Raw genomic sequence first — 128,776 nt, 5'->3', positions numbered from 1 at the left:
GCACGGAGCAGTGGTACCCGGGGCAGGGGGGGCTCAGCAGGGGGCGCTCACCCCCCAAGCTGAGCAGCTCCCTATGCCCCAGTGGAGCACGGAGCAGCGGTACCCGGGGCAGGGGGGGCTCAGCAGGGGGCGCTCTCCCCTTGCAGCCAGTGCTGGCCCCAATCTGCACCTGCAGCTCCAAGCCCAAGAGCAGATCCCGCTGCCCCTGGCAGGGCTGCGGTGGTGGAGGGGGGTCTGGAACTCCGCGGCTGCTCATCAGAGAGCTGCAGGGGAAGCGACTGCGCCTGGGGGGGCGGGGGGGGCTGCGGCCGCCCCCAGGGATTCAGTAAATGGAATCCCTCCGCCTTCCGGCCCTGCCCCGCCCAGGCACTTACCCGCCGGGCGCAGGCCATGGCAGTGGCCCAGCAGGGAATTGCACGAGCCCATTAGCGAAAGGGAGAGAGCAGCCCGTCGATAAAACCCATTTGGGGAGAGGCGAGAATCCCCCGGGAACCCAGGCTTTCCCCTCCCCTTCCCTCCCCTCCCAGCAGCGCTGGCCCAGCCCTGCCACCCCCCTTCCAGGCCAGGCCCGGCCCAGCGCTCCCCCCAGCTGGGGTGTGGTCCTGGACCTCCAGGTCTCCATCCTCGGCCCCCTCCTGCTGCGGCAAGGCCTGCTGGTTCCCCAGCTCTCCTGAGCCCTTCCCAGCCCGGTTCGGCTGCCTGTGCCGAATGGCCCAACAACCCGCTCCCTTGTTAGCCAGCGGGTGTGCCCGGCTGGGCAGTGCTGGATCGAATACCCCCCGTCCCTGCCTGGCACCGCTGGGCGTCTCTCCAAGTTTTACCGGGGCGCCTGTGCCCGTGCAGCCCGGCCCCCCGCTGTCCGTGTGGGACTCAGCCCGGCACGGGGCTGCCCTGGCCCCCCGATGGCTGTGCACTAAGGCGCTGGCCTCCCCGGGCTCCGGTGGTGGCTGCTTTGCCATTAGCGTCAGGTCACGCCCAGCCGTCTGGGCAGACAAAGGGGCTCTTAGCAGCTGAGACCGTCAAACAAGAGACGCCTGGAGTGGCCAAAGCGCAGCCTATCGCCCCGGCCCCCGGCCCATTGCTGCGGGCTCGGCCTCTCCGGCTTGGCTGCTGGCTCAAACCCAGAGCGGGCCGGCGGGGCCCCTCCAGAGCCGCAGGGCTCTCCCCGCCCTGGGGCACCGCCGCCCGGCCACTGCACCCCGCACGGGGTTCTGGGCAGGGGCAGCTGCCGGACACCCGACTGCTCTCCTGGGGCAGGGGCTGAGCAGGGCCGAGGCGTCCAGGTCTCCGCAGTGCCCGCCCCAGGGGTGAGGGGAGCTGCGTCTCCAGGGCCTGTCTGTTCCGGGTCTCTCGCCCCAGGGCAGGGCCGGCTCCAGGCACCCGCTAAAGAGCAGGTGCTTGGGGCGGCCATTAACAAGGGGCGGCACGTCCGGGTCTTCGGCGGCGGGTCCCTCAGTCCCTCTCGGAGCGAAGGACCAGCCGCCCAATTGCCGCTGAAGAGTGGAGCGGCGCGATTGCGCTGCCGCGGCTTTTTTTTTTTCCGCTTGGGGCAGCAGAAACCCTGGAGCCAGCCCTGCCCCAGGGGCCCAGTTAGTGCTCGCCAGGGGGGTGTTTAAAGGGACAGCGGCTGAGGGACGGGGACCGGCACCATTTTCCCCTGCCTGCCCCACGTGGGGCTGTCTGAAGGCGTCAGCACCCCATGGACGCCCCGAACGGCTCCCCTCTGCATCCCCTCAGCTCCAGGGGGCACCAGCCCTGCTCCTGATCCTCGGGGCCAGCCGGCTCCATCTCTCCGCACCGCCCTGTCCCCTCGGGCGCCTCACATTCTCGACGCTGGGGCCTCTCAGCGGGGCTCCCCGGGGCGGAGCTGCAGTCGCCCAGCTCGGTACCTCCAGACCCACCCTAGCGCCTCCTATCGCTGCGCCTGGCCCAGCTTGGCCTCCCCGTGTGCGGATCCATCCCGTCTGCCAGCCCTCCACCCCGTCTGACCCCCCCGGACAGCCTAACCACCTCCCCCACCCGCCCCTCCGGGTTCAGCCCCTTCCACCCACCCCGTGGTTCTCCCCCTCCTCCTAATGGGATGGGCTTGTGGGGCAGGCCCCAGATTGGGCTCAGGAGAGCTGGGTTCAAATCCCTGCTCCGCCCCAGGCTCCCTTGGGCCAGTCTCTGCACCTCAATTCCCCATCCTCTCTGCCTGGCTGCCGGCCCTGACGCAGCCCCTGTGTCCCAGCTGGGAGCAGCCTGCCTGGGCCAGCGGCACAGCGACCCTGTGGCCCAGCCCCCCGCATGTGCCATGCCGCCTGCAGGAACCCGGCTGCCGACGGTGAGGTTGTCACTCAGTGGCTCCCGGCCCCCTTTCTAGTCTGCAGGGCCCGTCTCCGGAGCGGCTGGGAGCGTCAGAGCAGCACCTAGCGCCTGGGCTCTATGCAGTGGTATTGACTGCCGGGAACCCCTGGGGCCCTCTGTGTATTGGGCAGCAATGACGAGGGTGCCCCCTAGCCAGGGGGTCAGGCTTTGAGAACGTGGTTGGGCGAGTTCTGCCGCCCCTTGGTTCCACCAGCCCACGTCTCTCTGGAGGGCCCCCCTCCATCCTTGCCGGCTAGACGGCTGCAGGCCCCTTTGGGGGGGGGGGCTCGTGCAGCCCCCTGGACACACGGCTTTGCAAGGGGTAGGGGTCCTCTGGCCGCGAGCTCTGCCCTGCACCCGCATTGCAATGCACGGTGTCCTGCCTGGGGCTGACTCCATGGGGCGTCTCCTGCCCTCCGGCAGCGCTGGGGGGAGCAGATCTGTCCCTCGGGCCCTGCCCCCTCCCCGCTGCGTGTCGTTAGCCGGCTGGGCTGCCTTCCATTAGGGGTGGATTGCATCAGCGCAGCGGAGAATCGAGCTGGAAAACAAAGCTCCCCCAGGGGCCGTAGCCCCGGCTTAGCAACGCGCGGTCCCTGCGGGGAGCTGAGCCGGCTAATGCTGCCTGGAAGAGGGAGGCGAAGGCAGCGTTTGCTGGTGGAAGGGGCCCCGATCCCTGCCGGCCTGCAGCTGCGTGCTTGGCCCCTTCTCGTGCCAGCCACACGCAGGATGGTGCCCCCCCACTCCCCCTGTGTCTCCCCCCATCTCCGGGCGCCCTGGGCGTGGGCTGCAGCCGTTGCTGAACGCACCCTGTTTACAGAACAATCCCAGTGCAAGCCACTGGCTCGCCCCGCACAGGCCCCCCAGCGTGGGGAAAGACCGGGATTCTCCAGGCCCCCCGCCCCTGACGGCTCAGCCTGGCCCCCCCCGCTGCTCTCAGGGGTCCCAGCAGTGCAGCACTTGGGGCCCACGGATCTGTGCTGCTCGCGCTCAGCACCTCGGGGTGCCATTGGGACGCCAGGCCCCATTCTGGTCACGTGGCCTCTGGGGTGGGTGGGATCCAGGGGGGTGCATAAGCCCCTGAGAAAGGGCTGGTGACCCCCCCCCGAGCTGGCCCCTCGCTCTGGCCAGGGTTACGGTGTCCTGCTGCGTCCGGCTGGTGCCCATGCGCTCAGTGGCAGGAGCGTTTCAGGGGTGGCTGCAGGGGGGCGGACGGCCCCCCCCCTTGTTCGTTAAGCACTGGCTCTGAGCAGCACTGTGCTGGCTACTCTGGAAGGAGCCACTGGCCACTGGGTTATCCCCGGCGAGGCCAGGGCAGGGGAACGCGTGGGCTCAGAGACCAGGGGTAGTCAGGGGGCTTGCCAGAGGCTTCCCCTCTCATGCGGCTCCCCCCGGGAACGGGCTGCCCCGGCGGGGCAGGACAGGACGCCATAGGACTGGCCTGATGCGCATCATTCCACTGCCTTTGAGCCAGTATCCGGGGCCATCCGAGGGGCCAGAACCATCACCGGGCCTTAGTCTGCGCCCACCCCCGTGGCATCAGGGCGCCCAGCGAACGGTGAGCACGTCCTCGCCCCTGCACCCTTCGCCCCTGGCACCGAAGGGGGGTAGTGATCACCCTGTGTGCACTGCGCCGGGATGGGGGCGGGGCGAGGGTCCATCCCTGCGGGGCCTGTTCCACTGCCTGGGCCTGGCCCCCCAAGAAAGCCCTTCCCCCTCCCCAGCAGACAGCTCCAGGGTGCCAGCGGGGGAGCTGCCGGTGGCCCTCGAGGTCCCGGAGAGCCCTGGAAGCTGGTGGCCTCCCCTCGGCCGGCTCCCACGCACTCAATGGCATGTGCGAGTCACGCAGGCGGGTGCGGCCCCGGGCTAGCCAGGTGGTCGGAGCGAGGCCACGTGCCTGGAGCAGCGACCGGCTCCAGCGAGGGAATGGATGGCTCAGCCCAGGGCTGTGGGTCACTGGGCCGTGGGTGAAGGTTGGGGCTCCTAGGAAGCGTAGGGGGGATCGAGGGCGTTTTGGCCAGGCCCTCAGGAGCCCGTGGGCTGGGCCTGCGAGGGTCAGAGGAGCCGTGTTCTGACATGGGCTGGAAGCTCTGAGCAGGTCCCCCATCACCGCCGCGCCTGGGCACTTGCTTTATTTGGGTCTCTGCGCGAAGGCAGGAAAATCCCCCTCCCCGGGACAGGCCCTGCTGGCCAGCGCCAGAGCAGCCTGGTGCCAAGCGAGCGGGGGACGAGGTCAGGGCTCAGGGCAGGAGACGGGACACAGGGCTAGGACGAGGCGGGCTCAGGACAGAGCCCGCAGGGAGCGCGGGGACATGCGCCTGGGGCCGGGGGAAGGGGGGCAGCGTGTGAGGCGGGACAGCAGAAACCAGCAGGCCCTGGAGGAAGGCGCCTGCCTGGAGCGGGACCCCAGCGCCTGGCCAGCCTCGCCCCTGCCTCCAGAGGGTGACACACAGCTCACGAATGGCACAAGTTCTTCCCCGTCTCCCCCCTCCACCGGGCAGCACCCCGGGGCCGGCGCTGAGCATGCTGCTGCCATTTGTGTCTGACGCTGGGGAGAGGCAGGGCTGGGGACGGCAGCGTCCTGCAGGGAGCTCAGCCCGGGGCCTTGCCAGCTCCCGCCCGCTGCAGGGACGGGAGACGACTGGGCCAGGTGGGACTCAGCCGCTGAGGGCTCCGGACAGGGCGAGCTCCAGGGCTTTTACCGCCCCAAGCAGCAAAAAACCCCGCGATGGCGATCTGCAGCTCTACCGCTGCTGCTTCAGTCTTCGGCGGCAATTCGACGGCTGGTCCTTCGCTCCGAGAGGGACCGAGGGCCCCGCCGCCAAAGACCCGGACGTGCCGCCCCTCACCGTTGGCCGCCCCAAGCAGCTGCTTGCTGGGCTGGTGCCTGGAGCCGGCCCTGGCTCCGGAGGAGACGTGGGACCCCTCTGAGGAAGGGCTGGAGCCGTTCCCAGACGTTTCCTCCCCCCACTGATCAATAGCCTGGAAGGCCCCAGGGGCCGCGCTACTATGGACGGGAGCATCGGCCAAGGCAGAGTCTGTCCCGGGGAGCTCCCAGGCCACGTGGAGAAGACAGACAAAGGGGTGGGGGGCCGGAGGGGGAATTCATCCAAGGTCCCGTAGCAGCAGAGCCAGGGATATATCCCAGCCCAGCACCTGGTTCCCAGCCCCGTGCCCAGCGTGCGCTGAGCTCAGGGCACGGCCATGCCCAGCAAAGTGCCCTGTGCATGCACCTGTCAGGAGCAGTGGTGGTGCTGGATGGGGAGGCACAGGGTTAACTTGCTTGTTCCCCCCGCACACACCTCCCCAAGCCCTGGCCTCCCGGGGCATGGATTTATCCAGGGTTGGATGGGCAGCGCAGCCCAGTGCCACCTCATCCCGTCTAGCGGGACCCGTGAGCTCCCAGAGGGGCCAGACTCCAGGCTCTGCCGCCTCTCTGAGCACGGGCAGGGCGGTGCCATCGGCCCTAGAGACACGCTGGAGCGCAGACGCCCCCGGCCTGGCCTGGCGGGGAGGGGGAGCTGCGGCACGGGCAGGGCGGTGCCATCGGCCCTAGAGACACGCTGGAGCGCAGACGCCCCCGGCCTGGCGGGGAGGGGGAGCTGCGGCATGGGCAGGGCGGTGCCATCGGCCCTAGAGACACGCTGGAGCGCAGACGCCCCCGGCCTGGCCTGGCGGGGAGGGGGAGCTGCGGCACGGGCAGGGCGGTGCCATCGGCCCTAGAGACACGCTGGAGCACAGACGCCCACGGCCTGGCGGGGAGGGGGAGCTGCGGCATGGGCAGGGCGGTGCCATCGGCCCTAGAGACACGCTGGAGCGCAGACGCCCCCGGCCTGGCCTGGCGGGGAGGGGGAGCTGCGGCACGGGCAGGGCGGTGCCATCGGCCCTAGAGACACGCTGGAGCGCAGACGCCCCCGGCCTGGCGGGGAGGGGGAGCTGCGGCATGGGCAGGGCGGTGCCATCGGCCCTAGAGACACGCTGGAGCGCAGACGCCCCCGGCCTGGCGGGGAGGGGGAGCTGCGGCATGGGCAGGGCGGTGCCATCGGCCCTAGAGACACGCTGGAGCGCAGACGCCCACGGCCTGGCGGGGAGGGGGAGCTGCGGCATGGGCAGGGCGGTGCCATCGGCCCTAGAGACACGCTGGAGCGCAGACGCCCCCGGCCTGGCCTGGCGGGGAGGGGGAGCTCCGGCACGGGCAGGGCGGTGCCATCGGCCCTAGGGACACGCTGGAGCGCAGACGCCCCCGGCCTGGCCTGGCGGGGAGGGGGAGCTGCGGCACGGGCAGGGCGGTGCCATCGGCCCTAGAGACACGCTGGAGCGCAGACGCCCCCGGCCTGGCGGGGAGGGGGAGCTGCACTGGCTGAGACGGGCTTGGGGCTGACCCGGGCCGGCACCATCCAGCCCCTTGGATCACAGATCCCAAGGCGCCCCATGGATCTCTCTCCATGTGCGACATGGCACAGAAGGGCCAGGCCCTGCCGCACACTTGCCTGGGGGTGGTTCTGGCCCCTGCTGCAGGCGGGTCGGTGCTGGGGCGAAGAGCTGCCCCCCTCACATGGCTTTGGGGTGGCAGCGAGGGCCCCCCGCCAGGCAGTGCCAGGTAGCTGAGGGGAAGCCCAGAGCCCCGTGTGTTCCAGCCTCAGCTCCTCTGCTGGCGGCTAACAAAGCTTCTGTGCATTTCATAGCCCTTGCTGCTGCCTTGGCAAGGGGTCGCGCTTGTTCCCCTACTGCCATGACAAACCTATCGACAGCCTGTGAGAGGCCTCTCCGGGCAGAGCTGGGCACAGAGCCCGGCCCAGGCCAGCGTCGGTGACACAGAGTGACTGGGTCACGCTCTGCAAAGCAGACGGCGTGTACAGGCTTAGGAGTGACTCAGAGTCATTCAGGGGCCTCAGCCCTGTCACGGAGCTGGTGACGGGTTTCTGGCCCAAACACGGGCACTGTTACATTTGCTATGTGCAACCACTAGACCGCACTGCCTGTGGCATGGTGCTGCGACAGCCGGTAACGCTCCCCCGCGTGGTCTGCTTCACCCAGAGGAGAGCAGCGTGCCTTCCCTACACCTCTGCCGCCTGTCGTGCAGATCAGTGCTTCTCCTTGTTCCCTTGGGCTCTCCCGCAGTCTGCCTCCATCTGTTGTCTCTTGTCTTGTGAGTGCTTTGGGACAGGAGCGTGTTTGTACCGCACCTAGCGCAATCAGGGCATTGGCCATGCTGGGTGCTATGGGAACACACATAACCAATAATCCTATAGCAGAGGTGGCTGAGATCTGTGTGGGGTAGAGTTGAGAGTTCAAACCCTGCATGTGTGGGTCAAAAAACACATGGTTGCCTAAATGTGAGTGCAGGACCTCCCAGAATCGCTGTCGGTAGGAGCTGAGATTGCAAAACATCTTAGCTGGGTGTTGTGCTTGTTGTCACAGAGTCCCTGGGTGAAGCTCAGGAACTGCTCCCTACGAAGCCAGGCAGGACTCTGGTGAAGTCTCGACTCTGGTGAAGTCTCCACCCTGGGAGCAGCCTGTCTGCAGGGCAAGAAGCTCCCACGGCTTCACCTCCTGAGCATTCAGCATCCTCTGTCCCTCCGTGCGCTTCCCCCAGCGAGTCCGCCCGGGCGGGGTCCTGGGGGGGCCACAGGGTCCTGCCCCCCCCACTGCGCAGTCAGACGTGACTCTCAGCCAGCCAGTAACACAGAGGTTTACTCGATGACAGGAACACGGGCTAAACCAGAGCTTGTAGGTACCGCGAACCGGACCCCTCAGCTGGGTCCATTCTGGGGGGCAGTGAGCCAGACCCCCCCGTCTGCACTTCACTCCTCGTCCCCAGCCAGCTCCAGACTGACACCCCCTCCAGCCCCTCCTCTCTGCTCAGTTCCTTTCCCAGGCCAGGAGGTCACCTGATCCCTTTGTTCTCCCCCACCTTCAGCTGGCACCTTTGTAGAGGAGGGGCCTGGGCCATCAGTTGCTAGGAGACAGGGTGTCGGCCATTCTCTGTGGAGACAGCATCACACCCCGGCCCTCTAAGGCTCTGCTGCAATCACACCCTGATCCCACCACCTAGATACTTAAGAACTGCAGAGGGGACACTGAGGCACCCAGACAGCATTCAGAGCAAACATTAAGAACATTCCCACTTCATCACACGCATAGCTGCACCGCTGTTGTGTTGATGTCTGTATGTGGTTGTGTGGAGCTGTGCCTTTAAGAACCGGGTGGGGCAGCTGAGAGTGTTTGAGAGAGAGGGCAGTGTGGGGGAGACGCACCTGCATGAGCTCTGGAAAGGTCAGCCCTGGATTTCATCGCCTGGTCTCCCCAGACAGTGGCCACCGTCCCCAAGGCATAACTGTGATGAGCTGGGAATGTTCTTAATGTTTGCTCTGAATGCGGTGTTGGTGCCTCAGTGTCCCCTAGGCAGTTCTTAATATCTAGGTGGTGGGATGGGGGTGTGGTTGCTGCAGAGGAAGGGGCCAGTGCACCTAAATGCCTGACACTCTGTCTCCTAGCAACTGATGGCCTGGGCCCCTCCTCTGCAAAGGTGCCAGCTGAAGGTGTTGGAGACAAAGAGATCAGGTGACCTCCTGGCCCCGGGAAGGAGCTGAGCAGAGGATGGGGGGGTGTCAGTCTGGAGCTGGCTGGGGATGGGAAGTGAGGGCAGACGTGGGGGTCTGGCTCACTGCCCCCCAGAATGAACCCGGCCGAGGGGTCCGGGTCTCTGTACCCACAAGCTCTGTGTTAGACCCTGTTCCTGTCATCGAATAAACCTCTGTGTTACTGGCTGGCTGAGAGTCACGTCTGACTGCGCAGTGGGGGGGCAGGACCCTGTGGCCCCCCAGGACCCCGCCGGGGCGGACTCGCTGGGGGAAGCGCACGGAGGGGCAGAGGATGCTGAATGCTCCAAGGAGAGACCCAGGAGGTGAAGCCGTGGGAGCTTCTTGCCCTGCAGACAGGCTGCTCCAAGGGAGAGGAGGCTCCCCAGGGTCCTGTCTGGCTTTGTGGGGAGCAGTTCCAGAGCATCGCCCGGGGACTTCATGACAGTAACACTAGCGCGTCTGGGGACTGACTGTGCCGGGTGTTGCTAATGAGCTCAGAGCCATTCACTGGCAGGTGATCGGGCTGAATCCAGCTCCGCCACGGATGGAAGTTGTTCCCATGCAATGGAAGCTCAGCAGCCCCTCTAGGAGGTGAGTTTGTGAGGTCCCAGGTCACCAATTCCCCCTCACGGGTTGCACTTGAGTGTGAGCGCTTCAGGGCCTGTGTTCGTACAGCACCTAGCACCATGGGGCTCAGAGCTCGGCTTCCCTAGACATTTGGGAGTTGGCCACTGTGTCATCAACACACCTGTTGGGGGCGGGGCTGGGGGTTCACCAATCAGGGGGCCGCCCAAAGGCACCAGGGCATTTTTTATCTCAAAACAATCTCCCGAGTTCTGGGCCAGCCTCCTGCGGGGGGTGGGGGGTGTCTCTCTCGCCCAGTGGGACCTGCTGGGGTTGGCAAGCTGAGATCTGGGGTCCCGGGACGCTGCGTCTTCCCCGGCTGGTGCGGGGCTTGTTTGCCCCCCAGCAGGGACGCTGTTCCTGGAGGGCAGGCTGAGCTCTGGGGAGATGACAGAGCCCTGCCGTGCTGCCCCGGCCGAGGCTGCCAGCCGGCACCCTGGTGCTGGGCCTCGGCTGAAGCTTTTGGGCAGTGGTTTGCCATCTGCCCCATTCTGGGTATTGAGGAGCGAACCCTTCTGCAGTCACTTGGTCCGTCTCCTGTTGCTGTGCCAGTCTGGGAGACTCTCCCTGCGCTCACCTGCCGGCCTCCTTCGCCAGGCCTGCAGTGAGCACTGGCACCGCGGCGCCAGCCCCTGGCTCTGGCCGGGAGCTCTGCCCATCTCTACCCTGAGCTCCCAGGGCATCTCCATCCCCCCATCTCCAGCATCTGGTCTGCCCCGCGCTCAGGGTACCAGCGCTCTCCCCATCTGGCTCCCCCTTCCTCCGGGCTGTTCCTCTGCCACCCACGCCGTCTCTGCTGGCTCCTGGTAGGGAGGAGCGGGGCAGAAAACCCAGCGGCTCTCCCTTCCCTGCCCCATACCAGCCGGGTGCCAGGCTCCGAGTTCTCAGCAAGGACCAGGAGAAGGTGATCTCGCCTCTCGGCTCACCACATACACTGGTGCCTACCTGAGGCTGCCCCTCGCTGGCTGGGGCACTGACCTTCCCTTGCCTTGGGCATGGAAATCACTTGATTGGGTGATGAACTCGCCAAGGCACAAGCCACCCCGTAACTGCCGGGGTGAGGAAGGAAGGCCCCTAACCTCTCACTGCTTCGGCCTCGGGCTGCAGCCAGGCCCTGGCGTTTTCTGGGAGCAGCCCTGGGAACCAACAGCAGAGTCCTGGGTCGCTAAATCTCCCTTGACTGCTCCATGGAGTTTGATTAAACAATGCCCACCTCCTCGCTCTGCCCGGGGGGCACTGCCCACCCGCTGCAGGCCCCTGCACCCAGGCACTGCCAGCCCCTCAGCCCGCTCAGTGAGGCGGGAGAGCTGGGGGAGTTGCTGCTCCAGGCAGCAGCGGCTCCTGCAGCTCCTGTTCCCCAGGGCTGGGCCCGATGTCCGACGCTCCTGTTCACTGGGAGCTGGGCCAGGCGCCCCGTTCCCAGCGTGCCCTGGCAGGCGGGCTCACGGTGCCACGCAGGCCTGGCCCACCCCTCTGTCACGATGCCCAACGCCACTCGCTGAAGTTTGGCCTTCCTGCCCCCTGTCACGGAGCCGAACCTGCCTGGTGCTGCCACCCGCTGTGCCAGGTCTCACCGCCCGAGGGGGAGCCGGGCCCAGCCCCAGGGGCCTGCAGCAGAGCCAGGAACCTCACCCAGGTCCTTTGCACCCCAGGCCTGTGCCTTAGCCGCAGACCTTCCTCCTTCTCCAGCCCGCTTTGCCCGGCAGCGGACAGGCCCCAGCAGCTCGGCCGGGTGCGCCGGTGCAGCCCCTTCCCTGCGGCTGTTCCAAACCACAGGGCTCTCCCCGCAGGGTGAACAGAGCGAGGGGCTGAGACTCGCTCCTTCCGGCCTGGCTGGCTGCTGGGGCCAGGACTGCAGCCCTTTTCGGCTGGGCTGGGGCACAGAAATAGGGATCCCTCTGGGGAGCTTGGCTGTCGGCGCCCGGGATCTCCGAGCCCTCCGGACAGGTGCAGTGGGCCGGGTGTGGGGTGCGGCAGCGAGCTCCTTTGGTCAGGAAAAGACCCGGTAGAGCATCCTGGTTAATCGATGGTGTCGTGTCCACAAACAGCCCCCTCCAGAACCGGGCCCTGCGTGACATTCCCCAGGGCTTTGCCGCATCTAGTGCTAAAGACCCCAAGCAACAGGGCTCCCTCCCCTTCTGTACAGAAACAATCCCAAAGCCAGCGACTTCTCCTGCCAGAAACAGCCTGACGTCCGGCCAAAATGTTCCCGTCTTAATCTCATCCCGTTACTTCCTGGCCGGAACCCCACGTCCCCCTCTAACTCCTCTCCCTCCTGGGGGTGCAGGCCCCTCACACGCCCCTAGACCGGGACCGCGGCTCCTGCTTAGCTAATCCAGACTGATTCGTTCTTGTCAGCTTTCCTCCAGCATCCTCTCCCGGACCCCCCTTCCGCCAGGGACCGCCCCACCCCGGCACTAGTCAGCCTCTCCCCAGAGAGGGCCAGAGGAATGGCCGGGCTGGCTCAGCCCTGAGAGCTGCTGGCCCGTCTGTGATGGGCCAGCGCCGGCTGCTGCAGGAGGTGCGAGGACCCTGCAGGGGCAGATGGGGGGGGGGCTGGCCTGCCACCAGGGAGGGCTCACCCTGAGAGTTCAGTTCAAACTCTGGTGCAGGATGCAGCCCCTCCCTTCCAGCAGGGTCATTCCCTGGGGCAGCCCTCATCAGTCTTGTCCATATCCCTGGTAGGCTGCGTCTACACCAGACTGGCTGGAGTGCTGCAGTGCCGACACTTCCGACAGTGCCTTCCATCGCCGGGGGAAATCCGCCTCTCTGAGAGGCAGCAGCTAGACTGGCGGGAGAGCTCTCCCAGCCACCTGGCAGTGCCCACACTGGGGCTTCAGTGCACGCTGGCCGAGCCGTGTCCCCAGCCGAGCCGACCCAATTCTGCAGAGCAGAGCACCCCTGGGAAGCGTGCTGGGCCCTGGGCTGCAGAGACAACTCGCGTCTCGCTTCTCTCTGCCGCGGGCAGCCCCACATCCCCCTGGCCCTTTCTGGGAGCCCGAGCTCAGTATTACCCCACGGGCTGCTCTGCAGGGCAAAGAGGGCGGCGTAACGCCTCGCGCAGGGCCGGGGGAACCGCCACACTCGGGCGACCACGCGGAGACGCCGCTCAGGGACGGAAGAGCAGCTCCAGCACTGGAAGAACCACGGCGCCGCTGTCGCTGTTCTAGTGTAGACGTAACCCGTGTCGAACCGGCTGCCTGCCCAGCCCACTACGCGTCTCAGCCATTCCTCATGCACCCTCCTACCGAGCACCCAGGTTCCTTCCCCTCAGATGTGTCAGCTGCAGGGTTCCCAGGGGGTCCTGTTTTACTTCCTACTCAGGTCTCCTGGCCCCCTTTGTTACATCCCATCCATGCAGCTCTGGCCACTGTCTGCCCCCACCCCCAGTCACAACAACTTGACTGACAGCTGCCCAGTAGCCACTGCATCCCACCTCCCCAGTCGACCCAAGGCTTTCAGCTAATCTCCAGGTGTCCTTAGCGGGGCTGGAGGTTGGGGGGCAGACGGGGAGGTCTGGCTTGTTGGGGGGCAGTGGGTGAGGCTTGCTTAGCTTGGCTGAGCAAATGGTGTGGCCCTGATCTCCCTGCCGAGATCTTGAGGTGCGACACTGAGGATTTGCTTTAGCTGGGGGTGTGTGCGTGGGGGGGGGCAGTACAGGGGAGCCCCTTTCACCAGAAGCCTTTAGGATGCAATATTTGAGGAGTCCCTTTTGCTAGATGCAGCTTGGGGTGCAAAACTGGGGGCTCCTTACAGGGATCCACTGAAGGGTACAGCATTAGGGGTTGTCAAGGGGGAGCGTTTTGGGGGTCTCTAGCTGGGAGAGTTTTGGGGGGACTGTAATGGGGTCCCTTTGGATAAGATGGATAATGGGGGAGCCAGTATTGAGGTACCATTTTCATGGGTGGCTTGGGGGCAGCGTTGGGGAGAATGAGGGCATCTTGGGAGGTCCCTTTAGCTGAATAGATTTGGGGGGCAATATGGGGGCCCATTTAACCAGGTGGATTTGGGGAGGCAATATTGGGGCTCCCCTTGGAGGGGCAGCATTGGAGGCTCTTTGGGTGCACTGGTGTATCCCTGAGATGTGTGAACTTGGGGGTAGTATTGGGGTCCCTTTCACCTGCTAGGTAGATTTTGGGGGCTGTATTAGGCCTTTAACTGGGCAGATTTGGGGGGCACATTGGGGGGTCCCTTTAACCTGGTGGATTTTGGGGGGGTCTTGGGGGTCCACTTAACCTGATGGATTTGGAGGGGGGCGCGTTGGGGTCCCTTTAAGCCGGTGGATTGGGGGGGGCGCGTTGGGGGTCCCGCTGCTCCCTGCCCCGGCGCTGCCCCTCGCCCCCCGCCGCCGGCTCCTCCCCGGAATGATGTCAGCCTGCCCGGCTCCGGCCCCCGCCTCCCCCCGGCCGCCCTCCCCGGGGAGGAGGCGGCGGCATGGCCCGGGTCGGCCAGGCCGGCAGGGGACGGGGCCGGGGCCGCCCGCGGGCGCAGAGCGGCGGCTGCCCGGGGCCCGGCCCGGCGGGGCGGCTGGTGCTGCTCATGGTGCTGCTGCCCGGCGAGGGGCGGAGGAGCCGCAGCGGCAGGAGGCGGAGGGGAGGCGGCCGGCCCAGCGCTCCGGCCCCGCGGCTCCCCCGGGAGCGCCCGCGGCTGCTGCTGCTGCTGCCGCCGCCGCCGCCGAGCGCCGAGCCCGCGGCCCCCGCCTGGATGGTAACCAGCGGCGGCCCCGCTCCGCGCCCGCAGCCCGGCTCCCCCCGGTCCCGCTCCGCGCCCGCAGCCCGGCTCCCCCCGGCCCCGCTCCGCGCCCGCAGCCCGGCTCCCCCCGGCCCCGCTCCCCCCGGCCCCGCTCCGCGCCCGCAGCCCGGCTCCCCCCGGCCCTCCGCCCGCCTCCTCCCCCGGCCCCGCTCCGCGCCCGCAGCCCGGCTCCCCCTGGCCCCGCTCCCCCCGTCCCTCCTCCCCCGGCCCCGCTCCGCGCCCGGAGCCCGGCTCCCCCCGTCCCTCCTCCCCCGTCCCCGCTCCGCGCCCGGTGCCCGCTCCCCCCGGCCCCGCTCCGCGCCCGCAGCCCGGCTCCCCCCGTCTCTCCACCCGCCTCCTCCCCCGGCCCCGCCGCTGGGATTTCCTGCCCTCCGCGGCCCCCCCCCCCAGCGCAAACCCTGCCCCTCCCCGCCGCTGATTCGCACTCGCTGCGGCTCCTCTCCCCCAACTTCCCTGGACCTCCCGCCCCCCGAACCACCCCTCGCTCCGCTCCCAAACAAACCCCCAGATGCGGCTGCCCTGGCTGCTGGCACCCGAGGGTCGCCCGGGCTGTGGCTGAGGGGGGAAGCGGCCAGAGGGACACTGGCCTGATCCTGCCCTGGACCCAGAGCCCCCTGCTGCTCTGAGCTGGGCTTTGGGCGCTGCCTGGGGCTCTGGGGATTCGACCTCCCCCCCCCAGCATTTTCTATAAGTTTGGCCAAACAAACTTTTTGTGTCCATTGCTCCAGCGGAGCCTCGCTCCCTCCTGTCTCCCCCCGGGAGGTGGCCTGGGGGCGCTGCGGGGCGAGCTCATCCCCCCTCCCCTTTCCAAGGCTGTTTTGATGTTCTCCATCCAGGAGGGTCTCCCCAGAGGAGGGCTGACCATGAAAGAAGAGCCCTTGAGCAGCGGCCTGACAGCGGTGAGGTCCTGGATGCAAAGCACCGGGATCCTGGATGCCAACACGGCAGCCCAGAGGTAAGGGACCAACCTGACACTTCACAGCAAAGCCATGTCATTGCACTGCTCTGGGCGGGCCCACGGCTGCCCCCGAGCCAGAGCCAGAGCCAGGCCCCGGGGGCCGCCCCGGCCCCCCCTGGCCAAGGCTCGCTGCTGGCTGGGGGCATGACACCTGCCAGGCCAGCACAGACCTGACCCACAGCCTCATGCTGGAGGGGGAGTGTGCTTGTGTAGGAAAGTTGGTAATTGGCTTCTGGGTTGTTTGATCGGGTTGGCGAGGAAGCCGCCAGAGAAGTAAATACTGAGGCGTCCTGGAAGGAGAATGAACGAAGAGGAATTTCCGAGCCCGGTTCTTATTGTTCTTAGTCCGTTTTATCTTTGTCTTCCCTGTCCCGCACCTTTGGGAAGTTTACAGTTGCCAGCGTTTTGCTGAAGCGCCTTGCGCCTAGTGATGATAAACCCTTTAAACCTGTTCTGATCCAAGCAGCCGGAGAGGCAGAAATGCACTTTGGGGGTTACTCTGAAAGCGGTGCAGACGGTCAGAAGGTGCAGGACTAGAAGTGCTTTCAGATGTATCGCTCAGCAGAATCAAAACGGATTTTGATTGGAAATGACAAGGGAGATCAGTTCACATTATTAAAAACTGGGTGTTGTATTTCCTTTCCCCAGGCAGTTGGAAAGTGTTTTGAAATGAACACTTCTGCCTGAAATGGCAAAACTGTGTTGCAAAGATAGCTGAGGGTCTCCAAGATGCAGGAAAAATTGTTCCTTTTTTTTCCCTTCTCCTCCCTTGCTTAACACCCACCGGTTTGAAACTTCAGATCCATGGCTCTGATTGTCAGGGAAAGTTCTCAGGACTGGTGGATGTGGCGGGGTTGGGTTGGGTTGGGTTGCTTTTTAATTGGTGACTTTATTGATGTTCCATACCAGGATCATGGATTTTAATGTGGAACTCTCGAAGCGTGGCAGGCGTTACTTTCAGGTTTCCAATGCACAAATAGACCCCTCTCTTTGTTGTGTAGGATGGCTACATCTGCCTACAGTGGACCTGACTTCATCCCCTTTAGATTGGTTCTGTACGTTGCTAAATAGGAATATGTGAATCCCATGTCTCGGTGCTTGGAGGGCAGAGATTTTTGCTTCTTTTGATTTAAATTGTTTTTTTTTTTTGATTGATCCTTGAATGTTCCCAAAGCTTTGATTTCTGCTCTCCTTTAGCAATTATTTTAGTTCAGTTACGCAGAGGGGAAATTGAGATTATGAAAATAATTTGCATTAGATAATATGTAAAGTGTGTGTGTGTGTGTAGATCGGGGTCGGCAACCTTTCAGCAGTGCTGTGCCGAGTTTCATTTATTCACTCTAATTTAAGGTTTCGCGTACCGGTCAGACAGTTTAATGTTTTTAGAAGGTCTCTTTCGATAAGTCTATAATATAGAACTAAACTATTGTTGTATGTAAAGTAAATAAGGTTTTTAAAATGTTTAAGAAGCTTCATTTAAAATTAAATTAAAATGCAGAGCCCCCCGGACCGGTGGCCAGGACCCGGGCAGTGAGAGTGCCACTGACAATCAGCTCGCGTGCTGTGGGTTGCCTACCCCTGGTATAGATTGATATAATATGATTTAGCATCTCGCTTGTCTTTCCAACTCGCTGTCCAGCTGGATTGTCACAGGAGGAGGCGAGGGGCTGGAGCGCTTGACTTTGGGCCGAATTCCCTAGCCGGGTATTTTCCCAACCTTCTCTCTGAAACAAGAGGCAGTGAACTTGACCAAACCTAGGTGTAAGGTGGCCTCCTTCCCTGCAGCGTGCGGCCCAGCAGCTCCTTGGGTGTAATGTATCATTTCCCTCTTGCTATTCTGGACTTGGAAACTCACCTCAAACTGTCAAACAAAACTGAAATATCCAGGGTCGAATTGCGGAGGAGCCAGTACAAGAGCTCTTAGTTCCTGTCTGGTCTATCCCCAGGCAGGCTCTTCCGTTTCCTCGGTTTCCTAATTCTGAGTCTAGGCTACTTTTAAGCATCAGAAGCCAGCAGGCTGAGCGGGACTTTGTCTATTCAATGTGTTTGGGGCTGGTGTTTGTGTGGCGATTCCTGGAGAATTGTAAAGGCTTCTTGTAAAACCCTGTCATCGTGACCATACAAAAGTCCTATTATCTATCTATCTATCTATCTATCTATCTATCTATCTATCTATCTATCTATCTATCTATCTATCCCCATCCACCCATCTATCTATCCCCATCCACCCCATCTATCTATCTATCTATCTGTCTGTCTATCTATCTATCCCCATCCACCCCATCTATCTATCTATCTATCTATCTATCTATCTATCTATCTATCTATCTATCTATCTATCTATCTATCTATCTATCTATCTATCTATCTATCCCCATCCACCCCATCTATCTATCTATCCCCATCCACCCCATCTATCTATCTATCTATCTATCTATCTATCTATCTATCTATCTATCTATCTATCTATCCCCATCCACCCCATCTATCTATCTATCTATCCCCATCCACCCCATCTATCTATCTATCTGTCCCCATCCACCCCATCTATCTATCTATCCCCATCCACCCCATCTATCTATCTATCTATCTATCTATCTATCTATCTATCCCCATCCATCCCATCCATCCATCCATCCATCCATCTATCTATCTATCTATCTGTCTGTCTGTCTGTCTATCTTATCATAGAATCTTAGAATCTCAGGGCTGGAAGGGACCTCAGGAGGTATCTAGTCCAACCCTCTGCTCAAAGCAGGACCAAACCCAGTTAAATCATCCCAGCCAGGGCTTTGTCAAGCCTGACCTTAAAAACCTCGAAGGAAGGAGATTCCACCACCTCCCCAGGTAACCCATTCCAGTGCTCAGCTGAACGTAGTACATTTTTTCAGAGCCACCTATCGCATTTCAGCCCTGAAGGTTACACCGAGGCCCTCTCTGTGGGCCAGATGGCACCAGACAAAACAGGGTAGATTAGCAGGAATTCTGCCCCGTGTCTCTGAAGCACCCGCCCAGACTGTGCCCGACACCCAGCCACGAGGGCCGTGTACGGGGCATGGAGGAGAGGGGAGCTCACGGGTGGAGCTGGGCTTTCACAGCTGACCGGGGCTAGGTTTCTGTAGCTAGCGCTGGGCCCTGCCTCTCCTCAGTGCTTTTGCTATTCTCCCCGTAGGGCTCAGCATCCCCTTCTTCCACCCCTGGGCTTGGTGGGGCCGATCCACAGAAGTGTCTTTTAGGCCAGGCAGCCTTGATGGCTGAGGGAATAACCCCCTCCAGCGTCCGGCACAGCAGCGGCGCTTAGCGGAATTCTGCCCTCTGAGACGCACGCCCAGCTCCGGTCAGCAGAGAGGCGCCCGTGTGTCCCCGAGCCTGGGCTCTGCCCCGGTCAGCACTTTGCAAACACTGAGCAATTAACCCTCCCTGCCCGGGAGGGGAGGGGAGGGGAGGGGCGAACCTCGGCTTGAAAAATAAACACGCGACGCAGGGCAGAATGGCGTGGAGAGATTTAGTGCCCCCTCACTGGTTGCAATAACAGGCAGAACCAGACGGATGTTCTCAGGGAAACTGACGAACTCCAAGATTCCTCCCCCCTTTTCGGGGCTCCCATAGTGCCTAACCCAACAAAGATTACGCTTAATAAAAGATTTCCAGCCCGGCCCCGTAGCCAAACCCTGCCGCTATCCTGCGGGAGTCGGGCTGAATTCTGAGGTCAGAGGGGGAGAGGGGTTCGCCCTTCGGCAGGTTTCCTGCAGTACAGAATGTGTTGGCTTTTGTTCCAGGGATTAACTCTGCGGTCCAAGCTCCTGCCCGCGGCTAGTGGTGCCGGCGGGCTCTGCTTGAGGGCAGGGGCTGGGACAATGGGGCAGGAAGACGCAGGAGTTCTCCAACCGGGCGCGGTTAGAAAGGCCCCAAGCCCCTTCCTGGGAGCGCGAGGCTGGCCCTGCCCTCGCGGCCTTGGCCTGCTCCCAGGCAGCCGGGCCCGGGTCTCCCTTTCCCACTAGATCAAAGGCAGGAACAATTGGAGCTCCTGATGGGGATTTTTTTTCCCTTTAAATCTTTCAAGGTCCCTTCCCCAAGTTGTCCCCCCCACCCCCTAACTCCAAGGGCCGGGTGATTCCCTCTCCCTGACTGAAGAGACATTTTACCAGGGCAAAACCACGGTTCCCCCGAGCCGGATTTTCAGCCCAGGGTTTGCTAATTAATCCTTAGGGTTTGGAGGAGCACGCGCGGCCTTTCCAAATGCACAAGCGGGATCCCAGTGCGAGACAATGAGCCATGCACGGAGGGCTGGGGGGAGCGGTGAAGTGCCCTGGGCCAAACCCTCTGCTAGCGTAAATCAGCAGGGTTCTCTTGACTTCAGTGGAGCTGGTCTGGGTCCGTTCTCCAGCTGGGACGCTTGGCAGGTGGCGCGGGGAAGAGGAGGGCGGGGATGTCCCAGAGCTGTGCAGGGAGGGGGCCGGTGCAGCAGAGGCACTGCGGGATGGGGAACAGGGGCGGCTCCAGGCCCCAGCACGCCAAGCGCATGCCGCGGGGGGGGCTCTGCCGGTCGCCGGGAGGGCGGCAGGCGGCTCTGGTGGACCTCTCGCAGGCGTGTCTGTGGAGGGTCCGCTGGTCCCGCGGCTTCGGTGAACCCTCCACAGGCACGTCTGCGGGAGGCCCACCGGAGCCGCGGGACCGGCAGAGCGCCCCCCGCGGCGTGCATGGGGCGGCGAAATGGCTAGAGCCGCCCCTGATGGGGAAGTGCCAGGAGAGGAGACGGGAGGGACAGAGCAGGGCCGGGCTGTGCAGGGGAGGGAGAGACACTTGAATTTGTTGCAGTGGAAAAGAACAACGTCGCTCCCATATTAAAGCAGATTTAGGCCCTTTACTGATTTACACCCGGCGAGGATCTGGCCCTGTCAGGAGTGTTGTGTCCCCAGGGAGCAGCTCCCCCGAGCAGAGCGTCATTGAGCTGGGGGCTGGCTCTGGACCCCTCCCCCCATTCTGCTGCCCCCCCTGAGCTGTACTCCAGGGGCCTGATCCTGCCTCCCTTGTGTGCCCCCAGCTCCCTGCAGCTCTGCTGGGACCCAGGTCAGCCCTCTGGAGAGGGGCCAGAGGCTTCCGCTCAAGCCCTGGGCGCAAGGCTGGGGTGCTGCGGGTTGAATTAACCCCTCGAGCGCTGAAGGAGGGCTGGAGAAAATGGCCTGCTTGGCCGTCACCAGGGTCCCCTCACTGAGCTGGTTAACCCGGCCTGGCCCCTGGGCGCCAGCTGAGAGCTGCGCATGCTGAAAGCGAGGAGGAGGCCAGCGCCGGGTTTCCAGGCGGCAGACCCAGGCCAGCCAAGGAACTATTCAGTCAGCAGCCTGGGAGCGTGTGTGTCTCTGGCTGGGCAGTGCCTATCCCAGCCCGCCCCGCGAGAGCCAGGGCAGCTGGGGCCCGGCTTTCCCTGCGGTGCCCCGTTCCCATCCTCGTGTCTCCGTACGGACCAGGTCCAGCCAGCGCCCGCCCCGCGAGAGCCAGGGCAGCTGGGGCCCGGCTTTCCCTGCGGTGCCCCGTTCCCATCCTCGTGTCTCTGTACGGACCAGGTCCAGCCAGCGCCCGCCAGGCAGGTGTGGCACCCACTGTCAGAGCCAGGCGTGAACGTGGGCTGCCCGCACGTGGGCTGCAGTTTGGGGTTGCTCGGGCGCATCGCCGAGCTCATTGTGGGAGTTGCTCCCGGGGCTGCTCCGCTCGGGGGCCGGTTATTAAAAGTAAAATCACGCAAGTCGCCACCTGCAAAGACCCGTTCGATTCCCCCACCCCACCCCCAGGCCAGTACGGGATCATTCCCTCCCGCGGGCTCCCAGCAGGAGGATAAAATCAATGGAGACCTGGTGTGGCCATTTGCAGAGCCGAAGGGCCAGGGCCCAGCGGGTGTAAATCAGTGGCTCCATCCACGTCTGCGGCTTTGCGCTAGCTGGGGCTCTGGCCCCTCTCTGAATTAACGAAGGAAGAATCGCGGCTGCGTAATTGCCTGGTGCCCCCTGTTCCTGGAGGAGCCGGGAGTGGAAGCTGGTGCTTTCCTGTAACAGACATTCGCGGGGCTCGTTTGCTAGGAAATGCTCTGATTTCCTTTAATAATTAATGGCAGCCGGGCCGGCACTCAGCACGCCGGGGTCTCCACAGCGCCGCGAAGAGAGACACCGTTCGCCGCGTGACGGCTGCCTCGGGCGCGCCGACTTCGCCTGTTGGGTTCGCTCCTCCCCGGCCGTGGGGAAGTGGCGTGGAGTTAAAGGCGGGCGCGGGATCTCCCCGACGGGCAGGGGAGGGTGGCAGGCCTGGGTGCCTCTGCCAGGGGATCGTGACCCTGCGTCAGACTGGACAGAGCCGGGACACGTCCCGGGGCAGAGCAGGGGAATGGGCCAGCAGGTCACCGAATCGGCTCCACGGGGTGACCTTCCCGAGCCATCGCCGGGGCACCACGGCGGGCGGGGTGGGGCGGGCGTCGTGAGCCCTCCCTTTCCTGCCTTCTGTGCCCACTCGAGGGGGGAGTTGTAGCCCTGCCTTCGCCATGGAGCGGCTCCCCTGCCGTGCCAGCGTGTGCGTGGGCCTTTGCGTCTCCAGCCGCCTCTGCCCCAGCAAAGGGCCCGTGGGGGCGGTTTAACTCCAGTCTCGCCGTGGTCAGCGTGGGGAGCGGGCAGCGAGGTGGCTCTGGGGGCGGCTGGGCGGTCGAGGACGCTCGGTCATTGTCTGGCACGTGGTCGGGTTTCTGCTGGGCCGTCGCCCGCTGCGCGCTCCCGGGCCCTGCGGAAGGGTCTGGCTCGGGCAGCGTTTCCCTCCTGCTCCCGCGGCCAAATCGCTCCCACCCGGCTGCTGGGTGCAGCTTTTGGCCACGTCACCGACGCTCGCCGGGCTGCGGGCTGCCGCGGGGGCCCCGATCCGCCAGACTGACTCCTGCGAGTCACCATGTCCGGGGAGCCCTCTGGACTAACGAGGCGGCTCCTGTGACCGTCTCAGCCGTGGGCAGGGTCATTGCTGGAGCCACCCAGTCCAGCCCCTCTGCTCCGGGCTGCCCTGTTTCAGGTGAAAACCAAAGGGCGAGACTGGGTTAAAATCCCCCCCAAAGCAAACAGCAGCAGCGTGATCACTGCGCGCTCCCCGGAGCTTGGGAGCGAAGGGACGGAGAGGAGCAGTGGGAGGAAGGAATCACAGGGAGCCGATGGGAGCGGCACTCAGCAGCGGGGGCTGCGTGGCGGGGGGGTGGGGGGGTTCAGAGCAGCCTACCTGTGTTCCCTGTGATTTAGTCATGAGCAATGCTGCAGCGGAACAGGCTTCCTACCTACAGGGGGGGGGTGGGGGGGGATCCAGCTGTCAGCTCCGTTCCCGTCAGCCCCTGGAACCGACAGCAAAGGGGAGGCAGCCGCCTGGTGACGGTGGCGGCGGCAGCACCAGCGCGGTTCGGTTACCGCAGCGTTGCGGGTGGCTACGTCCGATTCTGGAGCTCCCGTCCTCGCCCACACGGTGCAGGCGCAGGCCGCGGGGCCGGAGGACAGAGCCGTGAGGCCTGCCCCACTTTCCCCTCTGCTCCCCCCCGGCCTCTCTCACTCCTGCGGGGAGCCGCAGCTCCCCAGGGCAACGCTGGCCTCAAAACAGCAGGACGGGGTGGGGGGTAATAGGCGCCCATATAACACAAAGCCCCAAATAGCGGGACTGTCCCTATAACATCAGGACATCTGGTCACCCAGCTAATCGGGCTGCTGGCCCGAAGCCTCGGAAGGGAACCCGCCTGGCTGGCTGCTGGAGCCTGTCTGCCCCCCGCTGTCGGAGCTGGCCTGGGGGGATGGGGTGGAAGGTTTTCCCAGGGGGGCTCGCGCGGCGAAGGCCGGTGGGTTTTCGGAGCAGGGTTTGCCGTCGGCACCGCGCGTGTAGTGGAAAGGCTTTTCCTGGGACGGTTTGTGTGAATTGCTGTCGCTGGGGCTCTCGCTCGGATACTGTCTGCCCCATCTCCATAGTATCATCCCTCTTTCCCAGCTTCATCCTCACGCACCCCTGGGAGCCAGGGCAGGGCCAGTCTCCCCATCGCACTGAGGGGAAACTGAGGCACAGAGTGGCTGGCCCATGTTACCCAAGGACTCTGGCAGGGCAGGGAATTGTACGGAGCTCTCCGTCCCGAGTCCCCAGCCATGGCTGTCGCCCCGTGGTTGCCCTCCTCCCCCTTCCTGCAGCCCACGTGCAGGAGATTCTCACGGACGTTCACCAGGAGCACGTTCCCAGCCATGGAGCGCTCGGTTGGGCGCTCTTGCGCTTTGCTCTGTGTCGTCGGGGGCGGGGGGGGGGGTCTGCCACGGGACCTATGGGCCTCACTTTGGGCAAAGGGGGACGATCGTTGGCCGACAGCCGGTCCCATCTCTGCCGCGGGCAGAGGATTGGCGAGCGGGCGGGGGGCCGGCTGCCCTCTGCACGGCCAGGGACGGTCACTAACGAGCCGGGGGCGGGGCGCGCTTCGCCCAGCTCTGGCTATTGGAAGGGGAGCTGGAGAATGACGGCTGCTCACTCCCTCCGGGGCACCTGGCCCTGGCCGCAGTCGGCTGGCGGGACCTTTGCTCTGAATGTTGTTACGATGGAGCCGCGTCGGTCCCCGCCAGTCCATGGAAGTGGGCCCATGGGGCTCCGGGCCGATGAACTCAGAGGAGTTTTGCCGTTGATTTGAATGGGAGCAGAATGGGGCCTGTCCTCTCCGCCACAGCTTGAAACCAAAGCCCCGGGCACGGAGCGGCTCTTTCACTCCGCCCGCTCGGCCATTTCGCTGCCCGGGGGCTCGTCTCGCCGCGTCCCCTCGAGTTCTAGTCTGGTGACATCCCGGCCCCCTCCGGCTCCGGCCTCCCCGGCCCACCAGGGGACGGGGTTACAAATGGGCGCCTGGTCCTCGGCCCAGCCCTTGCCACAGGCGTATCGCCAGAAAGGGGCTTGGGGCGGCTCTGCCGGTGGGGACCTTTGGCTGGGCCCTGTGCCAGGAGCCAGGTTTCCGGGGAGCCGTGCGCCGGGAGAGGCGCCCGCGATGCTGCGGCTCACAAGACCCGTTCAGTCGGGGGGTTACAGCAGCCCGGGGGCTGGAGACGCCTGCTGCCCGAGGGTGTCCGAGGGGCTCGCGCAGGAGCCGGCCCTGGCGGAGGGCTGGGGAGACGTGCCAAGGGAGACGGGCAGAGGGCTGGCTGGCGTCGTGCCCAGCGTCCTCCGGGAGCTGCAGGAGGCAGTGGGGACACCCCGTTGGCCCCGCCTGGAAATGCCGCTCGGTGGTCGTGGGTGAGCTGAGTTTGGGGGAGCTCTGCCCAGCTCCTAGAGCCAGCAGCTCCCCCGCCATGGGGCGAGAGCTGCCTAGACCTTGGGGGGGGCTCCCCCTGCCCCCCGAGGGGCTCCCTCGGTCAGGGCTCTGGGGACACTGTGGGGCAGGTGCCCACAGCGTGTCTGTGCCCCAGGGCTAGCCTGGCTCCATAGCCCCCAGCCCCCCGTCTCGGTCTCCGAGGGGCGTGCGCTGGAGCAGGAGGAGAGGGGGCTGGGAGCAGAGAGGACGGCAGCCGTGGGTCCCGCCCAGCCCACCCCGCATGGCCCCTGGCCTGGGACTCGCCGCGGAGCTGCTGGGAGCCCGCAGGGTGACAGACAGACTCTGGGTGGAGGCGGCTCGCAGGCTGCTGAGCCCCGGCTGGCCATCGCAGGAGTGGGCTGGCCGGGGGGGAGGCTGCGCTGAGCTGCTCTGGATCTGACCCCAGGGCTGGCTGCCCCATAGCGCGATGTCCGCACCCCGCTGTTGGAGCTGGCCCGGGGGAGTGGAGGGGGAAGGGTTCCCGGGGCGGGGGGGGCGGTACACACACGGCAGGTTGTGTAGCTCTGGGGGGGTGTTTTGGGGGGAAGAGGAGTGGAGAAGATTCGATGAGCCAACAGGAGAGGAGAGGAGAGATCCGGACTCCTGGGTTCTGTTCCCAGTTCTGCCACTGATGAGTTGTGGGGCCTCAGCTGAGTCCCGCCCCCTCGCCTTGCCTCAGTGTCCCTGTCTGTACAAGGGGGACAAGGGCCTGGCTGCGGGGACGGGGGAAGGGCTGTGCGAATTCACTCACTGCTGCCTGGAAAGCAGGAGCCGGAGCCGGCACCGGACTGTCCCGATGGGAGAAATACCCCGGCCCAGGGCAGAGGGGGCTGCCTGGGGGCAGGCTGTGCCGCTGAGAGCCCCCCCCCCATGCAGGGAGCTGTCTCACAAACACCCCAGAGGGGGCACGGCGTGTCCGGGGGGCAGGCTGTGCCGCTGAGAGCCCCCCCCCCCCCGGGTGCAGGGAGCTGTCTCACCCCCCCCCCCAGAGGGGGCACGGGGTGTCCGGGGGGCAGGCTGTGCCGCTGAGAGCCCCCCCCCGTGCAGGGAGCTGTCTCACACCCCCCCCAGAGGGGGCACGGGGTGTCCGGGGGGCAGGCTGTGCCCCTGAGAGCCCCCCCCCCGGGTGCAGGGAGCTGTCTCACACCCCCCCCAGAGGGGGCACGGGGTGTCCGGGGGGCAGGCTGTGCCCCTGAGAGCCCCCCCCCCGTGCAGGGAGCTGTCTCACACACACCCCAGAGGGGGCACGGGGTGTCCGGGGGGCAGGCCCAGTGCCGGCAGCTTTCCCCGAACGCCCTCCCCAGGCTGCGCAGTGCGTTCGGCCCCAGTGCCCCCCCAGCACACTGCACGCACTGGGGGCTGGTTTCCGTCACTGCTGAGCACGGGGCGATCGCGGCGGGTCCCCCAGCCCCACGGCGCCCCACAAGCCAGGGGCTGGTTCTCGGTGGCTCCATGCTGGGGCTATGGGGGCCAGGCACCTTCGCACTCCTCGCTCTGGGGTGATCAGGGTCCCCCCACCTGCGTCCCTGCCCCCGGGGGAGTCTCTAGGGTCGGCTCCGGAGACGCTCTCTTGCCAGTGGGGCTGACGAGGGGCCTGGGGCATGTAACGTTCTCAGACCAACCCCAGCAGGCCAGGGCGCGAGGGGCCCAAGCCGTGGGCTCGATGAAAGGGGGCGGGGGGAGGCCGCCCTGGGGACCCCTGGGTCACGGCGGTGCCTTGTTTCCAGATGTACGTCGAAGGAGTCAAAACGGGGGGGATTCCTCTTGGGTCTGTAGCTCCGATTCCGGGGTCTGGGGGGGCAGCTGCAGCGTGGGGTGGGGGTCGGGATTGAGGCGCGTCAGCCGAGCAGTGCGGTAGCCCCCTCCCCTCCCTCCGGGGGGGGGCGGTCACGCCAAGACCAGGGACGCACCGCACTGCCGGGCCTCGCCCGGCGCTCCAGGGCTCAGAGATCCCGCTGACCTTCCCAGGGAGCTGCTCCTTCGGCCCTTTGCTGAGCCGGGCTTCCCCGGGCGTCTCCGGGCAGCGGCAGCTCTCGGGGCCCTCGGGGGGGTGTTTTCAACATGCCCGTTGTGTGGTGCTTTACGGTGGAGAACGGCAGCCGGGGGTGGGTGCGGGGGTCTCCTTGGTTTTTATCTGCGAGATACCCGGGCTGTGGGCAGGGGTCTCCCCGGGGTTGGGCGGAGGAGGAGCGCTCCGGGCTGTTCCTGGCAAACCCTCGTCAAAGGGCTGCAGGGCGGCGTGTTTAGCAAAGAGGCTCTTTCTCCCCAGGGTGCGCCAAGCGTTGGAGTTAAATAGATGGGAACCAAACCCACTGGCCTCTTCACACGCCCGACTAGAATCCGCTTCCTCGGAACAACCCGCCTGACGCGCCCGTCATCCCCTGGCTGGCCAGAGCGGATCTAGTGTGAAACCAGCAGGGAACAGGGGCCATTGGAAGAAACCTTCCAGCCTCTCTCGACCCGTCAGGAAGGAGCGAAACGAGACACAAACGCCCGATCGTTGTTACTCGCTCTCCCAGGCGTGTGGGTCGCGGACAGTGTGTGGGAGTGTTTGAGGGGGAGGGGGCCTAGTGATTTGGGACCTGCGTGTCCTTGCTCAGATGTGCTGTGATCTGGTACATCCCGGATTGCAGCGCGAGTCTCGTGGTATTTGGTGTGTCTCTCAAAGCCCCAGCTCCTGGAGTCAAGTGATGGGCTTAGAGGAAAGCTCAGATTCACTTGCAAAGTCCGTTTCTGCCCTGCCTGGTTGTGGGGAGACTTGGAGACGTGACCCCCAGCAGGCAGAGAGAGGCCAGGGGTCGGGTGGGGGGATGCGGGTTTGATTTTTTTTAAATCACAAAACGTTTTGATTCATGCCCAGCTGTTGTCAGTGGGTCTGGCTGGCAAAGAGCTGATTCCCAGGCTGCAGCTCGGCACTGTCTCTTCGAGAGTTGGGTGTAAGCTCCTCGTTACAGGTGGCCAGTCTGAGGATGGGGTTCAGCTCCGGGGGGGGCTCTGCCTCCAGGCACAAGGCCCTTGTGACCGCGCAGCTCTTACTTCTCTGCTCGCCAAGGCTGCCTGGAAACTGGTGGCAGCAGCCGGAGTAGGACTGGGCTCCTCCAGCTTTCAGAGGCACCGGAGCTGCTGGAGAATCTCCGTTAACAGTATAGGGCCCCTGACACACAGCCAGCCGTTCTGATCCCATCCGGTGGAGGCAGGGGGCACACACCAGCCGGCTCATGACTAGTGTTGTGTGCGTCCGGCCAGGGGTGTGGGTGGTTCAGGAAGTGCCCAGCCAAGGTGCAGGGGGTGGAGCTGTGACCTGGTGGGCTGCCCGCAGATGGGCTCCTCCAGATGAATGGGGGGTTGATGGGTGGCGAGTCAGAGGGGTCCCTAGGCTGGGGGTGCTGCACGGGAGCCCCAACCCGGCCGTTCTCTAGCTTCCCCACCCGCACCTGGGCCAGGACAGACACAGCCCTGCTGCCACGGGCGATGGGCTGGTTCCTCCCCTGCCCTGCGCGGGGGCCGGGCCGGGAGCCAGCGGGGACGGGGGGGATCTGGGCCGGGAATTGGATGTTGTGAAAGTGAGGGGTCGGGTAACGCTGGCTAGAGTCAGGGGTGAGTTGGGCAAGCTCCCCACACACAGCCCGGCTGGTGCCCCTCACTCCTGACCTGCAGCCCCCTGCTAGCCCCCCGTGGGATCCACCCCCCCAGCTCTGCTAGTGCCCCTCACTCCTGATCTGCAGCCCCCTGCTAGCCCCCCTTGGGATCCCCCCTCCCCCAGCTCTGCTAGTGCCCCTCACTCCTGACCTGCAGCCCCCTGCTAGCCCCCCTTGGGATCCCCCCTCCCCCAGCTCTGCTGGTGCCCCTCACTCCCGACCTGCAGCCCCCTGCTAGCCCCCCGTGGGATCCCACCCAACCTCCACAGCTCTGCTGGTGCCCCTCACTCCCGACCTGCAGCCCCCTGCTAGATCAGCCCTGGGATCCCCCCTCCCCCAGCTCTGCTGGTGCCCCTCACTCCTGACCCGCAGCCCCCCTGGATTTCTGCAAAGTGTGTGTTGATTTTCTGATAGGTCTAAGCCACCTGGTTCTGTTCCCTATGGTGACCTGCCCCGAGACGTGCAGCAGGTGGGGCAGGGCGCATTCTCTTTGGGGAGCTGGGGCTGGCTGCACAGGGGGAGCCCTGGGGCTGCCCCGTTGACGTCAATGGCAAACTCTCACTGGGGTCCAAGGGACGGGCTCTGCCCCTCGGCTATGGAGAGAGGGGTCACGGGGGAGCTGGGCTCCCCGCACCCAGGGCCTTGAGGGCTCCCCGCACCCTGTCTGTCCGTCCGTCCAGTCACCGGCGCATCTAGGCTCTGGGGCAGTGGGCTCTGCCCTAGGGGAGCGACACCCTCACCCGGGTACAGCCTGGCAGGGCCCTGCTGGGGGTCAGCCTGGGCCGGCTGGGATCCAGCCCGGGGAAGCGCTGAAGGGTCAAGGCAGGGGAGGATTCCTGGTGCACTTGGCAGAAGGGCCAACAGGTGGCGACGTTTTATCGGCCGTGTCGTGGGTGCGAGGGGCTGGGCAGACGTTCCTGGAGCCTGATGCCCCCCTCCCCTCCCCCACACCTGGGCCGTGGCCGGTCCGGCTGCCCCCCCAGCCCTGCCCTGCCCTGGGGGACCCCACTCTGGGGCGAGGGGAGTTCAGGTAGCCGCCCCGCCCAGGCTGCCAAGGCAGGGATGGTGCCGGTGCTCGGAGCGAGGCCGAGACCCCCGAACTCGTGGCACGTGGGGTCACCCAGCAGCCGTTAGCCAGGAGCGGCTCCTGGATTCGAACCGGCACCGGAGGGGGCAGCAGGACGGCCCCCGGGGCTGCCCGGAGCCCCCCAGGGAGCTCACAGAGGGGCCAGGCCAGGCCAGGCCCACTTCCCTGCGGCGTCCCCAGCCTGGGCCAGGGCATCCCGAGTCTCTGCACACGGACCCAGCCCAGGCTGAACTGCCAGCTCCCCGCGGGACCTTCGCGTGCTGGGTTATCCGGGGGCTGAGCTGCTCTTTGGGGCAGAGACCAGGCGGGGGGGAGGGGGTCTCTCCAGAGCCAGCTGCACGGGGGTCTCCTCAGGCTGTGCCTTTAAACGAACCCCCCCCCCCCCCCCCCGCCTGTGCCCCACACGGGACGGCTCCGGCTCCGGCTCCGTCGCTCGGGCTCGGACGGGGGCAAAGCGGGACGTGAAGCTGCCCTGCCCCCCGGCCCCGGCCCCGAACCGGAGACGGGGCGAACGGCTGCGTAACTCCCCGGCCAGCGGGGGGAGCAGGACTCGTCCTGCAGCCTGCGGGCGGCCGCTCCGCGATCGGGGCGGGAGGAATCGTTCCTGGTCTATATTTATTTCCCTTGGCACCGTCCCCGAGCCGCTGTGTGCACCGCAGGGCCAGACCCTGCTCTCGGTCACGCCCAGAGAATCCAGGGCGCGGCCGTCGCTCCAGACCCAGCCCGGGTAACAGGGCAGCGTTTGCCCCGCTGTGTATGGGGTCGCCGCAGGGCGGCAGCCTGGGGGGCCAATCGTGGCTGGAGGTATCCCTGGGGGTTTCATCACATGACATCATCACTAAATCATCCCTGGAGACTCCTGGCCTGTCCTGTCGGGTTGGCCCCCCTGGCAGAGCCGGCTCAGATGCAGCCCACGTGGGTACCCCTGGCAGGGGGCGAATGCAGCGGTCAGGGGCTTGGTGGGGCTCTGGCACTATTTGGGGGTTTGCTCCGAGCTCCTGCTCCCGGAGGCAGGGTTACCAGGGATCCCAGCTCCTGTGTGCCTAGCTCTCAGCGTGGCAGAGAAAAGCCCTGGCTGTGGGACCCCAGCACCACCTCCAGCCTCCGAACCGGAGGGCAGATAAAACCGGCAGGGAGTTTTGGTGCCCGGCTGGTGAGTTTTGAACACTTGGGCTAGTCAGCACTGCGGGTTCCCCCCATTCTTGCAGGGAGGCCGGGCCGACGCAGGGGACTGGAGCAGAGGCCCCTCTGCAGTCTGTTGGCTACACAAATCTTCCCCACTCCCTGCCCTAAGCTGTTGGGTAGTGGTGCTGTGTGCTGCTAAACAGCTGCCAGGTGCTGTTTCAGAGGTGGCTGCATTTTGGTGGCAGGTGAAGTGATCCGTGTGAGTGTAAAGGCTGCAAAGCATTCTGGGATCTGACGGGCAGACGTGATTGTGGCTAAACAGCTTCTGAAAGTGTCGCGATGCCAGCAGGGGCTTGGTAAACAGCGTGAAATTAGTCAGTCGTTTCCAGCTGCCGGGTGTCTAGGCACAAACCAAGCCCTTCGTGCCGGTCGCCGGCGGGGGCTGCAGTTCACACCAAGGGACCCAGCCTCTCCCAGGAGCAAAGCAGTGCGGGGCGTCTCCTCCTGGGGCCCGTTGGCGTGATCCATGGTCCACTCAAGCGGAGCCGCGAAAGGGGAGAGTGGGGGCTGCAATGCGAGGGGGGCGCTGGCAGAGCTGCAACCTCAGGGGTTCTGTGCAGCGCCTGGCGCGACGGGGTCCCCCGATCTCGGGGGAGGGGTCTGGGCAGCGCCCAGCGCGACGGGGTCCCCCGGGGAGGGGTCTGTGCAGCGCCCGGCGCGACGGGGTCCCCCGGGGAGGGTTCTGTGCAGCGCCTGGCACGACGGGGTCCCCCGATCTCGGGGGAGGGGTCTGGGCAGCACCTGTCAGTCTGCACCCACGTCTGCCTGGCCCAAGGCATCCGTGCCATGACCAGGTGGCCACATGCCCTGCACCACCTACCACAGAGCCACTCCGGTGCCCCCCCAGCCCCATCTCTGGTGCTCCTGTGACGGGTTCCCCAGGGTGCTACCTGGAAGTGGGGCACCACTGAGCCCTCTGACCCAGCAGCCTGGGCTCCCTCGCACCCTGTGCTGCTGTGACGAGTGCAAACCCCTCCAGCCGCACTTTCACCAGCGTTCGCACAGGTAGGGACACACCCAGCTGCAGTTACACGCCCGCCAGCCCCCCGGCCTAGGCCCCAGAGCAGCACCGTCCTGCCTCGTCAAGTCTGGGCAGTCTGCGGGTTGAACACCCCGTCCGCCCGTCCCTCGGTGCGAAGAGACCAACGCTCCCTCGTGGTAACCAGGCCGAGCTTCCCCCAGCGCGCCAGGCCGAGCTCACTGGCAGGAGTAAAACACAAAATACATTTGTTGACTACAAAAGGTCGATTTTAAGAGATTATAAGTGGCAGCCAACAAGGCAGGTTACCCAGCAAACAAACCCATCTGCAAGCTGAGCGTAAGGCACCGGCTAGTAGGAGACGAACTGGCAGATTCTCCCCCTGCGTGATAAACAGGCCGGCGGAGGCGTAAGGCACAAGCCACCTGGGCTCTGCAGCTTGGCTTTCCCAGGTCCATACACAGGCTACAAACCCCTCTACCCCGGCCCAGCACGTCTCCCAGGTCAGTCCTGGCCCCTCAGGTGTTCCCAGGGGTGTTGGAGGGAGAGTGAGGTCCCCTCATGAGATCACCCCAGGACTGTGCAGCGCTGTCTGGGAGAGGTTTCTGCTGCACAGTCCTGGGGTGATCCTGGTGCCTCTCTGCATCTCCTCAGTGAGCCAGGAACATTGTTCGGCCTTTTTACGCTTGTACCTGGCAGGCGGCTTGGGGGTGTTTTCAGCCTCCCAACACGTTCCAGTGACACACACGAAGCCAAACTCCGTAAGCTCACAGCCGCCGAGAGCACAGACCCTCCAGTGAGATGTGACCGTCTAGAGACCGAGGCTCTTAGACTGATCCCTCCCGCGGCAGAGTTTGTACAAAACGTCCTGATTCCCTGGCAGTGCTGAGTGCGGGGTGCCGGGGGTCACCGCTCTGGTGGCTGGTGCTTCCCCGGGAAAGCCAGGGCTGCCAGGCCGTGGGGCAGGATGTGCCGCGTCCAGCCAGGCAGAGGGAGCTCAGTCCTGCTTCTGGCATCTTCGACGTGCCTCAGCAGCAGCCACTGGCTCTCCTGGGCTCTCTCCCACACCGGCTCATAGCAGGGCTCCGTGGTGGTCTCTGGGGAGCTGTGGAGGGTGTGGGGGGAGAAGCCTCTGTCCCCACCGGAACCTCGGCCCTGCTGCATCGTACGCACCAGCCACGCGGGTTGTCAGGCCTCGGCCGCGCTAGGCGCTGCACAGAGCACGGGGCAGACCCAGCCCCTACACCTCCCGCCTTGCGGCCAGGGGCCGTGTGGCCCCGATGGACGCACGGGGGGTGACCAAGGGACCCGGGCTGTGCTCGGGGGGGGGCAGCAGATGGGGAGACCCGCTGGGTGGGACTGTGGGTATCTGGGAGTGGTGACACTGGCTGTAACAAGCTTCCTGGACACCCTGCGGAGGGGGCTGTCAAGGGTGTTTCTCTGCAGCTGGCAGCCGGGGGGACGGGGTGCGACCGGGCGGGGCCTGCGAGGGGGAGCTGGGGGGGAGCTGGGGGAAGCCGGGGGGACGGGGTGCGACCGGGCGGGGCCTGCGAGGGGGAGCTGGGGGGCAGCCGGGGGGACGGGGTGCGACCGGGTGGGGCCTGCGAGGGGGAGCTGGGGGGCAGCCGGGGGGACGGGGTGTGACTGGGAGGGGCCTGCGAGGGGCAGCGCGGGGAGCTGGGGGCAGCCGGGGGGAGCTGGGGGGAGCTGGGGGACGGGGTGCGACCGGGCGGGGCCTGCGAGGGGGAGCGCGGGGAGCTGGGGGGCAGCCGGGGGGATGGGGTCTGGGAGGGGGAGCGCGGGGAGCTGGGGGGCAGCCGGGGGGATGGGGTCTGGGAGGGGGAGCGCGGAGAGCTGGGGGGCAGCCGGGGGGAGCTGGGGGGAGCCGGGGGGACGGGGTGCGACCGGGCGGGGCCTGCGAGGGGGAGCCGGGGTCCCGGGGGAGCCGGGCGGGGCCCGCGGCAGGGACACCGAGCGCTGGGAGCGAGGGGTGGGCAGGGCTGGGGGCCCTGCGGGCGTCTGGCACTCAGCCCCCTGCGCTCTCCCTTGCAGCGGGGTGGGCCTGGCCCGCGCCCATTTCGAGAAGCAGCCGCCCTCCAACCTGCGGAAATCCAACTTCTTCCACTTCGTGCTGGCCATGTACGACCGGCAGGGGCAGCCCGTGGAGATCGAGCGCACGTCCTTCATCGACTTCGTGGAGAAGGACAGGGTGAGAGCCCCCCCCGCCCCTCCCTGTGCCCACCCCACCCCGTGGCCAGGGTCGCCCCTGGGCCCCGCCCCCTCCCCGTGGGAGCCCCGCCCCCTCCCTGTGCCCACCCCACCCCGTGGCCAGGGTCGCCCCTGGGCCCTGCCCCCTCCCCGTGGGAGCCCCGCCCCCTCCCTGTGCCCACCCCACCCCGTGGCCAGGGTCGCCCCTGGGCCCCGCCCCCTCCCCGTGGGAGCCCCGCCCCCTCCCTGGGCCCTCCCCACCCCGTGGCCTGCCCCACCCCCGGTAGGGTTGCCAGGCGTCTGGTTTTTGACCGAAACGCCCGGTCGGAAAGGGACCCTGGCGGCTCCGGTCAGCACTGCCGACCGGGCTGTTAAAAGTCCATGCAGCAGGGCTAAGGCAGCTCCCTGCCTGCCCTGGCTCCACGTGGCTCCCAGAGGCAGCGACATGTCCCCCCTCTGGCTCCAAGGTGTAGGGGCAGCCAGGGGGCTCCGTGGGCTGCCCCCTCCCCAAGCGCCGGCTCTGCAGCTCCCGTTGGCCAGGACCCGCAGCCAGTGGGAGCTGCAGGGGCGGCGCCTGTGAACAGGGCAGCACATGGAGCCGCCTGGCAGCGCCTCCGCGTAGGAGCTGGAGGTGGGACATGTTGCGGCTTTCAGGAGCTGCTTGAGGTAAGCGCCGCCCAGAGCCTGCACCCCCTGACCCCTGCCCCAGCCCCCTGCCCCAGCCCTGATCCCCCTCCCAGCCTCCGAACCCCTCGGTCGCAGCCCGGAGCCCCCTCCTGCACCCCAAACCTCTCAGCCCCACCCCACCCCAGCGCCCTCACCCCCCCTGCACCCCAGCCCCTGAGCCCACCCAGGGAAAATGAGCAAGTGAGTGAGAGTGAGCGAGAGGGGGCGGGGCCTCAGCCGAGGGGGTGGGGCAGGGGGCGGGGCCTCAGCCGGGGGGCGGCACAGGGGTGTTCGGTTTTATGTGAGTAGAAAGTTGGCCACCTCCCCCCCGCCCTGTGCTGCACTCCTGCCCTGTGGCCTGCCCCACCCCTCCCGCACCCTGTGCCCCACCCCCTCCCCATGGCCCGCCCCACCCCGCCCCCACCCTGTGCCCTGCCCCCTCCCCATGGCCAGCCCCACCCCCTCCCTGCACCCCACCCCCTCCCCGTGGCCCTAGAGCGAGTGGGGACGTGGCACCTCACGGGAAAGCTCCAGGCAGGCGGGGGCTGCGGGTCGGGAGTGAGGGGCATCGGCAGAGCTGCGGGGGAGCCCAGGGCAGGGGGGGCTGCGGGTCGGGAGTGAGGAGCATCGGCAGAGCCGTAGGTGGGAGCGGTGCCCGGGCTGGAGCTGTTCTGTCCCCCGTCCGGCCAGGGCCCCTCAGCTTGGCCCCAGGGTGAGTCCGGCCCCAGCCTCCTGCTCAGACTGATCCCCCAAGGGGGCTGAGACCCCCTGTCACGGAGTGTGGGGGAGTCCGGTCCTGCACCCCCGGGCTCCCTGCCGATTCACCAGGACTCTCAGCCAGCCAGTAAAGCAGAAGGTTTATTTAGACGACAGGAACACAGTCCAGGACAGGTCTTGCAGGCACAGATAACAGGATCCCCCCGGTTAGGTCCATCTTGGGGGCCTCCCAGCCCCCTCGGGGATCAGAGCCCTTTCCCCCTGCTCCCCTGTTTCCCCAGCCAGCTCCAGTCTGCCCCACCCCCTCCGGCCCCTCCTCTCTCCTCCGCTTCTTTCCCGGGCCAGGAGGTCACCTGACCCCTTTGTCTCCAACACCTTTAGTTGCACCTTTGCAGGGAGGGGCCCAGGCCATCAGTTGCTAGGAGACAGAGTGTCAGGCATTCGGCCTTCTGCTTTGCTAGATACTTAGAGGCCTGCACCCAGCATTCCCAGCCCCCAGTACGAACAGTCCCACTTCGTCACCCCCCCCCCAAACTCACATCACAGGTGGGGGACCCTGTGCAGCCGGCAGATCCTCAGCCCATCCCACCCTGCCCCGCCTGCGTACCCCGGGGGGGCAGAGGGTTCGGCTCCCAGCCACCAGCCAACGTCCGACCTGCTGTCTCCCTCCCCAGGAGCAGAACGGTGAGAAAACGAACAACGGCATCCACTACCGCCTGCAGCTGCTGTACAGCAACGGTAAGGGGGGGGCTGGGAGCTATGGGGCGGGGGCCCAGGGGGCTACGGGGCTGGAGGCCTGGGGGACAGGGGCTGCGTTGCAGGGGGCCAGGGGTAGGGGCTATGGGGCCAGAGGGCTGCTGGGCCAGGGGCTATGGGGGCCGGGGGCCTGGGGGCTGCAGGGTCAGGGGCTCCAGGGCTGGAGGGCAGGAGACTCTGGGATCAGGAGGTTTTGGGGCTGAGGGCCGGGGCACCCAGGACTGACTCACTGCCCCAGCCCAATGCCTGCTTGAGGTAAGGGAGTGAGGGGATCGATGGAGCTGGTGAGAATGTCTCCCCCCCCTCCCCCCCGCAGGGCTGCGGACGGAGCAGGATCTCTACGTGCGGCTCATCGACTCCATGTCCAAGCAGGTAACGCTGCCAGCTGGGGACAGCGCAGGGGGAGACTCGGTCCGGGCTGGGGGTTCAGACCAGGTCACCCCCCACCACTCCCAGTAACTCCTGAGGTGCCACCCAGCCCCGGCCTGGCCTGCGTCTCAGGCCTTCTGCCCCCAGGGCTTCCCCAGCAGCACCCGTGTCCTTCCCCACGGCCCCCTGGGCGCGAGCGGCCCCATGGCTCCGGTGCACCCAGCCCTGCCCCCGTCCAGAAGCACCCAAAGGTGCCCCCTTCCCTGACACGCCCCGTGCCGCGCCCCTGGAGCAGACACAGCCCTGAGCCTGGGCTGCCTGCGGCTGGCCCTGTCCGTCGGTCGCCCTCCGTGCCCCGTACAGCACCGAGCGCGCCGCGGGCCCAGCACAGCCACTGGGGTCATGGCCAAGGGAGCGAGGGCAGGCCCAGGGGTCCCCTCGCCTGCCCCCAGCTCGCGCCTCCCCTCCAGCCCTGCGTCGCTCCAGCAGTGCCTGCCCCGGCTCCCCTGGGTGGGCCGGCCCTGCGCTGCCCCGCGGGGGGGAAGGGCAGCGAGAGGGGGCGGGGAGCAGAGCGAGGGGCAGCGAGGTCGCCTGGGGGTGAGAGGGGCTCAGTGGGGCTCTTGCTTCGTAGACACCTGCCGGGGCCCCGCAGCCGGGCCGGGCGTCAGGGGCAGGGAGCCGGGCCGGGCTCAGCGCAGGAGGACGCGGAGCTGGCGGGCAGCAGAGATCGCCCCCGGCGGGCACCCAGGGCCTGCATGGCTGCAGGGTGAGGGGAGGCCCTGGGGGCGAGGTCCTGGAGCGATGGGCTGGCCGGCCCGGTTTGCTCCGTTCCCTTGGGGGCTCTGAGACGCTCGGCCCCGGGTTCCCGGCCTGCGAGGGTCCGAGCCGCCCGCCTGGCCGGTGCCCGCCTGTGATCAGAGACCCCCTGGGCCGCGCCCTGGCAGATCCCCTCACCCGGCGCCCTCTCCCGCCAGGCCATCATCTACGAGGGGCAGGACAAGAACCCTGAGATGTGCCGTGTGCTGCTGACCCACGAGATCATGTGCAGGTAGGCGCCGGGCTCGGCCTTGGGGCTGGCGGGGCAGCGAGAGCCCTCGGGGCACGTCCCCGCCCGGCTCCCGTCCGGCCCCTCGCGCGGGCACAGCACGCGGCCGGCGGAGCAGCGAGAGCCCTCGGGGCACGTCCCCGCCCGGCCCCTCGCGCGGGCACAGTACGCGGCCGGCGGGGCAGCGAGAGCCCTCGGGGCACGTCCCCGCCCGGCTCCCGTCCGGCCCCTCGCGCGGGCACAGCACGCGGCCGGCGGGGCAGCGAGAGCCCTCGGGGCACGTCCCCGTCCGGCCCCTCGTGCGGGCACAGCACGCGGCCAGCGGGGCAGCGAGAGCCCTCGGGGCACGTCCCCGCCCGGCTCCCGTCCGGCCCCTCGCGCGGGCACAGCACGCGGCCGGCGGGGCAGCGAGAGCCCTCGGGGCACGTCCCCGCCCGGCTCCCGCCCGGCCCCTCGCGCGGGCACAGCACGCGGCCGGCGGGGCAGCGAGAGCCCTCGGGGCACGTCCCCGTCCGGCCCCTCGTGCGGGCACAGCACGCGGCCAGCGGGGCAGCGAGAGCCCTCGGGGCACGTCCCCGCCCGGCTCCCGTCCGGCCCCTCGCGCGGGCACAGCACGCGGCCAGCGGGGCAGCGAGAGCCCTCGGGGCACGTCCCCGCCCGGCTCCCGTCCGGCCCCTCGCGCGGGCACAGCACGCGGCCGGCGGGGCAGCGAGAGCCCTCGGGGCACGTCCCCGCCCGGCTCCCGCCCGGCCCCTCGCGCGGGCACAGCACGCGGCCCGGCGGGGCAGCGAGAGCCCTCGGGGCACGTCCCCGTCCGGCCCCTCGGGCGGGCACAGCACGCGGCCAGCGGGGCAGCGAGAGCCCTCGGGGCACGTCCCCGCCCGGCTCCCGTCCGGCCCCTCGCGCGGGCACAGCACGCGGCCGGCGGGGCAGCGAGAGCCCTCGGGGCACGTCCCCGCCCGGCTCCCGCCCGGCCCCTCGCGCGGGCACAGCACGCGGCCGGCGGGGCAGCGAGAGCCCTCGGGGCACGTCCCCGCCCGGCTCCCGTCTGGCCCCTCGCGCGGGCGCAGCACGCGGCCGGCGGGGCAGCGAGAGCCCTCGGGGCACGTCCCCGTCCGGCCCCTCGCGCGGGCGCAGCTCGCGGCCGGCGGGGGCCGATTCTGCCTGGGCTCTCGCGCCGCGCCCGGCGTCAGCCGCCCTCCTGGCTCCGTTCCCTCGGGCCCTGCAGCCGGGCTGGGCGGGAAGCCAGGGCACCGTCCGAGGGGGCGGGGGGGGGCGAGCCAGGGGGCCGGGAGCGTCTCCCTCCAGCTGCGTCTCCGCCGGGGTCCCTGGGGCCCCATTAAGCTGCCTTGTTCGTGAGCCTGGTGCTCGGGGTCTGTGGGAATTAGCGGCTGTGTCAGCGCCGGTTTCCCGCTGATTGAGCTCCGGGAGCCTCACTAATGATCTGGGGGCTCAGGGACTGGGGGTCCCGGGGGGCTGCGGACCCAGCCGCGGCTTTGTTTGTGTCACTGCGTCGCCCGGGGGCTCCCCTGCCTGCCCCGGGGCCCGGCTCCCGCTCGTCGCCCGCCCGGCCCTGGCTGGGGCCTGGAGCCCGGCCTCAGCCAGCGCTGAGTGGGGCCAGGGGGGTGGGGGGCAGAGCCTCCCCCTGCAGGGCCAGCGCCTCGAACCCACCTGGCTGGCAGCGAGCGAGCCCCAGCCCCCCCCCCCGTACCCAGGGCTCGGGTGGCAGCCAGAGGGGCGCAGGGGGAGCCGGGGGGCCGAGCGCCCCCAGCAGACGAGCCTCTCGATTGGGGCTTGGCCCCCAGGCTCCCCGCAGCCCCGGAGCCCCCCCAGAGCCCCCCCAGAGCCCCCCCAGAGCTGTGCGGGGCCCACGGCAGCCGCCCCCAGGGCGCCCCCGGCTCTTCCCACAGGGGTCGTGGAGCCTGTGCGCTCTGGGCCCGGCTCTGGGGGCAGGGCTGGTCGGGGCGGATTCGGGGGGGTGTCGGGGGGGGGGGGATGGAGAAGCGGGGAGGAGCGTGGGGGAGGGGGCCGGAGGTGGGACGGGAAAGGGGAGGGGGGGCTGCTAGCCTGGGCTGTCCTGTCCCCCTGCCCCCATCAGCCGTCCCTGGGGGTGGGGGTGGGGCGCCAGGCCGGGGGTGCTGGGTTCTCCTCCCCCACTCACCCCGACTTCTCTCCCCCTCGCCCGGCCCAGCCGCTGCTGTGACAAGAAGAGCTGCGGGAACCGCAACGAGACGCCCTCCGACCCCGTCATCATCGACAGGTGAGCGGCCCCCGCGCCGTCCCCTGCGCCGGGCCGTGGGACCCCCCTGCCCCCGACCGTCCTGGGGTCCCGTCCCCTGCGCCGGGCCGTGGGCCCCCCTCCCCCCGACCGTCCTGGGGTCCCGTCCCCTGCGCCGGGCCGTGGGACCCCCCTCCCCCCGACCGTCCCCGCGCCCCGTCCCCTGCGCCGGGCCGTGGGACCCCCCTCCCCCCGACCGTCCTGGGGTCCCGTCCCCTGCGCCGGGCCGTGGGACCCCCCTGCCCCCGACTGTCCTGGGGTCCCGTCCCCTGCGCCGGGCCGTGGGACCCCCCCTCCCCCCGACCGTCCTGGGGTCCCGTCCCCTGCGCCGGGCCGTGGGTCCCCCCCTCCCCCCGACCGTCCTGGGGTCCCATCCCCTGCGCCGGGCCGTGGGACCCCCCTCCCCCCGACCGTCCCCGCGCCCCATCCCCTGCGCCAGGCCGTGGGACCCCCCTCCCCCCGACAGTCCGGGGGCCCCGTCCCCTGCGCCTGGCCGTGGGACCCCCCCTCCCCCCGACCGTCCCCGCGCCCCGTCCCCTGCGCCGGGCCGTGGGACCCCCCCTCCCCCCGACCGTCCCGGGGTCCCGTCCCCTGCGCCGGGCCGTGGGACCCCCCTGCCCCCGACCGTCCTGGGGTCCCGTCCCCACGCCCCGTCCCCTGTGCCGGGCCGTGGGACCCCCCTGCCCCCGACCGTCCTGGGGTCCCGTCCCCTGCGCCGGGCCGTGGGACCCCCCCTCCCCCCGACCGTCCCCGCGCCCCATCCCCTGCGCCGGGCCGTGGGACCCCCCCCGACCGTCCCCGCGCCCCGTCCCCTGCGCCGGGCCGTGGGACCCCCCTCCCCCCGACCGTCCCCGCGCCCCCTCCCCTGCGCCGGGCTGTGGGACCCCCCCTCCCCCCGACCGTCCTGGGGTCCCGTCCCCACGCCCCGTCCCCTGCGCCGGGCCGTGGGACCCCCCCTCCCCCCGACCGTCCTGGGGTCCCGTCCCCGCGCCCCGTCCCCTGCGCCAGGCCGTGGGACCCCCCTGCCCCCGACCGTCCTGGGGTCCCGTCCCCACGCCCCGTCCCCTGCGCCGGGCCGTGGGACCCCCCCTCCCCCCTACCGTCCTGGGGTCCCGTCCCCACGCCCCGTCCCCTGCGCCGGGCCGTGGGACCCCCCTCCCCCCGACCGTCCTTGGTTCCCGTACGCACGCCCCGTCCCCTGCGCCGGGCCGTGGGACCCCCCCTCCCCCCGACCGTCCTGGGGTCCCGTCCCCGCGCCCCGTCCCCTGCGCCTGCCCGTGGGACCCCCCTGCCCCCGACCGTCCTGGGGTCCCGTCCCCTGTGCCCGGCCGTGGGACCCCCCCTCCCCCCGACCGTCCTGGGGTCCTGTCCCCTGCGCCAGGCCGTGGGACCCCCCCCCAACCGTCTCCGCGCCCCGTGCCCTGCACCAGGCCGTGGGACCCCCCTGCCCCCGACCGTCCTGGGGTCCCGTCCCCTGCGCCGGGCCGTGGGACCCCCCCTCCCCCCGACCGTCCCCGCGCCCCGTCCCCTGCGCCGGGCCGTGGGACCCCCCTGCCCCCGACCGTCCTGGGGTCCCGTCCCCTGCGCCGGGCCGTGGGACCCCCCCTCCCCCCGACCGTCCTGGGGTGCCGTCCCCGCGCCCCGTCCCCTGCGCCAGGCCGTGGGACCCCCCTGCCCCCGACTGTCCTGGGGTCCCGTCCCAGTTACATGCGGGGCGGGGGGGCAAGGGAAGGAGATGTAACTCCCGCTGCTGGGTATGAGCCACCCTCCCACCTCCGGGCCTGGGATGAAACCCCCCTGGGGCGGGTTATTCCGTAATTGGCCATTGTGGGATTTCTTGGGGTGTCCGATGCTGGCTGCTATCAGGGAGGATACTGAACTGGATTAGCCAGACTGTGTGTGTGACTGCGCTCTGTTGGATGGAATCAGAACTGTTCTGCTCTGTGTCATAGGCCCTATACTGCCAACAGTGGTGATTCTCCATTAGCTGCAGTGGCAGGAGAAGCTGAGTTCTGTCCCTGCTGTTGCTGTTCAGTGCCTCCAGCATGGGCATCGTGCCAGCTCGGGGGCTGAGTCCTAGGGGCCCATGGCTTTGTGTCACTGGTATTGCTATGTGCTGGGGACAGGGCTCCAGCGTGTGTGACATGGGGAGGACATTCCCTGACAGCCAGTGCAGAGAGCAGGGGAGAGCTGGCCTGGGAGCATGAGCCAGATCTGTGCTCCCCCTTCCCGGTGTCCCCACTCCGCCGTGCACCGTGTCTCGTCCCCAGCGTGTCCCCTGGAGAAGAGCCGTCCCCAGCCAGCTCCGGTTTCCTGCGTGGGCGGCTGCAGGCACAGAGTCACGCCGCAGTGATGCTGCAAACGGCCATTTCCCTCTGAACAAACCGGCCCATCCAGGCGACACCCAGATGCCTGCGCGCCCATGGGGCAGGGCGGGGCGCGGTGGTGACACGGGGGGAGAGGCCTGGGTCACAGAGCCCGTGCCTGCGTTCAGACCCCGGATGGCTCAGGCACACAAACCAGGCCCGGGGAGCCTTCCGCTTCCGCAGCGGTGGTTTGAAAATTGAGCAGGGCGCCAGTGACCAGACGCTGTTCTCGGCCGGTGGCTGCGCTGGGGGGTGCAGGGCAGGGGGCTGCGGGTCGGGGCTGAGGGGCACCGGCAGAGCTGGGGGGTGCAGGGCAGGGCTGGGTCAGCAGGACGGATTGAGGGGCAGTGGGGGAGCACTCGCCATCTGTCCCCCTCTGCTCCCTGCCTGTGGGATGGAATCAGGGGGAACCTCGGGGACCCGGGGAGCGAACGCCCCTTTCGTTGGTGGGCCGAGCTCTGCGGTGCCAGCCCCAGCCCTGGTTTCGAGGCTCCGGCCGGGTTCTGTGTATGGGTCCCAGCAGGGCTGGGGCTGCGCAAGCCCCGGCTCGGGGCCTGACGCTGGTCCATGGATCAGGCAAACAAGGGAGCCTCTGTCCCCGCCTCACACTGCGAGCACCAGCTGCCTCCACGCTGGCTAATGGGCCGAATTCGTGGGCTCGTCCCAGCCGCTGCCGGTAGAAATTGGGCCGTGCTGTGCAAACCGCCCCGGCCTCTCGCTGCCCCCACACAAGCCGATGGCTCCTGCCTGCGTCAGCGCCCGCGGGGGGCAGCTGGCCGGTCGAGGGGTCCCCGGGCTAGGGACTGTGCTGGCAGGAGCCTGTCGAGGGGCGCTGGGGACCCCACGAATCAGAGGTGGCCAGGGGAGTGCTCAGTTCATGCACTAGATTGGCTCCTGGTCGAGGAGGCCCCTCGGACCCCGCGTCGGAGGAGGGGCCGGGGCAGGGGGGCCCCCTCGGACCCCGCGTCGGAGGAGGGGCCGGGGCGGGGCCCCTCAGACCCCGCGTCGGAGGAGGGGCCGGGGCGGGGCGAGGCCCCTCGGACCCCGCGTCGGAGGAGGGGCCGGGGCGGGGCGAGGCCCCTCGGACCCCGCGTCGGAGGAGGGGCCGGGGCGGGGCGGGGCCCCTCGGACCCCGCGTCAGAGGAGGGGCCGGGGCGGGGCGAGCCCCCTCGGACCCCGCGTCGGAGGAGGGGCCGGGGCGGGGCGAGGCCCCTCGGACCCCGCGTCGGAGGAGGGGCCGGGCGGGGCGAGGCCCCTCGGACCCCGCGTCAGAGGAGGCACGGGGGCGGGGCGAGGCCCCTCGGACCCCGCGTTGGAGGAGGGGCCGGGGCGAGGCCCCTCGGACCCCGCGTCGGAGGAGGGGCCGGGGCGGGGCGAGGCCCCTCGGACCCCACGTCGGAGGAGGCACGGGGGCAGGGCGAGGCCCCTCGGACCCCGCGTTGGAGGAGGGGCCGGGGCGAGGCCCCTCGGACCCCGCGTCGGAGGAGGGGCCGGGGCGGGGCGGGGCCCCTCGGACCCTGCGCTGACTCAGTTCCCGGAGCTGAGGTTTTGGGGCGCTGTCCCTGCCCGTGTTGTGTCTCTCTCCCAAGGGGGGTTTCCCCGGCGGGGGTTGGCTGATGAGGCCTCAGTCTCGTCGCCTGCTTGGAGCCCCTTCCGCAGGGACACAAGCTGCGTGTTCCCCTCCTGGCTCCCTCCCTCCTGCTCGCTGCTGCGCGGCAGCCAGGCAGCCAGACGCGGCAGATGGTGGAAGTGACATTTGCCGTCAGCGCAGCACTTTCACTGCAAATAAAACAAATAAATAATACAAACAACATGGAGCTGCTTCACTTCGCCAACCGGGGAATGCGTGTCAGCGCCGCTCCCGCTGCACCGGGACGCGACAGCCGCACCGAGCGTGCGACACACGCCGGGCACACGCCGTGCGAGGCTAAGACACGCACTGACACAGACACGGCACCCACACGACACACAGACACCCCCGTGCCCCTACCCCATCCAGTCATAGCCAGGCTGTGCCCATACAAACGTCACACAAACACGCCATGCACACCCCCCGGCTGGCACACAAGCACACCAGGCCCACACAGATGAAGAGCTGCCTGGCACAGGCCATTTGCACATGCAGCCTGTGCAGATCATACATGCACACATGAACATGCCATGGGCACAACCTGTCCCTGTGCAGCTCTGCCATGCACATGCATACTCACCACTCAGCTGCGCAGACACATGCGCGTCCATGCCATGAAGACGACGTGCCCACACACAACCATGCCATGCCCATGCAATGTGCCCAAAGCACCCCCACCGAGGTGCAGACGTGCCATGCACCAGGACCCACTCATGGAACGTGCCGTGAACACACAGGCGTTTGAGATGCACGGGCCAGGCCGGGGTTTTCTGCCAAGGGGCCAGTTGTGGTGGCAGGTTTGCAAAGCAGAGATTTGACCACTAGGAACTTGGCTGAGGCTCCCTGGCCTCATTGCACGTGAGCTGCCTCCCCACCTGTGAGCAGGCGATGACCCCGCCAACCCTTCCCACAGCAGCGGGGCGAACGGCTTTGTAGCCGGCTCCGATTCCCTGAGACCCCCAGAACTGTGACTCTGACGTCCCTGGGCCTGAACCCCCGGCTGCACTGAAGGGGGGTCCTTGGAATATTTAGTTTCTTTTGTATAATCCCAGGTGACCCCTGTCAAATGCCTTAATGTGATCAAAGAGACTCGAATACGGACCCTCCCAGAGGAGACAACACCCCCCCGGAGCTCGCCCAGGAAATTACTGAAGGTCCCTCAGACCCGCCTGGTTTCAGTCCCACGTAACTTTCTGAAGAGTTGAACTTCCAGGCTGAAATGTCCCATGTTTGGATTCTGCCTGTGGGTGAATATTTCAGGAAAATTTGGGTACAAGTTTAGCTGTTTTTGAGTAAGAATAAAATGACCAAAAAATCCCACAACAAACAAACCCAAAACACACGGACACTTTCCCCCTTGTCAGAAAACTCCTGCACCCTCCCCCCGGCCACGCGCCGCCTTTACAGCCAAAGGGCAAAAGTTAAAAATTGGCTCCCCAAGGAGCCAATTGACTGTCCGTGACTGTCTGGGTGAAAACAGGTTTGGATTTCCGGAGTTAGGGTCCATGCAGTGACCAGTCGCCCAGCTGGTGACGCTGGGTTGTGCTAAAGGAGGTTGTGTTGTGTTGTGTTGTGCATACACGCCCGGCTCGTTCAGCTGGTGTGGTGTGGGTGTGCAGTGACTGGGGCAGGAGCCCAGGCTCAGTGCCTGTGTATCCTGCAAGACACGATGTGCCTGGCTCCGAAGCGAGCCGTGGAAAGCGATTGTCCCTGCTGACGTCCCGAGCTGCGTCGCTCTTCCGCGAGCGTCTAGCCAGGAGTGATGCGCTCTGGAGTGTTCCTAGGCAATTCCACCCAGACAAAAACTTTGTGAAGGGAATTTTAAGGATAACCAATCAAAGGGCAGGAAAAAGCCAAAGCGATGGGCTGGGTTCTTCCTTGAGTAAAAGACACCTTGCTTTGCGTTTTTCCTGCGCGGCGGTTTCTTCAAGGCTTGTATCTGCAGCGTTCTCCCAGAGCCTGGCGTGGGCGCTTTCTTTTCAGGCAGTAGCAGCTTTTCCTGGGCAGATCAGGGAGGAGAAGACTTGGAGGGGACGCGATAGGCGGCACGGCCCAATGGGCAGGGCTGCAGGCTGGTGTCTGGAAGCGCTGGGGTCGGTTCCTGGCTCTGCCGGCTGACACCCCTCCCACTGTTTCTCTGTCCTGTCGATGCCGATGGGACACTGCTCGGGGCAGGGACGGTCTCCCTGCGAGTGCGGTGCTGCCTGGTGCTACTGTTCTGTAAAGACACTGACGCACTCCTGGCGCGCAGAACGAGCGGTGAGCCGGGAGCGCTCTCAATACGAGCGCCGTCAATGGAGCCGAAAATCCGTAACTCTAAACTAGCCGCAGGGAAGTGCTCGTCTCCCCGGTGAGCCCGAGCTGGCAGCGCTCTGCCAGGAGAGAGCGCGGAGGCACGAGCTCCATCAGGGATTTAGCCGAGATGGTCGGGGAGGCAGCCCCGGGTTCTGCGTGTCCCGAGCCTGTTTGCCAGGAGCTGGGAACGGGCGCCAGGGGCTGGATCACTGGATGATTCCCTGCTCTGTTCATTCCCTCTGGGGCACCTGGCATTGGCCACTGTCGGCAGACAGGACACTGGGCCAGAAGGACCATGGGTGGACCCAGTCAGGCCACTCTTATGGTCTGTGAGCAGGTGGTTCTGTAATTGTCACCGGTGGCGTTTCTTCCGCTGACTCGTTGGTCACTGGCCTCTGGTGGAGGCAGGAGACTGGATGGACCAGTCTACCCGGCCGCCCAGGCTAGCAGGGTGGGGGCTCTGCCCCGTCTAGTGGCGGAGCGTGCAGAGAGGTCCTGGCGCTCAGCTGGGAAAGCCTCATGTCTGTAGATCCCCACAAGCCGCTCACCCAGTCGTTACAGGTGATGGTCCATATGGGGAACTGACCTCTGAGGGACCGTTCCCAGTCTGTAAGAGGTCTCTGACCCCCCTGCTGGCTAACGCCCCAGTCCCTTGTTCATTCGCTCCCAGAGCTCCTGGGTTCGACCTCCACAGCAGCCCCAGACCAGGTCACCATTGCATCCCCACTTCCCCAGGTGCCGCGCGGGGGGCGAGGAGGCGGAGACCCCTGCAGGTAACAGCCGTGTGTTTCGACTCCCGCTGCGGGGGGGGGGGGGCAGTTCCATCCCTGCAAGCTAGGGACGCGCTTTGGGACGGGTAGAGGGGCCCACCCCCCGCCGGAGTCTGGGGTGTCTTTGCAGCACCCTGACTCTCCGGTTCCGCAGCTCTGCGGTAGCCAGGGAATGTGTGCTGGGACCCGGGACATAGGGCGCAGGAGCTAGGGGTGTGGGAGGAGCTGCAGCACCTCTGGCATGCGCTGGGGGCTCTGCTCCTGGCCCCGCGCCCGGGGTCCTAGCTGCCGGCCCCATGCCCAAGGTTCTGCTCCCGGCCCCGCGCCCAGGGTCCCAGCCGTGGCCCCAACCCCGGCCCCCTTACCCCTGTCTGGGATAAAAAGTTTGGGGCCAGTTTCGCTGGCTTTCAGCAGCCCCACTATAAAAAGTATCCCAGTGTCCCTGACCAGGGACTCTCCTGGGATGGGACCAGCTGGGGGAGAGCTGGTCCCACTGGCCCGTAGCCTGTAGTTCCCTAAAACAATCCTGTTCTATGAGCACCGCACTTGTCACCCTGCAGGACCCAGTGAACTGACCTGAGCAGGAGTTATACACAGGCATCTTCACCGGCCTCTGCAATGCGGCCACCTCTGGGGTGGTGTCAGCCGCTGCCCGCAGTGCCACTCGGCAGTGTAGGAGAGGCAGCGAGGAGGAATCCTGAGTCCAGCCGAGACAGTCTGAGGGCCGCAGGCTGCGATGGGCTGGACACCAGGGTTAACACTCCAGCTCTGGAAGGAACGTGCCAGGGGACCCCTGGTGCTCCCCCCCAGGGGCCAGGGCCACGCTACCTCTGGCTCCCCGCAGGGAAGCGCTCAAGGTGAGGGGGGAGCCGGGGTGGGGGGAGGATGTGCCGAGCAGAAAAGGGAAGGCTGACAATTAATTTTGTGGGTGCCAGGGTGCATTGTGGGAGAGCGATAGGAGCCCAGCTGTCAGTTTGAGAAATGAGGTGTGATGCGGGGAGCCAGATGTGCCGACGAAGGGAAGGGAGCTCATTAGCTAATTGTACATGCAAATCACCGCTCCCTGTCCCTTGGCACCAGGGCCGATCCATGCAGCTGGGACCGTGGCGGCCAGGTGAAGGGGAGAGTGCACCCCCCACCGATGCCCGTGCACCCCAAATGCTGCTTGGGCTGGGCTGTGAGCGTCCTGCTCCCGGGAGAGCCCGCACCCCTCCTGTGGGGCAGCGGGGGGCAGCCTTCCCCTGGGGGGACGGGCGGGATGTAGGGACCCGGAACGGCCAGCTGAGGTCAGGGGTCGCTGGGTCAGACACTGAGCTCCTTCTCTGGGGAGCCCCAGTCCCCGCCAGTGGGGGCGTCGGGGCCTTTTCTGCCCTTTAAGTCAGAACAGGGGAATCCAGGGGGAACCCTCCTTGGCTTCCCATCCCCAGCACTTCAGGAACGCGGCAGTGCCAGGCTGGGCCGGACATCAGCCCAGCTCCAGCGGGATCCCCCCACGCTGGCCAATCAGGACAGGCCATTGGCCCAGCTCCTGTGGGATCTCCTCTTCCTGGCCAATCAGGATGGGCCATTGGCCCAGCTCCTGTGGGATTCCCCCCTTCCTGGCCAATTGGGACAGGCCATTGGCCCAGCTCCAGAGGGATCCGCCCTCCCTGGCCAAACAGGATGGACCATTGGCCCAGCTCCAGCAGGTCCCCCCCTCCCTGGCCAATCAGAACAAACCATTGGCCCATCTACAGCGGGATTCCACCTTCCTGGCCATTCAGGACAGGGCAGTGCCCATGTAGTCTGGTAACCCCCTCCCCTCCCGCCGTGTGCCGGGGATGGTGCGCCATGGCCAGCGGGTGCAGAAATCCCCTGCTGCCCCCTCTGGTACAGGCGCTCGGTGGGCACCCCGGCGGGCCGGGGACGGAGTCGGCTCGAGTGCAGCAGTCGCCCCAGCCCTGCATGTGCTGCGGCCACCCTGCGCAGGAAACGGAAGGGCCAAGGGGTGGGCACGGGGTGAGAGGTGACCCTGCGTCTGGGCCTGCGCGTGTGCACGCACACTCGCACACACACACGCACACGCCCCGGCACTGTTCCCACTAGCTTTCCCCACGCTGGTCCATCGCAGGCAGCACAGGGGGCACCCGCTGGGCTCACTGCGACCTGGGGGCTGCAGCCAGGGAAGGTGCCGGAGCAAGAGCCGCTGCTTCTCTGCGGGTGGCCACGGTGAGGGCTGTGGCCTGTCAGCGGGGGGCGTTGTCGGGGTGGGGTGTCTCGTGTGGCTGTGTCACTGGCTGGCTGCAGGAGTCGGTGTATACGGGTGTGTCTGGGTGTGTGATGTTAGCGGGGGGGGGGGGGGGGTGAGCACACACCTGGAATCACAGACATGTGGGACCCTGAGAGATGCAGGACCGAGTGCACCCGCCAGGTGTCTGTCCAGCTGTTCTTACAAACCTCCCATGCTGGGATTCCTCCGCCGCCCTTAGACACACGCCTGGGCCAGAGCTTAGCGAGTTTTTCCCAGGATCTGACCTAAATCTCCCTGGCAGCAGATTAAGCCCATTGCTTCCTGTCCAGCCTGCAATGGACATGGAGAACAACTGATCCCCGTCCCCTTTAATATACCTGGGACTGGGATCAGGCCCCCGCGGTCTTTTCTCAAGACCAAACGTCTAGTTTTTTTAACCTCGGAACGGCCAGACTGGGTCAGGCCAAAGGTCCATCTAGCCCCGTCTCCTGTCCTGAGCGAATGGACTGAACCGGGCAGTTAGCGAGCGATCCGGCCCACGCCCAGGCCCAGCTCCGGCAGGCAGAGAGCAGCTTTGTGAAACCCTTCGCCGATTCATTGCCCTCCTCTGGCCTCTCTCCACTTTATCCCCATCTTTGCTGAGCGTGGCACTCAGGCCTGGCCGGTGGCCTCCAGCTGGGGCCTCCGCAGCGCCGAGCAGAGCGGGCCCACGACCCCTGGGCTCCTGTTATACACCCCAGAACAGAGTCGCCGCCTTGGGAACTGCCTCGTGCTCCGTCTGTGACCCACTAGAGCCCCCTGCCCCTCTCCAGCGATGCGGCCGCCTGGGCCCCGTTTGGGAGCTGGGCGCCTGCTTTCCCCTCCCCGCATGAAGCACTTCGCACTGGTCTTTGATTTCCATCCTGTTGATTGCAGACCAATTCCCAGGTTGTGTGGCTGGGTCATTGTGTGCCTGCGTGTTAGTGCGTGTGTGTGTGTCTGTGTGCAATAACAATCACCTGTCTGCCTCCTTTCTCCCTGCGAGGGCTGGAGGGTGGGCTGGCGGCGATGGGGGAGCGCCGATAGCGCGGTGACATTTCTCCGGGTTTTGTCTGCCTCGATAGCATCTGATGTGTCCTGTTGAGGCTGGAGCAGCGGGGACACCGCCTGTCACTCAGCCGGCAGCCAGGGAGCCCGCAGCTGGGAGGAGAGAAAAGGGACTGACAGGGCAGCAGACGAGATTAGAAGGAGAAGAATCAAACCCATTACAGCCAGTCCACACGCCCATTGTGTGCCCGGCCTTTCATCCTCCCCTCCCCCTGGGGGGGGGTTGGACAGGGAGGCTGTGGGTCGGCCTGGGGGGGGCACTCGGGCTGGCTGGCTGTCCCTATACCATCTGTCTGTCCCTCTACCTGATCCGCTCCAGCCCTGCTCGCTGTTGCCCTGGTGTGAATCCAGGGGAGCTCCGTGGAGGCACCCGGGGTAACAGGGCGTGGGGCTGAGCCCCAGGTCAGCGCAGGTTTGTAGCACGTAGCTAAAGCCGAAAGAGCTCCCCTGCGCTGGCCACGGAGCCGGGCCAGGCTGCCTCCTCGGGCCGGCGTGGCCGGAGGGCTCAGTGCCGGGGGGGGGCTCCCGGAGAGGGGAGGGAACGGGCTGTGGCAGGCAGGGCCCTGTGCGTTCAGAGCACTTCGCGGATCCGGCCCCTCTGGGGAGTGTCTGCCCGTCCCTGTAACAGAGAGCGAGGTGCCAGGGCACCTTTCAGCCGAAGGCACCAGTGAGGGGCCGGCTGGGGGCTCTTGTTCCTGCAGGGAGCATTGTGCTGAGAGGGCCAGGAGTCAGACTGGCTTTTCCCAGCCTGTGCAAACGTAACCCGCCTTCCGTGGCCATGGCATCTCACTCCTGCAGAGAGGAGCCCTCGAAGGGAGGGGAGCCGGGCCGGGAAACAGGAGGCTGGAGTGACACTGACGGATGGCCCATTAGATGGAGTGGATGGGGCGCGTGCTCTGGGGAGGCAGCTGGAGACGCGGTTAGGTCAGAGTCTGCGGCGGGATATGGCAGCTGCAGTGGCAGCTTGTGCAGGGGTCTCACCCACAGAGCTGGCAGGTGATAGACGCTTGGTGTGACGGGTGGTGCCTGCACCCGGGACACGGCGCCCATTCCTGGGCTGTCCGGCAGGGCAGAGCAGAGGAGAGCACGGCCGGCCTGTGGCCGGTGGCTGCTCCATCACTGCTGCCCCGGGGGCGTGGTGCTGGGGCCAGTAGCGATGGTGCAGACAGCCTTAGCCAGAGACAAGAGAGCTGGCTCCAGCCCACGTGCGAGGGCTCAGCTGGTGACTCGCGTGGGCACCGGCCCAGGGAGATCATAGAATCCTAGAATATCCCGGCTGGAAGGGACCTCAGGAGGCATCTAGTCCCACCCCCTGCTCAAAGCAGGACCAATCCCCAACTAAATCCCCAAGTGGCCCCCTCAAGGATTGAACTCACACCCCTGGGTTTAGCAGGCCAGTGCTCAAACCACTGAAGCGGGGCCTGGCTCAGAGTGAGGCCAGGGACCCCAGGGCGCGGGTGAGGGTCCGTGAGCCGGGCCAAGCTGAGTAACGCTGCAGGGGCCGGAGAGGGGCGAGAGGCCCTGCCGTCTCCACGTGGGACGCTCGCTGTGACGCGCTATGGGAGCTGAAAAGCCGTCTCTGAGCAGCTGGCCGTGGACGGCGTTGTCCTGGGGTACTTTGTACTGGGCGCTTGCTGGGGCAGAGCATGCGTCGTCCGCTGGGCTGGGAAATCTCCCGTGTGTTGTAGGGGTTACTGCCGTTTGAGTAATGCCAATAAGCAGTAGCTTGTGACCTCCTCCATTCGTGCCACAGATAACCCTCTGCCGAGCTTCCTGGCTCCCTGGCCCGTCACTGCAGGGTCTGAACCCTCCTAGCCTTCGAAATAACCAAAATCACCACCTCTCTCTCCCTCCCTCCCTCCCTCCCGGTGTGCAAGTGAGACAACTTGCTTAGTTCAGGGGGCGTCTCTGGTTCATTGGGCGGGGGTATGGGAAGGGGGGCTGGGGGTGTGGCTGTGGGCGAGTGTCTGGGGGGGAATGGGTGTGGGGGCGTGTCTGGGTGTGAAGAGTTTATTGAAGAAACAAATGAGCCATTTAGGTCTTCACAGGCTGTGGCCTCTTCTCTCTGGTGGCAGGGAGTTCCACAGTCACGGCCCAGCTCGTGTGTAAATTCTGTCTTCTGCGCTGCTGAGCATCCCCTGGTCGGCGGCGTTGCTCTAGCGGGCTCTGTAATGTAGCCGACAGAGGCAGAACAAGACCCGAGGGCTGGAAGCTGAAGCCAGACACACTCCAGCCAGAAAGAAACAGACGTTTCTCACACCGAGGCCGATTCGCCATTGGGCCGAGCTGCCGAGGGCAGTGCAGGTCGTGGGGGGGAGCTGGGGCCAGTCCCATAGAGGGATGCGAATGTCGGGACACAGACCCTGGGTCTGTTCCCACTGACGCTGGAGGGGTCATTCCAGCTCAAGCAGACACGCCCGCGCTAGCTGCGACCGAGGCAGCGCGCTGCACAGAGAAGTGTGGCCGCAGCGGTGCGAGGGGCTGGCCGCCCGGAGTATGATCCCGCCCGGCCCCGTGGGCACACGCTCAGCCAGCGAGCCCATCCCACTGCCTGCCCCGCCGCAGCCACCCTGCTGCTTTCAGTGCGCTGGCTTGAGCGGAGCTGGCACGAGCTCGGTCCGCACTGGGTGTGTCCCCTCCAGCCCCTCTTGTGCTGGACTCGGCGCAGTGACGCCTGGCTAAGTGGGCAGGTGGCCGGGTTCGGGCCGGCTGGAGCTTTTCCCGGGTGTTTCGAGCTGGGAGCGTCCCTAGCGCTCTCCTGCTTGGCCCTGGCCCATCAGTTCGGGTTAGAGCTGGGCCGGCCCCACGGCCTGGCTGCTTCGTGCCTTGCAAGCGGGAGAAGTTGTATTTCTGCCGAGCTGGGGTTGGTTCTTGCGTTTCTTATGCCCCGTGCTAGCGAAGGGCCTGGCCTGGACAGGGCTGGCGCTACATGGGGGGCTGGAGACGGACTGTGGGGACCCTCCGGGGGACAGTTGAAGCAGGAGGTCCAGGCTGCCGGATCGGAGGGGTTCTCCGCGTGGGCGGTGCCGTCTCAGAGGACGAGTCTCGTGAGCTTTGTCACCAAGTCAGGCAGCATCTCCATGGGCTCTTGGCTGGGGCCTTGGACGCTAGCACGCCGGCCGGGTTCATCTAGTCTCTGCTCTGCCAGCCGCAGGAGACGCCCTCGGAGAATATTGCCCATGAGCCCGACAGGGACTGGAATGGGGACAGCGCCTGCTGGCTCTGTGGGGAAGTGAGTGTCCTGGTGGGGGCTGATGGGAGCTAGCCCCGGGTCGATGAGCCTGGCTGCGAGCGAGACAGCCCTGGGCGGGGAGCCTCTGCACACGCCGATCGATCGGGGATGACGGCAGATCCTGCACTGACCAGCAGGAAGCTGGAGTCCTGGGCTGCAAGCCTGGCCCCAGGAAGTCAATGGGAAGGTGACGGCTTGGGGGTCAGCCGGGCCAGTAAGGGGTTCGGTCACTGTCTGCCTTGGAACGCAGGACATCCGGGAGCTCTGCTGCTTTCGTTCTGAGCTCTGAGCCCAGCAGCCTCACCCTGGCTCTGGATACTCCTGGCAGGCCGGCCTCAGTATCCCCCAGCTCCAAATTCACCCCCAATCACAGACTCGTAGACTTTAAGGTCAGAAGGGAGCATTATGATCATCTAGTCTGACCTCCTGCACAACGCAGGCCACAGAATCTCACCCATCCAGTCCTGTAACAAACCCCTAACTTATGTCTGAGCCACTGAAGTCCTCAAATCGTGGTTTAAAGACTTCAAGGTGCAGAGAATCCTCTAGCAAGTGACCCGTGTCCCATGCTGCAGAGGAAGGCGAAAAACCCCCAGGGCCTCTGCCAATCTGCCCTGGAGGAAAATTCCTTCCCGACCCCAAATATGGCGGTTAAACCCTGAGCATGTGGGCAAAACTCACCAGCCAGACACCCAGGAAAGAATTCTCTGTAGTAACTCAGATCCCACCCATCTAACATCCCATCACAGACCACTGGGCATATAGTCAAACACCAATTAATTGCCAAAATTAGTCTGTCCCATCATACCATCCCCTCCATAAACTTATCAAGCTTAGTCTCAAAGCCAGATATGTCTTTTGCCCCCACTGCTCCCCTTGGAAGGCTGTTCCAGAACTTCACTCCTCTGATGGTTAGAAACCTTCGTCTAATTTCAAGTCTAAACTTCCTAGTGTCCAGTTTATATCCATTTGTTCTTGTGTCCACATTGGTACTGAACTTAATTCGTCTCCCTCCCTGGTATTTATCCCTCTGATATATTTATAAAGAGCAATCATATCCCCCCTCAACCTTCTTTTGGTTAGGCTAAACAAGCCAAGCTCATTGAGTCTCCTTTCATAAGACAGGTTTTCCATTCCTCAGATCATCCTAGTAGCCCTTTTCTGTACCTGTTCCAGTTTGAATTCATCCTTCTTAAACATAGGAGACCAGAACTGCACACACTATTCCAGATGAGGTCTCACCAGTGCCTTGTATAACGGTACTGACACCTCCTTATCTTTGCTGGAAATACCTCGCCTAATGCATCCCAAGACTGCATTAGCTTTTTTAACGGCCATATCACATTGGCGGCTCATAGTCATTCTGTGATCAACCAATACTCTGAGGTCCTTCTCCTCCTCCGTTACTTCCAACGTCCCCAATTTATAACTAAAATTCTTGTTATTAATCCCTAAATGCATGACCTTGCACTTTTCACTATTAAATTTCATCCTATTACTATTACTCCAGTTTACAAGGTCATCCAGATCTTCCTGTATGATATCCCGGTCCTTCTCTGTATTGGCGATACCTCCCAGCTTTGTGTCATCCGCAAACTTTATTAGCACATTCCCGCTTTTTGTGCCAAGGTCAGTAATAAAAAGATTAAATAAGACTGGTCCCAAAACCGATCCCTGAGGAACTCCACTAGTAACCTCCCTCCAGCCTGACAGTTCACCTTTCAGTACGACCCGTTGTTGTCTCCCCTTTAACCAGTTCCTTATCCAGCTTTCAATTTTCATATTGATCCCCATCTTTTCCAATTTAGCTAATAATTCCCCATGTGGAACCGTATCAAATGCCTTACTGAAATTGAGGTAAATTAGATCCACTGCGTTTCCTTTGTCTAAAAAATCTGTTACCTTCTCAAAGAAGGAGATCAGGTTGGTTTGGCACAATCTACCTTTTGTAAAACCATGTATTTTGTCCCAATTACCATTGACCTCAATGTCCTTAACTACTTTCTCCTTCAAAAATTTTTCCAAGACCTTGCATACTACAGATGTCAAACTGACAGGCCTGTAGTTGCCTGGATAACATTTTTTCCCTTTCTTAAAAATAGGAACTATGTTAGCAATTCTCCAGTCATATGGTACAACCCCTGAGTTTACTGATTTCATTAAAAATTCTTGCTAATGGGCTTGCAATTTCATGTGCCAGTTCCTTTAATATCCTTGGATGAAGATTATCTGGGCCCCCTGATTTAGTCCCATTAAGCTGTTCGAGTTTGGCTTCTACCTTGGATGTGGTAATATCTACCTCCATATCCTCATTCCCATTTGTCATCCTACCATTATCCCTAAGCTCCTCATTAGCCTCATTAAAGACTGAGGCAAAGTATTTGTTTAGATATTGGGCCATGCCTGGATTATCCTTAACCTCCACTCCATCTGCAGCTGCAGGAGGAGATGGAGTCGAGCGCCTGCCCACCACAGCCTCCATGGGAAGCTGCTCCCAGCTGACCGGAACCAGCTTTCTGATTCCCACCCCCATTCCCTCTTCGTTCTGAGTCAAGTGGATGCTGGCAGGTCTCTGGACACCATGACACACAATAACAGCAGCAGCATCTTCTGCAAAGGGGAGGTCCTGGAGGGGGACTCAGGAATTCAGCGTTGGATTCCCAGTTCCCTTGTCACCATGCTGCTGTTCCCGGTGTCCGGCGGGGTCCTGGCCACCCAGGATGTGGGAAGAGAAAAGCTCGAATGGCTCTGAAGTGCTTGGTACTGTGGCAATGGGAGCCGTCGAAGCACAGGATAGACAGATCTGCACCTTCATCCCGGAGGAAGGACGCTGGTGGTGGATGAGCTGCATCCAGGAACGTCCACGCCGACAGCCAAGCTTCGTGTTCTCGGCCTGTGAGCCCTGGGGTGATAGCATCAAGCTCACTGGTGCTCCTGGGACAAGAGCTACGTGAGAGCCTGCTCACACTGGTGGGGCTTGCACGCTGGAGCCAGTCCGGGAGCAGAGACAGGACCATGTGGTTGTCTGGCCAGTCACAGAGAACCGGTGCAACTCAGATCTGGAAGACTAGAAGTGCCCACGAGAATCCTTGGAGTGAATAAAACCATTCGAAAAGATATGTCTGATGAGGAATCAATGAGAGGGAATTGCACCTTCCCCTTAGGCGTAACAGGACCACAGGATCTTCAGGGATCACACCTCAGCCACCAGTGAAATGCAGCCACTGCTGGGCTGGAACGTGCTATGAAACCGCCTCGAACAGGAAAGGAAGAATCCCAAGAAGACAGGAACTGGGTTTTGGCCCAGACATGGGTTGATATCCCTGCTCTTGGGATCTGCCAGGGCACAAAGTGGTTGGTGGGTGGTCATTTCCAGCACAATGTCCACCAAACCCCTGCCGCCTTAGGGAAGTCACCGTGGCTGTATGCCACTGGTGGTCCCATGGGAGAGGCTCTGGGATCCCTGACGTGTTCTCTTGGCCTTCCGCCTTCCCACCGGAGCAGAGACAAAACCCTCTGCTCTCCCTGGGGGACGCCATCCCATCTTCCCCCCGCTCGCCATCTCCTGCCCTCACTCTGCCATCACCACCTCGCCCGCTCCCTCCGGACACTGCTCCAAGGCATTGGTGACTGGGGACATTTTGGCCTCTCCTGACAAATGAAAGACTCCGTATTGTCTCTTGCGTTGAAGATGCCGGGTTCCCTTCGGGGCAGGCCAGGGCAGGGGGAGCCGCCTGACCCATCTCTTGTTTTGCGTCGGGCTCTCTCTTCCCGGGTCCAGATTTCTCTGCAATGTCGCTGCATCATTACAGTTCCTGCCCCCGCCCCTCATCTCCATCTGGCTGTTCTGGCTTCTCCCCCTTCTCCACCAGCTTCTTCATCTCTGCATCATGCTCTTTGTCCTGCCCCAAACTCTGCACCTCCCCTCTCCCGGCAAATGAGCATTGGGTCTGGGGCAGAGGGGCCCAGTGCATGGGGCCAGGGTTTCCTGGGGGAGACGGGCGCCTCTGGCAGATCTGTAGGGGTCAGGGTCTCGGACCTCTAGGAAGGCCTAACAGCGAAGCAAACTGCCCTCGGCCCAGCAGCGATTCCCCCGTAGCTCGAGGGGCCGGCAGTGAATCCCCCACTGGCTGAGGGGCCCGGCCCGGCAGCGATTCCCCTGTAGCTCGAGGGGCCCAGTGGTGAATCCCCCGTAGGCGAGGGGCCCGGCCCAGCCCAGCCCAGCAGCGATTCCCCCATAGGCTGAGGGGCCCAGCAGCGATTCCCCCGTAGCTCGAGGGGCCGGCAGTGAATCCCCCGCTGGCTGAGGGGCCCGGCCCGGCAGCGATTCCCCCGTAGCTCGAGGGGCCGGCAGTGAATCCCCCGCTGGCTGAGGGGCCCGGCCCGGCAGCGATTCCCCCGTAGCTCGAGGGGCCGGCAGTGAATCCCCCGCTGGCTGAGGGGCCCGGCCCGGCAGCGATTCCCCCGTAGCTCGAGGGGCCCAGTGGTGAATCCCCCGTAGGCGAGGGGCCTGGCCCAGCCCAGCCCAGCAGCGATTCCCCCATAGGCTGAGGGGCCCAGCAGCGATTCCCCCGTAGCTCGAGGGGCCGGCAGTGAATCCCCCGCTGGCTGAGGGGCCCGGCCCGGCAGCGATTCCCCCGTAGCTCGAGGGGCCGGCAGTGAATCCCCCGCTGGCTGAGGGGCCCGGCCCGGCAGCGATTCCCCCGTAGCTCGAGGGGCCGGCAGTGAATCCCCCGCTGGCTGAGGGGCCCGGCCCGGCAGCGATTCCCCCGTAGCTCGAGGGGCCGGCAGTGAATCCCCCGCTGGCTGAGGGGCCCGGCCCGGCAGCGATTCCCCCGTAGCTCGAGGGGCCGGCAGTGAATCCCCCGCTGGCTGAGGGGCCCGGCCCGGCAGCGATTCCCCCGTAGCTCGAGGGGCCGGCAGTGAATCCCCCGCTGGCTGAGGGGCCCGGCCCGGCAGCGATTCCCCCGTAGCTCGAGGGGCCGGCAGTGAATCCCCCGCTGGCTGAGGGGCCCGGCCCGGCAGCGATTCCCCCGTAGCTCGAGGGGCCCAGTGGTGAATCCCCCGTAGGCGAGGGGCCTGGCCCGGTCCGGCCCAGCAGCGGTTCCCATGTGAACCAGATGTGGAAATGTTCCGGCTGCAAGAAGCTCTCCTGGCTCTGCCTGCGCCCACACTCATAGACTCATAGACTTTAAGGTCAGAAGGGACCATTATGATCATCTAGTCTGACCTCCTGCACAACGCAGGCCACAGAATCTCACCCACCCACTCCTGTAACAAACCCCTGACCTGTGTCTGAGCTATTGCTGTCCTCAAATCATGGTTTAAAGACCTCAAGGTTCAGTGAATCCTCCAGCAAGTGACCGGTGCCCCATGCTGCAGAGGTGAAAAACCTTCAGGGCCTCTGCCAATCTGCCCTGGAGGAAAATTCCTTCCTGACCCCAAATATGGCGATCGGTTAAACCCTGAGCATGTGGGCAAGACTCACCCGCCAGCACCCAGGAAAGAATTCTCTGTAGTAACTCAGAGCCCATCACAGACCACTGGACATACTTACACGTATCCCCTGCCCCTCTTTGCCCGGCTCCAGCCCCTACGGCCCGGCGGGAGCGACGCTCCATAGCCAAAGGGCTGGCGCAGCCTTCGGCCTCGCACTGCTAGGCCTTCCCCAGGAGGCTGCGGCGTTCCCCAGCAGGGCAGGGCTCCGGGACTCCTCCGGCCGCTGTCTGACTCGCTGCCCCTTGGGAGGCCGGGGCGCCTCAGTTCCTTCCTCCTCTCCCCCGCCGCATGCCTCCCTATTCCTCCCCCTTGCGCCCCCCACCAGTGCTCAGGGCCTGTGGGGCAGGGATCCCTTCCGGCTGGGCGGACCCCCCGCCCCTTGTTTGGGAGAGGGACCATGGAGACCACTCACCTGGAGCTTGTGAGTGTGGGGCTGTACCCTTGGGGCAGCAGGAGGGCGAGACGCTGAGTGAAAGGGCATTTCCCTCAAAGGTCCCTTCAAATAAAGCCTGGCCCCTGATTTTTCACCCGAGTTTCCCTCGTTCCATCCAGCATCGGTGGTCACCATCTCTCCTTCCAGCCTCCCCTCTCTCCCCACCCCGCCCTGCTCCCTCCATCCCTCCCCCTCAGGTCAGCTGGGGGCAAGGATCTCCCCAGCCCACCCCCTTCCTCCAGCCTCCCTTCCCCTGCGCCCTGCTCCCGCGTTCCCTGATGCCCAGCCCCACTGGTTTAGAGAGCCCGATAAGTGCCCTATCAACATGTTAATCAAATTACTTAGGAGCTAAAATTGACGCTTTTCATTAATTATACAAGATTATTCTAATTGCAAATTCAAATTTATGCACTCGGAACAGAAGGTGTTCGGCAGCGTTGCTGGGAATTTGCATATTAAATGGGGAGCGCTGTGCATTAGAGATGCTAATGTATGCACATTGTCTTTATTTTTAACTCCTGGGCCCATATGCGCGGCTGCCGCTGAAGGAGGTGAAGGCGTCCGACATGGTTTTATTATTATTTTTCCCCCTCTCCTCTTACTCAAAGTCGGCGGTGCCGGGGGGGGGGCAGCCATGTGGGGGTTCATTGGGGGATCAGGGCTCACTTGCTTGCTGTCAATCGTGGATCCTTCCCGGGATAGGGAGGGGGAATAGTGTCCAGGTTCCTTCCTGTCTTTGATTACCACCGGGGACGGTGCTGGGCCTCCTAGAAACAGGATCCGTACCTAGGCGCCCTTCTCCCTTTCTGCCGCTCTGTCTTCCGCGTTCTCGCGCTCATGGAGGTTCTCGCCTGGCCCGACTCGCCTCAGAGGCTGGGTTATTTCTTTATTCTGGGAGACACGACGAGAGATTTTCTCTCTTTCCTTCTTTTGATTCCCCGAGACAGTTTTGTATTTTGGGTGCATCTAGTTGGACTGATGGACTTTTCCCGGGGAGGAATCTCCCGCTTGCCTGGCGTGGGGGAGAGCCACGCAAGCAGGGCCAGACAGTCCTGATTGAACGCAGGAGGGTGGCTGCAGCTCGGGGAGATGCCATGTGCATAAGGTTGAGACTGTCTTAGAGCTGCTGTCCGGGCCGGGGGCAGAGCTGAGCCGTTCTAGTGTGGGCACGGAGGAGCTCCAGCACGTGTTTTCATGGGGGTGCTATAGGTTCTGGAGCGTCTCCTATGGGGTTCTAGAGCAGCAGTGTGCTCTAGATCATGGTTCTAAAGCTGTGGTATGCACCGAGGGTTCTAGAGCACGGTTCTAGAACAGTGGTGCACAGTACGGGTTCTGGAGATGGTTCTAGATCGGCAGCATGTGCTCTGGGTTCTAGACCACTCTCTCCAGGAGGCAGATGTAGGACACCTGCTCTTTGCACTGGGTTTGTCTGAGCTCAGTCTGTGCGGGAACGCTCTTTGGCACAATGTCCTGGATCAGCGGATGGGGATACGACTCTGCTGTGGCCAGGTCTGGATTAGCGCCTCCGGGTCAGGAGATATTGAGACATGCTGGGGAGTTCCGAGAAGAGCCATGAACACGCTCAGGGGGCTGGAGGAGCGGAGTTGTTTGGCTAAGCAATGACTGAGGAGGGACTGGAAAATTGTCTGCCAGAGCCTGATGGGCAGTAACCCGGGGGAGAGCTCAGGGTGCAGCTAAGAGGCTCGGGGCCGGTGTCTTTGTATTGTGCTGGGTCGCTAAGCAGAGACGTGGTCCGTGCCATGCAGCTCTCACGGCTAATTAAACCCAGCCCCTTAGCTGCTGTCGATGGGGGTGGCTGACCCCTCACCAGTTCACACTTGCTGGCGGATCGGCCCAGGGAGGCAGGCGCGGTGTCACAAACCGCAAAGGGACGGGGAAGGGAGGCAGGGTCGTGGTAATGAGCATGCAGGTCTGTCTGCTGCCGATGAATTATTCTTTGTACAGTGGTAGCACCTAGGAGCCGGAGTCCCAGAGCAGGGCCAGGCGCCGGACAGACAGAGCAAAGAGAGAGTCCTGCCCGCAGGCCAGGAACCCACAGGAGGATCCAGGTGGATGGGGGGAGACAAGGGAAGGAGGAGCCGATGCTGGGCACCGTGGGCACAGCTTGGTGGTTGCAAGGCATTTCAGAGTGAGGGCGTGGGGGGGTTAAACAGACTAGCTAGGGACCGGCAGCCCCACCCCCACGCCCCCGGGCGGGATCCCTGCGACTGTGCTGCCCTGCCATGATCACAGCAGCTGGGGGTCTCAGCCCAGGGCTCCCCACACTGAGGGAGGTTGAGAACAGGGGCCACCCTGCCCTTCCCAGCTGGCTAAATGGGGGGGCTCGTTCCTGGCTATCCAGGAGGGGGTCACGGGGGGGAAGGGTGACACCCCAGGCCTTGGGAGCAGTGTGGTCAGCGCTGTGAGCCAGCAGGACGACTGGAGCATGTTGAATGGAGTCGGGGTGAGGCGCAGCTGCCTGGAACCTTCTGCAGCCCCGACGCCAGGTATGCGGCAGCCCCAAGTACCCCGGCGGTGAGACACGACCCCCGCTGGGATGGCCCCGTAGAGCGCGGCCACGCCCGAGCGCTCCGGTGTGGGGCACGCAGGGTGTTGGTGGGACGCTGCTCACGGCAGAGACTCCCTCTCCCCGCGCTCCGTCCAGCGCTGAGCACACTCGACAAGTTGTAGTAACGACTGCGGGGGCCTGCAAGCGCCGTCATCCGCGTAGCGCCCACGGGGAATCCGGCAGGCCCCGGGGTCGGGGAGGTGCAGTGTGGCGGGATGGGGGTACGGGAGTGCTGGGTTTGTGGGGAGAGATGGATGTGGGACGTGGGAGGGCAGGTGTCGGGGGGGAGGATGGGGGCCATAGGGTGCCGTGTGTAGAGATGGGGACTGTATTCGAGTGCTGGTGCGGGCGCCCTGCTCCTGCTCCATCCCCAGCGAGCTCTGGGCCGGGGGCACAGGGCAGGGAGGGTGGCTCTGGGACTGTAACCACACCCCTGTCTCCAGGGTCCTGGCAGACGTGGCAGGGGAGCCCCACAGTAGCAGATGTGGGATAATCTGCCCCCGGCATTCACAGACAGGCTGGGCTGGAAGGGACCTCGAGAGGTATCTAGCCCAGCCCCGCGTGCAGAGGCAGGGCCAGGCACAGCTAGACCGTCCCTGACAAGTGTCCATCCAACCTGTTCTAAACACCCCCAGTGACGGGGATCCCCCAGCCCCCCTTGGACGCCTGCTCCAGAGCTTCCCTCCCCCGAGCGGCTGGCAGCTTTTCCCAGGATCTGATTGCAGGTTAAGCCCGTTACTTCTTGTCCTGCCTGCAGTGGACACGGAGAACAATGGATCCCCGTCCCCTGCCTGCTGTTGTCAGGTCCCCTGTGGGTGTCTTTCCTCACACTGAACACGCCCCGTGTGTTTAACGTTCCCTCTCAGCTCAGGTTTGCGGAATCTTCTCCGTTTTGTTGCTCTTCTCTGGACTCTCCGATTTCTCCTTCTCTTTCCTTCGTGTGGTGCCCAGGACTGGCCGCGGTGCCAGTGCTGAGACGGGCGGGACACTCGTCGTCCGTGTCTTACCCCCGGCGCCCCTGTGACTACACCCGGAATATTAGCCCTTCTGGGGACTGCATCCCACTGGTGGCTCTTATTCAATTTGTGCTCCACGCCAGCCCCAGAGCCTTGTCGGCCATCTGCCGCGAGCCAGCGAGGCCGCACTTTGTAGCCGGACATTTGATTTGCCCTTCCACACTGAAGTCCCCGTTCCCTTGTCTTGGTAGAATTTCACCTTGTTGATTTCAGACCAATTCTCTAATTTGTCTGGGTCCTTTTGAATCCTCCTCCTGTTCTCCAAAGGGCTTGTAACCCCTCCCAGCTTGGCGTCCGCCGCAGATCTGCTACACATACTCTCTACTGCATTGTCCAGGCACAGGGCTGAGCCCGGCAGGACCCCACCAGATGTGCCCTCCCAGGCTGACAGCAAACCATTGACAGCTCCTCTCTCAGCCAGCTGGGCACCCCCTTTACAGTCACCCCAGTTCCCTAATGTCCTTAGGAGAACGGCCCCTGAGACTGTGTCACAAGGACTGAAATCAAGATCTGTCATGTCTCTGGTCCCCCCAGGCCGCTAGCCCGGTAACCTGCCAGAGAAGGCAATTGGGCCACTTTGGCATGATTTGTTCTTGACAAATCCGAACTGGCTATTTCTGATTGCTCAATAATTCGTCCCAGTATCTTTCCAGGTATGAAAGTTACTCTGTAATGCCCCAGCTCTTTCCCCCCTTGGTAAAGACTGGTGCAATGTTTGCCCTTCTCCGGTTCTCTGGGGCCTCACCCGTCCTGCCTGAGTTCTCGAAGACCGTCGCCAACACTTCCGAGATTGCGTCACCTAGTTCCTGAAGCACCCTTGGGTGGCTGTCCGCAGGCCCTGCCGACGAGAATCCATCGCACTTGAGCACATGCAGAGCTTGAGTAGCTACGGTTGGCCGAGGCCTTGAAGCAGGAGGTGCAATTCCCCTTCCAGAACTTGGGGGCTAGTTGGGATCACCCGGGATGATGTTTTTATCCATGGGAAGGTCCAGCCCCTCTTTGGATCTTGTCTCCCCGAGAGGAGAGTGGGGGGAGCTGGAGGCCAGCGGACGACCTGGGGTCGTTCCTGTGGGGCAGGCTTCTTCCTTTCCCGTCGCCGTTCACGTGAGCGGTGATACCTTGGAGAGTCCCTCGGCCCCAGCCCCCTCTGATCCTTCGGGGGAGTGTAGCCATCCCAGGGGGCTGCGGAGCCTTGGCACAGAGGTGGGGAGAGGAGTGGGGGTAGCGAGGCCTTGGGGAACCGGCTGCGTTTGCTTTGGGAGCAGGTGGGGGAGCTGGTGAGATCTCGGGGAAGGGGCTCTGCTGCGTGCCCAGGCCTGCCAGGAAGGGCTCCGGTGAGGTGGGTGGGCCGGACACTGGACAGGGAGGGTCGGGCACCCAGGGGAGCAGCCTGCCAGCGAGGGCTCCTGGGCAGGCGCCCACAGTGAGAGGGGGACCGTGATGGGGGCAGTTACCTGTGTGTGTGGGGGGGGGGTTGCTTCTTTACTGAGAGCCTCTCCCTGTGTCCAGCCCTGGGGAAAGGAGCCAGGCTGCCAGGACAGTGGTGGGGCCAGCTCCCCCCACATGCATCCCCAGGGCCGGTCCCGCTGATGGGGGGGCAGGAGGTATCTGTGATCTTTGAGGTGCAGCCTCCCGTCCCATGGGGAGCGAAACTGAGATCCCCCCACTTGTCCCCTCAGGTGACAGGCCCCATCCCCTGAGCCATCCAGTCCCCCCAGAGCCTGGTGCAGCAGCTTGGGGGGCCCAGGGGGCCCTGTACCTGGGGGCTGGCACCGGGCCAGGGAGCCGCTGTGCCCTGGCCCCCGCTGCCCCCTGTGACGCCCCTTGGCCCCTGCGGGTGCCCCTCCGGGCCTAGAGATGCCCCGATTCTCCGGCTGGCCGCAGTGGCCCCTGCTCCTCTCTGCCCCTCCCTGCACTCCAGCCTCGCTGCTCAATCAGCCGCTAATGGGGCTGCTGCTAAGTGGGCTCCTTCCCGCTGCGGCTCCTCTCGGCTGAGCCAACCCCCCACCCCCATCAGCTGCCTTGGCCTCAACCCGCTTCCCCCATCTGCCCCTCCACCAGCCCCCCTTCCTGCGCCGCCCCTCCCGGTCCCCTGGCCGCATCCCCCTTCCTCTCCTCACCTCCTTTCCCCCCAGTCTGCTCTGCTCCCTGGCCCGGCTCTGCCCCCTTCCCGGCAGTGGGGCAGCAGCAGGGGGAGGGCTGGGACGGGGGTGGGGGAACAGCTCGGGTTGGAGCAAGGTGGGATTGAGGAGCATTAGCAGAGCTGGGGGCAGACGGGCTGGGATAGCAGGGGCTGCGGGTTGGGACGGGGGGATTGGCAGGGTTTGGGGGAGCCCAGGGCTGGGATAGCAGGGGCTGCGGGTCGGGACGGGCGGGATTGGCAGGGCTGGGGGCAGACAGGCTGGGATAGCAGGGGCTGCGGGTTGGGACGGGGGGATTGGCAGGGTTTGGGGGATCTCAGGGCTGGGATAGCAGGGGCTGCGGGTCGGGACGGGGGGATTGGCAGGGTTTGGGGGATCTCAGGGCTGGGATAGCAGGGGCTGCGGGTCGGGACGGGGGGATTGGCAGGGTTTGCGGGAGCCCAGGGCTGGGATAGCCGGGGCTGCGGGTCGGGACGGGGGGGATTGGCAGGGTTTGGGGGAGCCCAGGGCTGGGATAGCAGGGGCTGCGGGTCGGGACGGGCGGGATTGGCAGGGCTGGGGGCAGACAGGCTGGGATAGCAGGGGCTGCGGGTTGGGACGGGGGGATCGGCAGGGCTGGGGGGAGCCCAGGGCTGGGGCTGCGGGTCGGGATTGGGGGCACAGCAGGGAGGCAGGGGATCCCAAGGCTGAAAGCCTCGGGGCTGCCGGTGTGGAGCAGGGGGAAGCGGGGAGCGGCCCGGGGTCCCAGACCTGGCCCTTCCTTCCGTGGAAGCTGCTGGGTTTGTGCACATGGGATGGGATAGCAGGGCCCTGGGAGACACGTCCTGATCGGTGAGCTCCCAGCCCCCGCGCTGCGAAGGGGGGCCACGGTCCCAGCCTCACATGGCCCTGGCCACGGATAACCCCTTGGGGCGGAGAGCAGAGCCCCGATCCACAGCTCGTGCGCGCACGCGCACACACGCGCACCCCCCACGCACGCACGCACCCCCCCACCCACGCACCCCCCACGCACGCACCCCCGCACGCACACACACACATGCACACACACACGCATGTGCACACGCCCCCCCATGCGTGCACACACACGTGCACACACCAGACCCAAGCGTGCACGCACACGCACACACACGTGCACACACACCCCTATGAGCGCGCACACATACACACAGAGACGTGCCCACACACATGTGCACCCCCCCATGCACACACACGCACAGGGCTCCCCCCGGCACACTCCCTGTATGAACACCCGGGTGGTGCCACTGCTGAGCAGAGAGGGGAGCTGGCCCCTGTAGCCAGGCAAAGCTCCTGCTCCCAGCCCTGGCCATTTGTGCCCTCCCAGCTGTGGGTGCCGGCAGCCAGCTCCTAACGCCAGCCCCGGGCACTGGCAGGGGCAGCCCCCGCAGCCGATCGAGCCTGGGGACGGAGCAGACCTACCAGGCTCGTATGCTGGGGCCAGGGGGGAGCGAGTGGCCGGTGTCGCACCCATTGGCTGGGGGGGGGTCTGGAAGGAATCGCTGCCCCGCCCCCCGCGGCTGGTCCTCGGTGAGTGCCGGGGGCTCCAGGGTCCCCGTGCCTCCCCGGGTGCAGGGGCTGCTCCCTGCTTGTGTCTGGCTCAGCGGGGTGGCCATGGAGTGGTGGCCGTGACCGGGGGCTGCCTGCAGTGGGGGCGCGGTGCCCTGGCTGGGGGGGGTGCGTGGATTGATTTACTGGGGGAGCAGGGTTGGTATCCCAGAAGCCTCGGCTCAGCTCAGGGCCTGGTGGGCCAGGCGCTGCGCAGACACATGGTGAGAGATAGGCCCTGCCCCAAAGAGCCCACAGGCTAAACAGAGCAGGCAAAGGGTGGGAGGGGAAACTGAGGCACCGAGCCGGGCTGGGCCTGCGTGTTTGTGTAGCTGGCGGTGAGGGGGTGAGCTAGGACACAGGGTGGCTGGTTCTTTGAGGGGCGGGGGGCCCCTGTGACTGATCAGCCAGTCGAGCGAGGGTCAAAGCCGGGGGAGCTGCCAGGAGCAGGCAGGAAGCCCCGGGGCCTGGAGGGGCGGATCCCGGCTCTGGGGGAAGCCTGGGTTCCTATGTGGAAATTGCACTGAACTGCGCTGAGGGTCTGGCCCAGAGCTCGGCGTGGGGGCGGCCCTCCCGAGGCTGGGCAGGCAGGTCAGATCACGCAGCGGCTCCGTGGGCCTGGGCTGGAGGTAGCCAGAGCGTGGCTGGGGGCACGTGCCCCTTGACTCACACCCCGGCCATGGGATGTGGAAGGCTTCAGCCGGATGCTTCTACGTCTGGTTTTGGGGGCACTGGCTGTCAGGAGTGTCCTCAATTCAAAGCCTGACTCGTTCAGCCATATGTCCCTCCCCCACTCTCTGCCTCAGTGTCCCCATCTGCAAAATGGGAGTGAGAGTCCTGTAAACGGGTGAGTGATGTGTCACCGCTGCCCTCTGCTGGGTGGAATCAGAACTGCTCCACCATGTCTCATAGGCCCTATGCTGCTAGCAGCGAAGATTCTCCTTTAGCTGCCGTGACGGGGGCCTGAGCAGTTAGATCAGGGGATTCAAGTTCTATCTCCCCTCCCACCCACGTGGCTGTGAAATTCCACGGGGTGCAGCATGGGGCCCCCCACATAGGGTATGTTACACCTGCGGGATCCTTCCACCTCCTTCCTGGTGCCTGCAGCCAGGTAGGCAAGTTCCCCCTGTCTGCCGTTCCCCTGGGTGGGGGGCCAGAGGGGGCCAGCTGTGATAGCAGGGAGCAGGGATGATGAAGGATCCCTTCCATGTGTCTGGTTGTTGGTAGGTCCTGGGTTCTCCATCTGTGCATATTTGCAAGTCCCAGAGTATCTGGGTGTCGGTAGGTCCCGGGGTGTCTGGCTGTGCATGTGGGTAGGTCCCGGGGTGTCCAGCTGTGCATGGCGGTAGGTCCCGGGGTGTCCGGCTGTGCGTGTGAGTAGGTCCCGGGGTGTCCGGTTGTGCATGGTGGTAGGTCCCGGGTGTCCGGCTGTGCGTGTGGGTAGGTCCTGGGGTGTCCAGCTGTGCATGGCGGTAGGTCCTGGGGTGTCTGGCTGTGCATGGCGGTAGGTCCTGGGGTGTCCGGCTGTCCGGCTGTGCATGGCGGTAGGTCCTGGGGTGTCCAGCTGTGCGTGTGGGTAGGTCCCGGGGTGTCTGGCTATGCGTGTGGGTAGGTCCCGGGGTGTCCAGCTGTGCGTGTGGGTAGGTCCCGGGTGTCCGGCTGTGCATGGTGGTAGGTCCCGGGTGTCCGGCTGTGCGTGTGGGTAGGTCCTGGGGTGTCTGGCTGTGCATGGTGGTAGGTCCCGGGGTGTCCGGCTGTGCGTGTGGGTAGGTCCCGGGTGTCTGGCTGTGCATGGCGGTAGGTCCTGGGGTGTCTGGCTGTGCATGTGGGTAGGTCCCGGGGTGTCCGGCTGTGCATGGCGGTAGGTCCTGGGGTGTCCGGCTGTGCATGGTGGTAGGTCCTGGGGTGTCCGGCTGTGCGTGTGGGTAGGTCCCGGGGTGTCCGGCTGTGCGTGTGGGTAGGTCCCGGGTGTCCGGCTGTGCGTGTGGGTAGGTCCTGGGGTGTCCAGCTGTGCGTGTGGGTAGGTCCCGGGTGTCCGGCTGTGCATGGCGGTAGGTCCTGGGGTGTCCGGCTGTGTGTGTGGGTAGGTCCCGGGTGTCCGGCTGTGCATGGCGGTAGGTCCCGGGGTGTCCAGCTGTGCGTGTGGGTAGGTCCCGGGTGTCCGGCTGTGCATGGCGGTAGGTCCTGGGGTGTCCGGCTGTGCGTGTGGGTAGGTCCCGGGTGTCCGGCTGTGCGTGTGGGTAGGTCCCGGGTGTCCGGCTGTGCATGGCGGTAGGTCCTGGGGTGTCCGGCTGTGCGTGTGGGTAGGTCCCAGGGTGTTCTCCTCCTATGCCAGTCCCTGCACAAACGCTGCTGTGGCCATTTAATAATTGATGGTGCGATGGCGATTACGGGGCCTGTACAAGCGTCCTGAATATTTCATCAGGCCGCGATGCTGCTGGGAATGGATGGGGCTCCCTCCTCATCCATCTTCTGCAGTGGGCTCAGCAAGGGCTCTTCCCTGCTGCTGCCTCGGCTTCTCCCTGGGGGGGCCGGGCTGGGCTGCCCCACACTCCTGGACTCCTCTCCCCTTCTCTGGCCCAGCACATGCACGCCTGGGGCTCTCCCCCCTGCGCTCCAGGCTGCTTCTCCGGAGGGCCCCCACAGCCCTCGGCAGCGCTCCCTGCTCTCCCCTCCCCCCCAGGGCTCCTGGTTCCCCGGGCTCAGATTCCCTGATTGATCGGCTCTGCAGCAATAAAACCCATTAGCTGCCTGCCGCCAGGGAGGGCTCAGGTGGTGATCGATACCCACAGCAGCCAGGGAGAAGCCGCTGGCAGGGCCAGCCCGGCGCTCGCCGGCAGAGATGGCTGGAGACGTGTTCGTGGGGGCCGACGGGCCGCGGGCGGGCGGGGGCGTCTGCACACGGGAGTTGGGGCAGGGCGCTCTAGCTGGGTGCTGGAGGGTGTGGCTGTGACTGGCGAGGTGGGAGGGGAGCGTGTGGTGGTTCGTGCAGCCGGCCACGGGTCTGCCGGCCGTCGCCACCCCCCCACTGCCATCTGACCAGCCGCCCGAGCTAGTTGCCCCCCTGGGGGGCAGAGGAGAGACCCGGCATGGCATCCCGCCTGGCCTGCACGGCCCCCACCAGGGAGCCAGGGCCCTGGGAATGGGGCTGGTTCCCCATGTCATCCCAAGGGTGCTGGTCTGCCCCAGTCGTCTCCCCGGGACATCCCCACCCCACGGCCCGGGGGGAGAGACACCCAGAGCTCGGGGGGGGCAGCGAGCTCTGCCCCCGCTCGGTGGGCACCATGTGGGATGGGACGGGCAGGGTGGGATAGGAGGAGATGTGTTGGGGGGGTGGGATGGGGAGGAATGGGGGGGGACCAGTAGGACAGCCCCCCTCCCCCCCCCCATTAAATATCTGGATTTCTCCTCTTTTCTCTCAGGTTTTTCCTCAAGTTCTTCCTCAAGTGCAACCAGAACTGCCTGAAGAATGCGGGGAACCCCCGGGACATGCGCCGCTTCCAGGTGAACCCCCGGCCCAGCACTGTATCTCCCCCACGGCACCGGGGCTCGGGCAGGCCTCCGGCCAGGCCCCCGCTGCCCGCCCTGGCCGTGTCCCGTTGCGCCACCCCCTGGTGGGGGGAAAGGGGGTGTCGGGCTGGGGAAGGGCCCCATGGGCCCCCCAGCAGGTAACTACGAGCGCAGCCTGGGATGGGCCTGGCGGGGAAGGGCACAACCCCGGGTGTTCCTGGCACTGAGATCTGGGGGTGTGGAGGGGAGGCTGGGGGGTCCGTCGCTCTGGCCACGGCTGGAGCAGGTCTGGCGGGGGAGCAGTGCCCTGGCTGCCTTCTCCATCTCTGCTCCCCGGGGCCGGTTGTCTGGGGGCGGCTGGCTCAGCCCGTGCCCCGCGTGGGAGACCAGTCCTGTCTCTGGGCAGTAACCGCTGAGGGGGGGCACATCTGAGCCTCCAGCTGCTCAGCCTCCTCTCGGCCCCAGCGAGGGGAGAACCCCGCTCCCCCAGGGGATCCCCGCAGGCCAGCGGGAGGGGCAGCCTGTGTCCTCACTCATTGCAGAGACTGCAGCCAGGCCTGCTCTGGGGACCCCCGGAGAGCCGGCACACGTGGGGCTGGGAATGATGAGCCCTCTGCTCTCCGGGCCACAGCCGGCTCCTCTCGCCAGCATGAAACCCACCAATAGAGCCACAGCGATGGCTCCCGGCCCTGCACGCGGCCCAGTGGCAGGGAGGGGGTTAAAACCCAAACCCCGTCAGGGCCATTCCCTCATTTCCCTGGCCACGGCCCCGGTAACCCCTGGCCGAGGTGGATTCCTGGGGCTTGGGGGGCAGGACTTCGGCTCTGACTCTAACCGGGCTCGTTAAGTCCCGGTCGCCGTGGAGGGAGCAAAGCGAAGCGAGAGACAGCGCCCTCTCGCGGGTCTCCCCCATCGCTGGCTGTGTGCACCGGGCGCAGCCCCAGGGAACACGCTGGCGGGCCGAGAGGGTCACCACGACATCTGAGCACCTGAGAGCTGTAGGAGTTTCTGAAGGGCCTAGGGGAGTTAGGAGCAATCCCTCCCCGGAGTGGCTCCACTGTCTGATTCTGGCACCGTTGCTCTCCTTGGAGCTGCTTACCTGCTCCCTCGCCCCAGCCCAGATGGGAGCCGAAAAGTGGCACCGTCCCCCTCCCATTAGCCCCTCGGGCTGTCTGGGGGAGGGGTGGTTTGGGGACCTCTCTGTCTCTGCTGGCCGTGGCGTTACGTGGGGTCGGAGGGCAGCATTGTGGCGTTGGAGGCAGAGGCAGTCGCCGCTGCACCCGGCGGGCCGTTCTCCAGGGTGGGGAGGGGTTTGTCTGTCTGCCTGTCCCCTCTGAGGAGTGCCGTAGTGATTGTGACATTGGAGACCGTGTGACTACCAGCCTGGCACCAGCGGGGGGCCTGCCAGCCCAGGGCACCTCAGGGTCTTGGGAGCCATGTGTCCAAGGCCCCAGCTGTGCTACCAAGCTCACTGGACTGAGCCGCCTTGTGCCGAGCGGCTGTGGCCCAGCCTGCAGGAATGGGACAGCCGGGAAGCTGGGTTCTGGAGGGACCAGGGCTTTGGCCAAGGCCAAAGGTAGGACGGGGGCCGGCAATTGTATTGGACACCCTGGGGCAGCTGTTCCTGTTCTACCATCTGCACTGTGTCAGGCAGCCAGGGAGCTGTAACCCCCAAGTGTTCGCTGGTATCGCTCGTCCTCCAGTCTTCTGCAGTTCTCACATTTCACAGATGGGGAAACTGAGGCATGGACAGTTAAGTGACTGTGCAGTGGCAGAGCCAGGGCCCACTGTGCGTAGTGTCACCGTTCTCTGTTGGCTCTCCCAGCCAGAGGGGCACAGACCCTTGTCACAGCGCCCCCCGTTGTATCACAGGGCGAGGGCTCGCTAGCAGGAGAACGGCCCTGCATCTCTCCCAGGTCCGCCAGCCCTGCCCCTGCCCGCCCCCTGCATCGCTTCGCGAGCCCCCTCTGGCCTGCCATGCCCAGCTCCCCCGTGGCGCCTGGCGGCTCTGGCCCAGCTCCCCAGCTCACACCCAGCGCGGCGCCTTCATTAGGGCCTCTCGGAAAGATATGATAATTGTGACATTTTTACATGATTAACAACCCATCCAATTTGCATAGCGCCACAGCTCCTGGGAGAGCAGCCAAGCCCGCCACCCTGAGGAGCCAGCCAGCAGGTGGGGGCAGGGAGAAGACCTGGCAGCCAGGCTGGGGGCTGGGGCTGGCCCAGCCCCCTCAGCCCCTGGAACGCTGACCCTGGGGTAACGAAGTGGCCTTTGGCCAGACACTCCTGAGAGTATCAATTCAGGACAAATTGCTCAGAGCAGGGCAGTTACGGCCCAAGGCTGGGGGTCCTTTGCACACCAAACCAGCTAGCCAGAGAGGACTTCGGTTTTACCCCACTGGCTAACCACAAGTCACACAAGCAATTCCCTTAGACACTCCAGTCTCCCAGTATCACCACCAGTGCACTCGTCCTGGGGATAAAGGGTTATGAAAACCAACACCCCAATAAAAGAAAAAGGTTCTCCTGATCCCAGAGGACCAAGCCCCAGACCCAGGTCAATAAACACATCAGATCTTACCCACAAATCACGCTGTTGCCAATCCTTTAGAATCTAAAATCTAAAGGTTTATTCATAAAAGGAAAAAGGTAGAGATGAGAGCTAGAATTGGTTAAATGGAATCAATTACATACAGTAATGGCAACGTTCTTGGTTCAGGCTTGTAGCAGTGATGGAGTAAACTGCAGGTTCAAATCAAGTCTCTGGAACATCCCCCGCTGGGATGGGTCATCAGTCCTTTGTGTAGAGCTTCAGCTTGTAGCAAAGTCCCTCCAGAGCTAAGCAGGATTGAAGAGAAAATGGAGGGTCTTCCCAGAGCCTTTTATATTCTCTGCCATGTGGAAGGACCCCTTTGTTCTTACTGTGGAAAATCACAGCAGCAAGGTGGAGTTTGGAGTCACCTGGGCAAGTCACATGTCCATGCATGACTCAGTTCTTTGCAGGTAGAGCAGCCATTGCTCACATGCTGCCTTGAGCGTTCCCAGGAAAGCTCCTTGGATGTGGATTGGAGTCTCCCAAGTCTATTGTCAATTAAGTGTTTCTTGATTGGGCACTTAATTTGAAAATTCCTTTCTGAAGAAGCTGACCAGATGCTTCACTGGTGCTAGTTAGAATCAAACACATTGAGATAAAAGTACATAGATAATATTCATAACTTCAAATACAAAAATGATACACACATACAGACAGCATCATCATAACAAGCAAACTACAACCTTTTCAAAGACACCTCACTTCACCTCCCTTGTACAAGATTTGGTGCCACTACCGGACCTTGCTTGCAGCAATGATCTGTACGGTCCCAGTTCATGTGAATGACGTCAAGGCTGGCTCCGCAGGGCGCATGGCAGCAGGGGGTTGCCGTGGCTCAGGGTTCAGGCCTGAGAAGCTCCCGTGTCCCAGAACCTCCCTTCTCAGCTTTCCCACAAAGCACCGGTGGGTGACATGGGCCATCACCTAAGTAGCGTCAGACCCTAGTAATGGCACCCCTCCCCCCGAGAGGGCTGGGCCACAGCTGGTATTCAGGGGCCTTGCAGTGCCTGGGACTGCCCCATTGGAGGGAGGGTTCAACAGACTCTGCCATGCAATGGGCTGCCCCATTGGAGGGAGGGTTCAACGGACTCTGCCATGCAATGGGCTGCCCCATTGGAGGGAGGCTTCAACGGACTCTGCATTGCAATGGGCTGCCCCATTTGGGGGTGGTTCTAAGGACTCTGCGATGCAGTGGGCTGTCCCGTTTGGGGTGGGGGGGTCCAAGGACTCTGCAGTGGGATGGGCTGTCTCATTTGGGGGGTTCTAAGGACTCTGCATTGCAATGGGCTGCCCCATTAAGGGGTGGTGCTAAGGACTCTGTGGTGCCATGGGCTGTCCCATTTTGTGGGGGTTCTAAGGACCCTATGGTGCGATGGGCTATCCCATTTTGGGGGGTTTCCAAGGACAATATGGTGCGATGGGCTGTCCCGTTTTGGGGGGTTTCCAAGCACAATATGGTGAGATGGGCTGTCCCGTTTTGGGGGGGGGCTCTACCCCTGCCCTGACCAGCCTGTGCCCTGTAGTTTGCACGCTGGGGGTACAGGCAATGTACCAAACTGGGGGTGGGTCCCTGAGAGCTGCCGCGGGAGCCCCGTGCCGCCCAGTGCACCAGGATGCCAGGGTCTCCCTCTGGCCGGGCTCCCCTGCCGCGCGGCTGGCCTAATGCTGAGATGCTCTCGGCCCCCAGGTGGTGGTGTCAACGACGGTGAACGTCGACGGGCACGTCCTGGCGGTGTCCGATAACATGTTCGTCCACAACAACTCGAAGCACGGGCGCCGGGCGCGACGGCTGGACCCCTCCGAAGGTGAGCGGCCCCCGGCTCTGCCGGAGCATCCAGCTGTAACGATGCTGGGTCTGGTGGGACCCAACTGAGGTCCCAATGCAGGACCAATTGCTCGGAGCAGGGCAGTCACAGCCCTAGGCTGGGGTTTTTCCACCTCTAAGGCAAACCAAACCAGCCAGCCAGAGAGGACTTTGGTTTCACCCCACTGGCTAACCACAAGTCACACAAGCAATTCCCTTAGACACTCCAGTCTCCCAGTATCACCACCAGTGCACTCGTCCTGGGGATGAATGGTTATGAAAACCAACACCCCAATAAAAGAAAACGGTTCTCTCAATCCCAAAGGACCAAGCCCCAGACCCAGGTCAATATACAAATCAGATCTTACCCACAAATCATGCTGGTGCCAATCCTCTAGAATCTAAAATCTAAAGGTTTATTCGTAAAAGTAAAAAGATGAGAGCTAGAATTGGTTAAATGGAATCAGTTACATCCAGTAATGGCAAAGTCTTGGTTCAGGCTTGTAGCAGTGATGGAATAAACTGCAGGTTCAGATCAAGTCTCTGGAACATCCCCAGCTGGGATGGGTCATTGGTCCTTTGTGCAGATCAGGGGTTCTCAAAGTGGGGGTCACGAGGTTATTACATGGGGGTCGTGAGCTGTCAAACTCCACCCCAGACCCCGCTTTGCCTCCAGCATTTATAATGGTGTTAAATATATTTCAAGGTGTTTTTAATTTATAAGGGGGTGGGTCGCACTCAGAGACTTGCTGCGTGAACGGGGTCACCAGTACAAAAGTTTGAGAACCACTGGTGCACAGCTTCCGTTTGTAGCAAAGTCCCTCCAGAGGTCAGCAGCAGGATTGAAGACCAGATGGAGGAGCTGCAGCAGCCTTTCATAGTCTCTTGCCATGTGTCTTTCTTTCTTTGTCCCAAAGACAAGCTGTCCAGCACCTGGCCTGGAAAGACCTGAGTTCTGTCCATAGGCAGGTCCCTGCCGGCCTTGCTGAGTCACAAGGCGGATCTGCCTTCTCTCCATGGGTCAGTTGTGTAGCTGATGGTCCTTAGTGGGCCATCAAGCAGGCTAGGCAGAGCTAACACCAACTTGGCTGGGGTGTCACCCAGAAGCACAGCACAAGTTTGAAATCCAGACATTACAGAGCCAATACTCATAACTTTAAATACAAAAATGATCCATGCACCCAGATAGCACAGTCATAACCAGCACATCACAACCTGGTCTTAGACACCCTGGTTGACCCCCTTTATACAAGATTTGGTGCCACTACAGGACCTTGGTTGCAACAATGATCCATGTGGTCCCAGTTCATGTCCATAACGTCACACCAGCCCTCTGCTGCACGCAGGTCGCCGGGAGCGGGGGGCTCAGAATGAGCAGCCGCTTTGGGAAATTGCAGGGGGTGGGCCCCAACTAAGCGTGCAGGGGGTCTCCGGGCATGGAGTGCCGGGAAACGGCCTCAGCGCAGCCCATGGGCAATGGAGCAGCCATGCCAGAGCACGCGGGGTCCCGCCCTGCCCGGCGTGTTCCCCAGGCCCCAAGGGGCAGGGCGGCCCCAAGAGACACAACCCACCCAGCAGTCCCGGGAGTGCTCCCCTCGCACGGGCCTCCCCGGCATTGCACAGCTGGGATCTCCATTGCCGCTTGTGATCGCCTGAGCCAGAAGCCAGCACCCCACCCCAAGACCCAGCCCCTGCACGCTCCCTGTGGGCGGCTGGGCCCCGGCCAAGGCCCGTCCCCCGCAGGCAGCCAGCCGGCTCTGTGGGCACGGTGCCCGGCATTACAGAGGATCCGACAGACGCCAGGCACCCTAGAAACGGCCTGGCACCAAATCCCACAGCGCTGCCCTGTGAACGACCCTGTCAGCCCCCTGAGGGCTTGCTGCTCCCTGCCCCAAACCTGCCGCGGCCCAGCTGCCCACGGGCGTGAGGCTTCAAACGGGGCAGCCCAAGTTCCCGGCTAGCGGCCAGCACGTCCCACCGCGGGCTCCGCAGGAGCAGGGCGACGGGCCCTGTGCATGGCAGCTGCCCAGCGCAGGCTGTTCTGGGACAGATGCAGGGGACCTGTACGTCACCCCAAACACACCGCTCCCAGTACAGCACTCACTGTCGGCGCTACCGGCCCCGGGGGTGTCTGTGCTCTGGGCAGCTGGTAACACTGAGTGCCCCCAGAACCCCAAGCCCAGAGCCGCAGGACACCCCAAGCCCAGAGCCGCAGGACACCCCAAGCCCAGACCCGCAGGACACCCCAAGCCCAGGACACCCCGGCCCCGGGCCCCCTTTCTAAGCCGGGAGGTAGATGATCGTTTCCTCGCTGCCCCACAGTACATGGGGGGCTGAGCCCTTCAGGGGGTGCTGCCGTCTCAGGGGGTGGGTGCACAGAAGCTAGACAGCGTGTTCTGATTGGCTGCTGCCGCCAGGGCCCGATGCCCACGCTCCGGGCCCATTCCCGTGTAATGTGTGTAGCTGAGGCACCAGTCACCCCCCACCTCTGCCCCAGCAGCCCCCAAGCCCCCCGATCTCCACCATCCAGGCTCCCCGGGGCAAGAAATGCCACCGGCTCCTGCTTAGCCCCTGCTGCTGCTGAATACAGCTGGGGGGTGGAGCTGGCAAGGGGCAGGGCCTGGCACTTGGCTCTGGGCCTGCCGTGGGGCAATGCCATCGGCAGGGCACAGGTGCAGCCGACCCACACATCACGCCCCCTGGACCCGCACCCAGCGGCAGGGCATCCGTGGCAGCACCGATGCGGGCCAGGCTGGCACTGGCCAGGGGTCTGTCTCCTGGCACGACTCTGCCAGTGCCGCCGCTGGCCACCCTCAAAGCCCCTGGCCCCAGAGGAGCCGGACCCAAGGTCCACTGAGGCTTCCTAAGCATCTCACAGGGGTTCGGCTCCTCGCACCCTCCCTCCCGGCCTGCCAGGGCTGGTGCCAGGAGCCCTGCGCACGCTCCCCGATGCTGGCCCTTGCACGGCCCCTGGGGAAGTGTGTGCCCCCCCCCCTCCACCCCACACGGACCTCCACTCGCCCGCCGGGCCCTGGGATCTCTCCCCGCGGCAGCTGCTGTGACACTGCACAAGTCCACCCTCGGTTCCTTCCCCACCCGCCCCCACTGGCATTAGGGGCCAGGCCCCCCTGCCGTGCTATATTACGGCCTCTGTGGGACTGCTGGTCCCAGCTGGCAAACCCCTACACACACCCCTCCCTCCGTCCTTCCATCCACCCCTCCCTCCATCCCTCCGTCCCCATACACACTCCTCCATCCGTCCTTCCATCCCTGCCTCCATCCATCCATCTTCCTACACACCCTTCCCCCGTCCATCCCTCCCCCTACACACCCCTTCCTCCCTCTATCCGTCCCCCTACACACCCTCCATCCATCCTTCCATCCCTACCTCCATCCATCCATCTTCCTACACACCCCTCCCCATCCATCCGTCCCCCTACACACCCCTTCCTCCCTCTATCCGTCCCCCTACACACCCTCCATCCATCCTTCCATCCCTACCTCCATCCATCCCTCCGTCCTTCCATCCACCCCTCCCTCCATCCCTCCCTCCCCATACACACTCCTCCATCTGTCCTTCCATCCACCCCTCCCTCCATCCCTCCGTCCCCATACACACTCCTCCATCTGTCCTTCCATCCCTGCCTCCATCCATCCATCTTCCTACACACCCCCTACACACCCCTCCCTCCCTCTATCCGTCCCCCTACACACCCTCCATCCATCCTTCCATCCCTACCTCCATCCATCCCTCCGTCCTTCCATCCACCCCTCCCTCCATCCCTCCCTCCCCATACACACCCCTCCCTCCGTCCTTCCATCCACCCCTCCCTCCATCCCTCCCTCCCCATACACACTCCTCCATCTGTCCTTCCATCCACCCCTCCCTTGCACTCCATCCATCTCCCTACACACCCCTCCCTCCATCCATCCCTCACCATACACACCTCTCTATCCTCCTTCCATCCACCCCCCCTCCATCCCTCCATCCCTCCGTCCCCCTACACACCCCTCCCCCATCCATCCGCCCCCATACACACCCCTCTGCCTGTCCGTCCACCCCCATCACACCCCTGCATCCATCCGCCCCCATACACACCCCTCCACCTGTCCTTCCATCCCCATCACACCCCCCATCTGCCTGTCTGTCTGTCCCCCATCCCCGCCCTGCTCTCTCCTCTCGCCTGCTTTCCCCCCCCCGGCTCCCCGCTCCCTGTCACCCCCTGATGACGCCCTGTCTCTCTCCCCGCCCGCAGCAGCCACCCCCTGCATCAAGGCCGTCAGCCCCAGCGAAGGGTGGACGACAGGCGGCGCCACCGTCATCGTCATCGGCGACAACTTCTTTGACGGGCTGCAGGTCGTCTTCGGCACCATGCTGGTGTGGAGCGAGGTGGGCGAGCGGGGGGCCCCTTCCCCCGGTGCCTCCGTCCCTCCTGAGGCCTCCCGCCCCCTTCGGGCTGGGCCGGGGGCAGCTGTGGGTCCGGTGCACAGCTCCCTGAGGTGCGGAGCCAGGCTCCCTTCAGAGCTCCGGCCCCCCCGATGCCGTCTCCGCGGGTGCCACCCTCCTGCCCGTCTCCCAGCGCCAGGCCACCCCTGGGCCCGGCCAGGCCTCAGCTCGGCAGCCCCAGCCTGGCCTGGGGAGCTGGGCGAGGGCAGAGCGCCTGGGGAGGGGTTCCAGGGGCACCGCAGACCCCTGGGGGCTCCCCACGAGGAGGGGCCGCGATGGAGGCTGCTCATGCCGCCGGCTGGCCAGCGCAGGGTCCTTGCACTGGCTAGTCTGTGAGCCTGAGTGGCTGGGCTCTACCCGGGGGGTGCGGAGGGAGGAGAGTGAATCTGCACCTGAATCGGGGCCTTAATCACCCCCCCATTGCCCCCTGTCATCATCCCCCCGCCCCACTGCACATGGGCTCAGCCCCCCTCTCCTGCCCCTTGCAGCTGATCACCCCTCACGCCATCCGGGTGCAGACGCCGCCCCGCCACATCCCCGGCGTGGTGGAGGTGACGCTTTCCTACAAGTCGAAGCAGTTCTGCAAGGGAGCGCCCGGCCGCTTCGTCTACACAGGTGAGGGGCGCGTCGGGCAGGGCAGCTCCGCCCTCGGTGCCCTGCACTCCCAGCCACGCTCACCTGCTCCGCCACTGCTCAGCCACGGTGGCAGGGGGACGAGTGACGTGCCCAGGGCCGGAGAGCGAGCGGGTGGCAGAGGAACCCCAGAGTCGTGCGCCGCTGGTGTAACTGCTAGGCAGCACTGCCTCTCCCCGCCCTGGGGGATTCTGGGAGTTACTGGTGGCCAGGGACTGGTGGGTGATCGGCCGCCCCCGAGGCGTTGAGCCCATGGATGGCCAGGGAATCATCCTTGGTGGCCCTTGTCTCATTGGTCTGCTCTTGGGATGCCATTTCCTCCTCCCCCATGGTGGGAGGCCCGTGGGGCAGCCCTGGGCTGGCCATGCTGTGTCCTGCCCAGACTTCTCCCCCCGTGGCCCATCGACTGCTGCGACGAGGCCTCCTGCCCGCAGAGACTGACCGGGTCCCTGCTCTGAGGGGCACCGGGGAGCTACGCCGCCCCTGACCCCGTGGGAATGCAGGAGTGGGGGGGGGCCTGGTGAGCTCTGAATCCCCCCCCCCGCCCCAGGCTAGGCCCGGGGGGGGCGGGAGGGCGGGGGAGAGGACAGTGAGGGGGCAGGTGGCTAGAGAGTCGTGGGGGGGAGGGGGGGAGGGGTACATGGAGGCAGGGAGGGAGGTGGGGTACATGGGGGTAGATTATAGAGGGTTGGTTTGGTGATAGGATGGGTAGGTAGGTGGGTGGGGTAGAGTGTGGGGGAGTCAGGTCCTGCACCCCCGGGCTCCCTGCCGATTCCCCAGGACTCTCAGCAGCCAGTAAAGCAGCAGGTTTATTTAGCCGACAGGAACACAGTCCAGGACAGGCCCTGCAGGCACAGATAACCGGATCTCCCCGGTTAGGTCCATCTTGGGGGCCTCCCAGCCCCCCCCCTCGGGGATCAGAGCCCGGTCTCCCTGCTCCCCTCTGTTCTCCAGCCAACCCCCTCGGCCCCTCCTCTCTGCTCAGCTCCTCTCCTTTGTCTCCCCACTGGCCAGAGGTGTCACCTCCCCTCCCCCAGGCCCAGCTCAGCTCACAGTCTGAATTCCTGCGTCTCACCTAAACCTCTGGCTCCCCCTCCCCACACAGACAGTCTGTGCTCCCTACTCCACCACAGGGGGGTGGGTGGATGGATGGAGGGAGGGAGCTGGAAGGTCGGTGGGGGGTAGCTGCAAGCGGGGGATGGGAGGGACGGGGATGGAGGGAGGGTCGGTGTGGGGTAGCCGCAGGTGGGGAATGGGTAGGTGGGGGGTAGATGGATGGAGGGACGGTTAGAGGGAGGCGGAGGGTCGGTGGGGGGGTTGATGGATGGATGGTTAGGTAGGGGATGGAGGGAGGGTCGTGGGGGGTAGCTGCAGGCGGGGGGTGGGTAGGTGGGGGGTAGATGGAGGGAGGGTCGTGGGGGTATCAGCAGGCGGGGGATGGGTAGGTGGGGCGTAGAGGGAGGGGGGGTCATGGGGGGTTGATGGATGGATGGTTAGGTAGGGGATGGAGGGAGGGTCGGTGGGGGGTAGCTGCAGGTGGGGGATGGGTAGGTGGGGGGTAGATGGAGGGAGGGTCGTGGGGGGTAGCTGCAGGTGGGGGAGGGGTAGGTGGGGGGTAGATGGAGGGGGGGTCAGGGGGGGTTGATGGATGGATGGTTAGGTAGGGGATGGAGGGAGGGTCGGTGGGGGTAGCTGCAGGCGGGGGATGGGTAGGTGGGGGGTAGCCAGGTCCCAAATTCCAGCATCTCTGGCTTTGCCCAGCCAGGAAAGATTGAGGAGGTGGGCGGGGGGGGGGGAGAAATGGGAATCAATACATGTGTGTTCCTGGGAGGGGCATTGCTGTGTGTGACACCGCGTGTGTGTGTAACACCGTGTCTGAGGCCCTGTGTGTGTGACATGACACCGTGTGTGTGTGACATCGTGTGTGTGTTAGACCCTGTGTGTGTAACACCGTGTCTGAGGCCCTGTGTGTGTGACATGACACCGTGTGTGTGTGACACCGCGTGTGTGTTAGACCCTGTGTGTGTGACATGACACCGTGTGTGTGTGACATTGCGTGTGTGTTAGACCCTGTGTGTGTAACATGACACCGTGTGTGTGTGACACCGCGTGTGTGTTAGACCCTGTGTGTGTAACACCGTGTCTGAGGCCCTGTGTGTGTGACATGACACCGTGTGTGTGTGACATCGCGTGTGTGCTAGACCCTGTGTGTGTGACATGACACCGTGTGTGTGTGACATCGCGTGTGTGCTAGACCCTGTGTGTGTGACATGACACCGTGTGTGTGTGACACCGCGTGTGTGTTAGACCCTGTGTGTGTAACACCGTGTCTGAGGCCCTGTGTGTGTGACATGACACCGTGTGCGTGTGACATTGCGTGTGTGCTAGACCCTGTGTGTGTGACATGACACCGTGTGTGTGTGACATCGCGTGTGTGTTAGACCCTGTGTGTGTGACATGACACCGTGTGTGTGACATCGCGTGTGTGCTAGACCCTGTGTGTGTGACATGACACCGTGTGTGTGTGACACCGTGTGTGTGTTAGACCCTGTGTGTGTGACATGACACCGTGTGTGTGTGACATCGCGTGTGTGTTAGACCCTGTGTGTGTAACACCGTGTCTGAGGCCCTGTGTGTGTGACATGACACCGTGTGTGTGTGACATCGCGTGTGTGTTAGACCCTGTGTGTGTGACATGACACCGTGTGTGTGTGACATCGCGTGTGTGTTAGACCCTGTGTGTGTGACATGACACCGTGTGTGTGTGACATCGCGTGTGTGCTAGACCCTGTGTGTGTGACATGACACCGTGTGTGTGAGACCCTGTGTGTGATGCTGTGTGTGAGGCAGTGTGTGCATGTCACACAGTGTGTGTGTGTGTCACGGGGATTCTGCCCCCGCTGGCATGTGCTCTGGGTGCGTCCCGGCTGCTGAGCGGCGGCTCCCCCTGCCAGGCGGTGTGGGCCCCTCCCCGGCTGGGTGCCGTGTTCCCCGCTGGGGGTCGAGCGCTGGCGGGTGCTCCCAGCACACAGGCGCCGGGTGGCTCCTGCCCAGAGCGTGGGGTGACGGGGTGGGGAGACGGCCCATCTGGCCGGGGTAAGCCCTGCCTGTCCCCAGGCCTTCCCCGGGACCCAGCCCGTCCCACCCGGAGCGGCCGGGGGCTCCTGCTGCCAGCCTGCAGCTCCCGCTCTCTCCCCGCACCCCGCGGTCTGGCTGGCTGTCCCGCTGCCCGTCCCGGCTCTGCCCCTCTGGCCTGGTGCCAGCCCTGGACCCTGGGTCTGGCCAGGCAGCTGCGGGGCTTGGGGGAGAGGCAGGGGCATCCCGGCCCCTGGATAGACTCCGGGTCACTAACGCGAGGAGACGGGAGCGGAGCATGTGGCTGGGCCCAGGGGTCACGGATCCATGGGCTTGGGGCGATGCCCCACCTTTTAAACAGTCCCTGGGAGCCCCCCTCCGCCTGCCAGGCCCCCCTGAGTCCCACTCTTCCTCGCCTGGGCCCGCTGCCTAGATGGAGCTCTGGGCCAGTGGCATGGGGCCAGCCCCCCGGGAGAGCCTCGCCCCCTGCATGGAGCAGTGCACCCCCAGGGCCATGCAGTGACACCCGGCTGCAGTCGCAGACCGAGCCCCTGGACGCAGCCCTGAGATGTAGGGGTGACAGCACCGTCTGTCTGTCCTGCCCCCAGCAAAGCACCAGTCGGGGGCAGCGGGGTCACCTCTGGCCTGTGCCAGGAGCCGGCCCCTTGTCCCCACCGGTCCCGTCCCAGCTCGCAGTCCCAGGGTCACGGGTCAGCGTTCTGGCCTCGGGGATTGTCCATCGTCATGGCGGGTTCTTGTGCCTTTGGGGCAGACTCGGCCGCTCTTTAGCCTGACAGCTCAGCGACACGCACGCCTGCGTCTCCTGGCCCCCCGAGAGCGCATGTCGTCCTTTCCTCCCCCTGGGAGCCAGGCAAGGCTGGGGGGAAACTGAGGCACACATCAGGGTCACTGAATTATTACAAAACATTCCCACTTTGTCACCCCAGGACTCCTGGGTTCTGTGGCCTGGCTCTGTGCCCATGGGTAGGTCAGCCTCCTGTGCCATGCCTCAGTTTCCCCCATGAGGACAGCACCAGCCCCTCCCCTCAGGCAGGTGGGGTTTAGAGGGAGCCCTGGCCCATGGCACCTGACCCTCGCTGTCTCCCTCCCTGCCCAGCACTGAACGAGCCGACCATCGACTACGGGTTCCAGCGGCTGCAGAAGGTGATCCCCCGGCACCCCGGAGACCCTGAGCGTTTACCCAAGGTAGGGCTGCCCCCCCCCAGGGCATGGAGGGAGCGCGGGTCAGGGGGCACAGCCCCACGGCGGTCAGGTTCCCGTGCCGCCAGCCCAGCCGCGACGGGCTCCCCAGCACTGCCAGCGAACGGCTGCCCGGCTCTGGCCCCATGCGCCCCGTGCCCGGACAGCGCGCTGGCGTCTGGGCTGAGGCGGCAGGGGAGGGGAGATGGCGCGCCATGGCCGAGCGTCTTCCCTCCCATTCTGCTGTCACCCTGCCCAGCCCCTGCCTCCCGAGGGGGAAACTGAGGCGCAAGTGGCAGGGAAGCCCCTGGGCCTCCCCGCTGCCAGGGCCGCCCGGCTGGGTCCGCTCGCAGGATCGAGGCCACCGTCATCAATGGGAATCTGGGTTTTGTTTCCCGAGGCGCTTTCCCAACATACGAAGACACCCCAGCGCGGCCCGGCAGAGCCCAGCCCGACCGACCGGCCCAGGGGGCGCATCGGGGAGGGGACGTCGGGCTGGCTGGGGACTCCAGGCCTGGCGCGCCGCACCCCTTAGAGACCGGGTGCCTCCGAGACTTGGGCCCCCCTCCCTCCCTGTGCCCCTTGCCCCGGAAGGGGACAGTGGGTTGCTGGTGCCAGGCCAGGCAGCCGGGATGGGGGCACAGCCAGCGCTGGGCTGCGTGAGGGGTGGGGGCCTTGGGGCGCTGCAGGGAGCGGGGCCTAGACGGGCCCCTCCTTCTCTGCCCCCACCCCCCCACGCCCGCCGTGACACTAATGGCTCCAGGCAGGGCCAGGGCCGCCTGATGAGAAGTGACAGGCCGAAGCGGCTGACAAATTGGAGCCATTCATCATGTGGTGACAGGGCCCAGCCGCCCGCGCTGCGCTCACTGCTGCCCCTGCGGGGGTAGGGGGCAGGGACCCCCCCTTCCAGCGTACACATGGGGGCCGCAAGGGGGAACCACCTGCCCCAGGACCCAGAGGCCATCGGCGTCAGACGCTGGATTAGAACCCGAGTCCTGTGCTCCGGCCATACGGGGCAGCGGCCCCTCTGCCGGGCGTGGGGGAACAGCACGGCATCTCTGTCTGATAGAGGGGGGTCCGCTGGGCAGAGCAGGGGTGGGCCTCAGGACTCCTGGGTTCCATTCCTGGCTCTGGGAAGGGAGTGGGGTCGGTGGGTGGGAGCCAGGACTGCTCCCCAGTTTCTCCCACCAGCTGTGACAGGCGTGGGCGCGTGAGGCACGGGGCACGGTGCTGATTGGGTGTCCAGGCGGCCACCTCCCCCTCCCCGCGGCCCAGCTTAGCACTGGCTGGGGCTGCTGTTCGAAGGGCACCGTGTCCGGGCCAGGTGAGGGCCCCCCGCCATGACAGCCCCCCCATCTCCCCCGTGCCTGGGAGGCTGGTGCCCCAGCCCGTGCCCATAGCTGAGACACGTGGTGGGCGCGGGGGGTTGGCTGCATTAGGCAGCTGGGTTACGGCTGGGGCCTGGCTCGGTGTAGCCGGAGTAGCCGGCCCAAGCCGGGGGCCAGGTGCCACCTGCCCACGCCCCAGCAATCCCAGGGCCAGTGCCGCCCGCGCTGCTGATCAGCCTGGGCGGGCGGGCGGCGGGCGCGGGCTGCAGCCGGGCCTTCTCCATGGCGGCATTGATCGGACAGAGGGTACAGACGGCCGGCGAGCGCGTGGCCGCGATTGCCCGTGCTTAGCTTGACAGCGAGTCAATACTGCGGATCTCAGTGGCGGGGCGCGGGGGGGGGCTGGACGGACGGGCGCTGCCCGCCTCCCCCCCACACACGCCACTGCTGCCCGCCGGGGGCCCCTGGGCAAACAGCTGGGAACCAAGCAGGGGGCCACGGCCTGGCAGACTCCTCCTCAGTGCCTGTCCCCCCCACACCAGCTTTCCATGGAGGGGCCTGGGCTGGGGGGGTGTATCTGTGTGTGTGTGTGCATTGTGTATTGGGGGGAGTGTATCGGGGGGAGGGGTGTGTGTGTGTTGTATATCAGTGTGGGTGAGTGTGTGTTGTGTATCTCTGGGTGAATGTGTGTGTTGTATATCAGGCGTGTGTCTGTGTATTAGGGGTGGGTGCGTTATATATCAGTGTGTATGGTGTGTATCTGAGGGTGTGTTGTGTATTGGGGGGTGTTGCATATCGGGGGTATGGATGTGTTTGTGTATCGGCGGTGCTGTATATTGGGGATGAGGGGGAGATGTGTGAATGAGTTGTGTATCGTGATGTGAGTGGGTCTGTTGTGTGTTGTGTATCGGGGCAGGTGTGTTGTGTATCGGTATGTGAGTGTGTGTGTTGTGTACCAATGTGGGTGGGTGTGTTGTGTATTGGGGGAGGGGTGTATCGAAGGTGCTGCGTATTGGGGTGTGTGTTGTAAATCGGGGCACGTGTGTTGTGTATCGGGATGTGAGTGTGTGTGTTGTGTACCAGTGCGTGTGCGTGTATTGTGTATCGGGGTGAGTGTGTTGTGTATATGTGTGTGTTGCGTATTGGGGTGTGGGTGCTGTATATCGGGTGGGGTGGATTGTATCGGGGCAGGTGTGTTGTGTATCGGGACGTGAGTGTGTGTGTTGTGTATCAGTGCGTGTGTGTTGTGTATTGGGGGGGTGTATCCAGGGGCGGGAGCACCCTCTAGTGGCGGACCCCAGTTACGACAGGGCCCAGGTGGGGTTGCTGTCCGGTGTCTGTTTTGGCAGAGGCCTGCGGGGCGGGGGTGACGGGAGGCTGGGGGGGGCAGGCGGGGTGGGGGGGGATTGGCGAGAGGAGACAGGGGCCCCCGTACCTCCAGCTGTGGCTTTATGGTCGACCCCTGGGGGTAAAATCGCGCCAGATGTGCCCTCTCCTGATCTCCGTCCTCCCCCCCCCGGCTCCAGACAGAGCCCCCAGCGCCCCGCCCTGCCCACCCCTCATCACCCCTCCTGTCACCCCCCTTACAGCCCCAGGACTGGGGGGCCGGGTGCATCCGGCTGCCCACTCTGGGCCCGAGGGACCCACGGGTCTGCACTGCACCCGACACGGGGCTTGTCCCCCTGGGATCGAGTACGAGTGTCCACGCCTGGCTCATCAGCACCGTCTGCCGCCCCCCCCAGCTCTGCCCCGCCCGCCCACCGGGTTACCGCACTCGCCCACAGGCGCGCAAGGGGTCCTGCGTCCAGCCCCGGCGAATCAACCCGCGCTGGCCCCGATGCCCAGTACAGCCCTAGGGGGCGCTGCGCTGCCGGGAGCGGGGAGGGGCTCAGCAGGGGGCGCTCTCCCCAGTCCCCAGCATGGTGCTAGGGGGCGCAGTGCTGCCGGGAGGGGCTCAGCAGGGGGCGCTCTCCCCAGTCCCCAGCATGGTGCTAGGGGGCGCAGTGCTGCCGGGGGGCAGTAGGGGGCGCTCTCCCCAGTCCCCAGCATGGTGCTAGGGGGCGCAGTGCTGCCGGGGGGGCAGTAGGGGGTGCTCTCCCCAATCCCCAGCATGGTGCTAGGGGGCGCAGTGCTGTGGGGAGGGGCTCAGCAGGGGGCGCTCTCCCCAGTCCCCAGCATGGTGCTAGGGGGCGCTGTGCTGCCGGGGGGGCAGTAGGGGGCGCTCTCCCCAGTCCCCAGCATGGTGCTAGGGGGCGCTGTGCTGCCGGGAGGGGCTCAGTAGGGGCCGCTCTCCCCAGTGCCCAGCATGGTGCTAGGGGGCGCTGTGCTGTGGGGAGGGGCTCAGCAGGGGGCGCTCTCCCCAGTCCCCAGCGTGGTGCTAGGGGGCGATGTGCTGTGGGGAGGGGCTCAGCAGGGGGCGCTCTCCCCAGTCCCCAGCGTGGTGCTAGGGGGCGCAGTGCTGTGGGGGGGGCAGTAGGGGGTGCTCTCCCCAGTCCCCAGCATGGTGCTAGGGGGCGCTGTGCTGTGGGTGGGTCTCAGTAGGGGGCGCTCTCCCCAGTCCCCAGCATGGTGCTAGGGGGCACTGTGCTGTGGGGAGGGGCTCAGTAGGGGGCGCTCTCCCCAGTCCCCAGCATGGTGCTAGGGGGCGCAGTGCTGCCGGGAGGGACAGTAGGGGGCGCTCTCCCCAGTCCCCAGCATGGTGCTAGGGGGCGCTGTGCTGTGGGGAGGGGCTCAGTAGGGGGCACTCTCCCCAGTCCCCAGCATGGTGCTAGGGGGCGCAGTGCTGCCGGGAGGGACAGTAGGGGGCGCTCTCCCCAGTCCCCAGCATGGTGCTAGGGGGCGCTGTGCTGCAGGGAGGGGCTCAGTAGGGGCCGCTCTCCCCAGTGCCCAGCATGGTGCTAGGGGGCGCAGTGCTGTGGGTGGGGCTCAGTAGGGGGCGCTCTCCCAGTCCCCAGCGTGGTGCTAGGGGGCGCAGTGCTGTGTGGGGGCTCAGCAGGGGGCGCTCTCCCCAGTCCCCAGCATGGTGCTAGGGGGCGCAGTGCTGCCGGGAGGGGCTCAGTAGGGGGCGCTCTCCCCAGTCCCCAGCATGGTGCTAGGGGGCGCAGTGCTGCCGGGGGGGACAGTAGGGGGCGCTCTCCCCAGTCCCCAGCATGGTGCTAGGGGGCGCTGTGCTGTGGGGAGGGGCTCAGCAGGGGGCGCTCTCCCCAGTCCCCAGCATGGTGCTAGGGGGCGCAGTGCTGCCGGGGGGGACAGTAGGGGGCGCTCTCCCCAGTCCCCAGCATGGTGCTAGGGGGCGCTGTGCTGTGGGGCGGGGCTCAGCAGGGGGCGCTCTCCCCAGTCCCCAGCATGGTGCTAGGGGGCGCAGTGCTGCCGGGAGGGGCTCAGTAGGGGGCGCTCTCCCCAATCCCCAGCATGGTGCTAGGGGGCGCAGTGCTGCCGGGGGGGACAGTAGGGGGAGCTCTCCCCAGTGCCCAGCATGGTGCTAGGGGGCGCAGTGCTGCCGGGGGGGACAGTAGGGGGCGCTCTCCCCTGGCTGACTGTGCGCCAGCACCTCTGGAGGTAGCAGGGGCGGGCCGCTCCCCCGTGGCTTGTCGTGCTCTCCCCACACACCGCCTTGCAGGGGGCACCCTGGGCACAGCCCTGCCTCGGACCCACCTGGCTAGGCCCCTGCTGGGTGTGGAGCGCCTCTGTGCCCGCGTGCGCTCACCTGCCCAAGCAGGGCATGGGTCACAGGGCTCCTCCAGTCTATGGGAGCCGGGTTCCTGGCCGTGCCCAGACGGGCCCCCTGGCATGGGGAGCCCCGTGTCCTGGCTGGTGGTTGCCAGGTTCCCTGGGAATCCTGCAGTGGGGCCGGCTGGTTCTCCTCCTTCTCGGGGTGTGTATTGCTCCGTCCAGGGCACCTCCTTGCCCCCCCTCGGCCTGGTACCCCTCCCCTTCCTCAGGCCTCCTGGGCATGCCAGTGCCTTAGCCCCACCCCCCGAGGGCGAGCTGGGGAGCTGAGCCCAGCCAGTGCACCGGCAGTGCCTGCTGCAATCCAGTGTTCGCCAACGGCTCCCGGGGCCTTTAACAGTCCTGCACCCCTCCCCTGGCCGCACTCGCCCTAGCAGGGCCGCACCACCTCCCAGCGGGCTGGGGCGCGGGCAGGGAACAAGGGGCAGGCAGGCCCAGCTGGACCCAGACTCCCCCCTCCCTGGGGGCACTGCCCCTCCTTCACCTCCGCCAGGCGCACGCAGCCCCGGGGAGCGCCCCCACTCCACGTCCAGCCCACAGCCCCGTCCCTGAGCCCCAGCCGCGAGCCGACGCCCGGGGCAAACAGGACGGCTTGGATTCCCGCAGAGCTCCCCACGCCAGAAGGAGCTGAGGGACAAGAAGCTAGTGTAGGGTTTGGGGGTGATGGGCCCCTTTGGGGGTACGCTAACGCTCTGGGCACTGCGCTGCGGCTCCGGGAGGTGCATGGAGCGGGTGCGAGCTCATGCCAAGGTCCCCATGTCTCAGCTGAACACTGACAAATACGTAGCTGGGATCCGCCTGGCCCCCGTAGTGCTGGTAGAACAGGATTCGGGCGAGAAGGATGTCTGTGGTGTGGAGACTTCACTGCACTCTGTGGGTTGCTGCCGGCATTCATCTCCCGTGCTGCCCCTCGTCCCGGCCTGCGCGGTGCTGGTGAGCGGCTGTACGGTCAGCCGGTCTGACGCCGTAACTCAGCAGGCAGGGGAGGCAGGAACTGGTGGGAAGAGCTGCTCTGCTCCTGGCCCACAGCGACACTGGGGCCAGGGTGGGCAGCGGGTTGGGTCGAAGGTAGAAGCCAGGCGGAGCTTGCCTGCCTCACAAGCCAAGCAGCAGGTCCAGCTCGGTCAGCCTGGCCAGCTACCACCGGAGGTTTGCAAAGGGGTTTAGTGACATTGTGACCCCAGAACAGACCCTACACAAAAGGGGAACCGGCGCAGAGGCCTGGGCCCAGGCCTGGGAGAAAGGTTTTGTTTAAGGAGCCAGTTTCAGCCAGCCCTGATCTCAGCAAACCCTGGTGCTGCTAACACTGGGCTTTCGCAGTGCTAGTGCGGGCCGTGCAAACCTGCCCCCACGGCGCACAGCAAGGCTGGCATGGAGTGGGGGCGCTGTGCCATCGCTGGAGCCGGAACGCAGCTTCAGCCCCATCTGTGACATAGTGGATGTAAGGGGCGACCAGCCCTCTCCCCGCCAGTATGGTGGCCCCGGGCCCATGGGGGCTGCCCTGCTGGAGCCTGGCGCGGCAGGAGGGGCACACGGAACTAGCCTGTAACGAGGGCTGTAACGGCGTAGGATAGGGGAACCTAAGAGCCCTGGCTGGGACGATTTAGTTGGGTTTGGTCCTGCTCTGAGCAGGGGGCTGGACTAGATGCCTCCTGAGCTCCCTTCCCACCCTGGGATTCTGTGATTCTATGAACCCTGGAGCGTCGGCGACACCTGGATGTTGGGGGTCGCATCAGGCTGCCCTGCCGGGGCTCAGGAGCGTGAGAACCAATCTCAGGACAGGCTGCCAGCAACCAGGGCACACACCCCACATTGCCTGGGAGAGCTGTGCTGATTTCACCAACCAGTTACCACGTGCAAAGTCCTCAGTAACAGGCTGACCATGGAGTCCCAGCCGTCCCCTTGGGCGCCACCCAGCTGAGCTGCCTGTGGGGCAGTAACACTGGGGTTCCTGCCAGTGCCCAAGGACCAGTCACTCTCCCCCGGGCGGTTGCACCCCACAGAGAACCCTGTAGCCCAGCTTGGAATAAACTCTCTGCAGATGTGTGATAGGAAAAGGAGACAAGAGAGTTATTTACAGGGCTAAGGCAGGGAACATAGATCCACACGTGAGTTACAGGCTTAAGCTTCAAAGGTCAGAGACGCGTCTATAGTTAGCAAGGCTCTGTATGGCCTTTGGCTGACCCAGGCTGAGCACCGGGGATCTCTTGCTTATGCCTAGAAACTCTTCCCCCGCCCCGAGTCCAAGCTGTGTAGAGATCCAGTCCCTTCTTCTTAGGGGTTTTATCCCCCCACCCACATGCTCCAAGCTGTGAGCTCAGCCAGCGGGAGGAATCCGCTTGCAGGACTTGTGTCGGGCAGGACACAGCACCTGTTGGAGACCAGCGCTTGCCACACTAATGTGCCTCTCCTGTCGGGGGAGTTACGCAGCCACAGGCACCATTGAGAGGCGACAGGAGAACTCGCCTTCCGTGCAGTGCTCCCAGCCCCCGCCGGCCCCCTCTGACCCCCTCTCTCCCCCCAGGAAGTCCTGCTGAAGAGGGCGGCAGACCTGGTGGAGGCCCTGTACGGGATGCCGCACAATAACCAGGTACCGCAGAACTGGCGCCCAGCTGGCCTGGCTGGGACGAGGCGCGTGGGAGAATGTCCCGTCTGCCTGCCCGTCACCAGGGCATCAGACCCCCTTCCTGGGCATTGGCTCAGCCGGTGCTGCCTAACCTGGCCTGGGGACCAAAGCCTCTGACGGCACGACAGCCCCGCGCTGGCACCCAGGCAGGAGACGGGACACGGGTCCTGCCACCGCCCAGCCAGAGCCAATCTCCTGCCAGAGGGACGTGTCCCGTCCGCCCCGTGACCCTCACTCTGTGACTGGCTCCTGCCCCAGAGCGCGAGCTGGGACCCGGAGGGGCCATCTGGCCTCAGCGCCCGCCTCCCCGAGCGCAGTCTGGGTCAGATAACGCCCCGTGCACAGCCCCACTCCCTCCATGCCCAGGGCCGGCTCCAGACCCCAGCGCGGCAAGCACGCGCGTGGGGCGGCCCTTTCCCGGGGGGGCGGCAGGCTGGGCCGGCGGACCTGCCCCAGTCATGCCTGCGGGAGGTCCACCGGAGCCCCGGGACGACCGGACCTGCCGCAGGCTTGACTGCGGACGGTTCGCTGGTCCCGCGGCTCGGCTGGACCTCCCGCAGACATGCCTGCGGCAGCTCAACCGGAGCCGCCGGACCAGCCAACCGCCCGCAGCTGTGGGAGGTGCTGCCGAGCCGCACGACCAGCGGACCCTCCGCAGTCATGCCCGCGGGAGGTCCGCTGCTCCCCCGGCTCCGGGGCGCCTCCCGCGCATGACTGCTTGGGGCGGCCAAAAAGGTAGAGCCGCCCCTGTCCATGCCTTCTCCCACCCCTTCACCGTCCCATCCGTCCCCCTTAGCTCCCTGCCCCCCACTACCCCTCCCTGCCCTCCCACCCCTTCACTGCCCCGTCCGTCCCCCTCCACTCCCTGCCCCCTCCCTCTCCCCCCACACCCCCTCTATGCCCTCCCATCCCCCCATTCACTGCCCCATCCATCCCCCTAAGCTCCCTGCCCCCCACTACCCCTCCCTGCCCTCCCACCCCTTCACTGCCCCGTCCGTCCCCCTCCACTCCCTGCCCCCTCCCTCTCCCCCCACACCCCCTCTATGCCCTCCCATCCCCCCATTCACTGCCCCATCCATCCCCCTTAGCTCCCTGCCCCCCACTACCCCTCCCTGCCCTCCCACCCCTTCACTGCCCCGTCCGTCCCCCTCCACTCCCTGCCCCCTCCCTCTCCCCCCACACCCGCTCTATGCCCTCCCATCCCCCCATTCACTGCCCCATCCATCCCCCTTAGCTCCCTGCCCCCCACTACCCCTCCCTGCCCTCCCACCCCTTCACTGCCCCGTCCATCCCCCTCCACTCCCTGCCCCCTCCCTCTCCCCCCACACCCCCTCTATGCCCTCCCATCCCCCCATTCACTGCCCCGTCCATCCCCCTCCACTGTGTGCCCCCCAACCCCTGCCACCTCTGTCCCCCCCCCCCCCCGGTGGGGAAGGCAGGGGCGGTGGAGCTGGCTGGGCCCAGCCCTACATCTGCTTCACATCAGGGATTCCAGGGCCATTGAGTCAGGCGCTCCGGGAGCTGCCTCCGCCCGCCCGCGTGCAGGGGCTGCCACTTGCCCTGGCCCCCGCCAGCCGCTGCTGCCTGCCCCCAGCCCAGCCGGCCGAACCCCCAGGAGCCCCCGCGGGTCTCAGCTCCCTGCGCCCGTCCCAGGCCTGCAGGACACAAGTTTGGGAGGCCTCAGCCCCCATCCCCCCGGCCGGCAGATGGGGTCTGAACGGGCTGTGGGGGTGGCAGCTGCCAGGGCGAGTGGCCGGGGCTGACGGGCGGCTCCTGTCTCTGCAGGACGTCATCCTGAAGCGAGCGGCAGACATCGCCGAGGCCCTGTACAGCGTCCCGCGCACCCCCAGCCAGCTGGCGTCGCTGGCCGGCAACCACGGCCACGCGGGCATGCTGGGCAGCAGCTCCTTCGGCAGCCAGCTGGCCATCAACATCAGCGACCCGGCCCCGGGCCCCGAGCAAGGTGTGTGCGGGGGCAGCGCTCACCCCGCGGCAGAGCCCCAAGCCGGGGGGGGGGCAGCGCTCACCCTGCGGCAGAGCCCCAAGCCGGGGGGGGGGCAGCGCTCACCCTATGGCAGAGCCCCAAGCCGGGGGGGGGGCAGCGCTCACCCTGCGGCAGAGCCCCAAGCCGGGGGGGGGCAGCGCTCACCCTGCGGCAGAGCCCCAAGCCGGGGGGGGGCAGCGCTCACCCCATGGCAGAGCCCCAAGCCGCGGGGGGGGCAGCGCTCACCCTGCGGCAGAGCCCCAAGCCGGGGGGGGGGCAGCGCTCACCCTATGGCAGAGCCCCAAGCCGGGGGGGGGGCAGCGCTCACCCCATGGCAGAGCCCCAAGCCGTGGGGGGGGCAGCGCTCACCCTATGGCAGAGCCCCAAGCCGTGGGGGGGGCAGCGCTCACCCCATGGCAGAGCCCCAAGCCGGGGGGGGGGCAGCGCTCACCCCATGGCAGAGCCCCAAGCCGCGGGGGGGCAGTGCTCATCCTATGGCAGAGCCCCAAGCCGGGGGGGGGCAGCGCTCACCCCATGGCAGAGCCCCACGCCGCGGGGGGGCAGCGCTCCCCCCATGGCAGAGCCCCAAGCCGCGGGGGGGGGGCAGCGCTCACCCCATGGCAGAGCCCCAAGCCGCGGGGGGGCAGCGCTCACCCTGCGGCAGAGCCCCAAGCTGCGGGAGTGCGGGGGGCAGCGCTCACCCCATGGCAGAGCCCCAAGCCGGGGGGGGGGGCAGCGCTCACCCTATGGCAGAGCCCCAAGCCGGGGGGGGGCAGCGCTCACCCTAAGGCAGAGCCCCAAGCCGCGGGGGGGGGCAGCGCTCACCCCATGGCAGAGCCCCAAGCAGTGGGGGGGTCAGCGCTCACCCAATGGCAGAGCCCCAAGCCGTGGGGGGGGCAGCGCTCACCCCATGGCAGAGCCCCAAGCCGGGGGGGGGGGCCGCGCTCACCCCATGGCAGAGCCCCAAGCCGCGGGGGGGCAGCGCTCATCCTATGGCAGAGCCCCAAGCCGGGGGGGGGCAGCGCTCACCCCATGGCAGAGCCCCAAGCCGCGGGGGGGCAGCGCTCCCCCCATGGCAGAGCCCCAAGCCGCGGGGGGGGGGGCAGCGCTCACCCCATGGCAGAGCCCCAAGCCGCGGGGGGGCAGCGCTCACCCTGGGGCAGAGCCCCAAGCTGCGGGAGTGCGGGGGGCAGCGCTCACCCCATGGCAGAGCCCCAAGCCGGGGGGGGGGGCAGCGCTCACCCTATGGCAGAGCCCCAAGCCGGGGGGGGGCAGCGCACACCCAAAGGCAGAGCCCCAAGCCGGGGGGGGGCAGCGCTCACCCTATGGCAGAGCCCCAAGCCGCGGGGGGGGGGCAGCGCTCACCCTACGGCAGAGCCCCAAGCCGCGGGGCGGGGGGGCAGCGCTCACCCTATGGCAGAGCCCCAAGCCGCGGGGGGCCAGCGCTCTCCCCATGGCAGAGCCCCAAGCCGGGGGGGGGCAGCGCTCCCCCCATGGCAGAGCCCCAAGCCGCGGGGCGGGGGGGCAGCGCTCACCCTACTGCAAAGCCCCAAGCCGCAGGGCCCCAGGGCGGTGAGTCCCTGGGGCAGGGTCTCCAGCCTGTTCTCACCGGCCGGCGCTCCGGCTCCTCGGCGGCACTGAAGGACCCACCGCCGAAGTGCCGCCGAAGACCTGGCGTGAGCGAAGGCCCCGCCAGCGAAATGCCGCCGGAGACCCGGAGCGCCGCCGGTGAATACAAGCGCCGCAGCGGATGGCGCCTTTTTTACGTCCACCCCCCTATTGAGCGTAAAAATTCAAAAGGCGTCAAAACCTGAAACCGGTGCCACTTCTGCACAGTGGGGGAGCGGCTGCTGCTGCCTGGGGGGGTGAGCGCCCGGGAGCGAGAGGAGCCTTTGGCAGCCTGGGGCACCGTGCTGGCAGAGGCGCCAGCCGGCAGAGGCGCCCCCGTGGCTCTTGCCTGGGAAAGCCCCTCATGCGCTCGCAGCGGCGACATCTGTGCCAGAGGAGATTGCGCCTGAGTGGCTGTCACTCCCCAGAGGTGGCTGCACTGCAGTGCTGAGGCGCGTGGCTCTGGGGCTGATGCTCTGTGCGAAGGGCTGTTTGTCACACCGGGGCGGGGGGGTCCGGCAGCCCAGGCAGCGAGGGGGCAGGTTCTGTGCCGGGTCTGTGGGTGGCCGAGAGCTGCACGGTGATTCGGGCAGACGGGCCGGTTGTGCTGCTGCTTGGAGCCTGTCAGACTGAGCTCAGCGAGGCCACCCCCCGGGAACGCAGGGCACGGTCCAGCCCCCAGGGCATCGTGCTGCCTGTTCGGACCAGCCCAGCCCTCGGTGCCACCGGCTGGTCCTGGGGAGCGGGTGGGTCCCCCCAGCCTCGGCAGAGCCCCTGCCTGGCCCCAGTCCTGCCAGCTGCCCTCGGGGCCGGGGCTCTGGTGCAGGGGGTGGTCTGAGGTGAACCCGGGTCAGGGAGGGGAGAGGACTGGGCGTGGGGGGGTCTGGTGCCGTGTCCTGCCCAGGGAGCGCACTCCCATAATGCACCTGGCTGGGGGGGGTTCCTTCCTCCCCTGTGACCAGGTAGCGGGGTCAGTGGGTGGTGGGAGCAGCCCCCCCGGCCATCCCGCCAACGCTGCCCCTTGTCGCCCGCAGGCTACGCCCGCAACACGAGCAGCGTCTCGCCGCGGAGCTACGTGCCCAGCTCCACCCCGCAGCAGAGCGGCTACAACACCATCACGTCCAGCATGAACGGCTACGGGGGGGCGGCCATGACCGGCCTCGGGGTGCCCGGCTCCCCCAGCTTCCTCAACGGCTCCACCGCCAACTCCCCCTACGCCAGTGAGTCGCAGAGGGGCACAGGCAGGCACTGCCCACCTGTGCCGGGGGAACCTCCTGCGTGTGGCCGTGGGGGCTGCATGGGGGGCTCCCTGGGCAAGGGTTTCTCCACCAGCGCCCCAGAGGGTGCAGACGGGCGCTGGATCCACAGGTTGTCCTGTAACCCCATTGGGATGGCTCCCGTCTGGGGGGGGTTCCCATGTCTCCAGGGCCCCTTGCCCGATACAGCCCTGCCCTACAGCATCACGGAGCCCCCAGCCCGGGGCCCGGCCCCTCGGCTCAGCCTGCCCTGCCATGTGCCAGGGGCCCTTGATGTGCACATGCTCTCAGGGTCTTCCTCGCATGATGCCACCATACATCCTGTGCTGGGTGGGACAGGGTGTGCCCCCCATGGCCCCCAGCGCTGGGTGGGGCAGGGTGTGCCCCCCATGGCCCCCAGCGCTGGGTGGGGCAGGGTGTGCCCCCCATGGCCCCCAGCGCTGGGTGGGGCAGGGTGTGCCCCCCCATGGCCCCCAGTGCTGGGTGGGGCAGGGTGTGCCCCCCATGGCCCCCCAGCGCTGGGTGGGGCAGCGTGTGCCCCCCATGGCCCCCAGCGCTGGGTGGGGCAGGGTGTGCCCCCCATGGCCCCCAGTGCTGGGTGGGGACAGGGTGTGCCCCCCATGGCCCCCAGTGCTGGGTGGGGACAGGGTGTGCCCCCCATGGCCCCCCAGCGCTGGGTGGGGCAGGGTGTGCCCCCCATGGCCCTCAGCGCTGGGTGGGGCAGGGTGTGCCCCCCATGGCCCCCCAGCGCTGGGTGGGGCAGGGTGTGCCCCCCCCCATAACCCCCCAGCGCTGGGTGGGGCAGGGTGTGCCCCCCATGGCCCCCAGTGCTGGGTGGGGACAGGGTGTGCCCCCCATGGCCCCCAGTGCTGGGTGGGGACAGGGTGTGCCCCCCATGGCCCCCCAGCGCTGGGTGGGGCAGGGTGTGCCCCCCATGGCCCTCAGCGCTGGGTGGGGCAGGGTGTGCCCCCCATGGCCCCCCAGCGCTGGGTGGGGCAGGGTGTGCCCCCCCATAACCCCCCAGCGCTGGGTGGGGCAGGGTGTGCCCCCCATGGCCCCCCAGCGCTGGGTGGGGCAGGGTGTGCCCCCCCCATAACCCCCCAGCGCTGGGTGGGGCAGGGTGTGCCCCCCAGAGTCCCTGCCCAGCCCCCCCAGACCACGTCCTGGACCCAGCTGCTCCCCGGGCCCCTGCCAGCCTGTCTGACTGTCTCCTCTGCCCGCCGCAGTCATGCCCTCCAGCCCCCCGCTGGGCGCCTCCTCCATCACCCTCCCGTCCGGCGCCAGCTCCTCCACCCCCGCCGGCGTCTTCTCCTTCTCCCCGGTCAACATGATCTCCGCCGTGAAGCAGAAGAGCGCCTTCGCCCCCGTGGTGCGGCCGCCCACCTCCCCCACCCCCACCTGCACCAGCACCAACGGGAGCAGCCTGCAGGGTGAGTCGGCTGCACCCTGGGGCTGGGAGGCCCCTCTGGATCCGTGGGCCGGGATTCCCACAGGGGGCTGGGATACTAGTGCCCTCGATGGACTGGCACAGCTGGGAATTCCCTGCTCGCCAAGGTGCCGAACTCCTCTCCCTCCCACTCTGCTCCCAGCCCTGGAGCCAGGCCAGGCCCGGGTCCATCTCTCCCCCTGGCTTTTTGCCTGCGCTTTTTTTAGAAGCATCTAAGTTATTCCCCACACTCCCGTCCTGCGGCAGCCAGTCCCGCAGGTTAACTGCCTACTGTAGCGTGCGTTCCCTTCGGCTCACATGGCGTTCCCGCTGCTCCTGCCTTGGGGCACCTCCTCGCACGTGCCGGCGCCTTCTCGGGACCAAGATGGGAGGCCTGACTCTGGCCAGAGACCAGGCGGAGCGGACCCCGCTATGGCTGGGCGGGGATCCCCTGCAGAGATGGGGCGGAGCAGACTCCGCCGTGGCCGGGCGGGGATCCCCTGCAGAGATGGGGCAGAGCAGACCCCGCCGTGGCCGGGCGGGGATCCCCTGCAGAGTCGGGGCGGAGCGGACCCTGCCGTGGCCGGGCAGTGATCCCCTGCAGAGACGAGGCGGAGCAGACCCCGCCGTGGCCGGGCGGTGATCCCCTGCAGAGACGGGGCGGAGCAGACCCCGCCGGGGCCGGGCGGTGATCCCCTGCAGAGACGGGGCGGAGCGGACCCTGCCGTGGCCGGGCAGTGATCCCCTGCAGAGACGAGGCGGAGCAGACCCCGCCGTGGCCGGGCGGTGATCCCCTGCAGAGACGGGGCGGAGCAGACCCCGCCGTGGCCGGGCGGTGATCCCCTGCAGAGACGGGGCGGAGCAGACCCCGCCGTGGCTGGGTCGGGATCCCAAGCAGTGTTCAGGCAGAGCAGACCCTGCCGTGGCCGGGCGGGGATCCCCTGCAGAGACGGGGCGGAGCAGACCCCGCCGTGGCCGGGCGGGGATCCCCTGCAGAGTCGGGGCGGAGCGGACCCTGCCGTGGCCGGGCGGGGATCCCCTGCAGAGACGGGGTGGGGCGGACCCCACTGGGGCCGGGCGGGGATCCCCTGCAGAGACAGGGCGGGGCGGACCCCGCTATGGCCGGGCGGGGATCCCCTGCAGAGACGGGGAGGAGCAGACTCCGCCGTGGCCGGGCGGGGATCCCCTGCAGAGACGGGGCGGGGCGGACCCCGCCGTGGCCGGGCGGGGATCCCCTGCAGAGACAGGGCGGGGCGGACCCCGCTATGGCCGGGCGGGGATCCCCTGCAGAGACGGGGAGGAGCGGACCCCGCCATGGCCGGGCGGGGATCCCCTGCAGAGACGGGCCGGGGCGGACCCCGCCGGGGCCGGGCGGGGATCCCCTGCAGAGACGGGGCGGGGCGGACCCCGCCGTGGCCGAGTGGGGATCCCCTGCAGAGACGGGCCGGGGCGGACCCCGCCGGGGCCGGGCGGGGATCCCCTGCAGAGACAGGGCGGGGCGGACCCCGCTATGGCCGGGCGGGGATCCCCTGCAGAGACGGGGCGGAGCGGACCCTGCCGTGGCCGGGCGGGGATCCCCTGCAGAGACGGGGCGGGGCGGACCCCGCTATGGCCGGGCGGGGATCCCCTGCAGAGACGGGGCGGGGCGGACCCCGCCGTGGCCGAGTGGGGATCCCCTGCAGAGACGGGCCGGGGCGGACCCCACCGGGGCCGGGCGGGGATCCCCTGCAGAGACGGGGCGGGGCGGACCCCACCGGGGCCGGGCGGGGATCCCCTGCAGAGACGGGGCGGGGCGGACCCCACCGGGGCCGGGCGGGGATCCCCTGCAGAGATGGGCCGGGGCGGACCCCGCTATGGCCGGGCGGGGATCCCCTGCAGAGACGGGCCGGGGCGGACCCTGCCGTGGCCGGGCGGGGATCCCCTGCAGAGACGGGCCGGGGCGGACCCCGCCGGGGCCAGGCGGGGATCTCATGCAGGGGGGGTGTAATTCCTGGGGGCCGGGCGCGGATTGGCCAGTGGGCTGGGGGGTAAAGTGGCCGCGCTGGCTCCAGCTCCCCCCCCTTGATTCTCTCTCGCCCTCCCTCCCGCGCTGACACTTTCCCTCTCTTCTTCCCTCGCCGCTGCGCTTTGCTCGGCTGCCCAGACCAGTCTTTCGAGGACTCCGACAAGTTTCACCCCCCTGCTCGGTCGCTCCAAGGACTGGCCTATTCCTAAACACAGTACGTGGCTCCTCGGCTCTCCTGCCCGTGAGGAGGGGGCCGTCCCCCCAGGGCTCTGGGCGGCTCCCCGGCTCCTCGTGGGGACAGGAGGCTTTCGCGTTGCAAGCCGGGCCGGGTGGGACCCAGGCTCGCCCAGGGGCCTCTCCCCATCGCTGACGGGAGGGGGCCCGGTCGGGTGACTAGGGCGACTCTGAGAGCCTGTGACTGCCCCAGGCCGCCGCTCTGCACGGCCTGGGCACCCCACAGCGCAGCGTCCCCTGAGCCGGGCCGGACACGCCGGGCTGAGACTCTGCTGGCGCCGTCCCTGCCCGCGGGGATGGGAAGGTGGCGGGATGTCCCCGGGCAGCGGGACCAGGCCCCAGCGAGTCCTTGGCTCCTGGCCCTGCCCAGCGCGCTGAAGGGGTGAGACGCTCGGGACGGCTGCTGGGCACCCTGGCGCGCCTGCCCGCCCGCCTCTCTCCATGCCCTGGCATGTGCAGCACTGAGCTCCGAGCCCCCCGGGCGGGAGAGGGCAGCGGGACGCTGTTGTGGGAGGTTCCCAGGTGCCCGGCTTTGCCACCGGCCCCTCCCAGCTCCGTTCTGCTCCCCCCCACAATGCCCTGCCAGTGGGGCTGGCGCTTCCCGCTCTCCTCAGCTGCATGCGGCACCCGAATGCTCCCGCCCCCCCGTGGCCCCTGCGCCAGGGACGCCAGCCAACGCCTTCTCCTTCTCTTGCAGCTCTGTCGGGTCTCATTGTGCCACCCATGTGAGCCGGGACTGGAGCAGGACCCCGGAGGGAGCAGACCACGCACGGGGACCCAACCTCACCATTGACTCTGGGGCCCCCAGGGGCTGCGAGGGGGCTCGTGCCCACAGCCCCCCCGCTCCAAAGGACGCCGCTGCGGTGGCGGCTCGGTGGGAAGGCAGGCTGCGGCCGGAGGGGAAGCCGTGCCCTCTAGCCGGGGCAGTTCTGCCAAGCTCCCCCCAGGGCCTGGCTGCACGGACCGCAGGCTGGGTCCCTCCACGGGGTCTGGCTGCGGGCAGGGGGTCTCTGACTGCACCTTGCCCTCCTTCCTGCGGGGGGCTCCCCCCGGCTGCCCCAGCCTGGCACAGGAATGCCGCTCCCAGCCGCCCCAGGTGGAGAGCTCCCGGTAACACCCCGCTCAGCGGCGTGAGGCTAGATGAGGGGCACTGCCGTGGGGGGAAGGGCCCCTGCTGGGGACCTCTCCCCCATGGCTCTGCTCTGGGGCTTGAGACAGGAGCCCAGAGAGGGCAGCAGCCCGAGCACAGGTTCTGGGGCCAGGACTCTTGGGTTCTGATCCCGGCTCCGCCCGACTCCCGCTGTAGCCTTGGCGACCTGCTGCCCCTCTTCGGCCCTGTCTGGAAAGGGGGCGGGCAGGGGGCTGGGCCGGATTCTGGGCCCTGGAGCGCTGGCACCACCAGGGCTGACCAGAGCCTGGCCCAGCTCGGGGGGGCCCTGGGGTGACGGCTCCCTGCAGGCGCTGGCGACGTGTCCTGCGCCCCCCAGCGTCTGAACTAGCTGCCCAGGGTCCAGGGAAGCCCAGAGACCTGGGGGTGGGAAGTGACCATTCCCACAGTAACCAAACTTTGTTATTTTAACGTCAAAACCCCAAAGCCCAGCTCAGGGCCGGGCTGGAGTTTGGGGGCAGAGGCTCAGGGCTACTCGTGCCTTTCGCCCCGGCCGGGCCCCGTCTCCTACATGCTGGGCAAGCCCTGGGCAGAGTCGCTCCCGGCTCGCCCGCTCGGTTCCCCCCTGCCTGGCCCCGCAGCTCCGGAAGAGTCTCTCTTCCCAGCTCGGCTCGTGGGCTGGACGCTCAGCACCGGGACGTTCCCAGATGTTCCCAGCCAGCTGTGGAGCCACCCACCCCCAGACCCCCCACAGGCCGCTGGGCCCACGGCAGCCGGCACCGGACGCTGGAGTCCCCAGTGCGGAACAGCCTCATTAGCCCAGGCCTCTGCGCTGGGCGGGGTCGTTTGGGGTGGAGCTCGGCCAGGCCTGGCCGGACCAAGCAGAGGAGGAACCGGAGCCCAGGCCAGCTGCTGCTTTGCTCTCCCAGGGCCGCCTCTAACGCCCACCGGCGTCCCTGGGCCCCCTGGGCCGGGGTCCGGCCTCTGCCCTTCCCCTGGCCCGGGGCAGGAATTAACGAAGCGTGAGAGGCCCAGGCCGGCTCCAGCGAAAGGCAGCACCCGAGGCCGCGCGCACGGCCCTGCCGCGCTGGGAGAAACGCGGGGTAAAAACCCAGCGCTGGCCTGGTCCTTTCGGCTCCGGTTTCACCCCGCGGAGCCAGGCCCCTGGGCGCAGACGCCGAGCCGGAGCTGCCGGCTTTGAGATGTACTAAATCCCCCCCAGCCCCAGCCCCACGCCCGGGGGCAGGATGGGTTTAGGGCTCGTTCGCCCCGGGCGGCAGCGCGGGGCCCTCACTGTGTAAATAAGGAAAGGGGAAGGCCCTGGCGCCGGCTGGGCCCCCGGCTTCTCCGCGTGGCTCGTTGCCGGGCGGGCGCCTCCCCCACGCTGAGGTTTTCACTCTGTCCGTCGTGTGTCTGTGAAGCCTGTACAGTAGCCCTGGCGCTACCTTCATGCACTGTGTACCTGTAAGCACATGTAAAGGGAATATTAGCCTCCTTACCCCCCGCTAGGCGCTGGAGCCTGGAATATACTGCCTGACGCTGCCTTCCCGGGGTGTCCGTGTGCCCGTCTCTGCCCCGCGCCGCGCCGGGGAAGCCCAGCCGCCCTCCCCACTGGGGCTTGCTCGGCGCCAGAGCCTCAGGGCTGGCCCGGCGCTTGGTTACCCTGGGGGCAACCCAGAGCCATGGCTGGTGCTGGATTTGCATCCACGTGGCTCCCCGTGTTCTGTCCTGGGGGGCAGAGAGCTGCTGGGGGGGAGGGGGGTTATGGCCATGGACTCCCAGCTGCAAAACTTGTCCTCGGGGCAGAGATGCGAAGGCCAGAAAGGGGACCCAGCCAGGCTGCCCTCCTGCCTAGCCCTGGGCAGAGACCCTGGCCAGTGCCCCTGACCCGCCCAGAACGGCTCGGGGAGCCTGGGGCATTTTGTAGCCAGACGTCCATCTCGAGCCTGGACACGAAGTATGGAAACCTCCCCGCGCCCATTGGCGAGCGCGCCCAGGGCCAGCGCACCCCCCGCCGCCGCCTGCCCGCACCACCTCACGCCGGCTCCCCGCGGCAGCGCCCCCCCCGCCCGCACCACCTCACGCCGGGTCACCGCGGCAGCACGCCCCCCGCCGCCCGCACCACCTCGCGCCGGCTCCCCGCAGCAGCACGCCCCGCCCCCCTGCCCGCACCACCTCGCACCGGGTCCCCGTGGCAGCGCCCCCCCGCCCCGCCCGCACCACCTCACGCCGGGTCCCCGCGGCAGCGCCCCCCGCTGCCACCTTGCACCGGCTCCCCGCGGCAGCACACACACCCCCCGCCGCCACCTGAAGTCAGCATGCGTGAGCCGAGCTCCGGGGAAGGCCCCTTGGGGCGGCTAGCCAGGCTGTTCCCCCGTCCTGGCCAATGCGGGTGCCCCCCACCCAATCCATGCTCCAGGGCCAGGGCCAGGGCCAGTCCCTGCTCTCAGAGACTCGGCCAGGCCGGGCACCATTCCCCAGCCTGTGGCCCACCCCGGTGCTCTCCGGCCTCGTGCCCCCCAGGCAGCCCTGGGCCCGGCTCCCCACAGGACCAGGCTGGAGGCCTCTGTAGGGGGGCAGGGAGCCACCCCTGTGGCGAGGAGACCAAGGGGCCAGTGGGGTTCGCAGGCTTGGCCCGGGAAGGGGGCTCCAGCCAGCCCATGAGGGGGTTGGCTCAGGCTGGCAGGCAGCACTTGGGAGAAACCCCCTTGGCTGCCCAGCCCTGGCACAGCCGGTTCTGGGAGGAGCGATGCCCAGAAACGCCCGGGCCTGCTCGGCACCAGCGGGAGGGAGGCAGAGAGCCAGAAAGACCCTCCCCCCGCCCGCCCCTCACTGGGGCTGCGGAGCCGTGGCCAGCGGCCTGGGGCTCCCTGTTTCGGGGGGGGGGGGGTCAGGGAAGGGGGTGCCTGGCCCTGGCTCTACTCCGAAGCCCTCTGGCTGGTGCTGCTTTCCCTGCGCTGAGCAGCGCCCGGCGGGGGGGGGGGGGCGCGAGCCAAGGCCAATATCCTGCCTCCGCCTCCGCAAACCGCAGCGCGGCCCAGAGGAAGCAGGTGCAAGCCCCACAGCCTCCAGCGCGGGCGGCAGGGCCAGAGCAGCCCCCACCGCGCCGGAGCAACCCCCACCGCACCAGAGCAGCCACCCCTCGTGCCAGAGCAACCCCCACCGCGCCAGAGCAGCCCCCCCTCGTGCCAGAGCAGCCCCCCCGTGCCAGAGCAGCCCTCCCACGCCAGAGCAGCCCCCACCGCGCCCGCTCGCCAAGGGCTTCGGGGTCCCTGCTCAGCTCAGCTCCCTGGGAGTGCGGCCCCTTGGAGGGGCTGGGCCTGCCTTTAAACCCAATCCACACGGGGGCAGACACGGGCGCAGCCCCCCAGAGCAATGGGCCCTGGCAGCCGCAGCAGGGGGCCGTGGCAGAAGCAGAGGCTGGAGCCCCGGGACCATCCCCCAGCACCCACTTCCCTGCACTCAGGCCGAGGCGCCCAGCAGCGACCACAGCCAGGCGTCCCCGGGCCCTGCCGCTGGCGGGTGGAGTGAGCCAGCCCAGGCGGCTGCCGCTGGGCGTTACAGGCCGGCTGGTCTCTACATTGGCCAGGCCCCTCGCCCACATCGCACAGGGCCCAGTCACCAAGCAAGGAAAAGGCAGCTCCCCGTAGCGGCCCAGCAGCTCTACGCGATGGCCCAGCCTGGAGCTGGCCTGGCCGAACCCGCCCGGCATGGAGAGCCCGGGGATGAGCTGGGACGGCAGCACCCGCACAAACACACACCCATGCTCACGCACACACTCACGTGCACATGCACACACACATGCAGACAGTTGCACAAATGTGCACACATGCATGCACACCCGTGCATGCACTCACACCCATGCTCATGCACATGTGCACACACCCATGCACATATATGCACACACATGCAGATAGTTGTGCACACTCACACCCATGCACTCACATCCTTGTTCACACACAGACAGGCACACATGCTTGCTCACACACACACACAGGTATGCACCAGCCCGGGGCAGGCTGGCAGACTCGGGCTACCCGCCAGCTCACCCCGCAGGGGGCCAGGGCCCAGCCCAGGCAGGGGGGGAGGTGCTGGGCTCTGCTGTTCCTCGCTGGGCCTCCCTCTCATGGTTACAGAGCACAGAGGGTCAGGACACTTGGGGTACAGCCCCAGTTCTGCCACTGACAGCCTGTGTGGCCTTGGGCAAGTCACTGCCACCTTTGTGCCTCAGTTTCCCCATCTGGCAAACAGGGCTAATCCGCCTTCCTTTGTCTGTGGCGACTGTGCCAGGGCTGGGACTGCCAGCTCTGGGTGGGGGCAGGGTGCTCAGTCCCGCCCCAGGAGACAGGTCAGTCCCCACTGGGACAGGAGCCCACATGCCTCACGCCCTGGCCCGGGGAGGACGGGGCTGAAAGCGCTGTGGGGCTGCAGCCCCCGAGGCTGGGGGCGGGGTGGGAGGAACGGGGGCCAGAAGGAAGCAGTGGAACAATGACTAGGAGCACTGCTGAGCCCCACCCCAGCTGCCTCTGCTGGGCCCCGGAGAGCAGGGCCCTTTGCCAGGGGGCTAATGGAAGCCAGATCCATCCCTCCCAGCCTCCTGGCTCGCGCTGCATGAGGGGGAGGGAGGGAACCTCACGTGCTGCCTGCCGGGGGGGCGAGAGCTGTGGGGGGGAGGGGGGAGTGTCACGTGGTGCCTGCCGGGGGGGGGGGAGAGCTGTGGGGGGGAGGGGGGAGTGTCACGTGGTGCCAGCCGGGGGGGGGGGAGAGCTGTGGGGGGGAGGGGGCGTGTCACGTGGTGCCTGCCGGGGGGCGGGGGGGCTGCAGCTGAAAGGCTGTTTTCACAGCTGGCCTGGCTGCCGCCCCATCCCCCTAAATCCGCCCCAGGAGGGAGCTGCTCAGCTGGCAGCCCTGGCTCGGCCTAGAAACACCTTGGGGGGCGGGGGGGGGGGGAATGTGTGCACCAGCTGGGCAGGGGGAGGGGCGGATGGGAGTCTGGCGGTGTCAAGCCCTGAGTCACGCCCCAGCGACACCAGAGCTGCCCGTGCGCGTGACAGGGGCGTGAACCCGGGCGCTGCCCTGCGGGCGGGTCGCTGCCTGTGTCGCCCTCAGCGTGACCCCAGCCGCGGGGTATGTGGGCCTGGCCGGTGCCGCCACCCCCCCCCCCGAGCCCTTGTGTCCGGCTCCGCCTGCGCCGCCGCGCGTGTGAGACGCTGCTTGCACGTGGGCCGGTGACACGGCCAGCGTGTGCAGCTGCCCTCGTGCAGGGGTGTGCACGGGGAGAGGAGGGGGCTGTGCACGGGGAGAGGAGGGGGCTGTGCACGTGGGATGGGACGAGACGGGAGGGGCCAAGCACGGGCGGAGGGGGCCAGGAGGGTGCACATGGGAAGGGCGAGGAGGGGCGGGGAGGGTTTCAGACCCAGCCGGCTCTCCAGCACCCTGAGGCCTGCACAGGGCCCATACGTTGCCAGGATACAGAACTCGCCCCCGTGATGCCCTCGTCCAGCACGTCAGGCTTGCCCTCCAGCAGCCGCGGCGAGGGGCTGACGTCTGAGCCCCTCGGTCTCAGGGCACCCGTACTGTAAGGACCAGGCTGGCGTGAGCTTGGCACTGCTGCCCTCTGCTGGATGGAATCAGAACTGCTCGATTGCATGTCAGAGACCCTGCACTGCTCATGGAGATTCTCCTTTACCTGGAGGGGAGTCGCTGTGTCCTGGGAGGAGGGGGAGCTGAGGTCTGTGTCCCCCCTACCACCCTGGGGGTCCAGCACAGTGACAGACGGTGAGTCTCACAAGCCGTGGGTTTGTTACAGTGCCAGTCAGCGAGGCGGCTGGATCCCAGCACCCCCAACCAGCAGGCGGGTTGCAGAACCGATCTCAGGGTGCGTGGCCTGGTGGCAGCCCCCAGGGTCAGATTCCCCCCAGCTCTGTGCACAAGCTACAGCAGAGAAAATCTCTGCCCCTGCTGGGCGCCAGGGTGGCCCGTGTGCAGGGTCTCAGTCTGGAGCCCAGCGACGTGAGGCTCGCACGGGCCGAGCCATCTGCTGCGTGGCCGAGCCGTGCTGGGAGGGGACGGGGCCCGAGCCCGTGGGTCTCAAAGGGGCGCAGCAGGCCCGGCAGCCGAATAGAACTCAGGCGCTGCCGGCTCTCTGGCCGGGTGAGCGCAAGGCTGTCAAGGAAGGTGGCTAAAACCCCTAAAACCCCTGGGCCCCTAAAACCAGTTCCACAAGGGAAGTAAGGGGGGGTGCCCAGAAACCAGCCCATGTAACAGGGAGGGGGAGACACCGGGCCCCACAAGCAGCTGAGTGGGGGGATCTCTAGACTGTGAGCCCGTGGGGCAGGGACTCCCGCTCCCTGTGGGTCTGGGCAGCCGGCCTTGGCTCGCGGGGCTCCGCAGCGGAGTGCTGGAAAGGGACGTGAACCCCAGGCAGTGTCGGTCGCTCCCAGCAGCCGGCCTTGGCTCGCGGGGCTCCGCAGCGGAGTGCAGGGCCCCAGCGTGGTCACGCTGCTCCAGAACCCACGCCGAGCTCAGTCAGCGCCGTGTGCGGCCGATCCCCGCGCTAGCGAGCCAGGCAGCCCTTAGCAGGCAGGAGAGAGAAACGCGGCTGCGTGAGCCAAGACCCCCATGGCTTGGGCACGTTCCACCACCCCACAGACTGACGTGCACCAGGAGCTTTGCCTCTGAACATCCCAGACCCCAAAACACCCTGTGTGCGGCTCAGGAGTAACCACGTGGATGGTCCCGGAGAACCTGGCTCCTGCAGCACAACTCCCCGGGCACGGCCCTCGCACGGAAATGCGCTATATTGAGTGAGAGCTGGCATGCCAGAGCCTGGTGCCTGTGACCAAGTGGAAGCTGAGGAATGACCCTGGCACAGGACCCCCGCCAAGAGCCTGCCCCCCAAGTGACCCCCCAGGCTGTGGCTGTGGTTTTGGAGTCAGGAGACAGGCTATGATGGTGACCAAGCAAGTGCCTCCGAAGAGCCGACTGACTGGACGCTGCAGGAAAACAGAATTTCCGCCTGATCGGAAAGTCCCTTTGTGCAAATGCGCCCATTCTGGAGAGGAACACAACAGCTCTCTAACAGCACTTGGGAACCCTGCTGGGGTGGTGTGACGGTGTGGTTCTGGTGGGACACAACTGAGAGTGCCAAATCAGGACCAATTGCTCAAACAGGGCAGTCACAGCCCTAGGCTGGGGTTTTTCCACCTCTAAGGCAAACCAAACCAGCCAGACAAAGAGGACTTTGGTTTCACCCCACTGGCTAACCACAAGTCACACAAGCAATTTCCTTAGACACTCCAGTCTCCCAGTATCACCACCAGTGCACTCGTCCTGGGGATGAATGGTTATGAAAACCAGCACCCCAATAAAAGAAAAAGGTTCTCTCGATCCCAAAGGACCAAGCCCCAGACCCAGGTCAATATGCACATCAGATCTTACCCACAAATCACGCTGTTGCCAATCCTTTAGAATCTAAAATCTAAAGGTTTATTTACAAAGGGAAAAAGGTAGAGCTGAGAGGTAGAATTGGTTAAATGGAATCAATTACATACAGTGATGGCAAAGTTCTTGGTTCAGGCTTGTAGCAGTGCTGGAGTAAACTGCAGGTTCAAATCAAGTCTCTGGAACATCCCCCGCTGGGATGGGTCCTCAGTCCTTTGTGCAGAGCTTCAGTTTGTAGCAAAGTCCCTCCAGAGGTCAGAAGCAGGGTTGAAGACAAGATGGAGATTAAGCATCAGCCTTATATAGGCTTTTCCAGGTGTAAGAATCTCTTTGTTCTTACTGTGGAAAATCCCAGCAAAATGGAGTCTGCAGTCACATGGACAAGTCCCTGCATACTTTGCTGAGTCACAAGGCGTGTCTGCCTTCTCTCCATGGGTCAATTGTGTAGCTGATGGTCCTTAATGGGCCATCAAGCAGGCTAAGCAGGGCTAACACCAACACCAACTTGTCTGGGATGCTTCCCCCAGAAGCACAGCACCAACTTGAAATACAGACAGCATAGAGCCAACATTCATAACTTCAACTAAAATGATACAGACATACAGACAGCATAATTATAACCAGCAACCCATAACCTGGTCTTAGACACCTTAGATGACCCCCTTTATCTAAGATTTGGTGCCACTACAGGACCTTGGTTGCAACCCATGTTCTATATGGTCCCAATTTATATCAATAACGTCACAGGTGGCTATAGGAGGGGTTCAACTGCACCCACAGAAATCATGAAACAGAGGGTGCAAAACCAGACATCTGCGTCTACCAGCCCCGTGCGGAGAGGAGGCCCCGGGGAGGTGGGGGGGGGCTTGGAGATGGACATGACAGAGGAGCAGCTGACAGCTCTGTGACCTTGTGCAGCAGGGCACAAGGCCCGGAGTGGGGAGCCGGGTCCAGCCCCGTGGGACAGAAGCCACCGCTGAGCGAGGGGCAGGGTCGCCCTCCAGCCTGCGGCCTCCCCTCCACACCGGGTCGGGGTTAGGCTTGCGGAGCCGGGGTGGAGGCTGCGGCTTCACGTGCCGGGTGTCCCCTCAGCTGCTTAGCACCCTGCCCCCACTGCATGGGGGCCACGTGCCCCCCAACTCTGCCCCACACAAAGGAGCACCAGCCGCAGCCTCGGGACTCCAGAGCGCGGAGCTCTCCGGGGGGGGGGGGGGGGGGGGATTTAGACAAGATTTTCAACAGCCCCTAAACTTGCCCTGGAAACAAAACTCTCCGTCCCTGCGGATTTCGAAGGGAACTTTCCAAACGGCAGCGGCTGCAGCGAGTCGGTTTGTTGACTCTCCTGTAACCTGAGAAAACAATGGGCTTAACTCCTTCTCCCAAACATCCTGGCAATTAGCACAGAGTAATTTATCCATTAAACAGTTCAGATACAGGTTATCACAACCTTCAAAGAGACACATAACAATAATAGCAGCAAAGAGTCTTGTGGCACCTTATAGACTAACAGACGTTTGGGAGCATGAGCTTTCGTGGGTGAATACCCACTTCGTCGGATGCAACGGATCTGGGATACACTTGACCCTGCATCCAATGAAGTGGGTATTCACCCACGAAAGCTCATGCTCCCAAACGACTGTTAGTCTATAAGGTGCCACAAGACTCTTTGCTGCTTTTACAGATCCAGACTAACACGGCTCCCCCTCTGATACATAGACAATAATACTATTTCACTCAAGTATCATCATAAATGTTAATATTCCTTTTTTGATCTTTGAATTAAAATTATAGCAATAGACAAGACTTGTTTGCTGACATCACAAGACCTGAGCAAACATCTCCCCTTCTACCTCTAACAATGCAGAATTGCATTTCAAAGCTCTATTCATTTACAGATCTTCCTAACCAGTCCTTAAGGTTCACCCATGGGTCCGGTCAGTCGGTGAGGTGAGTTAATTAACTCTTTCTGGCCCTGTCACCTTCCAATGAAATATTATATTACACTTATAACGTCACAACTTGTGTTCTTCATGCTTTTAAAAATCAGACGTATAAACACCACGTGGCTGTTTGGTCGTGTTAGTTCGTTTTAGTGCTTGTACTTATGAAACAGATCTAATGGCACCACCTGGCCACGCTCACCACCCAGCCATTGCTAGGCTCTGAGGCCGGAGAGGAACACTCTGATTATCTAGTCCGACCTCCGAAAAACACAGGACTTCCCGGAGAAACCCCAGAGCAGACCGTGCAGTAAAAGAGGCAGTCTTGACTGCAACGTTGCCAGGGATGGCGAATCCACCATGATCCTCGGTAAGTCATGGTGAGAAGTTGTTCCAATGGTTAATTACCCTCATAGCTAAAACTGCATCCCTCACTTCCAGCCTGACCGCGTCTAGCTTCAGCCTCCAGCCGCTGGGTCTTGTTAGACCTTCGTCTGCTCGACTGACAAGCCAATTTGCAAAGTTCTCTTCCCCAAGGAGACACCGATAGACTGTGATCAGACCAACCCTTGACCTCCCCTTTCACTCAGAACTGCCCCAGCTTTGAACAGCGAATTGATATGAACACCATGGAATTAAAAATAAATAAATCCTGTGTATTTTCCATTGGCAAAGATTCATCATTCAAAGCCCATCAGGGATTGTGCAGTTTCAATAAGATAACAACATTTAGCACTTTTACAAAATTAACCCCTTAATGCACAGAGCGCTCCCAAGGCAGGTCAGTAGCATTGATTGTCCCCATTTTATAGACAGAGAAACTGAGGCACAGCTCAGTTATGTGACAGAGGAAATCAGTGTCAGAGAGGGGATCAGAACCCAGAGTTCCTGGCTCCTGGACATGTTCTCAGTCCATTTCTTAATGTGAAGTTACTTCCCAGGTATATCCACGAGCTAACGGCCAGTACTCGTTATTTCCAGCTAACGAATTAATACAAAATACAAAATAACACATTCTGTGTTGCTGTATTTCTGGCAGCACAAAGGATTCTGGGGTAGGAGTGCAAAGGACTCTGGGGAGCAACATGTGAACAGATTTGAGGCCCAGGGTGCGAAAGGAGCCCCAGGCCATGGGCAGCACGGCCAGCACATCAGTCCCTCCTGAACACTCATCTGATGATTTTAATCTCTCAGGATTTTGAAGCCTGTGATGGGGCACCATTCGCCACGCTGGTGCCTCCTGCTGGCCATCTTGGGGATTAACGCTGCAGGTCGGTACGCCCTCTCCCGATGGTGCCTCGCCACCCGTCACGTCTGCGCCCGGGCCCACGTCGCTCCCGCTGGCTGCGTCAGGGTCTGTGCTCCCTGACTTTGCGGGGGCCCTGCAGTCAGCTGTCCAGCCACTTCCCCAGCAGCGAGTGGGGGGCCCCCGGGCCCGCCCACTACTCCAGGTCCCAGCCCAGAGACCCTGTAAATCGCAGCCACGTGCTGCGTCCCCTCCCACTGCTCTGTACATTTCCCTGGGCCACTTTCCCTTCTGCACCCTCCCCTCGGGGCCTCAGCCTGCCAGGCCCAGCAGCCAGCTGGGAGCTCCCTGTGGCCAGCACTGCTCGGTCCAGGGTGCCAGCTTCCTTCTGCCCGCAAGGCAGCCAGGTCTCCCTCCTTGAGCTCCAGGGAGCAACTGCCCCTGCTCTGCCCTGCGGCTCTATTTACATGGGCCTGCCCAGCCCGGATTGGCTGCTCCTCACAGCCTCTCCTATTGGCTGCGTCCTGCACCGCCTCCCTGGGGGCCCTATTAACCCCTCGCATGCCAGTGTGGCCCCATCACAAAACCAATCGATCAATGGCTTTCCCTGTGCCTTCTGGGTTTGGAGCCTCAAGGGGTCACGTTTTGTGGGGTTCCCGACCAATCACATGCCTCCAGGATGTTGCCGGCACAGAGGCCCGAGGCGACACCAACAGTGGTTCGTTGCCCGGTGTGCTTCGCTCCAATAAACACACCAAGGTGGAGAAGCAGACAAAGTTTATTTGAGATCTCAAAGAAAAGGGTGGATGCTCGGAGACACAGACACGTCTCAAATCAAGCAGCCCAGATAAAAGCAGCTTTCTCTCTTTATACATGATTTCAGCTAAGCATTCCTATTACCCCCACTCCTCATCCCCCTTTACTCCTCCCTCTCCTAGTTCCCATATAACGGATACATTATAAAGTAGCAATTACACTAAGCAGGTTAAATCATACTTGGCAACAAACAAATCATCTCGCTAGTGACTTTTTCTTGACCGGTTATTTTGTTTCACTCCCTCTGATTCGTTATCCTGCCTTCCCCCCCGCCCCCTCCTTCTAGCCAGGTGCAAGCAGGCCTAATTATTGCCTCCTGGTCACTGATAACTAGCTGAGGTCGATTAAAGTTTAGCTTGGGGCCCTCTAGGCTGTCATAGAATAACTTTGGTTCATTCCGGCCTAATACCTGATGCCTGATGCCACCAACAAGGAGCTGGGGCTTTTTGGAAAACTCCAACTCCCCTGAGACTTGAGATAAAACCATGAGAGCCACCCCGGTCTTGGAGAATGTGGGGGGAGGAGAAGCCTGATTTCATTACACAGACCAGCACTGAGCGCAGTGGGGAGGAGGCCAGAGGGAACATGGCATCACTAAGGGAGGTGGTGAACTTTTACACTCCACTGAAGATAGCACCTCTTAGCACCGCTGGCTGGGGGAATGCGCTCTCCTGGGTTAGTCCCCCCCCCCCCCCAACAGCCCTGGGTTCTCCTCATTCAAGCACTACTCGGGCCTGACTCAGTACAGGTCCATCCGGCTGCAATGAATAAGGAACGGGACGGTGAATCACACACGGGGGCGGCTCCAGGCCCCAGCATGCCAAGCGCCTGCTTGGGGCGGCATGCCGCGGGGGGCGCTCTGCCGGTCGCTGGGAGGGCAGCAGGCGGCTCCGGTGGACCTCCCACAGACGTGCCTGCGGAGGGGCCGCTGGTCCCGCGGGTTCGGTGGAGCATCCTCAGGCACGTCTGCAGGAGGTCCACCGGAGCCGCGGGACCGGCGGACCCTCCACAGGCACATCTGCGGGAGGTCCACCGGAGCCGCGGGATCGGCGACCGGCAGAGCACCCCCCGCAGCGTGCCACTGTGCTTGGGGCGGCGAAATGGCTAGAGCCGCCCCTGATCACGCAGAGAATATTCGAACACCCTTGTGCGACTCCGGGGTGGCCTCCATCTGGGAACCGGACTGGGCTCCCCGTCTCCAAAAGGCTATTGCAGAGCTAGAGGGGGTTCGGAGACGAGTGATAAGAATGACCATGGGCCTGGAAAACTCCTGTTGTTGGACTTAAAGTTCTGCACAGGATCTTTTCAGGGGGAATACGGCAAAACACCACATTTAGTAGTAATACAGGTGTCAATTAACTCTGTATCATAGGCATATGAGATATATCTAGTACACTCACTCACACTCACACACCCACACACACTCACACACACACACACTCCGTCTGGTTGTTGTTACCAACTAGTAGCTCCCCCTCGCTGCACTGGCGGGTGCGTTAGATGGGGGAGGGGTGGAGCCGGATCGATGCTCCACGTTGACAAGACGAGACCCGGGGTCTCTGCAAGACCCCCTCACCTTGATAGCAGCTTCCCTCTCATGCAAATCTGCACCAGCTCCAAAATCTGTGTCTGTGTCCTGGTTCCTTCTGGGGGTGTCCCAGTGCTGCAGAGGGTGTTTCCAAGGGAAGGTGCTGGCTTCTAACCCCCGAGGCCGTCAGTGTCTCTGCTCCTCTTTAACGAGCCCACCTGACAGGTTTTATTGTCCTGGGGTCTGGCTCCCAGCCCCTCTCCAGGGGTGCAGCTGCCTGGAGGTGCTGCCTTCCCCCCTTGCTCATTCACACCTCGCTCATTCCACAGGGCCATCGATTAAGGGAGTTTGGCACTGGTTCCACGGCACAGCTCCACCCCCTGCCAGGCAGCTCAAGATCCGGCTCCGAGTCTCCCTCCTTGGCCCTACCACGCCCCAGGCTTTGCCGCGCTGCTCCCCCCTGGCCGCCCAAGAGCCTCCTCCTCCGCATATCCAGGCCATTGGAGCAGCCCCTCCTGCGCCTGGCTGCCCTCCAGTTCCCTTCACTGCTCGGCCCTCGGCGGAGCCGGGCTGGTCTCACTCGGCCCTCGGCGGAGCCGGGCTGGTCTCACTCGGCCCTCGGCGGAGCCGGGCTGGTCTCACTCGGCCCTCGGCGGAGCCGGGCTGGTCCCACTCGGCCCTCGGCGGAGCCGGGCTGGTCCCACTCGGCCCTCGGCGGAGCCGGGCTGGTCCCACTCGGCCCTCGGCGGAGCCGGGCTGGTCTCACTCGGCCCTCGGCAAGCCTGGCAGCTGGTGCAGAAGTAGGGGGACCAGATGTCCCACTTTTATAGGGACAGTCCCAATATTTGGGGCTGTGTCTGATATAGGCTCCTATAACCCCCCACCCACCCCCCGTCCCAATTTTTCACACTTGCTGTCTGGTCACCCTATTCGGAAGGGGCTTTGCTGCCCCCAGCCCCGAGGTGCAGCTGCCTCTAGGGCCTTTCAGCCCAAGTGCTCTTCAGAGCACCACTGAAATGCGGCCACCTCTGGGGTGGAGCAGCAGCCACCCAATGCCAGAGCAGAGCGGGAGGGGAGCTGGAGCCTGGAAGACCCGACCATATCTTAGCACCTGTAACAAATGGGAGGTGCTGCCCTGTGACAGAGCGATTCTGGCGGGACCCAACTGAGAGTGCCAAATCAGGACCAATTGCTCAAACAGGGCAGTCACAGCCCTAGGCTGGGGGTTTTCCACCTCTAAGGCAAACCAAACCAGCCAGCCAAAGAGGACTTTGGTCTCACCCCACTGGCTAACCACAAGTCACACAAGCAATTTCCTTAGACACTCCAGTCTCCCAGCATCACCACCAGTGCACTCGTCCTGGGGATGAATGGTTATGAAAACCAACACCCCAATAAAAGAAAACGGTTCCCTCGATCCCAAAGGACCAAGCCCCAGACCCAGGTCAATATACACATCAGATCTTACCAACAAATCACGCTGTTGCCAATCCTTTAGAATCTAAAATCTAAAGGTTTATTTACAAAGGGAAAAAGGTGGAAATGAGAGGTAGAATTGGTTAAATGGAATCAATTACATACAGTAATGGCAAAGTTCTTAGTTCAGGCTTGCAGCAGTGCTGGAGTAAACTGCAGGTTCAAATTGAGTCCCTGGAACATCCCCGCTGGGATGGGTCATTCAGTCCCTTGTGTAAAGCTTCAGTTTGTAGCAAAGTCCTTCCAGAGGTAAGAAGCAGGATTGAAGACCAGATGGAGATGAGGCATTAGCCTTATATAGACTTTTCCAGGTGTAAGAATCCCTTTGTCTTCACTGTGGAAATTTACAGCAAAATGGAGCCTGGAGTCACATGGGCCAGTCCCTGCATACTTTGCTGAGTCACAAGGCGTGTCTGCCTTCTCTCCATGGGTCAATTGTGTAGCCGATGGCCCTTTAATGGGCCATCAAGCCAGCTATGCCGGGCTAACATCAGCTTTGTCTGGGACACTTCCCAGAGGCAGAGCATAATACAGAATACAGACATTACAGAGCCAATACTTATAACTTCAACTACAAAATGATACACAGACATACAGACAGCATAATCATAACCAGCAACCCAGAACCTGGTCTTAGACACCTTATATGACCCCCTTTACCCAAGGTTTGGTGCCACTACAGGACCTTGGTTGCAACCCATGTTCTATATGGTCCCCATTTATATCAATAACGTCACATGCCCACCCGCATGCCTGGGCGAGCTGGCACCCAGCAATCGTAGGGCTGCAGGGGAGAAGGCCATGGGGGGATGGAGTCGTCCCCCAAAGGCCCCTAGCTCAGGCAGGGCTGCGGACTCACTGGCCCCATGGCCCCTCTCTGAGGCTCACTGCAGAGGCCAGCTATGCCTCCTGGCCAGCCCCAGGGCCCAGGCGTCCTGGGACCCAGCCCTCGCAGTGCAGCTGACTCACTGGATGACCCTGACCTCTCTGTGCCTCAGTTTCCCCATCTGTATACTGGGGGTTAGCGTCACTGCCCATCTGGCCGTGGGGAGGCTGAATTCACTAGCGCAAGGGAGGCTGCATGGAGCAGCTCTCTCCCCCCGACGTCCTGCGTGGGGCTGGGGGCCGGGCAGAGGGTCCCTTTAACTGGCTGGCTCTGCCTCCCCCCAGCAAGGAGCAGCCCCAAGCCAAGGGCCGGAAGCTCCAGGCTAGGAGGGGAATTCGGGAGGGAGTCCTCAGCCCAGTCCACATGCAAACAGTGCTGAGCTCCCTGCAAACAGCCGCTCCCTGGTGGCCACGTGCCCAGCGACAGGGAGCCAGCAGCGTGGGCAGGAACTTGGGCCGCCCCTGTTCCTAGATCCCCAGGGGAACCCACCGGGGCTGGGGCAGGGGAGCAGCGGGGAGGCGGGCCCCCGGGGTGGGGATCCGCAGGAGCAGCTGATCACCCCTGGATGCCCCGTGCAATGAGCAAACGTCCCAGAGCCGCCCCACAGCCAGGCTGCCGGGCTGGGCCAGAGTGAGCCCCGAGCCCGGACTCCAAGGGGGAGGGGGAGGGGATTGGCAGGGGTACGTGTCTGTGGTGCAGCCATGACCGTGTGCATGTACACATGGGCATGCATGTATCTGTAGCATATGTACATGGACCAGGCACGTGTGTGGTTGTGAACATGGGCATGGGTGGGTATGTCAGAGCTGCGGGTGTGTATGGGCATAGACAGGTACAGTCTGAGCAGGGCTGTGTGCCTGTCCACACACGCGTGTGCGCCTGTGTGCCCCGAGCCATGTGCCTGTCCATACACACACGTGTGCTCCTGTGTGCCCCGAGCCGTGTGCCTGTCCACACACACGTGTGCTCCTGTGTGCCCCAAGCCGTGTGCCTGTCCACACATGCGTGTGCTCCTGTGTGCCCCGAGCCGTGTTCCTGTCCACACACACACGTGTGCTCCTGTGTGCCCCGAGCCGTGTGCCTGTCCATACACACGTGTGCTCCTGTGTGCCCCGAGCCGTGTGCCTGTCCACACTCGCGTGTGCTCCAGTGTGCCCCGAGCCGTGTGCCTGTCCACACACACGTGTGCTCCTGTGTGCCCCGAGCCGTGTGCCTGTCCACACACATGTGTGCTCCTGTGTGCCCCGAGCCGTGTGCCTGTCCACACACGCATGTGCTCCTGTGTGCCCCGAGCCGTGTGCCTGTCCACACACACGTGTGCTCCTGTGTGCCCCGAGCCGTGTACCTGTCCACACACACGTGTGCTCCTGCGTGTCCGGGGTGTTTGCCTGTAACAAATCCACTGCAGCCGAGGGGGGCTCTGCTGGGGTCTGAGGCTCAGGCCGGAGGGTGGGGGGCAGGCAGGCGTCTCGGCCAGGCCTGGGGGCGAGTGACCCTGCTGACAATGGAAAGTGTGCGGAGGTCTGGAGGCGCCTGCTCCCGCTGGCTCACACACCAGAGCGATTCCAGATGCTTCCCCGCCCCAGTCCCCCGCTCGCCGAGACCACACCTGGGCTCCATAAATCAGGCCCCACATCCGCCCGTGGGCCCTGCGGGGAGCAGGCGGGGCTAATCCAACGCCGGCAGCGAGCGGGGCAAGCCGGAGGCGCCGAGCATGCGAACCCCACCCCACGGCCATGGGGAGTGCCCGGGCAGTGCCAGCCGGGGCAGCCTCCCCCCATCCATCCACTGCAGCCAGGAGCCCCCTGCTTCGCAACCGCCCCCCAGCTCAGCCCTGCCCCACCGCAGCCAGGAGCCCTGGGGCTGGGGGGCAGCCAGAACCCAGCTGTGAGCACCGGGCCCCCCAGCTCCGCTCCAGCTGGGAACGTGGCTGGGAGCCAGCGAGGCCAGGGTGCCCCTCCGCCCCATTCTCCCCTGCTGCTCCCTCGGGCCCGGGAGCCATGACCCGCCCTCTGGCCCCCGGCCGCCCTGTTCTGCTCCGAGGGGCAGGGCGGAGAGCAGCCTGGCGCGAGGGCTGGCTTGGCAGCAGCCGGGTGGGGGCAGAAATCGAGCCCAGTGGGCAGGGAGGGGGGCTGGCGATCGGCCGCCGAGGATGGGGCACTGACCCTACCCCGGCGCTAGCACAGACCCGCGGCGCTGGGTCATGCACACCGGGGCCGGGTGGGGGAAGCTCCTGCCAAGGGGCTCGTGCTGGGCAGGGGCTCGCGCGGGACTAGCGGGTGCAGGGGGTGGCCAGAGATCTGGGCACGTGCCTCACGCCTAGGGTGGCAACTGCTAATGTCTGAGAACCAGACACGACAGCAGGAGCCTCCCCAGTTCCCCCAAGGCCCCGCCTCCTCCCTAAGGCCCTGCCTCCTCCCCAAGGCCCCGCCTCCTCCCTAAGGCCCCGCCCACTGCGCACTCCTCCCCTCCTGCTCGCTGCTCCCCTCCCCGCCAGCTGGGCTCCCCCTGCTCCGGAGCTGCAGTCCCTGGCACGGCGCCTGCCTGCCCTGAGATGCAGCCAGGAGGCGGCCCCGGCTCCCCCTGCGGGAACCCAGCGTTTGGTGTCCGGTCAGTACATCTGACCGGACGCTGTACAGGCTCCCTTCCGCCTGACCGGACACCTGGCAACCCGAATCGTGCCTACCCCTGCCGCAGCCCGGCCCGCCCGGGCTCGCTGGGCTCGGATCACGGCATCTCAGAGCCGGCTGGGACCCCGACCCAGGCAGGAACCGCCCAGCTCGGCCGCATTAGGGGAGCTCTGACTGCATCCAAAGGGTTCTGCCAGCCACGCAGCCCGTCACTGCCCTTTGCTCATGGGTCATGGCAGCCGCTGCCCTGGCCGGCCGGGGAGGAAGGTATCGCACGGTGGGCAGAGGCTCCGGGTGAGCCCTCAGATCCCTCTGGATGCAGCCACAGGAACCTGCCAGGCCCGGGGGCTGCGGCCCAGCCATGTGCAGGGTCCGAGGGTCTGGAGCTGGACTCAGAGGGGGGCGAATCCTGGGTGTTCCCCTCCCGCAGCAGCAGCCTGTGGCGCTGCAGCCCCGGTACAGCTGTGCACCCCCGTCCTCTGCAGCGCCCCTCGCTCCCTGCCCAGTGCGTGCCCTGGCCCCCGCCCCCAGACGGCAGCGCCCGCCCGCAGCAGGCACAGCCACCAGGGATGGAGTCCCAGACTCCAAGGCCGACTGGACCAGTGCGAGACCGCTGGGGAGCCCAGGCCAGAGGCCTGCCCCACAGTAGCCCGTAGGGCAGAGCTTTAGACAACAGCTGATCTCGATGTCTTCACACAGCCCCCAGCGCAGCAAACACCCCCTGCCCCCAGGGGCGCTGAGCTGAGACGTGACCGGGGGATGCTCGGAAATGGACCAGAGACCGCGTCAGTTGCAATATGAGAGGTCCCCTGTGCCCTAACAGGAACGAGGTGTGGCATGGCCAGCTGGGCACTGTTCAACCCCCCCAGATGGCAGCCTGGGCACCCCCCGGAGCTCACTGCCCCGTTACAGGGCTGGCGCAGCCTCTCCCCTTTGCAGCGGCTACAAGTACTGCCCCCACCCCCCGCGCATCGCCCAGAGAGCAGGGGCGAGCGGCCAGTGCTCTCCTCCCTGGCAGCTGCCTGGGCTGTGCCCACCACAACAGCACCGGCCCTTTGTACTGCCCGGTGCCTGGGGATATGCCCACAGCCCACCCCAGCCAGGTCCTTACCTCATGTCACAGGGCAAACCCAAGCTGGCTTCAGGGCCTGCTGCTGCCTCGGTTTCCCCTCCTCTCCAATGCTGCTCCTCCACCCTGCAGCATAGGCAGGTCACCGGGGATGTAGCTGGACGTAAGAGTCCAGAGGGAATCAGAGTCACAAAACACGAATCTTCCGGGCCCAGCCCTCTCCCTCCACAGCAGCCTGCAGCCCGTCTCCTGGGCTCCACATCCAGCCTTGGTCAGCAGGGGTGGCTGCCCCCTTCCCAAGCTGGCCACATGACGGGACCCCAGACCCACTCTCTACTGTGGGCTCCTGGGAGCAGAAACAAGCTACACTGCCCCATTGCTCCTGCTATGACCCCCTCCTGGCCTGCTGGCTGCCCTCCTGAGCCGCCCCCCGAGGCTCTAGCTCGTCTGATGGCAGCTTGGAGCCAGCGGCACCCACGTGTCACCGATGACAGGGACGGCCCTCCACCCTCGCCATCCCGTCTAGGCAGACGCAGACCATTGTGGGAGCACCAGCACCGCTGATTGCACGTGCAAAGGATCCCGGTGCACTAGTGCAACACCCAGTGCACTAGCTGGAGCTTTGGGGGGGCTCCCCAGGCCAGCATGTGGCAGGAACCCAGCCCCGAGGTGGCACTGGCCTGGGACACTGTAGTAGGGTCCCAGAGCTGAAAGGCCAGGTCACAGCTCCCCAGGCCAGCGCCGATGGAAAAGGAGCTTGCAGCCACTGCTCTGCTCTATCCCCATAGACACCCCTCGGCCTGAGACAGGCTGGGTGAGAGAGACAAGCTTTCGAGCCACTTCATGTCCGGGCAGATGCCCCGAGCGTCCCAGCTACACCCCGGGTGGAACAGTGGGTTAGCGGAAGCAGGTAGCACATCCTGCAGGAGGGATGCCCCTCAGACCTAACCCGCAGGAGTCCTATGCAGGGAGGGGGCAGGGGCTGTGGGGCAGGGCAGGGCCCTCAGCAGAGCTGGGGGGACCAGGGCTGGGCTAACAGGAGATGCCCTGGCTCTGGCTCCGGATGGAGGTGAGCTGCAGACTTGTCCTCCTGATTTGCCGGAGAAGACCCCGCGGGGTCTCCAGTGTGCTGCTCCCGACCTTAGTCTGTCTTGTGTCCTTCAGCTGTGAGCTCTGGGTCTGTGCAGCGCCTGGCACACCGGGGCTCTGAGCCCGGCTGCGCCCTCGAGACACTACCCTTATGGTGGTAACAACAGGTGTTTGCAGCCCTTCGCTGCTGGGGCTGGATTGCGGAGCCGGTGCTGGGGCTGGAAAACCACCAGGGTGGGCCCTGCCGCAGACAAACCCAGGAGCCAGCTGCACCCCCAGAATGCTTTGCACACAACAGGTACTGCCGCGGACGCACGTGCACCTCAGACCGGGCCCCGAGACGGCTGGGGCTGGGTGAGACGTCTCGGGAGACGCGCTGCAGAGGGTCTCCATGGGGCTCGGGTGTGACGCAGCACGTCTAGTGCCACGTCGCCGGGGGACCCCCCCCCACCAATCCAGCAACCAGGCGTGTGATCCCCGGAGATCCGCCCCGAGGTGCCTCTGCCGAGCACCAAACGTGAAATATCCCCTTGGGTAATAAATACGCTGACACTTGGTGCGTCACTTGCTCCCTGCCCAGGGCAAGCCGGGCTTTAAACCACAGCCCCAGAGAGCCCAGGGGACATTGCCCCTCAGCCCTGCCCCATTCCTGCCCCCCTCCCCACAGCCTCTCCCTGGACAGGGGGTGCGCTGAGTGTCACCGCCTCTGCTTCCCAGGTGGGGAACTGATGCACAGAGAGGGGAAGTGACCCGCTCACGGTCACGCAGCAAACTGGAGCACAGCTGGGAACAGAACCCCGGTATCCTGAGGCCCGGTCCCCTACCCTGGATCTGGCTTCCCCTTGAATCTTCCATCTTCTGGGGAACCCCGAGCTGACTCCACTGGCCGCAAAGGCCCTGCCTTGACACCCGGGAGATCTCCAGCGGCAGCTCCATGTCAGCATCCCGGCCACGTGCCGTACGTCCACGGGCTCTGCTGAGACGGAGCGAGAGGGCGTGACCTCCCTCTGCAGGGATGCAAGGTGCCGGGCAGGGCGGCATCTCCCAGAGCTTCTGGCTCAGGAGTCAGCTCACAGATTCACAGCGTTTGAGGCTAACGGGACCATTAGATGATCCAGGCTGAGCTCCTGTAGCGCACAAGCCAAAGACCGTCACCCAGGGACTTGTCTTGCACTAAAGCCTCCCACCAGAAAGTCAGCCGTGGATCTGGCACCCGCCCCTCCCTCGCTAGCCAGTGGCTTTGGCCTCTCAGTGGAAGCCACAGAGCAGAGCGATCTCCCGGAACAGGGAGACACCAACAGCGGGAGTTTCAGTTGTTTATTGCCAAGCTCCTGCCATCTGAATTTACACAACAGCAACAGCAAACAAACAAAGATATTTTCAGCCGGCGCATGGCGCGCAGCCCCCGTCTCCCGAAGCCCTTCGCCGCCAGGGCTCCCGAGCCCAGCACCACACTTCCCTGGAGAAGCTGAATGCAAACAGCACTCGCCTGCCACCTGGCTCTGGTTGGGGGATTTCAGGGAGGGAACAGACGCCAGGGACGGTGCCAAATGTTGTAAGCTAAACATGAACAGTGAATTCACGCTGCATACCGCGCCAGGCTGGGCGGCGGGGGCTGGGGGAACGCACGTCCCTTGTGCTGACAATGTGTTGACAGCATCCTGACATCACACAGATGCTGACGGCATCTGCCTCTAACAACCACAACTATCGATCAGACAGCGGGTCCTCTGCACAATCTCCTCCTGCCCGGCCCCAGCTCTTCTGGTCATCTCTGTCTCTGGCTGTCCCGGCTCTGGGGACTGGTGCCCCCTTGGGTCAGTCCCAGATGGAGGTGATGGAAATGGCTCAGTGGGTCCCTCCCACCGCTGGTGGGAAGGACCCCTGACTGAGACGTTGCCAGCTGGTTTGCAGGGAGGGTCTCTGCCCAGAGATGGGTCCAGTCAGCAGATCAGAGGTGATCCCGGCAATTACAGGCCAGTGAGCCTGACTTCAGTCCCAGGCAAACTGGTTGAAATTATAGTAAAGGACAGAATTATCAGACACACAGACTAACACGATTTGTGGGGGAAGAGTCAGCATGGTTTTTGTAAAGGGAAATCATACCTCACCAACCTACTAGATCTGAGCACCATCACTGCCAGGAGGCATTGGAGATGGATTGGCCATGTGCTTCGGATGGAAACTGATTCCATCACCAGAGTAGCAATAAGATGGACACCTGAAGGCAAGCGAAAATGAGGCTGCCCGAAAAAAAACATGGCGAAGAGCTGTGGAAGCCGAGCTGAAAACCTGGGGCACAGCTGGGGAACCATTGAAAGACTTGCCAGAAACAGACAGGTGCGGAGGAGCTTCGTCGCTGCCCTAAATGCCAGAGGTGTAATAGAAACGTGATGATGAGGAATCTATTAGAATTGGTTCAGGGGGTGTGATGTTATTGATATAAATTGGGACCATATAGAACATGGGTTGCAACCAAGGTCCTGTAGTGGCACCAAATCTTAGGTAAAGGGGGTCATATAGGGTGTCTAAGACCAGGTTATGGGTGGCTGGTTATGATTATGCTGTCTGTATGTCTGTGTATCATTTTGTAGTTGAAGTTATGAGTATTGGCTCTATACTGTCTGTATTTCAAGTTGGTGATGTGCTTCTGGGTGATATCCCGGTGTGATGGAGTAGGCAAGCTGGTGTTAGATCTGCTTAGCCTGCTTGATGGCCCATTAAGGACCATCAGCTACACAATTGACCCATGGAGAGAAGGCAGACATGCCTTGTGACTCAGCAAAGTGCAGGGACTGGCCCATGTGACTCCAGACTCCATTTTGCTGTAATTTTCCACAGTAAGGACAAAGAGGTTCTTACACCTAGAAAAGCCTATAAAAGGCTGATGCCTCATCTCCATCTTGTCTTCAATCCTGCTTCTTACCTCTGGAGGGACTTTGCTACAAACTGAAGCTCTGAACAAAGGACTGAATGACCCATCCCAGTGGGGGATGTTCCAGAGACTTGATTTGAACCTGCAGTTTACTCCATCACTGCTACAAGCCTGAACTAAGAACTTTGCCATTACTGGATGTAATTGATTCCATTTAACCAATTCTAGCTCTCATCTCTACCTTTTTCCCTTTATTAATAAACCTTTAGATTTTAGATTCTAAAGGATTGGCAACAGCGTGATTTGTGGGTAAGATCTGATGTGTATATTGACCTGGGTCTGGGGCTTGGTCCTTTGGGATCGAGAGAACCTTTTTCTTTTATTGGGGTGTTGGTTTTCATAACCATTCATCCCCAGGACGAGTGGCACTGGTGGGGATACTGGGAGACTGGAGTGTCTAAGGAAATTGCTTGTGTGACTTGTGGTTAGCCAGTGGGGTGAGACCAAAGTTCTCTGGCTGGTTTGGTTTGCCTTAGGGGTGGAAAAACCCTAGGGCTGTGACTGCCCTGTTTGAGCAATTTGTCCTGAATTGGCACCTCAGTTGGGTCCCGCCAGAACCGCCTCATCACAGGGGGTCCACAAGCATGTGGACAAGGGGGATCCAGTGGGTCTAGTGTACTTAGATTTTCAGAAAGACTTTGACCAGGTCCCTCACCAAAGGCTTTAAGCAAAGTAAGCTGCCATGGGATAAGAGGGAAGGTTCTCTCATGGGTCGGTAACTGGTTAAAAGACAGGGAACAAAGGGTAGGAATAAATGGTCAGTTTTCAGACTGGAGCGAGGTAAATAGTGGTGTCCCCCAGGGGTCTGTACTGGGCCCAGTCCTGTTCAACATATTCATAAACGATCTGGAAAAAAGGGGAACCAGTGAGGTGGCGAAATTTGCAAATGATACAAAACTACTCAAGATCGTTAAGTCCTAGGCAGGCTGCAAAGAGCTACAAAAGGGATCTCACAAAACTGGGTGACTGGGCAACAAAATGGCAGATGAAATTCAGTGTTGATAAATACAAAGTAACACACATTGGAAAACATCATCCCAACTATACCTATACAATGATGGGATCGAAATTAGCTGTTACCACTCAAGAGAGGGATCTTAGAGTCACTGTGGACAGTTCTCTGAAAACATCCACTCAACGTGCAGCGGCAGGCAAAAAAGCGAACAGAATGCTGGGAATCATTAGGAAAATGATAGCTAGTAAAACAGAAAATATTCTATTGCCTCTCTATAAATCCATGGTACGCCCACATCCTGAATACTGCATGCAGATCCGGTCGCCCCATCTCAAAACAGATATATTGGAATTGGAAAAGGGACAGAAAAGGGCTACAAAAATTATTAGGGGCATGGAACAGCTTCTGTATGAGGAGATATTAATAAGACTGGGACTTTTCAGCTTGGAAAAGAGACAACTAAGGAGGGATATGATAGGGGTCTATAAAATCATGACTGGTTTGGAGAAAGTGGATCAGGAAGTGTTATTTACTCCTTCTCATAACACAAGAACAAGGAATCATCAAATGACATTAACAGGCAGCAGGTTTAAAACAAACCAAAGGAAGTATTTCTTCACACAGCGCACAGTCAACCTGGGGAACTCCTCGCCAGAGGATGTTGTGAGGCCAAAACTATAACAAGGTTCAAAAAAGACCTAGATAAGTTCATGGCCAATAGGTCCGTCAATGGCTATTAGCCAGGATGGGCAGGGATGGTGTCCCCAGCCTCTGTTTGCCAGAAGCTGGGAATGGGCAACAGGGGCTGGGTCACTTGATGATTCCCTGTTCTGTTCATTCCCTCTGGGGCACCTGGCACTGGCCACTGTCCGCAGACAGGACACTGGGCTGGATGGACCTTTGGTCTGACCCAGTCTGGCCGTTCTTATGTTCTTAAGAAGTCACCGTACCTGGATTGGAGAGTTGCAAGACTCCTCTTTTTTCCTCCCTTCATTCCCGTAACCGATTGTCTATGAGACAATCCACAAGGGCACCCAGACTCTGGGGCTAATTCATCTTTAATCTTCTCACCGGCCCCACCCGAACTGGTCCAGCTGCACTGCCTTGTTCCCATCCGCGTCAGCCCCGAGACAGTTGACTTGCACTGCAGAAGAGGCTGCAGTGCCCTGCCCTGGCTGGAGCTTCCTCAGGGCAGCCTCTGCCATTTGAGCTCAGTGCAGATGATCAGGGAGCACCGACATGGCTTGGAGAGAGACCTCCCCGTTCAACCGTGCCCGGCTGCAGTGATGAGCTGCCAAAATATTAACAACCCGTTCCCTCCTCCTCACCCCATGAGGGGGTCATGCCCCCCCCGGGACTCCTGCCCCATCCACCCCCCCCTTCCCTGTCCCCTGACTGCCCCCTGCCGCCCCATCCAACCCCTGCTCCTTCCTGACTGCCCCCCCGGGACTCTTGCCCCCATTCAATCCCTCTGTTCCCTGCCCCCTGACCGCCCTGACACTAATCCACCCCCCAACTCCCCTGCCCTCTTCCAACACCCTCCCTGCTCCTTGCCCCCTTACCACGCTGCCTGGAGGTGGGGGCCGGGCCGGGTCCGGACTGGGCCACTCAGCCGGGGTTGGGACTGGAGCCGGGGCACTTGGCCGGGGCCGGAGTCGGGGCACCCAGCTGGCCAAGGCCAGGCCGGAGCCGCACCGCCCAGCCGTCCGGGCCCAGGGGCAGGGCCGGAGCTGCGCCGGTTAGGGCCGGGCCAGTGCCACGCCGCCCGGCCAGCATCGGGACCGGGTCGGTGCCGCGCCGCCTGGCTGGCCGAGGCTGGGGCCGTGCCGGAGCCGTGCCGCCTGGGGACGGGGTCGGGGGTCAGGCCGGAGCCGTGCGGCGCCTGGAGCCCTCCTTGCACCCCCGCCCCAGCTCACCTGCAGGAAGCTGCTGCTTCCTTCTCAGCCCTACCAGGCTTCCCGTGCGAACAGCTGATTGGCGGGAAGCCGGGGACGGGGAGGAAAATCCGGGGGAGCGTTCAGGGGAGGAGGCAGAGGCGGAATGAGGTGAGCTGGGGCCGGGGGAAGGGCAGGGAGCTGCTGGGGCTTTTGTTACATTTAAAAGCCCTTTTGGAATCAGTTGTCCCTCGCGAATTTAACAACCAGTTCCTGCGAACCGGTGGGAACCGGCTCCAGCTCACCACTGCCCGGCTGTCACACACCAGGAAGCAGCAGGCCCCGTCTACTGCTTCCCCAGACAGCAGGCTGATGACCCATCTCACCTTTGCACCATCAGTGGCATAGGACTGAGGCTGCATCATGAACGGGAGGTGGCACTGGTTAAGAAATCCCCAGAATCATCACTGGTGATTCCATCAATCCATTCTGGCAGGTGCATCGCGGAGCAGGACTGCGTGAGCCGTGTCTGGAGTGCGGCATTTTCCGCAAGCAGCTGTCTGACTTGCTTCTGCAATAGCTGGTTCTCTGAGCTCAGCTGGACAACCCGGCCCTGCAGGACCTGGTTGTCCACCTGAAGGCAGACGGCCCACTCAGGTGTGTTTGATGCTCCCCAGGGTTAGCCAGATACATTCTGCCAGCAGCGGGCCCACTCCTCTGGCCTAACTGGCCCATGCAAACTGTGCCTTAAGTGGCCCAGGGGCGATCTGATCTAGTGGTTGGAGCAGGAGTTGGGAGCCAGGTCAGGTCAGGTACCAGGGGGTCAGAATCTGAGACAGGCTAGAGGGCAGATGTCAGGAGGCAGGCAGGGCGGGGTCAGGTTATCAGGGGGTCAGAGTCAGACAGCAGGAGCAGGTAGCGGAGGGGTAGCATCCCTAGCAGGGGAAACCCACTTGCATGGATGATGGACAACTTCCCGTTCCTGTGCTTGGTTTAAATACAAGCAGAGAACCAATCAGGACCCCCAGAGTTCTGCCAATCAGAGCCCAGGACTACGAGTTCTGGCCCGTGCTAGCAGGTCATTGGGTGGCAGGTCAGCACTTACCAGCACCTACGAGCCCGGTGGGTCCCTGATATTCAGCCACGTTATGCTCCAAAGACCACGATGGCCATTTGTGATGCTGTGCCTCCCCCTGGGGGACCTGGCTGATGGAACCCTTGGACAGGGGAAAGCAGCTGTGTAACCGTAGCCTGAGTAGCTGCAGCATGGCACTGGGGTGTGCGTCAGGAAGGCGGAGGTGCCCCATGACGAGGGTGAAGGTGTCTGAGCAGTATCTGCCTCGTGTGCTCGCTGCGCACTGGGTTTGCAAAGCATCTGTGAGCATAAGGGAGAGAGCCTCCCCGAGGGCTGGGATGGGGAAAGACGTGTGGAGGCCTCTGCTCAGTGCTCTGACTGGTCAGAGAAGCAGGGCGGGGAAGATCTGTGCTCCTGCTCCGAGAGCAGGGGGGAGTGGAGGAACATGGATGTACCGTAATTAAGGGGATGAATGAAATGTGCCTTGTGTGATGGCCTTGGTAGGGGTGGATGTCCTTGAGGATTAGCTCCCCCAGTAACCTCTTCCAGCAATGTCCTAATTAATACATTGCATAAACAAGGCGTAAATTTATAACAGTGAAAGTAATTAACCATGGGAACAATTTACCCAGGGCCATGGGGGATTCTCCATCGCTGACAAGTTCTAAATCAAGACGGGATGTTTTCCTAAAAGCTCTGCTCTGGGATTTATTGTGGTGAGGTTCTCTGGCCTGTGTCATGCAGGAGGTCAGACTAGATGGTCACAATGGTTCCTTCTGCCCTTGGGATCTACGAATAAAACACGATTGATTGATCGATTGATTGATTGATTGGCTGAACACCAAACAAACCAATAACACAGGGCAGAGTTAAACCCAATGGGAATGGGGCAGACCTGCCCAACGGG

The 128,776-nt window shown here is 64.8% G+C and overlaps 1 protein-coding gene across 1 annotated transcript; it reads left to right on the top strand.

The window, feature by feature from the left end:
- The first annotated feature begins 14,075 nt into the window (after nucleotides 1-14,075).
- On the top strand, nucleotides 14,076-102,449 carry LOC123371333 (transcription factor COE1-like). Its single transcript, XM_045018809.1, has 18 exons — nucleotides 14,076-14,258; nucleotides 15,140-15,258; nucleotides 33,522-33,678; nucleotides 35,735-35,798; nucleotides 36,133-36,188; nucleotides 37,160-37,233; nucleotides 39,422-39,490; nucleotides 69,761-69,842; nucleotides 74,132-74,249; nucleotides 78,505-78,638; nucleotides 79,184-79,310; nucleotides 83,521-83,609; nucleotides 91,185-91,250; nucleotides 93,072-93,249; nucleotides 95,913-96,098; nucleotides 97,361-97,564; nucleotides 99,704-99,779; nucleotides 100,497-102,449. The coding sequence occupies exons 1-17, from the start codon at nucleotides 14,091-14,093 to the stop codon at nucleotides 99,772-99,774; spliced, it is 1,962 nt and encodes a 653-aa protein (XP_044874744.1). The 5' UTR covers nucleotides 14,076-14,090; the 3' UTR covers nucleotides 99,775-99,779; nucleotides 100,497-102,449.
- The last annotated feature ends 26,327 nt before the right edge of the window (nucleotides 102,450-128,776 follow it).

The sequence above is a fragment of the Mauremys mutica genome, chromosome 5, assembly GCF_020497125.1.
Source record: "Mauremys mutica isolate MM-2020 ecotype Southern chromosome 5, ASM2049712v1, whole genome shotgun sequence".
Lineage (NCBI taxonomy): Eukaryota > Metazoa > Chordata > Testudines > Geoemydidae > Mauremys > Mauremys mutica.
This window is presented reverse-complemented; position numbering and strand designations above follow the sequence as displayed.

Bases quoted from the DNA above. Each gene is read 5' to 3' on its own strand.
- LOC123371333 (XM_045018809.1), top strand. From the start codon at position 14,091: ATGGTGCTGCTGCCCGGCGAGGGGCGGAGGAGCCGCAGCGGCAGGAGG. The intron at 37,234-39,421 runs GTAGGCGCCGGG...CGCCCGGCCCAG, and splicing joins ACCCACGAGATCATGTGCAG to CCGCTGCTGTGACAAGAAGA. The intron at 74,250-78,504 runs GTGAGCGGCCCC...CCCCGCCCGCAG, and splicing joins ACGGCTGGACCCCTCCGAAG to CAGCCACCCCCTGCATCAAG.